The sequence below is a fragment of the Malus sylvestris genome, chromosome 10 (genome assembly GCF_916048215.2).
Source record: "Malus sylvestris chromosome 10, drMalSylv7.2, whole genome shotgun sequence".
Lineage (NCBI taxonomy): Eukaryota > Viridiplantae > Streptophyta > Magnoliopsida > Rosales > Rosaceae > Malus > Malus sylvestris.
This window is the reverse complement of record NC_062269.1, coordinates 578,896-716,925: the sequence shown is the minus strand read 5'-3', so window position 1 is coordinate 716,925 and position 138,030 is coordinate 578,896. Positions and strand designations below refer to the sequence as shown.

Below are 138,030 nucleotides of genomic sequence, written 5' to 3'. Positions count from 1 at the left end.
GCACTTCTCACCTTTTTCACTAAGACTTAGGTTTTGTCCCGCTTTGACTTTTACTATTGTCAGGATTTTGTGAGTTTATGTTTCCTTAATGCAACCTTAATTTAGATTCGCGTGTATAACTGCTTATGTAGTTTGAAAACTTTAACAATCATCTGAGAACACCTGATGCAACTACTTCTTAAGCTTTACACACTTAAGAGGAAATGTTGTAGTTAATATTATTTTGGAGTGTGATTGTGTAAATCCAGAAATAGGATTCTAAGTGGATTTGAGAATCAATTCCCCTTATGACTTGTATTACTTGGTTAGAACAAGTAAAGTCCATGTAATTAATATAAAACAAAGGGTGAACTGCCAATTTAGTCCCTGAATTATCACCTTAGTGAAAATTAGGTCCCTAAACTATTTTTTCAGAAAAATTAGTCCCTGAATTATAAAAATCTGCCAATTACATCCCTAATGTTATATTCGAAGCTACTATATTCAATTTTTCATCAATTTAAGTCACGTTACTTGTATATGATACACATTGGAATGTAGATTGGTAGTTTTTCATAAAGAAATAGTGTATGGAGTTAACTTTGGAGGAGAAGTTGGTAGTTTTTCATAAAGAAATAGTGTAAGTTAACTTTTGAGGGTAAATTAGACATTAAATTTGCAACCTATATGAAATGTTAGGCACTTACAGACGAGAAAATGATGATATTACACTCTAAAGTGTGTCAAGTGACTTAATTTGACAAAAAATTGGATAAAATAGCTTTAAATATAATAGTATGGATGAAATTAGCAATTTCTAATGAATTTAGGGACTTATTTTACCGAAAAAATAATTCAGGGACCTAATTTTCACTAAGGTGATAATTCAAGGACTAAATCGGCACTTCAACCTAAAACAAATACACAAGACCACAAGGAAAAACAAGTAATTACAAACCATGAGCTCCCCCCTCTCTCGCCTTCTCTCTCCGTCTCTCATCGTCCTTATTCTCTAAATTTTCCTTCAACACTTAGAATCGTGCACTAAAATATGGAAACCATTGTGGTCTAGGTTCCAATATCTATAGTTATTAGGGAGAATGGAAGATTCGACTATATTATAAGGCTTGCTGTCACCACGGCTGCTCTTGGCGCTGCCATTGCCATGGGGATCTAAGCGATTAGGCTCTTTTTTTTCTTCACACAGCTTTTCCAATTCCAACCAAGTAAAAATGAACCCAATCAAACTCGAATCCGATTGAAGTTGAATGAAACCCAATTCGAACCCAAGTTATAAAAATTTAGTTGACCTTTCAATCCGTCCGAAAATAAAACAAAAGAGATTCAAACTTGAATTGGGTTGGATTTAAACATAAAGGAAGCCTATCTTGGCCCAACTAGAATTTCAACAAAATTACCCAAATCATTACACAATTACGTAAAATGACGATATTGTCCCCATACCATTTAGGTCGAGAGGCCAGTTCGTGCGTTGGATCTAGTAAAACACTGGAAGCCTGAAAGCAGAGAGAGACAGAGAGGAAGACTGAAGAAGAAGAAGAAGAAGAGAGAGAAAAATGGTGAAAGCATCGTCGTCGTCAACGGCCCAGGACGCGCTTGCCCTTTTCGATTCTCTCCGCTCTGCTTACTCCGCCACTCCCACCACTCTCAAGGTCTCCTTCTCTCTCTCCCTCTATCGCTAAGAATTCACAAACTGAAAGCAGAGAAAAGCTTAACCCAATTTTTCCTTTTTGTTTTGTGTGTTGGATTTCCAGATCATTGATCTCTATATTGGGTTCGCCGTATCCACTGCCCTCATCCAGGTAATTCCATCATCTCAATTTTAGTTTTGGGTGCCTAGAATATTCGGAAAGTTATCATCTTGCAGAGATCGCGATGCCCCCATTTCGATGCAATCTTCAGGAAATTGAGTTTTGTTTGTATTGATCTGAAACTAGTTAAGTTCCAACTTTCGGTTGACAAGCATTTCTCTTTTCAAACAAAATGTCCCTTCTCAGTTTGGTGGTTGTGTGTTTCTATTTGAACTGAAAAGAGAAAAGATTAGTAATACAAGCTATATTTATCAAATGACAAAAAATGACTTACACCAGGGACCAAAATATGGTTTAGTCATTTCGCGTCAAGCTGTTGGTATCTATGTGAAACTAATATGTTCACATGACATGACATGGGGTTACTACCCAACATCGACTCTTTGACGGGATGCATCTAAAAGGTTTTAGAATATGTGCCTGGCATATACATGATTTTAAACGCGTGTGCGCGTGTTTGCTGTGCAAAGTATTACTTTGTGTAATCATTTCTGTTATGGTAGTCGTAATTTTGCAAGCATGATTCGAGTACAAGTAACATGTTTGGACTCTGGACTCTGCAAATTACTGTCTGGACTCTGCAAGCATGATTCGAGTACAAGTAACATGTTATTTTCTTGGTGTTAAGTAAGATGTTAGCTTAGACGAACATATGTTTGAGGTTTCTGTGGTTTTCTCTACATGTCTGACACCAACATGACCACCTTGTGGTGTCCATGCTTCATCTGTTAAGATGTACAAGAGTTTCTTGTTTGGATACATGTCGTGGATCATTGCCACCACCCTCTTTCTAGAATTACAGGTCCGGGCTGTTTAGCAACCACATTTTGTCAATGTTAGATTCACCATGTCCATCTTTGCATCTATCACTTTAACATATTCTCTGCCCAATACCTATTTTCTGATGATACCTTGATGCTTGAAACACTACCAAAACAGAGCCTGAATGGTTGAAGTGAACGCCTGCGTTGCAGTGCTATAACTGTCCTTTAATCTTCATTTGGTTATCTATTTTGTTTTGAACAGGTAGTCTACATGGCTCTTGTTGGATCATTCCCATTCAACTCTTTTCTTTCTGGAGTACTTTCTTGCGTAGGGACAGCAGTCCTTGCTGGTAAGGGGATTACGTAGTTTATTTCTTTTTCAGGTGTAAATACATATTAGACGTGAGGAGATTAACTCTCAACCTGATTTATTTATTTATTTGCAGTTTGTCTCCGTATTCAAGTGAACAAAGAAAACAAAGAATTTAAGGTACTGTGTCTTTCTTGTCCTTCTGTCCGATTCGCAAATTGTTAGTTGCAACATTTTTGCACACTCTAGACCAGTTTTTCATTCTCTACTGTCAGTTCTTCATCATAGATTGAGGATAATAAGTCGGTAGCATTGTCTTGCCACACCTTTCTCATCACATCCCATCATCCTGATCAATGCGTGTAAATCTGCAGGATTTAGCACCTGAACGGGCTTTTGCTGATTTTGTTCTCTGCAATGTGGTGCTGCATTTGGTGATCATGAATTTCCTTGGATAAATTAGCATATTTTTGTCGTCTTGGATACTGTTTCCTTCAAAATCGTGATAAGATTATGATCATAAACGAGGTTTATGAATTTGATGTGAAAACTCTTATCGGCAAGATTTTCTTTTATATGATATTATAAGTTTTGGTGTGTTTTAGAATTGCAGAAAACAAAATAAGGTAGTAAACAGAATCAGATTCATCATTGCAGGCAATTTCCCTTGTCCGTCATCATGGTGGAAGTTTTTATAAGACATCAGATTCATCATGAACTATCAAAATATGTAAAACAGGAATTTGGAATCCACTTCATCTTCATATCCAAAGCTAGTTTTGACCGCAGTCTCGGGATTAAATACAACACATGTTCATGAGCCTCCCAAATTTACAAATTCAATCTTCAACATTATCACAAACACGCACATGGCCTCTTTCTTCCCTTTTCTGCTCACTCATAGGGGTCCAGACCCTCACAAATGGGTAGGGAGTCGACTGAACATCTTTGCCATTGGCAGGAACTTTGCCCCCATCCAGCCCCAATTATTCTTCAGAAATACACCCCCAGATCGTAGATCCTGTGTGGCAAATACAATTAAGGATTCAGTATTTGATGCATGGACATCAAATCGATGTCTTATTAGATTTATGAACTTGAAACAATTTGTCTACTGGAGTAGTTTAAACGACCACATGAACATATATATATTTGGACCTTCCGGGAACTGAACGAGGACAAGCTTTCGTGAAATATTCAGAATGTTTGGTAAGAAGGGGTGATCTCAGGGATGTGTTGTACCTTCGGGCGATCCACACCTCCTCGTATGGACTTTATAAGTTGCATCGACACGAAATCCAGTCACAGAGTTTCTAGTTTAGTAAGACATTCAAGACCCTTTGGCAACGCCTTCAGTTCCATGCAGCTATCAAGGTGCATGTAATGCAGGTTGGCCATAACCCCTTCTCAACAATTAATAGATTCAGTAAAAAACTGCAGATGAGTAAGCTTTATAGAGCATATGCGAAAGCACTACTCTTTCCCGACGTATGCATTAATAAGGGTAAGCCTTCTTAGGTTGGGCATCCCTTCAATGAGGTAAATCTTCTTCAAATCGAGACCAATGCAGATATATATTCGTGAGGTTTTGGAGTGAAGAAAACCAAGGCGGTAACCTTTTCAATTTTCCGACCAAAATAACCGTCAGAAGATGTGGAGTTGAACATAGCAAATTAGTTTAAGAAATTCCTCTTCGCCACTTGCCATTAAGAACAAGTAGTGAGGGAGCTTCATCTTTTGGATTGAGAGACATGGGTCCATCTCATCTCCTCCTTTGATATTTGTAATGCCAATTCTAGTAAGTTGGGTCAAGTTCCCTAAAAGTCTTAACAAAGTTGCCTTCTGATGCAATGCACGTCATTACTTGCAGTTTCTGCAACGTACGAATACTTGACGGTGCCCTAGCCATATGAACATATCTGAATTCCTTATACTCTCTATCCGGGAGCGATTTCGTTATTTCTGTTCCGAAGTTCGATATGCCACACATCATCCAGCACAAAATAACCGCTTCCTTCTTGGCTTGGCAGAAATCCTTGATCAATCTTCTAAACAAGCCTTCAATCGCGTAAGTTTGGGAAACAGTAATTCAAATTAATGGACGCCTAAACCACATATTCTCTGGCAGATGAATGGTTTTGTGGAGCCAACTTGCGAATCGTCTCCCACTTTGATATATACATATATACATACATACATACATATATATATACACACACACACACTGTAGTATAGATATATCACTATTGGTTTGATATTGAAAAATTAATCTTTTAATTAAGCATTTCCTTCAGAGCCAACCTTTCAATGATAACAAGTTACGCGTAGGGGTGATTTTCATATGAATATATCCGATCAGAAATAAGTTATTCTAGATCCAATATAAAAAAATATCAGCAACAAGCTTTTCTTTCCAATTTCAGTTATCCAACCTGCATACCTACTTACGGTGCATCAGAGTATACTATTAGTAATAACAATTGTATACGGATACCAAAATGAGCTTGATCTGTAACTCATCTCCAATCCTTCATTCTACAGACACTGAATATAATATCAACTAGAAGCTGGATTAACTATTCAATCCAATTCCAGACACCAAACGAGGCCTAAATTAAGAGATTCGACAACTTTTAGACCATCCCTCTTGGCCTAACTTAAAGGACAAAGAAAAGGAATACATAAAAGATTTTAATTTTCAAACGTTACATGAAATCTCTTATATCTCTGGGATTTGCACTTGCCCTTGGATCTGAATCTTATGAACTCCATTCCTTCTCCTAAAGGTAAGGTCACATATTTAAATCCTTTCTTTTCCTTGAAAACTCGATCGAGAATTGGACCTCCATTAACAGTTACACCAATATTGTTTATCACCACTATACTCCCATTTGGGTTGAGATTCATAACCTTCAAAAGTTTCAAGTAATCTTTAAACTTGCAGTCCACAGCCGCAAATTCAACATTCTTGAAATGCTTCACCATTCTACAAGGATCAGTATCATAAACATATTCAACGACGTCGTCGAGACCGTTTTCCAAAAGTAGGGTTTTGCCAATCTTCTCCGTATGATCGTCGTCGTCGTTATTAATGCACACGATCAGTCGGCCTCCACTTTGCTTTGCAGCCACCGCAAGTGAAACCGTCAGCGGTGTTACACCTTCAGATGTGATTTGCAACATTAACTTTGCTCGCTTTCCAGCTGCTAAAGCTGATATAAATTCCATGCATTTTGGTTCTATAATACCACTACTACATGTGTTTCCTTGCACCAAGTCTTGATCATTGTGAAACTTACACTGCATTAAGAGAAAATAACTGGATGGAATAAGCAATTGAATGTGAATTACTCAGTTAACAAAACAAAGAACTTAAAAGAACTGAAAACGAGTAGTGTTGTCGATGTGGGTAGTCATATATATATATATATATATATATATATATATATATATATATATATATATATATGACATGTTATGTTGTCAGGCTATTATACTATATGAATTTTACATCACAATCTATATATATATATAATGTATCACATAATAACAATACACATGAAATCCTAACAAGAAAACACAAAAACAAAGTCAAGTATTAGAAAATTACCAGCTGAAGAGTATCTAAGTAAGCTTTCAAGGCAGCTTGAGGAGACCATTCCATCGTAAGTTAACGATTGCTGGTGATAGAGTCTCAAAGGGTTCAACTTCAAATTGGTTCGAAGGAGAGATTGTGAATGATCTGGAGCCAAAGAGTTTATGGAGGCATATTAATAGATAGGGCAACTGATTTAATTATTTGATTCCTTTTTCCCAAAGGGTGGTGAGTTTTGACAATTTTCCATCCCTCAGTGACAAGTGGCACCATAAAGCATCTGAAATGCATGCATTAGGTGAAGTCGTGGCGGACTCTGAGGAATTTGATCATGTGACTAACGGGTTGAAAAGCAAGCAGATGAAGTTGTTGCTTGTTTCTCAGACATTGAACGTGGGGGGGTAGGAGACACTTGACACTTGTCGCAGCCAAACATGGCCTCTGCAGGACATGTGGTGACCAATCACACTCAACTCAACCATAACTTGCATGCATGGCAACCTGCATACGGTATCGATTAATCTATTCCGTTATGGTTCTTACCAAATTTTATTCAATATTTGCCACTCAGTGTTCTCTTAATCGAAATTGTCAACCCTCTTTTATGACTAATCTATACTAACAATTGTACAACGACTGTTTCTACATAATTGTTTCTAGACAATTATTTAGTAACGTAGGACTTAAAAATAGGCATACATGTTATAGTATAAGTAGATTAACGTAGGACTTGCTCATTACATACGTGTTATAGTATGAGCAGATTGGTAACATCGTGTGATGATTACATCGACAAATTTTGCACACGTCACTAGACCTAGCAAACAATAGTCGTGTTTGTCACGTTTATGTTGTTTTTGTTTTGTATCTATTATCTTAACAGATCATGTTGAACCTCTTATCTTGACGAGTGACCCAAAACAACCCGATTCGTCAACAAATTGACCCCAAACCTATTATTTTCATATCGTTTCATGTCAGATTAACAGATTCGTGTAATCAATTGTAAAACCTACACGTCACTATACCAAGCATAAGACTCGTGGATGGTGGCCGACTACGTTCGATTAGAGAGAGAGCATAATATGAAACGAAAGATCAAATTTGGAACGGAATGTGGAGTTTTATTCAATCAGACGGTAATCTATGTTCCATTGTAATTTTATTTACTGGTGTTGTAATAAAATATATAACCGGTAACTAAAACCATACCAAAAGTATAAATTTCTTGTCAGGTGCTGTAATTTGGGTTTGGTAGTGCAGTTTCTTACTCGTTGAGACAACACAGTGCACAACGGATTGCACGGTAAACTTCACGAAATAGCATCGGAGAAGTTTTATAAATAAAAACTGCAATATGAACGAACATGAGCACGCTCTTTGACTTTGGGCACCGCCAACTTTGACAAAGAACTGACATCAAACCAACAAATGTCTATATACCAACATAAATTTTGTGTTGAGGTGTGCTCACTGGGTTTCTTTTTGCACTTGAAAAACACATACTCCGGCTAGAAGGAAACATTTGAACCACATTTCTAAAATTTAAGATCGGTCTCATACGACGATGCAAGACAGAGAAAAGAAATCGATGGGGCTAAAGATACAGCTAGGAACCCAGGAATTAATGATACACTTCCTATTCACTTTGCCAAAAGTTGGATAATTACACGGGCAGTGAAGTAGCTATCATCTTTTTCTAATCTTTTTTCCAGTTTCAAATACATTGTGTAGGCTTCATGGGCAGACAGACTTGTCACCTAATCGATATCTTTTACAGCATCCTGCATCAAAAACCAGAATTCAACATGGTGTTACGATCGCCTTCTTAGCCGTCTGGTTTTCAAAAGGAACAATGAGATTTGGCAAACCCTATAAACGAAAATGCTTGTCAAAGCCGGAACTTACCTTTGCCAGTCGTGTTACATAAGCAGCAGCCAATGCTGTGGCTAACAGTCCAAGCCCTAGTGTCAAGAGCTGACCATTTCCTCCTGGCAAACCAACCTCAGATTCTTCTTGCTGAAACACCACCAGGATAAAAAGAACATTATCCAATGATTCAAAATGAAACTCGGCTAACTACATGGAACCCAACTAAATTCCTTAACTAAACAACCAGTAGACAGAAACACATGTTTTCTAATTCATAATAAAAATGTCTGATAAACAAATCGAGCAGTGTTTGGTAAAGCCAAATTCTGATCCTTGGTCAGTAATAAGTTTATCCAGCAACAGTATGCAACTACATAATCTGGAAGACGTAACAAAATGAAGTTCTGCACTATATCCTTGGTAAGTAATATTGGCTTCATTACGACCAGCCGCTTTTTACCTGTTCATAGAATATAATTCTCATAAACTTCTCATGTTTTCCAAATATTCCAGTCTGAAAGCAATAACACTATACTCTTCCCTAACAGAGTACAGTTTTGCACTATATCTGAAGCTAAATTAAGATATAATCAATCAAAATATTTCCTTGAAAATGACAACAGCTACCAAATGGACCCCTGAAAAGATAGATAACAATCCACAAACTGTCTCTATTCTACACCAATTTGACGGTTCTGAAATTTCTGACTATTCACTTTAACAAATTCCCCCGCCACAGGGATTGCAAACAAGTGTTAACCAATCTGATAGGATACCCAAGCTAATAACTGCATGAAACCATGTGCATTAATTCATATATGTAGAGCTCAGTGTTGCAGATGCCAGCATGACAAGCACCAATGCATCTGGATGCTATGGCACCTTTCCATTTCCCAGACTTGAAACCATATTAACCACACAATTGACAAGGTTGATACCTGACTTAGGTCTGGTAACTATCTATTCTATCATAAAAAAAGTAAGAACGACCTAGGGTGTGAAAGTTTTTCACTAGATCAATCTTTTATGACTCGTAGTATCAAAACTAGAAGACAAAGAAGAAGAGTTTGATACAAATCCGATGATCCAATAAAAAATAACCAGCCACTTACTAATGTAAAAGCTGTATTTTGTGTTACCTAGCTCATCTTCACTCAAACTTATTATTGATGATGGTTTAAGTCATTTTACGGAAAGAATAAATCCATACTATATTCCTCAGTATTCTACTTTATATTAACTTATCACAACATGTTAAACTGAGAAAGAAGACCCCTACTTCATAGAAATTACAGACACAAATATACCTCAGCAGATGCAAAAATGTTAACATTATCCCACTGGGTTCCCTTTATCACAAACAGATGATGTGCAATAAGTCAGTTTCTTGTTCTATAACCGCCATTTTATACTCATTGTTCTATATTCTTATCCTGGAAGGATAAGCACAGTGACTAACAATATATTTTTTCTTAGGTTTTATCTTCATCTGATCAACGTCAATGTCAATATAAATTTGAATTTTTTTGCTTTTGCAGTATGGTAAATATAAACATACATGTCATACCCGTTCACTTAACACCATCACATCCCCTTCACAGAGAGAAACATAGAATCTCCACAAGAGAAAAGGAAAAACAGAGACTCACAATTATAGCTCGCCCAAATGCACCAGCACTCACGTAAGCCCATGTTCCTGGAAGCATCCCCAACCAACTGCAAGTCAATTACAAATTGACTTAGAACCAGAGAGTAAAAAATGTACAAACTTGACATTTACATCAGTTCATGAGACGAGATCTAATTCATAAGTTAAATTACTAGACGTGTCCTGAGTCCTGACCACCCTATTCTCTCAACTTTGTTTTAATACTTTTGTCCAATGGGCCAATGCAAAAATGCTCATATCAAAGAATTTTATTTGATATTTCAACCATATATTTTCTATACGACACCCTAATTGTACACTTAATAACCTCTACATAATTAAAATTGAGCAATATGTTTATGAGAATCACTGGACCGCAATTCAAAGCAGCAAGGAAACAATTAATTTCCTTTTTACTAAAACTTTCAGTTCCATTGCTTAAAACATGTCATCTGTCACGACTATTCAATCCAAACAGGACAAAAAGTGGAGGAAAATCTTGTTTAAGTTGGTTATTAACTCATTTCGACAACCTAAGTGATAACAAGTTGGACCCAGAAAGATACCGAATCTTGTTTAAATTGCCAAAACCACTTTGGTCTGGCCTAAAATCAACCTGTAACCCATCATATAGGACAGTTTAAGCTTGGGTTAAATATTTGGTCCAATATCGTCCTAAGAGCCTTAGGAATTGAGCTGGGATCAAAAAGGTCCCAATTCCAGCTCAACCTGTCTAATTAACAGCCCTAACTCTCAAGAGCAGCCAATAAGAACATTTGCATATCAAAAACCCAACTTGAGATCCAAGAACTTTAACTAAGTCAAAAAGGAGCAGGGCAGCAAACCTTCCTAACACGTATGGTACAAACTTTACAGATGTCAATCCATACAAATAGTTCCCCAACGAAAAAGGAAGCAAAGGGCTCAAGCGAAGGAGAGTGACAACTCTAAATCCATTTTCTCCAATAGCCTTATCAATGGCAAGAAACTTTTTGTTTCCCTCAACCATTTTCAGAATACGCTCACGAGCGAAATATCTAGCAATCAAAAAGGCAATGCTAGCAGCCACCTGAAAAAGGTAAATACTATCAGGAAAAGAAAATTGTAGAGCAAATATTGATGGTTTGTTCTTTGTATAGTTAGAAAAAGGGAAAAAGAAACACTCACCGTGCCACTTATAGAGACAAGAATAGAACCAGTAACTGTGCCAAAGAGAAGACCAGCTGACATGGTCAATGGAATAGCTGGAATCGCAATGATCTAGGAAACATAATTTTTATTATGTTAGTACTTGAAATGAAGGTTTGGTTTTCTATATTTTATAAATCTAAAACAGATACTACAGAAAGAAAAAAAAAATCTACAAAGGTTGAATGTGGTTATGAAAGAGAGATGAGGGAGTCACGTTCAGAATATATAGTCCATGAAGAACCATATTGTTTATCCAATCATATATAATTTGTAAAATATATTTAAAAACCTGAAGGTGGGCACACAATTACTTGTTCAAGACAAAAGTTGCCTAGTTTTCTTTCTCTTACATAGGTAAATGTACATAAATAGTGCAAGAGTGAACAAATAAGTGGGAATAAAAACATATTAAAGGCTAAAAACCATACAGATAGCAATATATTTAAGAAATGGGTATCAAAGGCATACTTCCAGTCCGGCATAAACTGCTACAAACAAAGCATATCCAGCTGGACCATAACCTGTTCACCAAAAGTTTCATGAGATTTAGTCAAACATAAAGTTATACCAAAACGAAAGAAACAGAAAGCCCCGTGTAATGCTAAATATCCTTTTTTTTTAATCAAAAGATCACTCATGCAAGGTACAAGAACTAGCACTTCAAGAAATAAAAGCAGGAAAAAGAGCACATTTTTCCCCTGCATGGTAAGGGTTGATTGTTGTAAAGCCCATAGGGGCAGCGGCGGATCCAGGATTTTGACCTCATGGGGTCAAGATGGTAAAAATGTCAATTTTTTTATTTTTTAAAATGGAAATAACAATGAAAAGTTAAATTATAGTACATTCATTCATAATTCAAGGTAAAAATAATATTACGAGCTACAATTGTCCATGGTGCTTCTTCGTATTCTGAAAATGTTGCATTAAGTTCCAAGGGTGGCCCCATCTCGGTTGTGGATCTAATCAGCTCCGTAGGGTATTCGTCCTCATCGAAAACATGCGTAAGGAATTTCCTCCTCATCCGCCCATGAGTTTATGGTTCCAGCATGCAACCTGGCATACCAAAAGCTTCTAGGTCGCATTTCATTGGTCTCTAAGGCAAAGTCTCGCTTAATCGTTCATCGATCTTTTCTTCTTTCTTCAACCGGTCATATCTGATCCGTAGCTGGTAGCGACATGAGGAAAGGGTCATGGGGCATTTCGTCAAACAGATGGTGTGCACGAAATGCCCACTGCTCAGATCTGAGGCTCACCCCAGCCAACTTTCTGGCGTCCATGGGGTCAACTGACCCACTTTGACCCACCGTGGATCTGCCCCTGCATAGGGGTAGGTCTTAGGTTCAATGTATCGCAAAAGGGGAAGAGTCCATTGCAAGAGCTCCCTAAAATCAAACTAAAACATGCAATTGTACCTAAAAGGGGAGAGCACCTAGGAAAACAACCCATTTAAATATATAACTATATAATTGAACTCTACACAGTTACACTGTTACTCAAACACAACACAACTACTTCTAAAGCACTGTTTTTCTCATGAACTTTGGAGGGCTATTGTAAACTTGAATGGTGAAACTATCAACTATGGATAGTGATAGCTTGAACTGCTTATGTGAACTATATTTGGCTAAAGAAAAATGCTAGATGTTTTACCAATATCTGGATGATCTGACTCGAATAAAAATGAAGGCTATTTGAACGGAGATCCTTCCTTGCAGAACGTTCAAAGAAAAGAATGAAACAACAGAACATGCTTTAATTTTCAGTGGCAACTTCCTGATCAGTTTTGTATTTGATCTGTATCACTGCAATGCAATGTTAGGCTGGTAATAGCTTATGTTCTGTTTGTTATGTATTTTTTTCCTTCATGCTGCTTGTTGTAAGTTGCTCAACTGCCTCATTTTATTCAGATGAAAAACATATGAATACTGTGTGGCAAGGTAATGACTAATGATTAAACTCTTAGGTGCCTTGACAGATTTCCACGCCCATAAGTGGCCTGAGTTGGGGGAAGACGTGAATGAATGGCTACCAGCTCTTCAGGCGGTTCACAGCTCACGCACCTAGTTTTATTTTCCTAATAAGTTGCCTAGTTTCTAATCAGAATCACCTCACCCATTCAAATTCCTTCACAAGGCTAGAGTTTTACATAGCTAAATCTAATGAGGGTTGAGAAACTGAGTTAACAAAACAATCCATATACCTCGAATTTGTTGGATGTTTCCGTATTCCAATCGATCTCCACATGTCAATAACTACAATCGTAATGGTATCACAAAAGATCTGAAAAAATGATATCCAATTGGCATATATGGCAATCCTATTCATTCGAGCCCAATCATTGCACCCAGTAAAATTCTAAAAAGAAAAAAAAAAACTCCGAATGGATACACAACAAAACCAAATTCTAACACCAATGCATGAACAAAATCCAAGAAGAATTCAAACAAAACCCGAAATGAGTAAAAAAGTTGGGTTTACCTTCAATGAGAGTGGAAAACTGATTCAAGAAGGCGTTGATCTGGTCCTTGTAGACGTACCCAACACCAGCGAACCCACCTACAATACCAACCAGGAAAACACCGGCCAAAACGGTGCCTTTAAGCGCACTGTCGCCGTCGAAACCACCGTCTTCATCCTCGTCTGTCTTTTCAATATCGCCGCCGTCATCGCTCTTGGGGGTGTTGAAGAACCAGCGCTGGCTCTGCGGAGGAGCATTAGGGGTCTTCTGGAGGGACTTCTTCTTGGACTGCTTGAGAGAGGAGCACGGGGTGAGGAAGTGGAAGCGCTTGTTGGTTCGGAAGCTGAAAAGGTCGGAGGAGGAGGGAGGAGGAGAGAGCGCGGAGAGGCATGGGAGGAGAAGAGACGACGAAGAGGGTGGTGCTGGTGGTGGCCTAAGAGTGAGGAGGGCGCGCATTTTAAGTGGCGGACTGTGTGTAGGATAAGAGCGGGAGCCTCACCACTGCCATGTATGGAAGATAATTGGTAATATTTATTTTGAGGGATGGAAATTGGAAAGGTCTGGAAAATTTGATTAAAAGTGAGGATTGAGTGTGGGGCTGTTCTGTGTGCACGACTTCCATTTTGTGCACTTAAAAGTCAACTGAAAATTTGGAAGATGATGATATAATTGAGTGGTTGAGATTTGATTTGGGAGTGCCATGTATTCTTTTGTTTACCTTTAATATAATACCATACGATTTGTATAATACCATAGATAATGGGGCTTGTTTGTACCATATTTGATCAATTCCGAAACTACTAAGCACCGGTCAACGTTATACCGTTAAGGACCCAGAAGAGTTTTCCTCCAACCAGGAGACCAATCACAGCGCGACACGTATCGACATCAGAAGCCAATCATAGTGCAACACGTGTCAACATCAGAAGCCAATCACAACACGACACGTGTCAATGTAAAAACAAAGCTAGAAACTCTCTTCTATAAAAGAAGATCATTCTCCCACAATATTTTCTAATGTCATTTGTACTAAATCATTCACTTGTACTCACTAAATGAGAGCTTGGACCTATGTAAACCCTTCACAATTAATGAGAACTCCTCTACTCCGTGGACGTAGCCAATATAGGTGAATCACGTACATCTTGTGTTTGCTTCCCTATCTCTATCCATTTACATACTTATATCCACACTAGTGACCGGAGCAATCTAGCAAATGTCACAAACTTAACATTTTCTGTTGTACCAAAGTCCTCGCTGATTTTGTGCATCAACATTTGGCGCCGTCTGTGGAAACGACACTTATTCTCACTCTCTTCAGCTTTGTTAAGCTGGTTTCCACCATTCGTACACTCTCTTTTGACCAGGCATCCCTTTCCAACATGGGGAGTGAAGAAAGCCACAGCACACAAAATGACACCCATCTTGCACCTGGTGCGAAGAAACAAAAGAAGGAACAAAAAAGTATGCTCTTCAGGCTAAAGTCGATAAGTTGGAGGCTCAGAACAACAAGATAGCGATGAAGAATGAGATCCTCCAAGAGCAATATGAGAAAGTCTTTGAGATGCTCCACGAGACTAGATATACTAAAACACACGAGTTCATCACCCCTATGGAAGTCAACCATCAACTGGGTGCCCCCAACACGGAGGGTCATTTGCCCTGTACATGGGTATTCCTATTGAGGAGCGAGCTACTCATCGAAATGGCGACCAACATGAGACTTCTCTTAACCCTGCTATTTCGACTCGAAACAGGAGGAGTGGAGGAAGGCACCTCCTTACAGAAGGAGTGGAAGGATCGAAAGCCGTCTTTCACGACTGTCGAGACTTCCTAAAGCAACGTCAAAACAATCTTATCCATGTAAGCTCGAAGATCAATGACCCAATGGTCTCTGAAAGACTCGGTCCCCTCTCATGTCCTAGGCTGGCTACTAATTTGGGAAAGGGGCAACAAGTCCTAGATAAACATGAAGGTATAAGGGACTCAGAGATGTTCCGACAAACATACCTTGGAAGTCAGTACGGCGAGTCCAGGGAAAAATCACATGCTCTTGATCAAACCTTCCTACTTCCAAGAGGAGATGGAGATTTACGAAAGAAAGCTCCAGTGGTACTCCACTCAGGACCCTTTTGTCCTACAGCTCCTTATGGAAGTAAACAAGTTGAAGGTCGAACGACAAGCTGAGATACCTGATTGGAACCAATCTAGGCATGTCCCTCTTACAAAGAGGATCATTGACACCCCCTCCAAGCAAAGACAAAGTAGAAACTTGGCTTGCAACTCTATACTGGAAAGGAGGACCCAATTGAACACCTTAACCTTTTTGAGTCCACCATGGCATACCGAACGCACACCGATGAAGAGCGATGTCTTCTCTTCCCCTTTATCCTCTCTGGCAGAACTCTAAACTGGTATTACCGTTTTCCACATGAGACGGTAGACTAATTTGAGGAATTGAGGAAATTATTTGTTTCTCAACACATTTTCCTGACCAATCGCTTGCATTTTGCGGATGACTTGTACACTATTCGCCAGAAGCCAAACGAGTCATTACGTATGTATGCTGGCTGCTTCAGCCATGAGTATTCTCGTTATGCCGAGGTAGACGACAAGACTACCCTCAAAGCCTTTACGGCAGGCATACGTGACTGTTTCTTTAAGTACATGATCACTGCCAACACTTGAAAGACTTACTCTGAGGTGGCCTTCGCCGAGGCAAGGACATACCAAGAGAAACCCCTAACAACCATCCCCTATCAGCAAGTGGGGAGTGGAAGCCAGACCCACCCAAATAAGAAGACTTCAACCTTCCAAACGGCAGCAGTGCCTCCCCATGCCTTACTTAATATTTTGCCCAAGTCAACAGACATATCAATCTCAGGGCAAAAGGAAAGATTTTCATTCTCACCAGTCTCATTTTAGTAAAATGAGTAAGGGACACTATCGCGATAACCAAATGTATCGCCACGATAATGCCCGTCCCTAGGCAGTCAACACAGTGGGCCAAGCACGTGTCAGGATAGGCCCTACCCCGAGGTATGAGACATACACACCTTTGAACGCCACATGCATGGTCATTTACCCTAGCATAACACACCTGATACCGAAGCCAATGCCAAGGCAGTAGGGATACAAGCCCACGAAGAACACAAGCACGTTTTGCTGCTACCACGAATATAACGGCCATGACAGCAAAAAGTGTATCACCCTTCGTGATCATATTGAAGCTTTGGCGCGAGAAGGAAAAATTAATCAATTCATCATTCACCCTTCAAGGAATAACTGTAACCAACACCAAGTGAATGTGATATATTCCATAAGCGGCGACACGCCCATATCTGAATCTTCCAACAGAGCCATGAAAAACAGCGAACGAGCTTTAAGGCCTGGTCACCAAGTGTTTCACGTGGAAGACATCAGGGGAGGCAAGTGTCAAAAGTCTAATTGGGATCCAATATGTTTCTACCCTAAGGAAGAAAAAGGTATCATCTACCCTAACAATGACCCACTGATCGTGGAAGCTCACATAGCCAACTTTGAAATACGATGAATCCTGGTAGACACGAGGGCTTCGGTCAATATCATGTTTGCTGAAGCTTTCAGGGAACTTAATGTAGCTGAACACTTGCTCGATCGCTCGATTTCTTCTCTGATAAGCTTCTCCGGTGATATCGTGTAACCTTTAGGAAGCATACACTTACCTTTCACCATTGGTACATGCCCTTACACAACTACCATTACCACTAACGTCTTGTGGTTGATTGCCCAACGGTATACAATGTCATTTTTGGATGCACATGCATCAATGATCTCAAGGTCATAGTATCCACACATATGTTGTTGATGAAATTTCCAACCCCCTATGGCAATAGTTACATCAGAGGAGACCAACTTAGTGCACGGTCATGTTATAACACTTCGGTCAAGCAACAACACCTGTTTTTACCCAAGGAAACCCTTTCTATACATGATCGAGTCATAAAGACCAGCCCGAACGAAACCAACTTGGATCTTCAAGGTGGCAATAGTCAACCTGAAGATCCTCGAGATGACTCTTTTACCCAGCAAGCACACCCCGCTGAAGAGTTTGAGAAGGTTTCTATCTCAAAAGATTATCCAGATCTCATGGTGAAGATTGGCACCACATTGTCACCACCCATTCGGTTGGCATTGATCTGTTTTTTGCAAGAGAACACTGAGGTCTTCACCTGGTCATACGAGGACATGCCAGACATCTCTCCCGATATCATATGTCATCGCATGAGTATTAACCCCAAGACCAAGCCGGTGAGACAGAACAAAGATCTTATGATGCTAAATAGTACGAAGCAATGAAGACAGAAATTGAAAAACTCAAAGGCATAGGCTTCGTCTGCGAAGTCAATTACCCAACATGGGTAGCAAATGTGGTCCTTATTAAAAAAAATCCAACCAAAGAAAGTCTTCTGCTCCAAAAGGTCTTGTGGAGAATGCATGTTGACTACATCGACCTAAATAAAGGATGCCTGAAGGATAAATTTCCTATTCCCCTCATTGACAGACTTATAGACTCTACGGCAAGGTGTGAACTCCTAACCTTCATGGATGCTTACTCAGGATACAACCAAATCCTCATGAACCATCTGGACCAAGAACACACAGCTTTCACTACTGACAGGGGACTTTATTGCTATAAAGTCATGCCCTTCGGCCTAAAGAATGCAGGAGCGACTTATCAGAGACTAGTCAATTCAATGTTCGTCAAACAGATTGGGAGGAGCATGGAAGTTTACGTTGATGATATGCTAGTCAAGAGCAAACATGCTGACCAACACATCACCAACCTATCTGAAACTTTCACCATTCTGAAAAGGCATCAAATAAGGTTGAACCCTAACAAATGTGCCTTTGGTGTAGGCTCTGACAAATTCTTAGGTTTCATGATAAGTCAATGAGGCATTGAGGCTAATCCTGAGAAAATCAAAGCAATCCTCGACATGAAGGAACCGGTAACTTCAAAAGACATCCAGAGCCTTACTGGCAAAGTGGCAGCCTTAACTAGGTTCATCTCAAAGGCCACAGAGACAGATGTGCTCCTTTCTTTAAAGCACTTAAGGAAAGTAAGAAGTATATTACATGGACTGATGAATATGCTGAGGCATTCAAGAACCTCAAGGACTACATAAGTAAAGCCCATCTGTTTTCCAAACCTGAGGTTGGTGACACTCTTATTATCTATCAATCTATTGGTATCGGCTTCAACAGTAATTTCGTTCTCATCCGAAATGATGGTAATATCGAATGGTCTGTCTACTACGCTAGCAATGCCTTACAAGATGTGGAGACACGATACTACAACATTGAGAAATTGGCTCTATAATTGGTCATGTTTGCTCGAAAACTTCGCCCTTACTTCCAAGCACACTCCATCATCGTGCTTACCAATCATCATCTTCAACAGATACTCCAGAGTCTTGACACTTCTGGGCGAATGATCAAATGGGCGATAGCATTGGGTGAGTTTGACATCTCCTACCAACCAAAACCAGCTGAGAGGGGCCAAGCAGTGGCAAACTTCATCACTGACTTCACATATCCTGTTGACATTGTTTATACGCTTAAAGAAATGGTTTCATTACCCTCGGAAGCTCAGAAAATAGAACCAACAGCCCCAACATGGAGTCTATATGTTGATGGGTCGTCTAACCAACAGGGTTATGGAGCAGGATTAGTCCTTACAACCTCTGACAAAGTGGCGATGGAGTATTCAAATTCAAGGCGTCGAACAATGAAGCCGAATATGAAACCCTCATAGCAGGCTTACGTTTGGCCAAACACCTTGGGGTTAAACGAATTGATATCTTCAGTGACTCTCAATTGGTGGTTAACCAGGTCATCAACAAGTTTGACGCTAAGGATAGCTCCATGGCAGCATATCTGGCACAAACACAATTGTTGCTCAAGCATTTCCACTACCAGATCACCCAAATTCCTCGAGCGGCAAACAGTCATGCAGATGCTTTGGCTCGCCTCGCCTCGGTGGTGGAAGAGAAGATTGGGAGAAAAATTCAGGTCGAATTGTTGGCAGCACCAAGCACCATGGCTGCAGAAGTGTGCAACTTACAACAAGGGGATAGTTTGATTACCTTGATTTATAGATTTCTTGCCCATAACACCCTTCCAAATGACAAAGTCCAAGTTAAGCAGATTCGATACAAGGCTACCCGTTACTTGATCATTAATGACCAACTTTACAAGCGGGTTTTTAACCTACCATACCTAAGATGCCTTACGCCCCTAGAGGCAGAAATTGTCCTTTGGGAAATACATGAAGGAGTCTGCGGAGATCATGCTGGATCTCGATCCCTAGCACATAAGGCTTTGCGCCAAGGATATTACTGGCCAACACTCCACCAAGATGCCATCAGAATATCTCGTTCATGTGGTAAGTGTCAACGCTACGCAACTATACCTCATTCCCCTCCAAAGCCGTTCACTCATATGATCAGCCCTTGGTCCTTTGCCCAATGGGGACTTGATTTGATCGGCCCAATGCCTGCAGGGAAGGGCAAGGTCTGCTATGCAATCGTTGTAGTTAACTACTTCACAAAGTGGGCTGAAGTATAACCCTTAGCAACCATTACTGAGGCAAAAATAGAAGACTTCGTATGGAAGAACATCCTTTGCAAATTCGGCATTCCCAATGCGATAGTCACTGACAACGGGCGACAGTTTGACAACAATAAGTTCATGATGTTCTGCTCTAAGTTCAACATCAACTTATGTTTTGCCTCCCCAGCTCATCCCCAGTCTAATGGACAAGTCGAAGCCATCAACAAAATAATCAAGCAAACTTTGAAAACCAGTTTGGACAAGGCTAAAGGTTGTTGGCCATAATTTGTACTCTAAGTTCTTTGGTCATACCGCACTTCATATCAGACATCAACAGGAGAAACCCCATTCTCACTTGCCTTTGGTATAGAGGCAGTTGTCCCAGTTGAGCTTGAGCAAGCAACGTTCCGAGTCCAAAACTACGTGCAAAGCGAAAATGACAAACAACTTACCCTCAACTTAGATCTAGTCGAGAAACACAGAAACCAGGCTCACTTGAGGAATGTCGCCTACAAGCAACGCATTGGCATCAGTCGCCCTGGCTCCTACAAGCTTAGAAGCCTCGATGGCAAGACCCTTGGCCATCCATGGAACGTTGATCACTTGAAGTACTATTACAAGTAAACTTACATTGTACAAGTGTTAAGCTGCAGTCATTCAGCATCCTATGTAACGAAGACTATTTGACATGAATTCAATAAAGAGGTGATTTAGACAACTCGGTCCTAATCCTCTTACATTCCTAGCAATGAAACACTCGGGTTCAAAGCTTCAACATGAATGCTTCCAACATGAAACAAAGTCTAAGTATATGTCAACAAGACTGTACAAATAAACGAACAGCTTTACAGTACATTCGTTCAATCATACATTCCAATACATTCGTACATAAGCCAACTGTGCTTCGAAAGGGTTCAACATACTTTGTGTCATTCGACACTTGCTACAATATGCCTCGACACCTTACCCTTATTCTCACTAACCAGGTGATGAAATATGAAGAATGAAGTCACCTTTATGCCACCAATCAGGTGATGAAATATACAACCTGTACTTTAATATCATTTGGCAACTTGCCACTCATGCCACAAACCAGGTGAAGAAGGAACTCATCTTCATGCCACAAACCAGGTGATGAAATGTACAACCCGTACTCTCCTTCATGCCACCAACCAGGTGATGAAATGTACAACTCGTACTCTAATATCATTTGGCAACTTACCATTCATGCCACCAACCATGTGAAGAAGGAACTCATCTTCGTGCCACTAACTAGGTGATGAAATGTGATGAAAGGTGATGAAGGAACTCACCTTCGTACCACCAACCAAGTGATGAAAGCAATTCACCATTCATTCCACTTACCAGAAGATGAGTGGTACAACTTGTACATGTGAACTCCTAGCATTCACAAATAATAAAAAACCCTCAAGTTTGACAACTCAACTAGGGGAGCACTTATGCCCAACAAGAGCTATAGTCACCAACAAAGTCTTATTGCAAGCCAACAACAACTTCAGTGCATGGCATACGAAAATCAAGCTATTCAGCCCTCTTGCATCTGCTTCAGACATTTCTCATCTGTAACAATGCAACCACTATAAATCGTAGAAAGCTTCACACACTCTTGATTAAGATAGTGTTAAGCAAAACCAATTTATGGTGCCAACAAGAGTTTCATCAAAGGAGTTCAACCACAACTCGTACAAAAGCTTCAACATTCTTGATCAAGACAGTGTGAAGCAAAATCAATTTATGGTGCCAACAAGAGCTTCATCATCAAGATAATGTGAAGCAAAACCAATTTATGGTGCCAACAAGAGCTTCATCAATGAAGGGCAACCACAATTCTCAAAAGCTTCACACACTATTGATCAAGATAGTGTGAAGCAAAACCAATTTATGATGTCAACAAGAGCTTTATCAATGAAGGGTAACCACAATTCTTAAAAGCTTCACACACTCTTGATCAAGACAGTGTGAAGCAAAATCAATTTATGGTGCCAACAAGAGTTTCATCAATGGAAGGCAACCACAATTCTCAAAAGCTTTACACATTTTTTTTATCAAGACATTGTGAAGCAAAACCAATTTATAGTGTCAATAAGAGCTTTATCAAAGGAATTCAACCACAATTCTCAAAAGTTTCACACACTCTTGATCAAGATAGTGTTAAGCAAAATCAATTTATTGTGCTAACAAGAGCTTCATCAATGGAGGGTAACCACAATTCTCAAAAGCTTCACACACTCTTGATCAAGATAGTGTGCAGCAAAACCAATTTATGGTGCCAACAAGAGCTTCATCAATAGAGGGCAACCACAATTTTCAAAAGCTTCACACACTCTTGATCAAGACAGTGTGAAGCAAAACCAATTTATGGTGTCAACAAGAGCTTCATCAAAGGAGTTCAACCACAATTCTCAAAAGATTCACACACTCTTGATCAAAACAGTGTGAAGCAAAACCAATTTATGGTGCCAACAAAAGCTTCATCAATGAAGGGCAACTACAACTCGTAGAAAGTTTCACACACTCTTGATCAAGACTGTTCGAAGCAAATTCAATTTATATGGTTCATCCAAACCTTCGACTACTACAAGGTGTGGCTTGCATCACAATCTCTTGCTCAAAAGTGTGGAAGTAAAATTTGTATATGTTGTATCTCCTACATTTTCAAATTTCTAGTTTCCCAAAAAAAAAAATGAGAAATTCAACAAAACTTCATCAATGGAGGACAACTACAAATTCTCAAAAGCTTCACACTCTCTTGATCAAGATAGTGTGAATCAAAATCAATTCATGGTACCCAACAAGAGCTTCACTTACAAAGCTTCAACACAAAAGCTTCACTTACAAAAGCTTCACCCACAAAAGCTTCACCTACAACAAAAGCTTCACCCACAAAAACTTCACATTATTGATCAAGATAGTGTGAAGCAAAATCAATTCATGGTACCCAACAAAGCTTTAACCTCAAAACTTCACCTACAAAACTTAATATATATATATATATATATATATATATATATATATAAATATTTTTTTTTTGGAAGTTCGAAAATTCGAAAATTCAGAAATTCGAAAATTCGAAAATAATAATAATAATAATTTGCATAGGCCTCATCTTCTTTGGGCCTAACAACTTTCATAACAAATATATATGAATGAGGAGTTTTGGGCTACCACTTAGAAAGGAAAATGGTGAAGTTTTGTTACTTTAGAAACATGGCTACTAGCAAGACACATCCTTCGTCAACTCCCTCGATCGGAGACTTGGGGGACTCCTACCATATGCTACTGCACCTTGATGCTCGGAAGTCTCACGACCACTCAATGACTTGGATTTTTCAAGTCTCCAACTGAGAAGTTTTCCTCACTCGGAAAATTAAGGGAACACTACCTCAACATACATGCTTCACTCATTAGCTTCAACATACAAACTTCAACAAAAGAAAAAATTCAAATAACTTAATGAAGAAGGCTTTGGTTTATTTAACATAATACATTGAAATGAAGTAAAGCTTATTTATTGATATCTCCGATAAGTTACAAATATGTACATATACATGAGTCAAAATAAAAAAACAAGAGGGAGCCTTCACAAAGGCTGCTTAAGAGAAGTCTCAGGAGTCGGCAAGACCCCAGAAAGAGAAGGCACCAGAGGGTGATCATTCGAAGCCTCAGTACTGGACAGAATCCTAGCAGGAGGAGGCATCGGAGGTTGATCATTTGGAGCTTCATTACGCGGTACAACCCCAGAAGACGAAGACAATAAATGCCTTTGGAACAAACCCACAAACCTCTGATGATCAAGTAAAATCTAACCATCAAATTCCTGCATCTGGTCAAGCTTCATCTTCATGTTTGTAGCATAGTCATGTGCGAGCCTGTGCAACTATTTATTCTCATGCTTGAGCCTTCTAATCTCTTGTTTGAGACTTATCATTTCAACTGCCAATGATTCAACTTGGCGGGTTCGAGCAAATAGGCGTTGGGCCATATTAGACACAGAACCTGCACACTGAGCACTGAGATCCAGAGAATCCTTAACAGCCAACTTATCAGACCGTTTGGAAAGTAGTTTGTTATCTTTGGGAGTGAGAAGGTTCCTGGCCACCACCGCAGCGATCATATCATTCTTCATCACAGAGTCCCCAACGGTAAAATGACCAGTATGAGATAAGAAGGATGGGCGCCATATACTGTCTTGAGGAGGCATGGCTGCCTCTTAACTAAGTTTAAGTCAAAACGACGGTCAGATAGGCCAGACATTTTCAGAAATGATGAAGGAGAAGCGAGGTCCAATAAATCTCTGAAGTACGAAATAAAGGGAAAATTTCTACAAGTTATAACTCTCTGAACGTACTTCTTGCACACAATTGATGCCCTTATAAAAGAAAGGGCAACATGATCGTTTGTTCAAAAATCGAAGAGGCACCACTCTTCGGATTTCGAGAAGCAGATTTTCTTAAGTAAAATATGTCGACAATCCCCACACACAACATCAGCTCATCGGGTACCACATATAAATTTGTCAAAGATATCTGACAAAGTTTAGACATATAAATTTTGAAAGTCCAGCTACCCTATTATTACCCACAAGGGTAAAGGAACATCACCACTGCTTGATAACTGGAAAGTCCCTATGTGTGTCAACCTCCGTGCTTTGTGGCAAGGCAGACTAGCAAAAATGTACAACCTTTACTTACATTTGAGAAAACAATCCCAATAAGATTGCTTGCTCAAAAATCGAAAAGGCATCGCTCTCCGAATCTTGAGAGCCAGACTCCCAATAGGATTACTTGCTCAAAAATCGAAGAGGCACCGCCTTCTGAATCTCGAGAGCCAGACTCCCAACATGATTACTTTCTCAAAAATCAAAGAGGCACCACTCTTCGAATCTTTAGAGCCAAACTCCCAACAAGATTACTTCTCAAAAATCGAAGAGGCACCGTTTTCGAATCTCAAGAGCCAGATCCCCGACATGATTGCTTGTTCGAAAACTTAAAAGGCACCGCTCTCCGAACTTTGAGAGCCAGATTTCCTTGGATAAAGCTTGTCTGCAATCTTCACATGCAACATCAGCTTTCCAAATACCACAGACAACTTTTTCAAAATGCTCTAACAAAGTTAAAACACGTGAATCTTACAGCTCCTACTATATTGCTGTGACCGAGAAGAGTAAAGGAACAGCGTTACCATTCGCTGTTGTGACAATTCCTATATATGTCGACCTTCATCCTCCATAGCCAGGCAGATATGCAAATAAAAAAAATGCTCAACTTTTCTTCACATCTGAGAAGGCATTCTCAGCATAGTCTCTCGAAATACTCAGCTTCTTTTCCCCCTGATAATACCTCTGCAAACAAGCCACACCAGAGTAAGAGTATCCCATATCATGCTTTTTCCCTGTCTTTTCCTTTGGCCTTGTTCTTACCTGTAAGACAAGGAGAAATAGAGCAATCAGTCAGTACTTGGAATCAAGCTTCCAGTCAGAAACTAACTACCTAGAACTTCTTGCCTGATTATTTACCTGACATTGCTCTCGAGTACTCATCTTCAACATCTTATGCTTCCAGAAAAGATACCATATCTGCCTGAGGAACAGATAGGGCAAGTGAAAAGGATACAAGGACGCATGTGGAGACAAGCGCAAAGAACACGTGCCGATTCATTTATTACTTTGTCAACAGCAAAATATCCCATATCATCAAGGTCGAACACACTCTTGATTTGATGGACTTGTTTTGACCCTCAAATTCTTGAGTCGGCCTTATACTCTAGAGGAAACCAGAAAACCCTCCAGCCCAGTTCAAGAATGAGTTTGTGGAAAGTTACTTCTTCAAAAGCAAAAGTATCTCATATCATATCTTCTCATTTTTCTTCTCTTTATCATTCCCGCTGCCTGCAAGATAGAAAGAATGAGAACAATCAGCCGGAACTCAAAATCAAACTTTTGATTTATGACTGATTGCTGGAAGCTCTGATTGCTTACCTTGTCAATCACCTCTTTCGGTAGATCTCCTAGCTTGGTGACTTGGAGGACTCCTACTACATGGTTTGTATCGCACTTGACCAAGCCTAGAACTACAAGTAAGCTTTAAGTGAAATTAATACATTACCTTGTGCATCTCAACCGGTTAACGATACCACCCCTGGATGGAGGAAAAGTACTTCCATAGAAGATGCCACATCTATCTATGAGACAGATAAGGCAAGTGAAAATGATATCATACTTCAGTACTTAGAAGTTTCGTGATTCCTCAGCGGCTTGGATCTTGCAAGTCCCCAACCGAGGAGCTTCCCTCACTCGGGAACTTAGAGGAGCACTGTTTGTACCATACTTGACCAATCCCGAAACTAATGAGCACCGGTCAACGTTATACCGTCAAGGACCCAGAAGAGTTTATCTCTAACCAGGAGGCCAATCACAGCGCAACACGTGTCAACATCAGAAGCCAATCATAGCGTGACACGTGTCAACATTAGAAACCAATCACAACACGACACGTGTCAATGTCAAAACAAAGCTAGAAACTCTCTTCTATAAAAGGAGATCATTCTCCCACAATATTTTCTAATGTCATTTGTACTAAATCATTCACTTGTACTCACTAAATGAGAGCTTGAACCTATGTACTTGTGTAAACCCTTCACAATTAATGAGAACTCCTCTACTCCGTGGACGTAGCTAATCTGGGTGAACTACATACATCTTGTGTTTGTTTCCCTATCTCCATCCATTTACATACTTATCCACACTAGTGACCGGAGCAATCTTGCGAATGTCACAAACTTAACATTGTCTGTTGTACCAAAGACCTTGCTGATTTTGTGCATCAACAGAGCTAATCTACATAAGACGGGTCATTTGTACAAAAGCTTTGCTGAAATAGAATTGAAGAAAATTGAGGTTTCACTATAAATTCAATCGGTAATATGGAGAGTGGTCAAACTAGGATAACCATATCTGCATAGAATAGGGGAAAGTGAGAACGCAGCTGAGGACTCCATTATCTACCGCTATCACTCTCTGTCTCAAAATCTAAGACAGAGCAGGAGATGTCGTTGGAAATGTGGGCCAAAAGTGAAATGCACAAATAATTCATGTTACACTTTCAAGGTCATATATTAGAAGGAAAATTAATAAAAAAAACTTGAAAATTTTAAATTTTAACTATAAAGACAAAATAAAAGGTAAAGTGAATAGTACCAAGATTGATTTTTTAATGTAAAAATGTGGTTTTTCGTTAAAATAAATAGTACTGAAAGCTTTTCGTTAAAGTCCCTGTATTAAAAACCTTGCTTCTTATTACTTTTCGTTTTAGTTTCGTCATAGAAAGGATAAGAGACGGTTCCAGGAGACAAATAACACGTTTTATGTTAGATCCTCATCTAAAAAAGCTTACACTTATCAGGAGCGACAACAGATCCTCATCTTAAAAAGCTACGCTACTCAGGCCGTGTTGCACAATATTTCAATCTTGCGGCAACAGGCTTCCCACCTACGACGGTGCACCAAGGTATGAAGCAAGCCGCAACAGGTCACTGAAGACACCGCCAGCAGTGACTTCAGCACCAGCACCAGGCCCACGAACTATTAGGGGCTGATCTTTGTATCTAGTTGTTGTGAACGCAATTATATTATCTGCCCCAGACAGTTGAGCGAAAGGATGATCGTTCTTGTACTTCTGCAGCTTCACTTCCCCTTTCTGATTGACCATGTCAACCACTCCAACGTATCTCAAGACCTTTAAATATCAAAAAGTCATGAGGGAAGATGAGAATCATATAAACAAATCAAAAACAAAAAACCGGGGGTAAGGGGGAACACTCGTCATCTACTATATTATATACAGTTATATATCCCTGCCCAGAGAACTCGGAGGATAAAAAAAATCCGCATTTTCTAACTAGTATGGCCAATAAAAATCCATAGCGCATGTCAAAAATTAATGTGGCATCAGAGGAAAACAATGGCTAGATTAAGATTGTGATAAAACAGGAATAAGAGAATAAATGCACATTAGAGGTACTTACTCCTCCCGCATCCTCAGCAATTTGTCTTTTCTTACTCATCTCTTGATCGAATTGAGGAAGTTTTTGCATGAATTCCTCGGCTGATGCACTATCCTGAAAACAAATCACGAAAATTCCACATCAATGGTAAACTTTCACACTTGGTAACGTATATTAGAATATGATTTTACCTTCAAGGGTTCCGGCACAAGGCTTTCAACAGGGATGTCAGAGAGTTCCAGCTTAAGACCAGATTCCCTAGCAAGAATTATGACCTGTATTTGATGGTGTTGCTTAGGCGGCAAATCTCACACAATACAATGGAAAATCACAAGATATCTGATTGGATTTTGGGCTTGGGGTAAAAAGCAGCACAAAGATGCCATTGATCTCTTGTTAATAACACAAACTATAGGGTCTCATTCAAAAATGAAGAACTCAAAACTGATTAAACAGCCAAAACATGTAAGCCCAAGCAGACAAAAAATTAGCACATAGTACCTTTCTACAAACATCTGTTCCAGAAAGATCATCTCTTGGATCCGGCTCAGTATAACCTGCCTGCTTTGCTTCAGCCACCACCTCACTAAAAGTGCGTCCACCAGTGAAATTGTTGAAGATATAACTCAAAGTACCACTGCAACATCAAAGGGTAGAAGCAAGACGTGTGTCATATGAGGTGTGCATTTACAGACATTGGGATTTTACATGTGTGAAAAAAGGAATTACTCCATTTAAAAAGTGAGGAACTACTCTGGTAATATTTTTAATTTGCACTGGGATTTTACATACCTGAAGATGCCTTCAATGCGCAATATTTTGTCTCCAGTTTCCAGGAGACCTTGTAATGTATTAATAATTGGCAGACCAGCTCCAACGGTAGCTTCATAGAAGTAATGTGTATATGATTGCCGTTGAAGAGCTCGTAATTTCAAATACTGGACATGAACCAAAGCAATGTCATTACTAGTGAAACACCAAAAATAGAATACACAAGATATGAACACTATTAATGCATTCTTCTCAAAACAGAAACTAAATTAGAGTAACACAAAGTTAAACAGAAATAATAGCGTCTTTTTTCCTGCAACTCAGTATATGGTAATGCTGCAGATGGATTTAAGTCAAGCAGATCAAACAAAAATAGTATGCCAAAAATATGATATGGATATGAAGGTCCAAGTGTGAACTCAAAATAAAATCCTTAAAAAAAACAAATTTAGCAACCAAACTGAGTTTAATTCCTACTATAGTCAACACTACGCACACTACCAGACTATAAATCCATTAAAACCCCTCAACATCCCAATACACCCCACCCTAAATTCGAAAGACAAATATTGGGCTCTTTCATATAAAAGAAGGAAGTCAAATTTATATTAACATTGTATCACTTTGCGTTTGCATAAACATTTCTGGAGATCTAAGCACGATTATTAGAATAATTACACATGTAAATAGCTGATTTTATCACCATTTTGTTCAGACTACAAGGTATTACTGAAGTCTCTCCTCGAAATGTAAAACCCAAGTGTTAGGAACCAAAACTCATTGCTCACATCTCAAAGAGAAAGCACTAACAACCAAGAGTCACAAAAAGCAAAAATGAAACTAATAAATTGATAAAGAACTGGAAATATCAAACTTGAAAAACAGATTTGGTGGAGACCATAAATGAGCATAATCATGGCTTGATAACCGTGTAAATAAAGAAGGATGTCCCACTTTCATGGGTTTTGGATGCAAAATATTAATGAAAACCACATAAACGCACTTGGGTAGATGAACTAATAAAAAAATGGTTGATGTTCTTGTTATTTCTCAGTTAATTGGAATTATTCGTACTACTGAAACAAGAATTTGTAATTAGATATCACCAAAGATAAAACACTTGAAAGAAATTTGCAGTATAAAAACAGAGATTACTTGATCAAGTGGCCCTGAGTTTGCCTTTTTGTTGGGAGTGACTACGTGAATTCCTTTCCGCAACCAGTCATAGTAATGGCTTGCAATACTAGAGTCAGCTGTGCAGTCAACCAAAACAGTATTTGGAATAAAATGATTCCCATGTATATGCTGCACAAACTTTTCCATATCTGCTACTACTCCTTTCTCTTTTTGGAGTTCTCTCCATCTAGATAAGTCAACACCCCTACAACAATGAAAAATAAAAAGATTAGGGTTCCTGGAAGTGAAACTATTGAGTGAATGATTTGAGGAGTAAATGTATTTAACTATTATTGCCAACCTATATGAAGACATGGATGACTTTATGAGACAGAGGCTCATGGGAAAAAGGGTAGAGCAAGACCTAGGAAGACTTGGACATATACTTTAAGAAAAGACATGGAGTACTTGTACCTAAAGAAAGACTAGCTGCAAAACCGAGCGCAGTGGCGTTCTAAGATTCATATAGCCGACCCCACTTAGTTGGATAATGCTTTGATGTTGTTGTTGTTGTAACAACAACAACGCCTTTTCCCACTAAGTGGGGTCGGCTATATGAATCCTAGAACGCCATTGTGCTCGGTTATGTGTCACGCCTTCCGTTAGGTCCAAGTACTCTAAGTCTTGTTGTTGTTGTTGTTGTAAATATAGAAAAAATTACAATGGAAAAGGTTGAAATTTAAAAAGAATAACATGGAGAACTAACTTTTGAAGTTCTGCATATATAGTAATTGGACTGTAGAAAGAGGCAATTTCCGCTACTTAAAAGAAGCATGTTGGTCAATTATCAATTCAAAAACATTTCATTAAAGACGTACGAATTAGACCACCACCATCAGAAGGTCTACTTCAGATTATGAAAAGCATTTGATTAAATGATATTCCATTGACAGCTTTTTAACTTACGCCTCACTCAAAAGCATTGTCTGTGAGCCAGTGATTCCCATAACACGCAAATCAATGTTAAACTCTTCCTTGAGGGTAGCTGTCTGCAAAGATTTGAAAATTTCAATTTTAATGATTTGCCCAACCATATGAAAGAAATTCAAAACATCCGGTGTTCATCAAAGTTCGGTTAGTAAGAGAAGCAATATATAACTTTGACAGTAAATACAGAGCAAAGTGTGTGTGAGTGTGGGAAGAGAGAGAGGAGGCAACTATAAACTTACGATGAAGATGATAAATTTAGGGAGAATAACTCAATTGGTTGGGTCATGAAACTATTTTAACTTGTATGTGGCTGTAGATGAACAACATGCATGCCCTCAGAATATTTTTACTATTCATTTGGCTGTATTTTCTATGCACAAGCAACCCACATCTCACCTCATAAACAGGACAAGAATGGATTCAGTACAATTCAACATATTGCTGCTCTCTAAACTAAATCCGACTAGGATGGGTACCAATATGCAAAAACCAAAAAAGGCCACCAACAAAGCACACAGAACGATACAATCTGACCAAACTGAGCTCTTCTAAGTTCTCAGCTTCTAAGTGCCATGAAGAATTTTCATTGACAGATTACATGTGCTATATTGTACAAAACCCAGATAATAACAAAAGAAAAGGTGAAATAATGTACCTGATCCCTTAATTGATCTAGTAATGTGGCACCAATCAGACCAGGTCCGATGATGCCCATTGCTATTGTGGTTCTTGAAAGATAGAATCTAGAATGGACAGCTCTCAGAGCCCTAATACAATCCTCCCGCTTTACAACTACAGTAATATTGTACTCAGAACAACCTTGAGCAATGGCACGCACATTAATGTTTGCCTGCATTTTATGAAACAATTTATATCCCTTCATAATGTAATAATGGATTATGAGAATCAAAGACTACAATAACCCACATTGTAAACCAGTATACAAACCATGAATTGTTAAAATCCAATATAATAATCCAACTTGTTGCTAAAATTAATAGAATATAATAAATCCCTAACCTTTGCCAGTGCATTGAAAAGAGTTGCACTAACTCCTGGAGTACTGGCCATTTTTTGGCCAACCGTTGCCAAAATACTACAGTTTGGAATGACTTGAACCTGAGAGGGAGGAGGTGCCAGAAATTGGTATAAAAATGAACCAAAGATCCATTCAATAATAGAAATGAAATAGAGTGCAATTTCAGTATTCACAAGGAAACAAACAAATCTGATATAAAACCAACAGGCTTTGACATTAAAATTCATGTCACCATTTTCAACTCTTCTTGTAAGCTGTAATTTTTTTAACTGATCCACAAAATGTGGGTCCAATAGGTTTTTCATTAGTAAATAAATAATAAATTAATTGTAAATGTCAGTACATTGTCCTTGATCTGCTTAGGCAAGTATCAAGCAACCTGGCCAAGAAAATTAGTCAAATAAAGAGTAAGCACCTGAGAAAGACGCCCAACATTCAAAGCCTCACGAAATCTAGACTGCAGTAACTCAGAAACAGCATTCACTTCCTTCTCAGGGACAGCAAAGCACACAGAGTGCTCACTACTAGCCTACAGAGAATCATCACTAACAACATTGAGCATCATAGATGTGTTACTCTATCAGCATGCCATGAACATAATGGATTCAGAGGATGAAGTAACCTGAGATATCATAATAACATTAGCCCCAACATCTTTTACGGCACTAAAGATAGCACTGGCTGTACCAGGAACACCAGCCATTCCAGTTCTGTGATAAACAAAGGAGAATGTTACAAAAATGGGGGAAAGTAAATATTTTAATTCAAATCCAGCAACAATCACTATAATGCAAAGCTCACCCTTCCACATTGACAAGAGCCAGGTTGTCTATTGTGGCAAACCCTTTGACAAACGACTCCAAACCCTGGGCAGTTTCATCCTCAGTAGAGCGACAAATTTTTGTTCCAGGTGCAGCAAGGTTGAAAACGTTCCTTATTATAATTGGAATGTCATATCTCATCACTGGGATGATAGTGCGTGGATGCAGAACATTTGCCCCAAAATAAGACTGCACATACATGTATATTAAATGTCATATTTGTAAACGCACCAATCTCAGAAACTTTGATGGTGAGTAGTGAGGTTCACCATTTCCCAGGCTTCTTGATAAGACAAAGTCTTCAGAATCACTGCCTCACTGACTGCAGATGGAGATTTCTTATCATTAGTTAAATCCCGCGGTAACTCAGTAACATTTTTAGCTTTCTCAAAAGGGGTGTGATATCCACACACCCCATTTTACTTCTCACACACCCTTTTAATTTTCGGCCGTCGGATTGGATGAATTAAAGAAGATCAATGGACAGAAATTAACAAGGGGTGTGTGAGAAGTAATTTGGGGTGTGTGGATAGCACACCCCTTCTCAAAATGGCATCAACCAATTATTATCCTCCCAAAAAAAACACAAAAAAATGTGCACCTGTATTTATATGTATAGCTATTAAAAGTTATGATATTTTATACTGTTTACCAAATACAAAGGCAATACGAACCTTTTCTGGGATCTGCACTATAGACTCCATCAACATCTGTCCAAATTGTGACTTGACGAGCCTCGAATAGAGCACCCATGATAGCTGCAGAGAAGTCACTTCCATCTCTCTTCAAAGTAGTAGGAATATTTTGAGGTGTGCTAGCAATAAAGCCAGTAGCTACAATTGTTTTTGATGGATTTTTGGAATACCATTTCTCAAGTCTATCTTCAGATGCCTTGAAATCAGGATCAACTTGATTAGAACTTGTAGGATTCACAATAAGGACTTCCCTTGTATCCATCCAATTGCAATCTACCCCATTCTGCAGAAGGAAATAAAAAAATATCAATATATTAGAAAACTAGGAAAAGTGACATTCAGCAAATGCTCTTGAAAACAGACAGGCCACCAATATACCTTTCTAATAACACATGACAGCATCTGCGCAGACCATAACTCTCCATGTCCTACAACAAATTCTGTGAATGATTCTGTCGCATGACCAGCTGCCATAGGTAAGGAAAATAGTCAACCCGATAAGCTCCAACCTCAAAGTTTATCCAAACTTAGAAGAGTGGACACTAAGAAAATTAACAAGTAAATCCAAATTAAGTGGCACAACAACTAAGACTAGGAAAAATAACAAATTCACAATTACAGAAATTGCTGATGTTAGGGCACTAACCCTTCTATTTATTTTCATCCATTCTGCTAATGTATTGTCATTATAATTAATCAGGAAGCAAAATTGGAAGAATTACAGAAGTCATTAACTCCATTCCACACTACTGAGAATTCATATAAAAGAATTAGTCTTTCTATGAAGGAAAACACTGGCTCATATTGTTTGTAATTTGAGGAATCGGAATGAAGCGTTACTGGCTAAGTGGTTGTGGAGATTCCCAAAGGAACCACATTCTCTCTGGCACAAGGTGATAAGAAGCAAGTATGGGCTGCAGAATAACGGATGGAATGCAAATCCTCCGCTGAGGGGTTGTCTGGTCTCGGCAGTTTTTTGGAACATTTGGTTGGAGCGTAACAAAAGAATTTTTGAGGATTATACTGGTGTGGGGGTAGAAGTACTTTGGGGAAGAGTAAGATTCTGGGCAGCCCTCTGGGCTTCAGTTTCAAATGATTTTAAAAATTACTCTCTTTCTCAGTTACTGTGGGATATGTTAGCAGCAGTAAAGTGATTTAGGTTTAGGTTTTGTTGATGTAGCCAGATCCTCTTGAGAGATTTCCTTGTTTTTGTTCTTGGTGGATTTCTTATCCACTTCTGTGTATTTCTCTGTTCTTTTATAAAATGTATGTTTCTTCTCAAAAAAAATATTGTTTGTAATATAAACACAAACACAATACAATACTAAACATGAACTGTCTAAATTCTGATAGGAACTGTTGAAATTACACAACAAATTTACTTTTTGTGAAAATCCTTTTGAGAGTTTATATAGATAGAGAGCCACTAATGTCCTGATGTTTGGTGGAAAATAATAAATGATGAATAGAGAGAGAGAGAGAGAGAGAGAAGTGTAGTACCAATGTATATAGCACGAAGCATTGCTTTCAGGTTACTGATGTCGTGATGCAATTGTGCTAAGAAACTACTAAGATCATCTCCATCAAGTAGATCAAGAGCTGTACATTTGTGCTTTTCTAAAACCACATTTAATGCAGATATGTAGGCCTCATCTCGTGATTGAGCCTTGTAGATAAGATCATACATCATATCTGTTACCTTGGACATTGCAGAGACAACTACAAATTTCCTCTCTGAATCATCACTAAGAATTATTTTTGCAACATTCTTAATTCTTTCTGAACTCCCCACACAAGTACCGCCAAATTTATGAACAGACCAGCTGTCACCTTTCGGAAGCTGAACTTTTTCAGGGGATACATTTACTGGAGTATCTACTAATAAAGGAAAGGAAACTAGAGTTAGATGAAAAGTTAAACATACAAGACCCTTAGAGAAATATATGAAGAATTATAGAAAAGTAAGGGAAATGAACCTGTGAGTGATGCAAAGATACGGGTTTTCAGTGTCCTTTTCCTTTCCAGCCCCGAAACAAAACCCCTTCTGCTAAAGGCAGCAAACCTCCTCGTAAATTAATAAATAACTTAAGATAATCTGAAGTTACATTACTAATTTTAGAAGTGAAAAAGGAGGATGATAAAAAAGGACTGTTTAATTGCAGAATAAAAAGTAAATTTCTCAGAGTAAAATGCAAAACTGTGATAGAAAATTGAACATCAATTCTTGAAGGTTGAAAGTACCTACTTTGGTCATGTTAGTTGTGATCCGTAATCAAATTCAGTGCTAGTCAATACAGAAAGCAAGAATGTTCAAAGAAAAACAACTACTTGAAAATGACGGTGACATCAAGCAATGAGCAAATTCATCCAGATTGAAGCAACTCGATACTATATCTTTCGGATGTGCTCGCATACAAAATCAAACAAAAACTGAACTGACAAGGAATTAACTAAAAGTACCAACACTAAACAACAATTAGACAAGAACAAAAAAAGGTTCCAACATCCCTTGGAAAACATTTCCATTTTCCAACACAGAAAAGGACCCATTTTCCACTGTTCTTTCGCTTCTCGGTATACCATTATTGTGAAAACAAGGCAAATAACAATCCTTAACCATGACATGGAACTCTAGGGCAAGTTAAACATTTCAATCATCCCAGGCTAAGTTACACATTTACTACTCAAGTCGTAAGCTCCAGTAAAACGGTAAAGTGAAAAACCAATACTTTATATACACAAAGCTCTTCCATTTTCTGAGGAAACGAACAGAAAATGGAATGCAGAAAAAAATTGAGTACCTGCAAATGGGAGAGCGGTGAGGAGGGAGAAGAAATGTAGGGCAATGAGAGTAGCAGCGCTTCCTGGGCTTGGCGTCTTGAGCCATTGCGTTGGGGAAGAGCGTGTGGGTGGGATTACTGGAGATCGCCGAAGAGAGGGACGCCATGGCTGCTGCCTCCACGAAAAAACGAAGAGAGATTTTGGGTGGGTTTTTGGTGTGTTGGCGGCTTCGCGATCAATGATGGTAACTTTTAATGCCAGGAGAAACCACGTGATGACATGACGTGGCCACATGATAATATGATGTTGCTACTTGATGACATGATGTGGCTGCTGAAACAGGCGGCAGATTGTCTGCCGGATGACTTTCTCATTTCTTCTTATTTTGTCATGTTAGTATTTTATATTAAAGTTTTTATAAAGATGATAAAATAAAAAGTAATATGAATATAAAATGTTAATGTGGATTAATCATGACCACACGATGGAATGAGAAGGGCACCCAAACAGGGGACAAGGATTGTCTGCCCTCCCACTTCCGGTGCCCTCCGAGCTCTTCTGTTTTGTATGATCACGGTTAAGCCACGTCGACATTTTATATTCTTATTACTCTTTGCCTTATTGACGTGACTTAATTGTGAGCACACAAACAGGAGGTTATAGGAGGGCACAGAAGTGGGAGGCAGACAATCCTTGTCCTCAAACAGGGGAGGTGGATTGTTTGGCCTCCTATTTTCATACTTTTCCCATTGCTTCCTATTTTGTGTGATCACAGTTACATCAATATTTTATATTTTTATTTTTTTTATTTTTTTATTTTTATAAAAAAATTAATATAAAATATTAACGGATCACAAACAAACAGATGGATGAGAAGAGTATGGAACTGGGAGCGAGGGCAGACAATCCATCCCCCAAACAGGAGACAATCTGCCTCCGCTGAAAAACCCTACCTCAGAAACGAGAAAACCCTACTTCGGAAACCGGTTAAACCTCTCCTCTCACATTCTCTTTCTCTCTGAGCTCCGACAATGGCGAAGGTGCCAGTGATAACAGTAGGAGGTAAGGGCTCGTCTCTGTCGTCCTCATCCGTCTACGCCATAGCCGAAGGCCTCGCTAAGCTTCGCATCGACTCGTCGGTGCTCAATCGGTTCGCCTCCTCCTCGTCGCCTCTCAACGCCCACAACCTCGTCTCTTTCCTCCCCTCTCTCCTAACGGTTGTAGAATCCAGAGCCTCCCTCGTCGTCCTTCTCAGCAAGCTCCTCTCTCTCGCCGGTTCCCCCAACATCCGTAGTGATCTTCCTGTTCGAATCGCCAGAACCCTCAATTCCCCAGGCTTGGAGCTCGGATCGCTCGATTTGACCGAAGAGGAGGCTCTTGCGTTGGAGGAACTCAAGTTATCCTCTGCTGTGTGTGCGATATGTGCGCTTCTGGACCACCAGTCCGCCACTTTGTCTACTTTTTCCGATGCAGTGGCGGCGATTTCTTGCGAGGCTTTGAAGGCCGACATAACGGCATTTAATTCGATGGATTCAGGGGATGGGTATGCCTCGAAGGAGGTGATTGCGGTGGCCAGTGATTTGAAGGTGTTGCTCAATGGGTCTAAGTTAGTGGGTAAGCTTAAAATTGGAGCGGTGTCGGGAATCCCCCAAATTCACGCGAAATTGAGAGAGCAAGTGAAATCTGTGCACTCCACGACTCGAACGGTGCTGAATTCTGGCGGGGAGGTAGGTAGTCCCTGGACAGTGGGGACCGCATTGTTGTCAGTGGCTTTGGCGCTTTATCACTTGGGTGACCGTAGTTTGTCCCGTGCGAAGATGATTGTGGATGAGGTGGGGAGTGAGGATTTGAGGTCAAGTTTGGTCGCATTGTTTGAGAAGAAATGCCCAAGTAGCGAAAGCTTGAGAAGTGGGTACAACTTGGTTTCCCAATTGGGTTCCGAGGCGGAAGAGAATTATGATAAGTTTGCTTGCGAAGTGAATGCGTTGATGGGAATTGTGTGGAAGATTGTGACTTGGGAGGCATTAATGGCATTTGTGGCGCTTGAGGGAGCGGAGTTGAACAAGAGTGAAGGTAGTGAAGTGAATGGAGGAGGGAATATGAAAGTGGACAAGAAGAGTGAGAAGAAGAAGAAGAAGGTAGTTTTGGGTAAAGGGACTGGTGTTGTAGTACAGTTGATTAAAGATAGGTTGCAGGGCAAGGGAGGAAATGCTGTTGATAGTTTGGGGTTGTTGGTAAATTGGGCGGACGAGTTTTTATTGTTTTTTGACCTCAAGAACCCGGAATTTGATTGTTTTTTGAGCAAAGTGAAGGAGATAGTGGAAAGCAATGAGAGTAGAAGACTCCCAAAGATTGCAAAGGTAAGATTCGAGTACTCATGACATTTAATCTAAAGTATAGTTGATCAGATATGATTCAAGATGATTAACGGATTGATTTTCATGTGTTACTTGATTGGTGGCTTTAGATAACCTTTTATTCGACATGTTCCTTCTTGTACGGTAGATGTGGATAATGAAAAAAAGATAAAAATGAAAGTTTGATAAAAGTTCTTCTAAGTTGATCGTTACTTGTCCCCCCTAATAGTGAAGTTGTTTAAGTAGTCATCTTTAAAAGCACTCTTAGAGCGAGTTTTTACATCAACATAAACTTTGAAAAGTTAGCTATCATTTTTAACCCCTTTACAACTTTGAATTTTATATATGTGGCTAGTTATTGGTTTTGAAATTAGTATAGGATCTTGTTTTTTGAAACCTATCTAGAATTTTTTTTCCGTGTTTCTTTTATTTCCAGATGGTCCATATTAGTATCTCTCTTAAAAGAATTTGGCTTACCACACTTTAGTTTAGAATGGAAACACGTACTTAGTTGGGAAGGAAGCAGAGTAAGCTGGACTGAAATTGTTAATACTTAAGTTACAATTAATGCAGTTTGTTCACCTTTTATTAGTTTGTGGCTCGGGAGTTTACTTGATCCCTGAACTAGTGTTTGCAGAATGTGTGTTGGATGGTTAATAAACTAAGAAATCAATGAAATAATATTGTTAACAATTCAGTTCTGTAGCATTTCAATACATGTTAATGGAGAATCAAGTTTTCACTCAGTAACTCAGGGCTAAATATTTTTTACACCAGTGTATGCTCATCTATTTGATTTATACATTACCCATAACCTATACTTGTATCCTGCTCCTTAGCTCTCTTACTTGATACATCTCACTTTTTGTGTAGAGAAAGCTAGAATCAATGACCCTATCTAACTAGTCCATCATATTTTAATAATTGAAAACCCAAGAGGGATATCTAACTAGGCCCTATCTATCTGTGTAATTGATGTACGCATATATCTTATGCAGTTATAGGATATGTCAATATTTGATAACAGTGGATCATTTATGACATATCATATCTGTCCCGGAGTATTTTCTCTAATCCACATTATTTCATTGATTTGTAGTAGAAAATTAATTTCATTCTTTTCTTATCGTTTTGTTTTACCTTTTTATTTGGGAAACTGTTCTTGTGTTTTTCTGGATAACCATGTGTGGTTATTATGATCTACCTGTTACTTTGTGTTGTCCTTGAAAACAAGTGAGTTTTCTTAGAAGATATTGCACCTTTGTAGTTCAATACGAACAGAAATTTGAATCTGTAATCCGTGATCATTTGGAAAGAATTGAAAGTTTTTTACAATTGTGTGAATGTGCATCTTTAAGAAACCATACTCAGGAATCTGTTGCAGTTGCCCTTGCAGATTATGTTCTTTTGTTTCAACTGATTTATGAGATTTTGTTTTTGGGGTTGTGAGAGTGGACTTACTAGCATTCTGACCTTGTATATATTATTGCAAATCCTAGGGTACTCGTGACTTCTCTAAAGAACAAATGGCAGTAAGAGAGAAAGCATTCTCAATAATTGTAGGGGTCTTTCAGAGGCATGGTGCCACAGCCCTTGACACTCCAGTTTTTGAATTGAGAGAAACCCTGATGGGGAAATATGGGGAAGATTCGAAATTGATTTATGATCTTGCTGACCAGGTACTTTCTCCGTTTAAATTGTTGTCAATTTAAGTGGAGTTTTGCTTTTATGTTTCATAGTTAATTTCTATGTTTTTTATTGTCATGACTCGTACAAATGCAGTGTGAAGAGGGGGTGGGGGATAAAAGCTTAACTCAGTTTGATCTTGGTACTCGCTCTATTTTAGCCGAAGATCACTTTTTGTACTCTGGATTTCTTGGGTGATCTTTTACTAAAAAAGGTCGTACCCAGTGCACAAGGCTCCCGCTTTACGCAGGGTGATCTTTTACTATTTCGAAAAATCGTAAAGTATTCTAACCAAGAACAGCATTCCAGATAGGCATTCAGACTGTCGAGTCCAAGGCTTTGACCTAGTTTTGTGCTGATATAATTAACCATTGTAAATATATTTTTCTTTAAGTTTCATGAAGTGTTTCTTAATTTGGCTATGAAATATTACGTCAAAAGGCCTTTTAGGTTTTATGTGCATGAGCTAGGGAGCTACTCCTTAAATTTTCTTTTGTGGTTTTCTTAAGGAATTAGTTATAGGGATGACCTTGTGTTGGTTGCATCTTGCTCGTAATTTTATCCTTTTTAAACTTTCTGACGGGTATTGTTGTATTTTTCTGACGGGTATAGTTTCATTTATCATTCGGGGAATTGCCTATCATTGTTTGACAAAGGCCTTGATATTCTTCTGTTTCTTCCTTATAACTACTTCCTTTAGGTTTCTAGCAGCTATGTTGCAATGTTGTTATAGTTTGACAATAAAACTGCATTAGTCACTTATGTCTAATGGGGTTTGTATTTATCTTTTCCTCAGGGAGGAGAGCTTTTATCACTACGATATGATCTAACCGTTCCATTTGCTAGATATGTAGCTATGAATGGTATCACATCTTACAAAAGATACCAAATAGCAAAGGTCTACAGAAGAGACAATCCGTCCAAAGGACGATATCGTGAATTTTACCAATGCGACTTTGATATTGCTGGCCAATTTGAAAAAATGGGTCCAGATTTTGAAGTTATTAAGATTTTGACAGAACTTCTTGATGAGCTGAACATTGGAGATTATGAGGTAACTTTTCATTTTTACCCTCTGTTTATGTCATTGCGTACAAATTTAATTATGGAAAGATGGATTTTGACTTAGTCTTTGAGTCGTCAACTTGTAAAAGAAGCAAATGTAACATGTTACCTAAATGTAATGTAGACTCTCCATTAAGTGCTTCCTACACTGCTAATATTCAGATTTCCAATTGGTTGTTTTGGAATTCACATTGCTCGGTAGAAAAATAAAATTATTCCAGGATCATATTCGCTCATTCCGCTGCATGGTTTCATAGTACAGTGTATTTTTTTCTTCTAACGGATGTAAATATGATATAGATTAATTGATAAAACATTATATTATGTCTTAAAGTCTATCAATTTTGACTGCGTGTGTGCTTGCATTTTACATCCTAATTGTAGATCACTTCCATATGTGTATATCCCTGAGTTGTGTGATTTTTACATAAAACCATGTCCAAAACGTAATGGAGTTATAGTTATTTACTTTTACGATTTTTAAAAATCCAGGATATCCTAACTTGGTCCATTGCAATAAAATATGTGTTTATACTGATCTTACATGCCACGCTTAAATTAGTTGGCAGGAGCTCAACTACAATATTTTCTTCTTCTTTTCCTTTTATTTTGTTAATAAAATTGTGGAATATGTATGTTGATTTCGTACATGTATGATTATTCTGTAACTGCATAACTTTTTGAATTATTGAACAACATGGATGTTTATTTGTTTAGTAGCATCTGTGTCATAATGTGAGCAATTATTTTGATATGCCTTATTTTTCTGGCTTAAACTCTAAAATTGTGGAATATGGATGTTGATTTCTTACATGCATTATTATTCTATAAGTGCATAACATTTTGAAGCTTTGAACAAAATGAACATTATTTTGTTTAGTAGCATCTGTAACATAAGGTGAGCAATTATTTTGGTATGCCTTATTTTTCTGGCTCAACTTGAATTTACATTTGTTTGTCACTGTTTATTATACAGATTAAATTGAATCACAGAAAGTTGCTGGATGGAATGTTTGAAATCTGTGGAGTGCCTCCTGAAAAATTCAGAACTATTTGTTCAAGTATTGACAAGTTAGACAAGCAGTCTTTTGAGCAGATAAAAAACGAAATGGTAAAGACTCAAAAATTGCAACTGATTTCCCATGTGTATGCTTGAGTTACATTGCTGTATCTTGGGTTTGCTTGTTTCTATGCTCTGCATGTGTTTGCTTGAGTTACATTTCATCTGTCTCTTTGCTTTTATTTGTAATTCACTATGAAAAACTTAACAGAACATTAATTACTGCATAATATTGTCTTATGAAGTACTTAGCAAGCTGACCCTAGTAGTTGGTAGTAATCCCGTATATAAAAGGAGGATGTTCCCCATTTATAACTTAACAGAACAATGATTATTACATAAGATTGATTTTACAAAATGCTAGCTGAACCCAAGTAGGAGGAAGACTTTGTTGTGAATGAAATATGATAATAGTTCTAATGTGTCTGCTTCTTGACAAGGAATGGCTGTCTAGTTGGGAAGTTTTCCTGGTTAGTATCTGTATTTGTATTATTGCCTGATGGATGGCTGAAGTCTCACACCATGAGGTTAAGCTTTTGGTCCTGTAACTACCAACCCAAAAGTTTGATTGATAATTAACTGTTCACTTTCAAAACACTGAATGGTATTGATTTTAAAATGTAGGTTTTGAGTTCCAAATAACTGGATGGCAAAACATTTGTCTGCCCGAATTATGAATAAACCGTATTTCATGCTTTTCTCCATAATTGTTGGGCATACATTTTCATTTCTATCCCTTATTGTTTGTCTTGGTTCATGTCATTTTTCATATTATTGACTTATTTTCTCTTACCGGAATATAATTTTATATTTTCCATCTTTGAATTTTTCTAGGTGGAAGAGAAGGGCTTAAGTGTTGAGACAGCAGACAAAATTGGTGCTTTTGTAAAAGAGCGTGGACATCCTTTGGAACTGTTAAGTAAGCTTAAACAGGAGGGCAGCAAGTTCTTAGAAAACAGTTTATCGGTAGATGCATTGAATGACCTGGCAATCTTATTCAATGCTTTGGAAAAATCAAAGTGCATAGGAAAAGTGGCTTTTGACTTAAGTCTTGCAAGGGGTCTCGATTATTATACTGGAGTAATATTTGAAGCTGTTTTTAAGGGGGGTGCCCAGGTAAAATTATGTAAATGCTGTTGTGAATTTCTTTTGCATTCATTTTGTGTGTTATTGCTGTTTGCATAACACGTCTCATTTGCCTTGTATAATCTTTCAGTGACATTTTTCCAAAATTTCAATTCAGATGAACTGTGCAAGTAATAATAAATGGCGTTTTCCCTTTGCTTCCTCACCTTGACTTATGTGTTTCAACCTATATTATCTTGTTATCAGGTTGGTTCAATTGCATCTGGTGGACGCTATGACAACCTTATAGGGATGTTTGGTACAAAGCAGGTTCCAGCTGTTGGTGTCAGCCTTGGAATTGAACGAGTATTTAATATAATGGAGCAGCTTAACAAAGACCAAAATCAGGTGACGGTTCACATGTTTCTGTGCATTTGTCGATTAATAGTGTACTTATATTCTGGGTGAATGTTATTGTTGGGTTGTAATCTGATTGGTAGTGACAGCACTTCAAATCCTATTCCCTCAACTGGGTAATTAATAAAACAAAATTTTATGAACTATAAATTCAGTAGGTTATACATTTCTTAGGTTAAGTTACACTATGCCTTCCGAGCACTAGTCCATATCTTAGTTTAGTCCCTAAACTTTATGTAGTGTCATTTTGGTTCCTGAATTTTGGTTGGTTGATCCAAATCCAAACTTCTATCGATGAATTTAACTGAAGTAATCATGTGACGTGCACAGATGACTGCTTACTCAAGAATAATTTCTTCATTCCCTATTCTAACCCACATTCTTCAACTCTCTTTCTTTTTTACCTTTTCTAGAAAGAAACCAAAGCTGAAATAAACCCAAATGTTAAAAGGAAATAAACTCATATCAGTATTCTCACATTGGTGCTCCAAGGAAACTAAAACTCGTTATTTTGGTGCCAGATTTAGTTATTCTAGAGCCATCTTTCCATTTGTTCAGCATCCCTACTGTATTTCTTTGAATCCTGTTTTAGTTTAGAGCAAGGAATTGCCATTGGTAGATGCCATAGATGGGTTGGGTGTATAAAAAAAAAAGAAAAAAAAAGAGCAAATAGGTATGTATCTGTCATATGTTACCAGGTATCTAGGGGTGCAACTTGGGTTGAGCCCCTAGATACCTGTATGTTGTGTTTCTGTGACTTGCGATATTGATTGTGTCCTCCTACACTTTGGATTGGTTGGTTCCAATGTCCACAGTATATCCAGAACACTGAAAGACTTTTTATGGGGAAGAAGTCTTGTGTGATTCGACGGCTTCTTGTTATGTATATTTGTTCGTCAAAGTATATGACTTTTTGGCCAGCTGCATGCCAGATTTTAGGGATATAATGTAAATTGATATTTTTGTTAATAACTTGGAGAGCCACATGGCATTATACTTTGCCTTGTAGTTCAGTTTTGCAGCCTTGTATGAGGCATTGATCCGTCTTGTATCTTATTGATGTTATTGTTATACAGAGAACACGAGCAACGAAGACTGAAGTCCTAGTGAGTATATTTGGGGATGATTTAGGACGAGCAGCAGAGCTATCAAGCGAGTTGTGGGCTGAAAAAGTGAATGCAGAATTCTTGGTCAATAAAAGAGGGACGAAACACTTTGATCGAGCAAAGGAATCTAGGATCCCTTGGATGATAATTGAGGGTGAACGGGAGCGGAATGATAAGACTCTGAGATTGAAAGACATGGAGGCTGCCGAGGAGATCACAATTTCTAGGGATAGAATTGTGGAAGAAGTTCAAAAACGGCTGGGTTCATCATAATTTAATGTTTGAAGGCGCCAAAGATGTCAAACCAGATTACCCTAACTTTTTAACTAATACTTTGTTTTGTTTTGGTACACCGTAGAAACTGTATTTTGTTAAAGACGCTATGTTGCTGATTTGAGCTTGATAATACAAAATCACCGTTTCCTCAAGAAATTGTGCATCAAAATTTCAATTTCAAAACTTTGACAGCAAATTTGACGGGGTTTTACGCTTACCCTCCCCGTTTGCCCCCCCAAAAAAATTTGAGTGATGCGTTGTTGAGCTTTTCTCACCTTGACAATATTTACTTTGTGTTAGATTTGCTTACAACGCAGCTCCAAGGTCAGAAAGAAAGGAGACTTGTAATTAATAGCAACAAATTTCAGCGTAGAAAAGTAGGGAAAATAATGTTGGGTGAAGAAAAACAAATTGCTTTGTCCCTCCTCACTCACTTGAGATTTTGTTGTGGAGCCGGAGAGAGAGACTTTTCCGATCCATTGAAGACTCCAAAGAGTGGGTTGCTCGGTTACAGTTTGTGGAATTTGTTCATGTTTTACTTTGTTGCAACGAGGTTGCTCACTGTCTAGCTCGTTTTGCTTTGTTAATTGGTAATTAAGTCTGGAACGAGAAACCTTTTGATGTTATTCAAGATTGGGACCATCTCCAAGATTCAATGTGTCATTAATTCTCGTTCAAAGGATGAAATGAAATTATCGTTCCCATTAAAAAAAATCAGTGTTCTAAAAAACGGCCTAGGCGTGGTGGTGCCGATGTGATTAGGTCCGAATCGTTAAGAAAAATCGGGGAGTTGTTAGGCGCTCTTAGGTGGCCTGGGCGGCTATCTAGGCGGCGGTCTAGGCGGAGTGGAGGTTCCCTGGGAAGAAATTCTACCGCTTCAACTCCCTCTCTCTGTGCACCACGACTTTCTTAGATGTTGCGACTCCCTCTCTCTGAAATCCATTGAAGAAGAGGAACTTACAATGCAAAACAGAAGAAGAGGAAACAAGAAAAAAAGGGAGAATGTACAGAAGGAAAACGGAAAGAAAAAGAAAGAACAAGTGGAAAGGAAAGAAGACGAATACCATGAGAAAAATGAAAGAATAAAAATGAATAAACGTTTTCGGTTATCATGGCGTCAAAAAAGGAGTCTCTTGACTGAAGTGAGGGATGGGGACTAGGGGTGGAGGGTAAGGGTCACACCACACACATGGTGCGTTTTGAAATTAGGGAGGATGCATGCACCTCTTCACATCAGACACGTGGGATTTTTATTTTTATTTTTATGAAAATTAGATATAATCATTCAAATTATCTTAACTAATATGGCATATATGTGTGTTTTAAAATTTTGAACTTTGGATACTAGTTTTGCATTTTATCATTTTTTATTTATCATTGTATTCATGAATTTTATACAACTATAATTTTTTGTAAGTATCAATATGCACTTACTTACAAGATATACAAGAAATTTACCTAAATCCGCCTAGGCGCTAGGCGCCAGCTCGCCGCCCGATTAGCGCATAGCGTTTTTTAGAACCTTGCAAAAAAATATCAAATAAAAATTGCCTAACTTTATTATTTATCTGTTTAGTTTCGCTACATAATTAATTATTCGAATCAATGGTATCCTAAATGTATGACCAAGAACCCAACAGTCTAAATCATTATGGTTTGCTACTCAGGCCAAGGGTCTACTGTCCTCAATTGCATGTCTCATTTGTGTTTCTTTTAAGTGGAGGGACACGTGTCAAAAAACTTAGTAAAAAGACACAAAGGAGACATGCAATTGGTACGTTCGTTAGGTGGCGAGAAGGGCGCAAGTGTTTTAGACAATTTGGTACGTTTGTACGATTCATTTAGGACTGTTGTATAAACTTAAAACAAGAGGGCAGCAATTGCTGAAGCATCTATTGTGATTGCTTAATTTCTGCTGTAAATTTGCCGCTGGTGCACATTACGACAACCTTAGAGAAACACTAGGTAGAAAGCAGGTTCCAGGTTTTGGCGTCTCTCTTGGAATTGTGACACTCTCTGTTGGCTTTAGAACCCTACTGTCAATGAATAGCTTCCCTAGCTCCAATCTTTCTAATTTAAACTAGCAAAATCAAAACCTGTGGTATTTGAACAACATGGAGAAAAAGTGGATCGCATGAGTGAAGTTGGGTTTAATTTCCGATATTTCCGATACCAACTTGTATGGCATTAATAAATTGCCGTAATAATGTTTTATTTCAATAATACAAAAGTACGTATGAAAAATCAACACACATATATATTTTCATATAAATAACAAAAACGTTTTTATAATAATGTACAAGTGCCATACAAATTCTTAATTCCCAATCGATTTTCCAACCAAATCCCAACCGCCCACCCCACCCAACAAGTCGGCGCATCTATTGTTGATTATTATTCTCAATTGTCGCCGAAAAAAATAAAAGTAAAAGAATCTATTTATTATTTGATGTGAGACTCCAGTGACAGACCACCGCAGATACAATCGTCAAGAAAATAAGCACACGATCGTGTAATCCTAATTGGTCTGTCTCAGAGAGACCCAACAGGCCCGTCAAGGTACCAAAACCCACTTAAATCCAACAGCCATGAATTGGTAACGGTGGTTGCACCGAAGAAAAATTGGTGGCGTCCGGTTGTCTTGTTGCCCACTCCTTCCTTTCTTCCAACAATCCCCCAATTTCAATTCCTCCTACTCTGTCAAGAAATGGACATCTCAAAATTCTCCCCTACAATTTACAACACTGATACACCGCACGGAATGTTTTAGCATCAATGAAATGCTTGTAAAAACTTATTTCTCTATTCCAATAACATAAGTAACACGATACGACATTGTAAAAGTGTATCCGTGTCTATATAAATCATTCTCTTCTAAAAGGGCCAATGTTCCACCACTCGTCATCCCACTCTACCCATGACGTGGCAAGATCCCATTAGTCAAAGCTTCCGGAAAGTATTGAAATTTACAACTTGACCTCTGGCTTTTATCTTGTGTGTTGCCCCGATTCTTCAACACCACAGGTGGCCCAGCTTCAACAACGTGTAAGTCTTAGTCCTCATCATCCCTGCTCAAAATATCAAAATACAGGGGTGGGTGTAATCTGTGGGAATTGGGATTAAAAGGGTACCTGTATTTGTGTGTGGTGTACCAATAAAAACACCCTGTCTTTGCTTTCGTTGCCAATCCAACACCCCAAGAGGGAAGAGAAACCTCATTTCCCTTTGGTCGCGGTTAGGGTATGGCTTACTCTATTAAGATTTTAGGTTAGGGTTTGTTAATTTGATACTGTTCTATTGAGTTTCTATCATTTCCTCCGATTCCGAATACCCGCCAATCAATTCCCGCCATGGACGGAGGAGGAGGAGAAGTTGGTGAGTTGCAGGACTGGGAGGTGCTAAACAGCTCGGACCCTACCCTGGTTAACTCAGACGACTCGATTGATAGCCCTAGGAGCTTCGAGGGAATCGATGTTCAAGCCGAAGGTATGATCAGGCCTGATTACTTCTCCCTGGATAATCAAGGGAGGTTCGGGTATGGTAAGGCGGTGATTGATGCCGGCGAAGAGGGTTCGGTTGAGTCCGACAACCCCAGTTGGATTGACCCGGGTTCCATGACTCAATATGGTGGAAAAGAATCGGGTGGGTTTTGGTCCGATTCGGCAAGTGATCGGTCCGATGACCGAAAAAGTCATGATTTTGAGGGGAAAAAAGAATTGGGTTTTGTGGAAAGTGAGAAAGGCCATGTGGGTTGTGGAGGGGCTGGAGAAATGGGAGCTGTGGATGAGAAAGTTAGTGGGTTGGATGCTCAGGGCCGAGTGAGCGTTGAAGCAATTGGGGAAAACGGAAGTCTTGATAAGGATTTGGGAAAGTTCTGGTCTGATTCAGGCGGCGACAGTCTGGTTTCTGTGAAATTTGAGAAGGTTGCGAAGGAAAGCGAGATAGGTTTTAGTGGCTTGGAAAGTGGAAATAACTTGGACAAGGAGCCAGAAGGACAATCGGTTGAGAGTCAAAGTAGTGCAGTTGAAGAGGAGAAATCAGAGCCGAAATCCGGTGAAGAGGTAGGGAAGAGGACAATCCTGTGGTGGAAGGTCCCATTTGAGGTCTTGAAGTATTGTGTTTTCAGGGTAAGCCCTGTTTGGTCCTTGTCTGTGGCTGCAGCGGTAATGGGTTTAGTGCTCTTGGGGCGGAGATTGCACAAGATGAAGCGAAAGAGCCAGAGCTTGCAGCTCAAGGTTACTCTGGATGATAAGGTCAGTTATTGCAATTTATTATCGATTAATTTAGTGATCATGGTTTTTCAATTCATGTTATTGCAATTTGTTAAGTATGCCTGCATTGAGATTACTATGTGGTCTGTACTTTATGGCTGTCAATCAAAAGTTTTAAACCATCTTTTTGCATCTGTTTTCATGCACCAGTGTTTGCTATTTATTTGGAAAGTGAAAAGTTGAAATACGAAGCTTTCTTTAAACCAATTATATCAAACTCTTTGTATTCCTAGGTCCTCTTGTAGCAAAACAATGACTCGTTAAAAGGAATCTACCCAAGTGCGATAGGAATCATTCTGATATGTCTTTGTTTTTTGTCATTTAGCGACTTGTGTAAGCAAAAAGTTTTAATGCTACCATTTCATATCTTTCTTTTCTGTTTTCCAATCTTGACTACTTGTCTTAAACATAAATAATCATTTGGGAGTACTTTTTGCACACTGTGTTTTGTTTTTTCTCGACATTTTCTGGTGCAAAGGAATGTAAAAATCCCGTTTTATTCACCTTCCTCCATTATTTGATAGATTATGTTATTATGTTAACTTACTGGTATCACCTTTTTCTCTCGTTTCTTTGGATGAGAAACGGTGGATATTTGATCACTATAAAAGTTAAATATCAAAGTTTAAATAGAGGTGAATTAGTAGTCAAACTTATACAAACAAACAACATTTTAATAACAAACATTTTTGGAAGCTGAGAACTATACACAATGGTGATTCCCCAATCTCTCTGTCATTGAAAAACTAATTCTCTTATCCTTTCCTCATAACAAAACATAGATCCGAAGAAGAGAAACTAATACCCTGCAAGGTGACTATCCTACGACCTATGCTGATGCTACTACACTGGTTTTAGTCCACCAATTTGCTTCAGCCTCTATCTACTACTTTTTTCCTCAATGCAACTTAATGCTCATGTATCTGCATGTTTTTTTGGTTTGCCGCTGCTTTGAAGTGGAAAGAAACTTTAGGCTCAGAGATCACTCAATCTAATAGTTTTTAAAAATTTATAGACCGAGAGAACTGATAGCTTTAAAAGAACTTGTGAAAGCTTGCAATATAGGCCAGTTAGAAAGTTATGCATGGAAACACAAAACTAGAAACAAAATGGACCTTAATGAAGTCTATCAGTTTATACTTTCAATTTATCAAAAAGGTGAAGGGTTACCTTTTAATGGTTATTTCAACATATTCAAGAGATCATGAATCCAAAGGTAGTTGCTATAGAATAAATCATCATGGACACTTGAGGTATTCTAAACCCTTTTTTTTTCTCGCAACAAGGGGCTTATTTGTGAATCTTTGACCTTGATTACTTATTCTTCAAAGTATTTTGTCTTGGGCAATGAGCTCTAGCTCAAGCGGGTCTGGTTGTAAGAAATATTATTCCTTTGTGTTTTGAGATATATGTTGAGGTGGCCAACCGGGGATATCTAACTGAGGGATATTTACAGAAGGTGTCTCAGTTCATGAGCCGTGCTGTGCGTCTCAATGAAGCATTTTCAGTGGTGAAGCGAGTTCCTATAATGCGACCTTCGCTGCCAGCAGCTGGAATAAATCCATGGCCTGTAATGGGTTTGAGATAGAAAAATTCTTGTTGTGAAGTATGTAGAAAAAGAAAGTACTTTGTCCATGACCGTGCTAAAAGTACTGCGTTGTTGTGCCTTGGTTTGTATCAAAACGATTGTGGCTGTTATGTATTTACTCTTAAAGAATTATTTGTAAAATGCAGACAAAGATTTCCACTAGGTATCAATCGTTACTTTTCGTTTCCCTGTTGTGTAGCATGCTTTATCGTTTTATCTGAATTCTCGGCGTGCTTTTCATGCCCGGAACTTGGAAAATGCAGAATGTATACACCAATCCTTCTCTCAAGTGTTGTTTTGGGTCAACTTGTTAGCAAGTTAATACAGCATTAATCACTCGTTTGAGCCATCTGTACAAATGAATCTTATGTTTACTGAAACCGTTTAATCATTTATTATTATTGTGACATTTATTGCTAGGAAATCCAAAACTGAAAGCATCCGAAAAGATTTTATGCACCATGGAAGGAGGAAAGAGCTACAATTACAATCTTAAATTACTTTTTACATTGTGGAACATGCAAAAGGATTTTCATCGCTAAATGTTTGACAAGGGTATATGTGTTGAGCTGAATATTGAGGTGGATATTGGAACACACATTCTCCTCCTCCTCCTCCTCCTCCTCCTCCTCCTCGGCTTCTGTAATTGTTGTTACCGCTGTCCTTGCCTTGCTCTTTCTTCTCATCTTGTTCTTGCTTCACTATCTCAGCATGCTTCCCTAATTCCTTCTTTAAGTAGTTTACCAGCTTTGCTGCTTCAACTATTCCCCTCACTCTCACCGTCGACCTCTCCATGTTCGCTTCCACACTTAGAACACCTAAAATATGCCAAAGAAAACGGAGCGGGTTAATTGACCCCTAAACTCGTTTTTCCATGTGTTTCATTCTCGTCCATTACTAAGATCTTGTTTTCTATATACAACAAGAGAAATAAAAATTCTTGTTCCGAATTAAGAACATGTTGTATAGAAGAATTATCTATTTAGATTAAACAGCTAAACGAATGATTTCAAATTTTGATGATACATAAAGCATCCTCCGCAATAGGGATTTACCTTTCATTTTCTCCAAGTATTTCTTAATATCAATTGCACATCCTTCGCAATGCATCAACGTTTTGAGCACCACAACTTTAACCTCAGGCGGGGCCTACATTTCCGAAACCAAAAACAAGTAAGATAACGGTTGACAAGAGCAAATGAATATGTCGATGTAAAAAAAAACCGAATGCTCCTCTCCATAGTTTAAATTAGATTAATTAGAATATCGCTCAAATGAAAAAGATACCGCTTCTTTCTTTTTGGGCTCTTTTGGCCCTTGGTTTTGTGGTTTTGGTATTGGAGATATGAGTTGAGCATTCCTACTAAACTTGTTTTGTAGTCTCTCCAAAACCTTTAGAGGGTCGGCGTTCTTCCCCTTTACTGTCACTTTATGATTTGGGTAATCAACCACAACTTCCTCAACGCCTAACCAGTCAAGAGAAAATTTGCAAATATTATTTCTGCAAGTTCATCATATGTAGTATGGGGAAGATGCACAATAAAAAAAACTGAGATATTTGTGCAAGAATTTTTACCTTCAAAACTCGTCAAACATTTGGAAACCTGACTTTGGCATCCTTCACAATGCATTAATACTTTCAACACAATTTCTTTTCTCTCTGCCATGTTGAAGTTAGGTTGTCAGAAATCTCCCTTTGGATACAAGCGATGCCGGAAAGGAGGAATGGAACTCGGGACTTCGTACGCAGGAGAGAAATGATCTTAACCAACTCAAGTACAAGCCGCTTGTGGATTATCAGTAATTCTCTATGTTCGTAGGATAGTGGTGAAGTGATATATAAATAAGTGATTATTTGACTTGTGGTTTACCATGTTACCAAACATAGATTATTTATATTTGGAATATCTCTCAATTGGATTAATGAAAATATTCTCTACTGTTTCTATTCTGGAACCTTTATTTGGCTTCCAAATATTTTCCTGCCTTACAATTCATTTCTATTTCAGTTTTCATGTAATAAGAATAGGACATTGAATGCCCATTATGAATATTTTTGCAAAGAAAAAATGATAATCCTTTTTTATGTGGTTAATAATCTTCTGCTTAATTTCTTTAGGAGCAATACCGTTATGATATATTAATGGTATACAATCTGGAGGAATTTATAACAATTTTCCGACATCCCACGTGACAGTGCAGAGTGGTAGAACATTTCAGTCGACGTTTAAAACGTAAACTCTGGTCATCAAATTATCAGGCACAACTGCTGCAGCCTTAGCAAATGCATCTGCTCTGCATATGTAAAAAGAGAGCAGATAATTTATTTGGTACTACTGTTTTGTACACATACATCAAAACATCATACATCCAAGAACTTAAGATAATCTGCTTATGCTCTCCTTTATTGGCTACCAAATGTCGACAATAACGATTGTCTGTACCCAAGGGTTTCACCTATCAAAAATGATATCCAAGATTTTCGGCTTCGTGGATATACTTGCAGTTACTTGCATGCATATGAGCTCAACGAAAGCTATGAACAATCTTCGATTACTATTCAAGGTTTTGAATACACGGATATCCTTACAGTTCTTGGTTATATGATATTCCTTTATCCACCACTTATTGGAGGGATTATGGCCAACTCATCCTTGTCTTTAACGAACGCAGAATCAGCTGTGTACGCCTCATTAAGAGCAAGCACCATGCACCCGCGGATCTCTGTCAAGCTTGGAAACATGGTGATGAGCTTATCTAAACAATCAAGTGCAGTACTACCAGATGACACCTCCAGTTGCGTATCACTCAAGCCAGTTAGATCACGAGCCCTGGCAAAGAACAGCACCTTTATCTTAACAGATGAACCCTCGATCCCCTTACTTGTAGAGTCTGTGGCTGCCGTCTTCATCTCTTCTTGTTTGGAATCCATTGCAGAACACCCTGCCCCGTGAATTAGTTGTTGTGAAACATTTTGGCTGCAACAATAACATCTTCAGTTTTAAGACACCAATAACATAATAAAATTGATAGAGCAATGGTATGGAAATCAGCAAAAAAAACCAACTTCTATCATGCTTATCAGAAAAAAAAAACCACCACCATTTTATGACTGCCAAGGATACCTGGTAAATAACTAATGCAATTAAACAATTCCAATATCAGTCATACAATCATATAGATTTGACCTCACAAAGTCTAGCATGACTACAATTCTCACAATCGTCTTCTCGTTGGTCAGACAACTACTCCACAACTGTTTCTTTGAGATCTGGAATAAGCAAATTTTACCCCCAGAATTTGAGAACATATATCTTTGAACTATTAGACTTACAATTCAAGATGACTAAATCCTCGCCATTGCCACAACGGCAATAACAGCTCTTTCTAATACTACTTCTAGTGACATTAGCAAATCGTTCTCTAAGAGTAATCCACATTTCCTGAGAATTATGACAACCGATGATGCATGAAAATGAGGAAAGAGGTAAAGTAGCAGTGATCAGAAATCACAGCAGCATTCTCAATAATACTATCATCACATACAACTTGAGAAAATTTATCAGGACGGGGAATAGATCCATCAATAAACCCCATTATTCCATTTCCCTCCAACAAAAGGTCAATTTGGAAATTCCAAGTGACATAATTTGAGTCATCCCAATTCACAGTAACAGTATTACCCACAATTGCAATTAAAAATGAAACTGGAGACTGAGTAAGGGCTAACTGATTAGCAGTAACCATTGAAGCAGATAGCTTCAGTTGTAAGAAAGCTATAGAAACAGAGAATCAAAACCACTGAATCAACAACGAGATGACAAGCCACACAGATATGATAGAATCCATGATAGAAATCAACAATCTCAGTTGGTTTATAATTCAAAAACTGATGGTAACTGTCACAGTAATGGGATGAGGCAGTTACCAAAAATCAATGGTGTGGATTGGTCCCTCTTCTCAGTATATAATCTTCGTGTTCATTAAGAAGGATAAGCCCCATTGTGTATTCCGAACACATAAGCACTGAGTATAAGAGAAGAGAAGAGACTCCACCATAACAAGAAGTATGGCTGCAAATTATGGTCGGTACATCTACTTGTTTTTAGGGTTTATACAGATTGCTGCACTTAATGCAGCAACTCGTTAGGGTGCATGCATGCATTATAAACTTGGCGTTCATGTAGTTTAGCAATTTGGTTGATCGGATCCTTTTGAATAAAGTCTACAAGGCCATCCGTGTTTTCCCAGCATTTTAAAACCAATAGTTCTCACATGTGAGCACAATGATGCCAGTATAGCAGGCATCATCCCGCAAACCAAGCAAAACCAATATCAAACATAAAAAATAAAAGAAAAATGAAAGAAAGCTATTGTATGTCGACAATTATCATAAAAGCTCTACAAAAAATTGCAGTAACCTTATTCAACTTAGAGAGAGAGAGAGAGAGAGAGAGAGAGAGAGAGAGAGAGAGAGAGAGAGAGAGAAAGTAATAGAAGAGGAGCATCACATTGTCAATTTTCACCTAGAAAACAAATTCATGAAAAAAACTAACAAACAAACAATTAGAAACCTCACTTTAACTTAATCTTGCACGCAACAAAATTGATACAAACTCAAACCTCAAATTGGTTTTCTCTCAAGTCAGGTTTTAAATCATACCACCTCCGAACACTATAAGATTCCAAGACATAACGATGATCGAAAGCGCACATGTTGAAGATCAAACATATACAGGTGACTCTAGATATCATTTGATTATCCCATTCCCAACCCTGAACCAAAAATTACGCAACACTTAAATTTTGAATTAAAAAAAGTGAAAACTGAATCACTATAAGTTCTGATGTGAACTATAAGCTATTACAAATATTCAGGGGCATGAATATTAAGTCAAATCCTTCTTAATCAATTACGATTCATACAAGTTACAAGTATGAAGTCAACTGCCAAATTACCAAGGTGAGAAGGGGGAAAGCTTTGGTTTTGGAAGATGAAATAAACACAAAAGGAAGTTGAAAACTGAAAACCCCACCAAGAAACGAACTTGAAAATGAATTGAAAGGAGGTGGCACAGCAGCAAACAAGCATTGTGTTTTTTAAGGAAAAACAGGGTTCTGGGGATGCCCAGAAGATGAAGAAAGTAAAAGTTAAACCCATCTAATAGTTGCCGGAAATTGATGGGAACAAATACAAGCTTTACCTTCACCAACCGTTCCGAAGCTCAGAGATTGCAGAGAATAACAAGCGCGAGCGCTGACCAAATAAAACAAACAAACAAACAAGAATATCTCTTCGACACTTCCGTGTTGGGCTTGGGCTTTTGGGCTTTTACAACTTTGCTTTCTTGTTTTGGGTATGTATTTGTTTTAGGTTTATTTTCTGTTATGCTCTGTCAAATTTTTACACCTTTTTACAGAGCTCACTTCTTAATGTTTTTTAATAATTCGAATCGTTTATCTTTTAAGTTTATCTTTAAAGATGATGTCTATCAAATACTCAAATTTGAAACTATACGATTGTTAGTGTAGGATTTTTTATTTTATATAGAACCGTACTTTTCACTACAAATGAATGTCATAATTGTTTTAGATTTATATTTTTTTACAAGGATGATCTGTGAATAATGTTCTAAATGATAAACAGTTCGGATTGTTAAAGTATAATACGAAGTGGGCTCACAAAAATGTGTATCAAAATTTTTGAGAAAAGTAGAATTTTTTTTAAAAAAAAAAAAGTTGCTCCGGATCTGTTCCCCAAATGTGTGTATACACACTCCCCTTAGTTGAGGGATTCTTTGTAAGGCACACTCCACATTGTATTTCAACGATCCAATGATCAACATTTTAGATCTTATATAAAAGACCATCTTTACCAAAAACATCTAAATCCCAAACCATTTAATTGTTGGATTAAATGATAGTCATAATATTGTTTCTTTGGAAAAAGGTATTTATCTTTTTACTTCACTGTAATTTGATATCTTAATAATTTTGAATTTATTTAATTTTTTACAATTTGATGATTTACGAATAATATACTAAAATATAGACGGACCTTTACGAAAAAAGTTAAGGAATGAGCATCCTAAGGTCTCTCAAATAAGCTTATTTGAGGGATTAAGGGGACCGTTATGTATATCCGTTGGTAATATTTGTGATTACCCCTAATAAGCATTAGCTAATGGCAGATTAATCCTCCCTTTAGAATAAAACCTTGCTTAATAGTTAATACTTTTCCCTTTTGCGTCACTTTCAACACTACTACGAGAACACTCTACAAATCGCTCATGGAATGCGCCGACCTCTATTAACTCCCCCATTCCTTTCGTCGTTCTCATCTCTCTCGACATTGCAGCTGCGTTTCCCAGAAAACATTGAGGATTCAATTGGTTCACAGCCATCTGCTTCCTCCACAGATCTTCTTCGCCGCACAGCATCTGCCTCCGTCTCACTCTCACTCAGGTATTTCACTGATTTGGGGTTTTATGCAATTACAAATTTAAGTCCATTCATGTGTTGATCTGGGTTTATTTCTGTTACTCTCTATCTGACTTGAAAATAAAAACCCTAATTTTAGATTGTTCTCTGAGTCCAGATTGATTTCATTCACAATTCTTAACAAATTTCTCCAATATTACGTTTTCCCTTGTTATTTTCATACATTTTATAGATGTAATCAGTCTTTTTTGACCTTTATCATTCCCTATACAATTGTGAATAAGTAAGTTCCATGTCTGCAAAACTCTAATTACTCTGATTCAATTATCTTTCTGGAACCTAATCCCTCAACTTATTAAATTCGTTAGAGAGGTGATTTTGGATTGAATCCCAAACTTTCCTTCCCATTTCTAGGGTTGGTGTTTTGTGCACATTTTGGGTGGTGGGTGTTGTGAATCATCACATTTTATTGAAGGTATTTGATCTGGGTAATTCTAAACTTATGAACTGTTTTCTGAGTTTCCAAAACAGTTATGCAGTTTTGAGGAAGCCCCTTGATTTATGAACTTTGAAGGAGCTGTCTACATGCCATGTTTGGTAGTGCAAAAGTGGTCTTGATTCTTCTGCAGCTTACTACATTTGTGGAAGTTGTGGTTTCGGGATAGTATAGGTTGAGTTTAAAACATCCTTGAGAAATAAGGGTTGGCACAGATGGGTAGGCCATTGGTTTTTGAGATCTTGGACAAACCAGCCACAAGTTGTTTCATAGGAATATGCAGTGCGATTTGGTTCTACATACAGAAGAAAAACATTGGCTATTCACATGTGGGCTTGAGTTATGAAACTGCGGTTGCAGGGCACCATTGGAGGATTATAACTTCAGCTTTCTCTCATATAAGCATTATTCATCTTGTTTTCAATATGAGTGCCCTTTGGAGTCTTGGGGTAGTAGAAAAGCTGGGTCCCATAGGGCTCGGGGTGGAATATTATCTGCAGTACACGCTTGTGTTGGTTGTGCTATCCGGAGTGCTAGTCTTGGGAATCTACCATTTGTTAATCCAAAAATTCAAGATTGAATATTTTCGGAGAGTGACGGCTGTTGGGTATTCATGTGTTGTTTTTGGGTGGATGACAATTCTTTCGGTGAAGCAACCCACGTCAAAGTTGCATCTTTTTGGATTTCTCTCACTTCCCATTAGTTTTGCACCATTTGAGTCACTCATTTTTACCTCAATCATCGTTCCTCAAGCAAGTTTTATTGGCCATTTATCTGGAATCATTGTTGGGTATGCTATTGCTTGGGGTTTAATTCACGGGATGAACAATTACTGGGCGGTTTCCATGTTGGGATGGATTGTGCTTGTTACTGTGTTCAGTTTGAAGCGATCCAGTGCATATGATTTCAGTTTTCTTGAGATTGAACCTGTTACTGATTCTTCGTTGCCAGCCGTACGATTTATTGCATCAGGAAATGGTAGGGCATTGCAAATGAACGCATTACCAGCTTCGGGCGTTGAGCTTGTGTGATATATTTGTAAATGCAAGCTTGACTTAAAGTCCAGTTACTTCAGAATTAAATCCACCAAGCCCTAGTCGTATTTGAAACTGCTAATTCTCAGAACTTGCCGAATATTTCACCTCTACATGCTGCGGTGATACAAATTCTCCGGTGCTACGGGGTTTGACGCTAAAGGGTGACAGATTGTTGCTTACTCTGAATATGTGATGGTAAATGTTCATAGTTGTGTGAAGCAATTTTTTTATTATCATTTATTGGGATCTCTTGACAATGTTAAGTTGAGCAGACAATGTATAATTCTACTACTTTTTTTTCCCATAGAAACTGATCGGAAATGAATTGTGTAATCGTATTGACAGTGGAGTTGAAGCATTTTCATTGTATGATACAAGCATTAAGGAAAATAATTCAGAACAGATGGTAGGCGAGGTTCCATATCTTGTGGAAATGTTACATCTTTCGATATCCTTTCTTTGGTTCGAGCTACTCCTTGTATGCTCAACCAGTGCTTTGTTGTAAAGCACCTGTGTAATTGCTCGAGACCTTTCCAAATCCTCTCGAGCAGTGCACCAGACCTTTCAAGGATCCTCAAGCAATGTTTAAACACAAGAAATCCAACGGTTTCGGAATCCAAATTTTTCACGCCCAAAGTGCAAGAAACATTTTAAATGAGGAAACAAGCGTTGCAAATGTTAAAAAGTGCCATCATCGGGGGATAATTCTCAATAGTACATAAAATCCAATGAAGTGGAATCTTGATAGGTACTGGGTACCGCTATAGCTTTTACACAGGGCGACGCTATTCTTTACAAACTCGTTTAAATGTCAAATTAACAAAAGAATTGTATCTACATAAATTAAAATGTTGATAATGTGAATATCTTGCCAACTGGAATTAGGACTCGGTGCCTACACCAAGGCTTCCAACTCCATAGCGCCGGATAATCAGAGACAAGCAGATGACACGAGTGAAGCAGTCCATGTTGAGAAGTTTGATCTGTGATGCTTCCAACAAATTCGAATCACTTTGTTTTGTCGCCATCACATTTCACTTGACTATCTGCAAGTATAACCATGTCCACAGAGTGTTGTAGGTCAATATGATTGTGTAATATCGTACATTAAAATAGATGCAACCAAAGTGCGAAATAATAATAAGTGTACTTGATCAAAAAGATCCACAAAATGTTACCATGGCTGTGTTTTGTTGGACATGTAAACATCAAAATCTTTAGCCTGGTCCTGAACAGTTGAATATAACAACATAAACAAAACATTACACCCAAAAAAGGAAAAATAAAGGTTTTGTCTATATTTTTGTGCAACTTTAAAAGGAGTATCTATTCAGAAGCTTAAATCCGAGTTCAAACAGCATTCATGGATACATTGTCCATTCTGTCAAGAGTATCATTTGACCACAAGCAAATAAATGATGTCATAGGATTTCTTCTCTTGCATAATGCCATCAGAAATTAGATCCTAATTACTAGCAACATTGGTTCAGACATCGACAACAAAATAGTTTATTGTTTGTTCACGATAAAGGAGCATATGGGACAAAAGGTGAGGACAGTGCACTGGACAGGCCTCAGTATGATTACACATTCCAACCAGCAGAACTTCCTAATGATAGGACCAAGAAACAGGGAAAACAACAGAGGGACAAAGGAAAAGAAAAAAAAAAGAAAAGAAAAAAAAGCAATTTAAGTTGCATGCACGAAAAAAGATTATAAATTTCTCTGAATTCGTATGGAAGTTTCTTGAGGAACCATTCTGATTACGTTTCCTCCACAACAGAAACTCCACATTACGCAAAAAATGGGGGGTGGGTAAGCTCAAATGTGACCACCGGTCAGAAGAACTTACCATTTTTTAAGCTGTTTTCATTATCTCCAATCCCATTAACATGTGCTGACCCCGAGCTAGACCCATTTTCATGGTCACCTGGATGAAGAATGTGGGAAAATCCTTGTCCAATTGACTTCCATAACCGTATAGGCAGATTAGACTGCAAACTGCCAGTACTCCTACCAAGATATGGTTCAGTTGGCCTTGCCACCGCAGGGTCTAGTTCAGAGAATCTTACAGCACCTAAAAGTTGTTCTGGAAGCTCTGATTCAGTTTGGCTCTCGATGAGAAATGCAAGGTCAACAGTCAGAGTTGTGATATAACCAAATGCCAGATGAACTATTGCACTTGCAACCATGGAAGACCCAATATCCACGTCTACTTCTAAGAAACTATCTGATGCACAGTAATAACAAGAAAGGGCACGCCCAATTATGCATATGGCCTGCTCCCCAACTGCTTTCCTCACAATCCAAGGGCCCTTGACAATGTTGGCAATCAATTTAAGCCTTGAATTCCTAAACCCATCATCACCCTTCAAGAACTGGTCCATCAAAGACCCCTCAGGAATAGGCTCTCTGGTTGTAAAATACGCCACAGCACTGTAATTATCCTTATTCGGAACTTGAAGATTGAAAGCCCAAACGAAAGGCTTATCACCAGTCGGGAACTCCTCCTCAATAGCCTTCTTGACACGACTGTTTGGATGTTTTAAGACCTCCCCAATCTTTGTCGAACTTCTAATCCAATCGAAACCAAGAGGCTTTAGAAGATATTCACCAGCAGGAACTTTAACTTTGGTTGACAAGTAGTCAGGACCTCTAACTAAGAACTTGTCCCCAGGTGGAGAAGCCCAACCATTTCGACAATTGTCTGGATCAAGAAGTGGAACAGCTCCTTCTGATCTCACTCTCTCTATCCATTCAAGCTCCTTCTTTTCACCAGTGCTGTCCATAAGAGATTTTCCTTCGGCAGCAAACCTATCACATAATAAGAGAAAACAAGATAAATACAAAAAGAGTATAACTGTTTTCCTGAATTACGTTCGATTTGTGTCATAGAGACACAATCCATAAATATGGCCATACAAACCTGACAATCGTAAATTCTACAAATACTTTATACTATATACCATAACCAAGGAAAATGCCCCTAAAAATCAGAATAAAGAGGTAGTTTGTACTTCTGTAACTATGCTGAAACAACAGCCTCTTTCTGATAGAAACAAAAATTAGAAATAATCACATAACTATTCTTCACACCCTTCCAATACAAAAGGACTTCAGAACGCGGACAGCCGGATGCTATTGCCGCATATAACATGTTCACCGTTACCGTTCAACATATTTTTCTCCAAAGAAAATATATTCCGTGCACTCTCTTCCCTGGGATGCTAAGTTCCTTGCCTTGTTCTGCTTTACAACAGAAAGAAAAATCCAGAACAATCGTCTAATATCTCAATAGTTTTTTTTTCTTGGATTTCTTCCCCAATTATTTAACATTTAAACAAAGTAATTAAAAAATCCCACACAAATCAATCCAATTTCCAGCTGAACTTATAAGATTCACAGCTAAACATAACCAAAACAATGAAAAATATAAATCAATCAGCCAAAATTGCGATCATATTGAACCAAATTGAAGCAAAAAGATAAGTAATTTACAACTTGGAATCAAATAACATAAAGGCGTGATCACAGGCTCAGAGATAAGGAAGAAAAACCCTAACCTTGAGCTTTGGGGTAGAAATTGCGGCAATCAAGCGTGGTAGCTTTGCAAACCCTAATTATACAGATTGACAAATGGGAAACGGAAATTAGGGTTTTGCAGTCTGATTATTTGGGGAGGGAGGGAGGCCTGGTTCCTTGTGTTACTTTTGTCTTTAACAACGAAGGAGAGGAGGTGAAATTGCTAACACCATCTGCAGACGAGCTTTGTTATGTTCAAACGAGCGCCTTGTTATGTTCAAACGAGCTTTGTTATGTTTGACAGCTTGCCTTTTTTTCTTTTTTTTTTTTGGTGAATACCTTTTTTTGGGTAAATTATGCTTTTCTATTTTCCATGGTTTGAAATTTTTTATTTTTGAAGAGATCATTTGATTATTTATTTTTATCAACATTTGATTAGAATTAAGTATTTTTGGCAATAGTATTGGATGTACCAAATTATCAATTTACGTGTAGAAGTTGTTTTAAAACGCATCATATGTTGTATGTATTAGCTCGTTTTTATGTATATATTCCCGATTTTAAGAACCTGAAGATGAATTGGAGTAATAATTGCAAGGAAACAAAAGATAAATGCCCCAAGTCTTGTAAAAATCTTGAAGTGGTGAAAATACTTTTAAAAAACAACCTAATAAAAATACAAATAATACGGTTTGACTAATGTTTAACGAATCAACGTAGGTGATATATTCATACCAAAACATAAGTATATGAGAACCAAAGTTGCTCAAGTCAATATGACCTTTAAAATTTTTTTTATTCGATCAGGTCCATCTCATCGGTTTAAGTATACAGTCTACCCTAAATCAAAATACTAAACAAACAAATTTACGTAACATGAGTATAACGTTGTGGTAACGTGTTGTGCCAAACTACAAACGTTATATGGACAGAAATTACTGACAAAGTCTCGTAACGTCTAGTATCAAGCCACAAGCGCATAAATCTAAGTACATATTTATATTATTGACAAACAGCCAGTCTTTTCTTCCTTCCTTTTCCGTTTCTTTACTGACAATTTCTCTCAGACAACCGAGTCATACCAAACGCGCCAAACAAAAAGTAGTGAGAATCAGAGCAAGCTAATGTATGAAAGGAGAAGCACGCTTTTTGTTTTGGCAGATGGAACAACGCATACACAAAACGAATGAATGAAAAATGATGGGATATATTGATGAATCCAGACGCTTTTCTTTCAACCCTGATTTTTTCTCTGAGGTCCTGCACTTCCGTCTCCTTTTGCCGCGCAATTCAGGCCTGCGTGGTCAAATCGTTGGATTATAGAGATGGGTTCATTGGCGATCAGCTGGTTTCTTGTTATTCAAGTTTGGGCCGTGCAGATGATGCACGGAACCTGTTCGATGAATTGCCCCATAAGGACTTGATCTCCTGGAATTCTTTGATTTCTGGGTTTTCGCGAAGAGGGTATGTGGATAAATGCTTGAATGCATTTTTTAGGATGAAGTTTGAAATGGGAATACAACCCAATGAGGTTACACTTGTGTCTATAATCTCCGCTTGTGCTAGTAGGGGAGCTGTTGTTGAAGGTATGTACATTCACGGCTCTGCATTCAAGTTGGGTGTGCTGTGGGAAGTTAAGCTTGTCAATTCTTTGATTAATTTCTATGGAAAGTCAGGCTCTTTGGATGAAGTTTTTCGACTGGTTGAGACAATGCCGATAGCAAATGTCGTATCATGGACTTTAATGATTGCGATTCACACTGAAAATGGGAGTGCAGCAGATGGAGTGGCTTATTTTAATCTTATGAGAAGGTCTGGAATTGATCCGGATGATGGCACTGCGGTGTCCTTGCTTCAAGCTTGTGAGAATTTAGGTTTGCGGAAACTCTCAGAGTGCATCCATGGTATGATTATGAAATGTGGTCTCAATGAAAATGTCACAATTGCAACCGGACTGCTGGATTTGTATGCAAAGTTGGGGAGACTTAATTACTCGCTTAAGATTTTCGGGGAAATAAATAACCCGGACAAAGTAGCTTGGACTGCTATGCTTGCAGCCTATGCTGTGCATGGGTATGGGAGAGAAGCAATGAAGCTCTTTGAAAACATGCTTAAAGAAGGTGTGGAGCCTGATCACGTCACCTTCACACATTTGCTAAGTGCTTGTAGCCACTCGGGACTTGTCGAGGAGGGGAAGAATTACTTCAACATTATGCCTCAAGTTTATGGAATTGAGCCTAGGTTGGATCACTATTCATGCATGGTTGATCTTCTGGGACGCTCTGGGCTTCTAAATGATGCTTACAAGCTGATTAGACGTATGCCAATGGAGCCAAACTCTGGCGTATGGGGGGCTCTTTTTGGTGCTTGTAGGGTTTATGGTAACACTCAACTTGGGAAGGAAGTTGCTGAGAGATTATTTTCTTTGGACCCATCAGATTCCAGAAACTATATCATGCTATCCAATATGTACTCTGCAGCTGGTTTGTGGAGGGATGCTTCAAAGGTGAGGGCTTTGATGAAGGACAAAGGTCTCGTCAGAAACCCTGGATGCAGTTTTATCGAACACGGAAATAAAATCCATCGCTTTGTCGTGGGTGATCAATCTCACCCTGACTCAGATAAGATATATACCAAATTGGAAGAAGTGATTGGAAAGATCCGAGAAGCTGGATTTGTGTCTGAAACAGAATGTGTTCTACATGATGTTGAAGAGGCGGTGAAAGAGGATATGATCAGCAAGCACAGTGAGAAATTAGCCATTGCATTTGGGCTTTTGGTGACGAATGCTGACATGCCAATCATTATTACCAAGAACCTTAGAATCTGTGGAGACTGTCACAGCACTGCAAAACTCATATCGTTGATTGAGAAGCGGAGCATCATAATTCGAGATTCAAAGCGTTTCCACCATTTTGCGAATGGAATATGTTCGTGTGGAGATTATTGGTGATCAGGAACTTCTGCTTATGATGACTCTGCACACGGTGGTGGTTGTAATCTTTTCAGGTACGAGTCTCATGCTTTGGATATTTTATTGAGTAGCATTGTATGCATAATACATTTGTTGTGTTCAAGAATGTATCACTTCAACGGCACCAACTGTAACATGCTTATAATTGAAGAATTTTCTGAGACCAAGGTTGCATACGAAGAAAAAGAAAACATATTTGCAATTGATTATAAATAAATGAAACTGCAATCCTGCCTCGGAAGTAATTCTTTTAAGTAAATAACCACCTAATTAATTACAATTTGTGTTAACAATCCTGACTTCCAGAATTCACAATCAGAGTATGAATAGGGAAATACCATAGTAGCAAAATTTTAAATATGCTATTACAGGCAAAAATGAAGAACTAAAAAGTAAAAGAAAAACTAGGATTCCCAAAATAGATTACATTTAAGCCATAAACGGGATAATAACACAGCAAGTTTTGGACAGATATCGGAAAACAAAGGGATTTGGGGAGAATCACAATCTTTTCCAAGCCCAGAACCCCAACTCTATTTTGCAGCAATAACGGATGTCGGAGATGTGCTTGACCTTAGACCGATCCAAGCTTCCTTCTCCATGTATTCGCTCTATGAGCTCACTGGGAACATCTATAAAATTCAATTCTTGGAGACATGTAAGGTGTTCGATTCCATCAGGCAGTTGTTTTAACTCCATGCACTCACCAATTCGCAGTGTCCGTAATGATGGCATCACCCCATTCTCTATGATGATGGTATTCAATTCAGGGAAATTGCCTAGACTTAATTCAGTAAGCTTTTGGAATCCGGTTTGAAAGATTAATTGATTCCCGACATGTGCATTGTGTAGCACAAGTTTGTTCAGATTCGGTAGTGTTTGGATGTAAGGAAGGAAATCCTCTTTTAATCTGGACCAATGCAAACTCAAGTGCATAACGCTGTCAAGGGAATGAAACCAATGCGGAACTTTTTCTAGCTTTCCAGTTAGGATAAGTGTCTTGAGTAGAGGAGGAGGTGTTGCCAATGCATCCAAGCGTAATACTTCATCCTCATTACTTGTCTTGACACCTAAGAATTGAAGGAGTCTCATGCTCTCAATTGATTTGCACAAATCATTCTCATCAACACCTCTTACATTTGATACACTAAGTCTAGTGAGTTGGGTCATGTGTCGAAGTTGTTTGATTAGCTCGCCTCCTGCCTCAATACCATCCAACACTTGCAAGCTTTCTAGCTTACTTATGTCGAACCTTGCTTGTGTGCTATCCAACCAATTAAAAGACTTGACATCATATGCCGGATAATGGTACATCACAAGATGTCGTAGGTTTTTTAACTTCACCATTCCAACTGGAAGTGACCTTATCATGGAGTTCTTAATGTTTAATGTTTCCAAATTATGGAGGTTTCCTATGTCTTTCGGAAGCTCTTTCACTTTTGTCGATCTCAGATTTAAATACCTCAAGTTAAAGCACTTCACTATATCGTCTGGGAGTTGAGCAAGCGGAAGATATTTTAGATCCAAGACTCTTAACAGTTTGAAACCGGACGGCAGTTTTTCTAGTGAAGAAGAATCGCTCATCGCGGGGGAAAAAATAAAGAAGGTACGAACCTTTGACATATCTCTGTGTGGTTGAAATTCTCCATTGCTTGCTCGCACTGATAACCGGTGTGAATCTTTACACCCTTCATTTGCTTCCTGACTGTGATACACTGCACAAAATTTCTCAGCTTCTGAAATTGAAAGGGCAAGTTCTCGCAAAAGGTCATGCACCTTGAATGTTTTTGCCCTTCCAGATGGTTCCCTCTGAACAACTTGCAGCATGCATCGACAAGTGAGCTCTGCAATGTAGCTTTCAGCAATCTCTTCAGGCGTAGCCCCTCGAACTTGTTCGACAAACCCCTCTGCCATCCACAGCCTTTTAAGCCTTTCACATTTAACCACATAATCTTCTGGAAAAATGCAAAAATATAAGAAGCAACGCTTGAGTCGATAAGGTAAACTGTTGAAGCTTAGCAGTAGGATGCTCCTTACTACTTCAAGTGTTGGATTGTTGCTTAGCTCCCAATTCAAGCTACTGCTGAATCTCGTCCATTCAGACTTTAATCTTTTGGTTGACATGAGAGCACCCAAAGCCACAATTCCAAGGGGTAAACCTTTGCACTTTCCAACAAGATCCCTAGCAATGTGTTCGAGCTCTTGGGGGCAGGACCTGTCTGGCCAGCTAGAGAAAGCTTTCGTGGAAAAAAGATCCCAAGCCTCTTTTTCAATGAGAGGATGAACATGGTACACATGGCTTCTGACCCCGAATGAAAATGAAGCAATGTCTTCGTTCCGAGTTGTAAGCACAACTCGACTTCCATGTGCTCCATCAGGAAGTGCTACGTTTATGTGGCTCCAGAGTTCTCTATCCCATACATCATCCAAGACAATCACGTACCTCTTCGGCTGCATATATTTTATAAGCGTTTCCACCAAACCTCTGTAGCTCATATTGCTTATGTCAAGAGGAATAGCTTCCATTGCAGCTCTGAAAAGTTCCTTGATCATTATCTTTAGCAGATCTTCGATGTTGTAAGTTTGCGAGACTGTGATCCAGGCATGACAATCAAAGTGTTTCTTTACAGTTTGACTGTTGAAGGTGTTTGCCACTAAGGTGGTCTTGCCCGAACCTCCCATTCCAACCACCGAAATTACACTTCTTTCTGGCTGTTCAGACAACAACCATCCAACTAACTTGTCTTTAGCATCTTTGATTCCCACAAGTTCATCATCTTTAAAGAAAAGAGAGGACTCACCATAGATTCTGACTCGATTGGGATCGTAATTATGTGAAGCACCGATGCCTTGTATGCGATCAACGCCATAACATTGGTTTCTTTCTCGAATAGCTCTGATTTTTCTGATGATCTTGTGCAATTTGGTGGCGATCCTATGCCTCTCCCAAAGATGCTTGGGGAAGCAAATCATTTGACGAAAGGCTCTTGTGTATGGACCCCAACTTCTCTGCTTGTTCATTTGATAGGTGAACTCGTCAATGATGTCTTCGATATCGATGGATACGTCCCTCACATTTTCCACCCATGTTTTCTCTACTTCACTGAGAGCTCCCTTCTTTCCAGCATCTGCCAGGAAAGCCTTCATGGTTAGCAGCTCACGCTTGATTTCATCGAGTTGGTCACGAACTCCTCCTATTAGCGACACTTCATTTTCGATAATCGATACTATCTTGCCCGTCAAAAACTCTAATGGAGGGGAAGCCATCTGCTGCCTTTTTGTTCTTGGTTTGCTCCGCTCTCCTCTCTCCTCTCCTCTGGATTGAATTCAACAGCAATTTCAATCTTTGTAGTGATAAAAATGCATTTCCTTGTCTCGTTTGCTATATATTTGACTCTTGTATTTATTAATAAATATCGCATAGGAAACTTTTATTGACCAACAAATTTCATAGACCATAATACAAGTTGCGTGAGCAAGCGGAGCATGTGCTGCAAACAATGCTAGCTGTAAAGATAACCTTTGCTGGTGTGTGGTTGCTGCATGTCTTTCACTTGGACTCCAATGTCCAAAACTGTACTCGCAGATAATGCCAAACCACATCGAATTTGAATTTATTGTGTCAATCTTGCTGCGTACATTAAGCCGTCAATTGCAACCGTCTTTTAGAAAAGGGGCTTCTAACTCAATTCTTAAAGAGCGTTTTACCCTCCATCCATCTGAGGTCCCACAATTGGACTCCCTCTCTTTCAGTATCACTTTCATCTCTATATATAAAGCCAATAGCCCATTTTGGGGTCGTGAGCTTCACCAAAAAATTTTGGATAAAAATGCCTCGCAAACAAAAAAAATTCAAAAGCAGTCCAAAATAATGCATCAAATAATGTAGGAGTATTTTCGTTATATAAATAGTATTTTTTTTAATAATTAATTCTTTTTGTACAGTTTTTTTAGTACCTCACAATAGGCTAATAATAATATAATTTAATCAATTGTTTATTAAATATTATTTTCTCTTTTTTAACACGTTCAAAATATCCTAAGAGGCGTGTAGTGTCAGTTATAAAAAAAGGTATTTCGCACGCGCATAATAATGTGATTCAATTATTTGTCAAATGATTGTTTTTTTTTTTTAACAAACGATATTATATACACTAAGGGGGTGGGCTTAGCCTCACAATGGGTTAACAATAATGTGATTCAATTAGTTGTAGGGGTATTTTCGTCATATAAATAGTATTTTTTAATAATAATTCTTTTTTTACAGTTTTTTTTAGTACCTCACAATAGGCTATCAATAATGCGATTCAATCAGTTGTTTATTAAATATTATTTTCTCTTTTTTAAACACGTTCAAAACATCTTAAGAGGCATGCAGTGCCGGTTATAAAAAAGGTATTCGCACACTCATAATAATGTGATTCAATTAGTTGTCAAATGATTGTTTTTTTTTTTTTTGAACAAACGATATTATCTACATTAAGGGAGAGGGGGTGGGCTTAGCCTCATAATGGGTTAGAAATAATGTGATTCAACTAATTGTTTATTAAATATTATTTTCTCCATTTTTAAACATGTTCAAAACATCTTAAGAGACGCATTGTGCCGATTATAAAAAAAGGTATTTCATACGCGCATAATAATGTGATTCAATTAGTTATCAAATGATTGTTTTTTTTTTTTTCCGAACAAATGATATTATCCACACTAAGGGGAAGATGGGTGGGTTTAACCTCACAATGAGTTAGTAATAATGTGATTCCATCAATTGTTTATTAAATATTATTTTCTCTATTTTTAAACACATTCAAAACATCTTAAGAGATACGTACTGCCGGTGATAAAAAAGCATTTCGCACTCGCATAATAATATGATTCAATTAGTTGTCAAATGTTCGTTTTTTTTTAACAAACGATGTTGTCTACACTAAGGGGTGGATCCATCTGCTTTGATTGGTTTATGAGGGGTTTCTTCTAGCATGGTCTAATATTATTCATTTACTTCAAATATTTGACTTTCTTTTTGTCATAAAAAAAATCATTGAAGCAATTCATGCATATAAATACATTTACAACGTGTAAGTCGTGCTTAGCACGCCTTGATTCAGAAAATGTCCTCTGCATGCGCGTGAGCATGTGCATGAAGGCTAATTTATATTTATATAAAATAAATAGTATGTTATGCAAGTCCCTATTTGGATATGGGTGGATTTGGATTTGGTATGTTTGAGGATTTTAGGCCAAAACTTTGCTCAATAAGAAGCTCCTTTCACAAGTAACAATTCAGGTGAAAAACAAAGAAACTTACAAGATTAAGCGGACAAGTTTTGCTTTTGTGGAGAAATATTGAATCCGTAAAGAAAAGAAAGCATTCCATGAATTCAAATACTTCCCTCTTGTAAAGTAAATGCAAGCCTTGTTCAAAAGTTGTAGTACTAGTCTAACCATAATTACCCAAAAGAAGCAGTATGACACATTCAAGAAATATTTGCAGCTAATGAAACCTCGCACAACTCCCCTGGGTTTTGCCTTTCGGGCAAGGTTTGCTGCTTGGTGTACTGCAATATGAGTTTGTTATTAGTTTGAATTGTGTCTTTTGTGGGGCCTTTGTTAGGCCTTAAGGCTCACAATAAAAACTAATACAGGTCTGAGCATGCCACTGTTATCTTTGTATAATAGATTGTTCTTTTTAATTATTCAATGGATTGATTACTTATGCCGCAAGTTATTTCGACTTCTTAGTTCGATTTGATTGTTTACAGATGGGTTAAGTATGTATAAAGTTCTTTTTCTTGCCTTGTAAACAAGGACTTTTACTCATAATATCATATGTCCAATTACAGGGAGTTTAGGGTCCTTCAAATTCTTTCTTTGGTTACCGTTTTAGGTTAACAATAAAGAAGCAAGGTTAATTAGTTTAGCAAGATTAATCATAGATGATATTTTGAATGAAAGTTGTTGGGGTAAAAATATGGTTCCCCAATTCAGGGAGAGTGGAGATGATGTAGCAATTAAAATCCACGGTGAAGATTAACCAAGAAAATCTACACCATTCATTTTTTTTAACAAATAAAAAAATGAATTAAATTAGAAAAATTAAAGATGTTGCTGGAACGTGTGAGGAGTTGCCCATTTCCTTCAACATGCAAAAGGGAGTTGATGAAAAACTACCCACTTTCAACCCCCCTTCTTCCTGTCACCCTAAGTCTATAAAAAGGGAGATTGACTGCAAAAGCAAAAGGGAGAAATTGGTGGCACGCAAGCCTTCATAGCTAGAAAAGCCTAAGGTGGACAACAAGCCTAATAGAATCTAACGGAAGAAATTGGTCATACGTTTGGTCGTTAGAAAATTTACTTCCCCTCCTATCAAAATCATGCTCAGCAAACAAATGTATGTGTTGATTCAGACTGCAAAAGAAAGATGCAATCATAAGTCCAAGCTCACAAAAATTATCAAACCTCATGCATGCAAAAAAAAAAATTTCATACATGATGCTTAAGGGGGCAATCTATTGGGGTAAAAAAATTGTTTCTCAATTCAAGGAAAGTGGAGATGATAGTAGCAATTAAAATCCACGGTGAAGATTAACCAAGAAAATCTACACCGTTCATTTTTTTTAAACAAATAAAAAAATGAATTAAATCTGAAAAATTAAAGATGTTGCTGGAACGTGTGAGGAATTGCCCATTTCCTCCAACGTTCAAAAGGGAGTTGACGAAAAACTACCCACTTTCTCACCCCACTCGTCCTATCACCCTAAGTCTATAAAAAGGGAGATTGACTGCAAAAGCAAAAAGGAGAAATTGAGAGAAAGAGGACAAGAGAGAAGAGCACACAACAGGGGAGACAAGACAAAAAAAATAGAAGAGAAAAGCAAGCAGAAGGGATACACGGCAAGGATATTAAAAAAAAAAGGTGAGTTTATTGTTTTTTTTAATGGTTCCTTTGTCATTGTGTTTCAGTTTTTGGAGAAAAGAATGGAGGAGCTTTGCTTTCCCACTCCCCAAAGCAAAGAAAATGGTGAGGCTTCCACCGATTTCCAGCAAAAGTTAGGGCCTAAGAGAATCAAACTCCTTCCTCGTCAAAACTTCTAGGGACTTTGGTTCCTTCTCTTTTCTCCGCAAAAATGGAGCAAACCCATAGGACGGCTTCTTCGCTTCTCCCGTCGCAGCACCAACAGCAGCAGAAGACAGACCTCGAGGACTCCAAGACGCTCAAATGGCTCAAAGTCCTCGCACGCATGAACTAAAACTACACAAGGCATCAAAAGCTCAAATGGCTCAAAATCTTCGCCTGCACGAGTTGAAATTACACAATGCATCAAATGCTCCTCACCTGCACGAGCTGAAACTGCATAAGGCATCAAATGCAAAGAACACAAAAATACAAATCGTTCTTTAGTGAATCATCCGCTCAGTGAAGGTACTAAATACATTGTGAACTACGCTGGTTTGATTCCACCAAGGATACGTATGCAATCTAGTACCATATTCTAGATGCAACTGCAAAGCTCAAACACAAAACCGAATCCCCGGTTCATTCAACCAAATTCACCCAAATAAACCAAACACCAAATCCTTTTTAGTGGGTCATTCACTCACTAAAAATCCACATACCAAATCAAAGGAACTACGAGTGACCTGATCCCTTAACGAGGGTAAGTAGGCAATCTAAGGCTCGACCTAGGTGTTGTTGCAAGATCAAATAAACACCCAAATCCTCAAGTTACGATTTATTCATATTGAAATCAAAGGGTTTTTCTTTTTTTAATGAAGGATTGTAATTAATAGACGCATAATCTAGAATGAGTTGAACTCAAACTAATAAAACCCTATTCGGAAAATTGAATGAAGGTGAAATTGTGTCGAGTGAATTATTTGTTTACATTTTATGTACAATTTTGCTCAACAAAAACAGTAAAAAATGATATAGGATCCAATGAAAGATGCATAAACAACAGATCTACTATATGTAAGTACAAACAAAAGAGACTCGTGCAAGATTACAACCTTGTCAAGGAAGGTTGGTCTTCTTGCAACCACTTCTCTTTGTGTTTTACAGGGGTTTAAGTCTTGGAGAATGAAATATAAATCGGGTTTACTAAAGATATTCGATACTACAACACAGGGAAAGGTAGCATAACTTCTAAAACTTGACAAAAGATGACTTTCTACGGTGGACCTGCAACTAAAGGGGTAAAGTTTGAACAAACTAAAGCTTTCTAGTTTCTTGCTTGTTGGAGTGCATAGTTGAATATCTTTTGATTGATTGGTTGAGAGAGATCTTCCTTGTGTCCTTCATTGCTTTTATAGACTTTCTAGCCCGACTGTCCAAGCCTTCCTTTTTTTGTAATGGCCTCCATAGTATGGTAAGTCACCATCTACTTTTGTTATTTACCTATTCATGCCATGGAAAAGTACTTTTTGCTGGGGATGAGCTATCATTTGTCACTTGTCACTTCTCACATAGGCTTGTTGCCTATTTCTTGGCAAAAATGATTTTCAATTCTTCCTAGGCTGCCAACTGCCCAAGCCCAATCATCCTTTTATTTTTCGCGTTCTTGGGCCTTTAATCGCACCAAGCCCAACATTGAATATCCACTCAAACAGTCGTTTCAGATTTCATCGCCAAACTCTGTCTGCAACTCAAGATGCTTCTCAAAGTACTCATCTGCATTCATAGTTCTCATATTTTTGGTTGACATGAGAGCATCCAAGGGTAGAATTCCTTAGAAATGACTTCAAACTCTGGTGTGAGTAGCAACTATGAGGCCAGCTAGAGAAAGCTTTCCTGGAAAGAAGATCCCAAATGAAAAGGCGGCTACTTGATCTAACACAATCACATACCTTTTGTACTGCAAATAGTTGATGAGCATTTCCACTAAATACGTGTATCTCATATCGCTTATATCCACAGGACATGAATAGCTGGCATTGCAAGTTTGCAACTCTAAAAAGTTGCTTCATCATTCATGAGTCTTACTTAATAGATCCACGCCTGGCAATCCATTCCGACCACTGAAATTATTGCACTGCATATTTTTGTCGAAAAACTAGAATTCAATTACAACGAGAAGCCACAAGAACACCTAATTCCAATATGATATGTCCTATCTCAAACTCGAGTGTCCTCAGTCCTAAACTAGTGACAACAAACAAGGAGAAAATTGTCACTCAGTACTACGGTTTGGTGGTATTCCTCCTCACTTGAAAGTGAGAGGTCTTAGGTTCGAATATTGTGGATGGTGAATTCGATACCAAATTAGGCTGCTTATTGTGTGGTTTTGCCGAACTGTCTCTTATTTTAATGTAAAAATATCGATATACTTAAAAAAAAAAAAAAAAAAGAGAAAATTAGACTCCCAAATAACATGATTTTATGAGATTGTCTTTTGAAGCATATTTAAATGGACCATTTTTCCAAACAACATCATATCATTGATCCAAAATTACTCTTAACTTGCTACAAAGCCCAACCCACCCACCGACTATCCAAGTCAGCTGGCCGCCACGTGTGAATCAGTCATCTCACCTAAATTATCAGAAACAAAATTAATTAACCCAAGACCAGCCAACTGAAAACAGCAACAAACTGCACGCAGAGAGAAATTGTCCAAATATAAAAAAAATCATTTTTTAATAAAAAATATTAAAAGAAAATAAACTAGAGGGAGAAGAAACCCACAGCGATGATCTGAGGAAATCTTCCAAATTCCCTCCACCGTCGTCTCCGTCGTTGTCAACCCTAAATCCTAGACTTCCTACCCAATTCCGCCGATCACATACACCTATACATATCACATATACGAACACTGCTTTTATGATTTAATTTGTATCATACACATTGCAATTCCCATTCGTCCGAGCATGTCTCTCAACATGAAAACCCTAACCCAAGCCTTCGCCAAGACCGCTGCAGCCATCGAAAAGACCGTGCAGACCACGGTCCAGGAAGTCGCCGGACCCAAGCCTCTCCAGGACTACGAGCTCTTCGATCAGATCGGGTCAGCCGGACCGGGCCTGGTCTGGAAGCTTTACTCGGCCAAGGCGGCTCGCGATTCCACGCGCGCGCACCAGTACCCCACCGTCTGCGTCTGGGTTTTGGATAAGAAGGCTCTGTCGGAGGCGCGCCTGCGCGCCGGATTGACCAAGGCGGCGGAAGATGGGTTTTTGGAGATTATTCGGGCTGATGCGGCGAGGCTGGTGAGGCTGAGGCATCCCGGGGTGGTGCACGTGGTGCAGGCGCTGGATGAGAACAAGAATGCCATGGCAATGGTGACGGAGCCATTGTTTGCGTCTGTGGCAAATGCGCTCGGGAATGTGCAGAATGTGGCTAAGGTGCCCAAGGAGCTTAAAGGAATGGTAGGTAGGCTCTAGTGGGCTTCAATTGTTTCTTTCAATGCAGGTTTCGAGTTTCGATAGTGTAATTTTAGTAATTTAGTGAATGCATGTTTGGATTCGCATCATCGTATGCCAACCCGTAATTATTGGAATGTAGTTCAAATCAGTGAAATGCTTGGTCGGCTTCAGTTTCTTTCATGTGGATCAGTAAAGTAACCGACTTGAATTCGAATGTAGCTGTGTGATTTTGAGCCTTTTGAGAATGATACAGTATTGGTTAATAAGCGGATGTTCTGTAGAACAAGCAAGTTGTTCGTATTCTGAATACGATGTGCTCATTCTTGTGTCTAGATCTATGCCCATTTATCAAAAATCAGGGAACACATCTGTTATTATTTTCTCTAAGGCATCTTAGTTTTCAAGATGGAGGTCACTGCTTTTGGCGGTTTGCTTGTATTGGATAGGCCAAGCTATTTGACGCTTAGCTTTCTAATTCTTCTTCAGAGTTATTTTTTGTCTTCCGTATAACTCATTGTCCAGTATGAACTCTCGAACTTGAAAACAAGTTTGGATTTCTGCACATTGATGTTCAATGCATATCATACTTATTTTGACTGAGGAAATCAAAACGCTATGAGCAACCTCAATGCTATTGGGATTATTATATCGAATTTAATAAAACAAATAACAGTAAATTTGTTGGTGGTAAAGTAATTTTTTATAGCTAATTAAATTGATCTAGTTGTAAATTTTGCAATGGGCTAGAAATTTTCTCTTCCCCAAGGGGAGAATGTTGTGGAAAATATTCTTCTGCGGAAAGTGCATTTTCTTTAGTCAATCTCCCATCTGTCATGTGCTATGTTCTGAATCATACTGTGATATAATAACTTGCTCAAAAGGATTTTTGCTTTGCAGGAAATGGGTATATTGGAGGTGAAGCATGGTTTGCTCCAGTTAGCAGAATCCTTAGACTTTCTCCATAACAATGCGCGTCTCATTCATCGGGCTATATCACCTGAGGTTACAACTTCTTCTTTCTTTGTTTTCACAAAATTTGAAATATGTAGAAGTGAAATTTATCAAAATTTAAACTCATTTGTAGATATTTTATCTCTGTTTATCTGGAGGCTAGAATATCTAGCCTATTAGGTTTATTTCTTGTCCATGTTAACGGGGAGATATATTTACCAAGGAAAAGACTACTTTCTCATTTTATTGCTTGATCTTTATGAATCAATCCCTAACCCAATCTAAGAAGCATGTTTCTTGTCAATTAGTATCATAATTGTCCTCCAAGTTAGAGGTTCATTGCATATTGAATATGTCAATTTAATGTGAAACCTATTGCTGCAGAATGTCTTCATTACATCAAGTGGAGCTTGGAAGCTTGGTGGATTTGGTTTTGCAATCTCAACAGATCAAGCCTCAGGAAATATGACTAATGTTCAGGCATTCCATTATGCTGTGAGTGAAGCCTCTTTTATAATCTTATTATACAAAGAATTCTACTTGACCTGCACATTTTAACAATCATGAAATTGTGCCATTCTGTTCTGCGGAAACATTATTACTACACATTTGGTTTGTAGATATCTCTTATTATAGCATTTACGTTCTGCATGTACTTACATTCATGAATCTATGAATGTCTTCATTTTCTTCCTTGGTCTTTATCCAATTGTTTCCATCTATGCAGTTGCTTTTGCAACAACCTTGAATTTTCTATTCCTGCACAGTGGACTCTTGACAAATAGTTAAGAGTTTAGCATTTTCTTTATGATCAGTATGATGCTTTCATGTGAAAATGTTGATCTTCATTTTTTAGGTTATTAAGCTTATTTATATCCATTGAGAATTCCCCATGAGCAATATCTGCCTATCATTAACTAATTTGATACGGGTTGCACAGGAATATGATGTTGAGGACTCTGTGCTGCCCATTCAGCCATCACTGAATTACACTGCTCCTGAAATTGCTAAGAGCAAAGCATCTTCAGTTGGATGTTCTTCTGATATTTTCAGTTTTGGTTGTCTTGCCTACCACTTGATTGCTCACAAGCCCTTGCTCGACTGCCACAACAACGTCAAGATGGTAACCTTCATTCAAATTCTTCACTCTTTCATGCAAATGCAAGTGTTTAATTGATAGCTTGTTCATGTACGGAAACACAAAAAGTGCTTGTGGTATGCTCATCTCCTTTAGCAAGGATCTCCAACTTTTAGCTGTTGCTTCCCCTGCACAGACAATAAAATAGGTCATGGAAAGTAGGATATGTGTACTGGTCTTTAATACTTTTCTTCATTTTCATTGAGTCATCCTCATCCTTGATCTATGATTTGGTGTATTAGTGTTATTGTTAATACTGAAGTTTTCTTTTGCAGTATATGAATACCTTAAGTTACTTATCTAGTGAAGCCTTTTCCTCTATTCCTTCGGAGTTAGTTCCTGACTTGCAAAGGATGATTTCTACAAATGAGGCTTTCAGGCCAACAGCAATTGAATTTACAGGTAAATCATTGAATGTAGGAAAACATTTCTCTGCTTCCTATCAATGTAGAATGTAGAGACAGAGAATAAGGATGATATGTGTAAGGAGACAGAGAAGGATAAGGAGTGAGAAATCATGGTAAAATCAAGTATGTATTAATATTCAAAATCTCAAAAACTATTACTAGGAACCTATTGATAATTTAATATAAGCAGTCCAAGATTTTAAGAACTTTGAAATAATTAAACTGAGTAACTGAATTCCCAAGTTTTATTGATTAAAAGTTAATAATAATAAAATATCTAAGCCCACCATCATTTGTACAAATAGAAGGCATGTGGAGTTCGGGTTGTTCCTGTCCTGAATCCTGATACATGAAAATCAGTCCCAAATCTTCGTGGAAGCCAAAAGTAATGTAGTATTATGGTTAGAATTCGTTTGGTCATATTTGTATTTTTGTTTTAATGTCTACAGTATAAAATGCATACACATTTGGCCTGGTTATTATTGTTTTGTTACATATTAAGTGTACTTTGATTGCTATTAGTCTCATACTCGGGTTTGTTATAATATTTGTTTGCAGGTTCTCCATTTTTCCGGGATGACACTAGGTTGCGTGCTCTTCGCTTTCTCGACCACATGCTTGTATGCATTTGTATTTCCGCTTAATGAGTGCATGCTTCTTGGATATTGTTACCCTAGATTAATGTCTTAAGAAAAAAAAAAGCCTTGAAATGATAAATCAATTTATTTTTTATTTTTATTTTTATTTTTTCATTTGCAGGAAAGAGATAACATGCAGAAGTCTGAATTCCTGAAAGCATTATCAGATATGTGGAAAGATTTCGATGCTCGAGTATTGCGATATAAGGTTTGATTTATGTTTTGAATATGTGTTTGAATTTTGGAAACAAAGATTAATGAAAAGATCACATGATTATTGAAATGAAAACCACATGATGATTTTTGTTTTGGGTTTGATAAAGAAAGATCCCCTCAGGTATCTGGTTATGCCTATTGGTAATTTGTATTTCACTATATTGGATTTCATAGTTTTGTTCAGCCAACTGCTGAAGATATTAACTATATTCACACGTGGACCACTTGAGTGATTGAACATGGTCTCTATTATGTTTTTCTAGGTACTACCGCCGCTTTGTGCAGAACTTAGGAATTTGGTTATGCAACCAATGATTCTGCCCATGGTTCTCACGATTGCAGAGTCCCAGGTACTAATTGCTTTGCCTTTGTGATTGGAATTGAGTCATTGGTATACCTACAAAAAAAAGCTTTTGCGAATTTATTGAGCTTTGTAAATGATTGTGAGTGTTTGTAAACTAATCATGCAAGGCTCGTTATGATGTCTTAGATTATATCATAATTCCGATAAAAAAGATGGTAGCAATGATGGATGCTTTTTTGGGGGTAGTTTAGGCAGTTTGGAAAATTTTATTTTTGTCGCTGTAGTTTGAAAATGTAGCCTTGTCCATGGTGTGCATATATGTTGTTTTTCATAAGAAAATATTGGTTTTCTGTTAAAAGAAAATTGTTGTCAGCTACCGTTGTCCAAACAATGGAAGGGTTAACTGAGCAAATTAAGGTGTTCCCACAGAATCACTCAAAAAGTATATGTGAGTTTTTGAAAAATACAAGAAACAAATATGTGATGATCTCATGAAAACTGTGATGATACTTAATTTTTGAAAACTGGCACGATTATTCACATGCACACACACACGCACACACTCCTCTAGTGTTCGAATTTATGCACATCATCGGGTGACAGTGAATGCTTTACATTTCATAACCATGAGTTGGTTTTTCAATTGGATTAACTAAGTTGATGTCTTCAACATAATGTAGGATAAGAATGACTTTGAGTTATCAACATTGCCAGCCCTTGTTCCTGTCCTGAGCACCGCTGTGGGAGACACATTGTTGTTGCTTTTGAAGCATGCAGAACTTATAATCAACAAGGTAAGTGAAAACAGTATGCTGATTCTCTTATTTGGTAGTTTAAGATATTATTGCATTCTGTGGTTCAATCCCTGCACTCTTTGTGTACTGTGGATGTTCAGTGCGTGGAAAAGGGTGCTGATGCCCAGACATAAAACCAGAAAAAGAATGTGAAGTTAGTTTCTATATTGATACATTAGACTAATTGTCGTGAACCTTTTAATTATATCTGCCGGGTTCCAGTGGATTACTATGTTGCTAGTAGATACTTTTCTCATTATTGAGTTATACACTTAACCTGTTATGTTTTTATTTTAGACTATGCAAGATTACTTGATATCACACGTCCTGCCCATGATTGTTCGAGCATATGGTGATGCCGATGCTCGCATACAGGAGGAGGTTTTGAGAAAGTCTTCTTTCCTTGCTAAGAAAATTGATGTTCAGGTGAGTATGCATTTACATTCTTTAGAAGAGCGTACACACACATAAACATTATTCTTGAAGCAATGAAAACATTTATTAATGAGTACTTCAAACAGCAACCCAAACAACACAGGACTGAATAAAAGTTTAAATTCCTATCGGTGGAGAACAGAAGTCTGCAGTAGAAATTTAATTTTGAATGCTACTTTTGAAGATGTGTTACAGTTGTGGATTATACCGCTGGCTTTTTTTCCATAATACAAAACTGTGTTTAGCATATGGATGAAGATAAACAAAAGCTGTATTTCAGCCATGTAACAGTTTTATTATCTTTCTTCCAAAGGAACATTTTATGGGAGAACTACTAGTATTTGTTGTCTTATATTTTCATTCTTTCCAGCTAGTGAAACAAGCTATCCTGCCTCGTGTTCATGGCTTAGCTCTGAAGACAACTGTTGCCGCGGTATGTATTGATTGCTTTATTGGCTTTCTTTTCTTAAGTTTAATTTAAGAACATTCTCATTGTGCATTCATCTTAATGACGCCCTACTATAATATTTCTGGCTCCGCCGAGTTCTCACTGTGCATCCGTCTTAAATGACACCCTACAACTGTCACTTCTATTATATTTTATTTCTGTTATGCAGACTAATTGATTGTACTTAGCACTCAATAGTAAAGAGTGATTGACCTAATCATAGCAAGATGGATTTTTAAATCACACGCTTTTATTTTGTGCATCATGTGCTAGTTGTATATTTCATCCTCCTCATATATGCCTCTGACATTTTGCATTACTGATCCTGAATGCTGCCGGAATTATTTGATTGAGTGATTATTACATCCTAAATTTTTATTGAAGCATAATTATTTCTTTTGTTGAATTTGCACAGCATATACTGTTTTTCTGATTCCACTAATTATTAAACCATTTGATTGTTTGCCCATGTTTCTACTTCTGAGGAAATTGACTCTTCAAACTGCCATTCATTAGTGAACATGTAACTTAAAAAAAATGGCGTGATTCGGCATTGTGAAAATTATAGAGGAATTAAATCATAATGTGGGAGTCACCCTGCGATTCACCTCGTGAATCTTCGGCCTGAGTTGGTTTCTCCAATATCATCAATATGTGTATTTTTCTTGGGACAATGGAATGTTTGTGACCGTGAATTCATAAGAAACTAAAGTCCCAAAATACAGTTTTCTTTAGTTTTTCTGAATTGACGGTCAGTAGTATGACAGTTCAAGATGAATGAACTGAATGTTGCCCTTCTTTTTTTCTTGGTATGTGGGTTCAACTGTAGCTCGTAATTCCATGAGACTGGTACATCGAGGTGGCTCTTGAATGAACTTCACTTGGGTGAATTTTATTTTATTTTGTTGTGGTTTAACCTTAATGTAAGAATTGGACGTGAATTTCAAATGTGCTTGTTTTGGCAGGTGAGAGTCAATGCTTTGCTTTGTCTAGGAGATTTAATTCCTACACTCGATAAGCATGCTATTTTGGATATTCTGCAAACAATTCAGCGTTGTACTGCAGTTGACCGTTCTGCTCCTACCCTTATGTGTACTCTTGGGGTGTCAAACTCAATTCTTAAGCAGGTAACAGTTTCCAATAATGAATCTTGTTCTGTAGTCTGCTTCTGTAGCATTCTACCCTTATATTGCAATGTATTATTACAAAGTTGCAAGATATAATTCATCGTCTTTGCTTTTATGATTTTCAGCATGGGGTAGAATTTGTTGCAGAGCATGTCCTCCCAATGCTGATACCTCTCCTTACTGCCCAGCAATTAAATGTTCAGCAGTTTGCCAAATACATGCTCTTTGTCAAGGATATTCTGAGGTAACGTGTTGTGCTTCTTCACCCCATTAATGTCTGCATGCTTACATGCATTCTTATCAGTTTCAGCATTATATAATTCTTTCTCATGTTTAGTTTTTCTAATATAGAGTGTTACTCTCCTTTTATGTATTGGACCTATTGGTTTTGTGGCAGGAGGATAGAGGAAAAACGAGGAGTTACGGTGACGGATTCTGGAATTCCAGAGGTAAAACCATCACCATCTGCCAATGGGCTCCACTCCCAAGTCCCAAGCAAAATTAGCGGAAATGTTGCCACCGCTGCAAACAGCAGTCCGGCATGGGATGAAGATTGGGGTCCCATCAGAAAGCAGCCCTCCAATTCCCTCCAAAATTCTACAAATTCCATTACCACCACTTATCCCACTCTGGGTAATGAACCAATTCAAGTAACTTCTTCACAGCCAAATTCCTTGTTGAGAACTGCAGTAGCTAGTCAGCAAACACCCGTGTCATGTCCCCCAGTTGATATAGAATGGCCTCCTCGAGTGTCTTCTGGAGTTAACCCTGTTGCTGATGCTGAGAAGCAATTAAATGCAGGAACCTCATCCAGTTCCGGTTTTGATGACATAGATCCTTTTGCTAACTGGCCCCCACGGCCTAGTGGCCAAGTAAGTGGAATGGGCCCTTCCAACAATGGTACGATAGAGTCTCCCAGAAACAAATATGGTCCTAGTTCACTGTCCAGTACATCAAACAGTATGAACCTCTACAACAATAGCAATGACAGTTGGGCCTTTGGTACTGGAAGTTCTGTTGAGCAAATAGGACTTAATCAAGGCAATGCATCGAGTAGTGGTGGTTTGGGTAGCTCAGGTTTTAACCCCCAGAGTTCTATTGGATTTATGAAACAGAATCAACCGATATCAGCTTCAAATGCTTACACAGATAAAAAATCAGCTGATCTTGGGTCCATATTTGCTTCTGGAAACAATGGGCAGACAGCACTTAGGCTTGCTCCTCCCCCATCAACTGCTGTAGGTCGAGGAAGAGGTAGAGGGAAGGGTGCTAGTTCAGCGTCACGCTCCAGCCATGCCAAATCGGCAACTGAACAGCCACCCCTTTTGGATCTGCTATAAGCTTAATACATGGTTGGTACCTTGATTAACGTTGGATGTAAAAAGGGCAAAACAAAAGATTTGGGAGTGGCCCATGTGGAGTAGGCCTGCCTTGCTGTGTGGAGAGATAGATTTTGTAAATGGTTTTGGGATACAAGTGACATATTTGGAGCATGGGGGAGTGACTGCAGCAGCTCTCGGGGATGGCAAGGTTTGTTATGTATTGGTCTTTTCTGTGCTTAGTTTGTATTTTGTTGTGATTTGGCACCAAATTTTGCATTGGTAATTGGAAAGGTTTTTCGGTTCAATTATTCTGGGCAGTGTATTGTTCGTTGCAGGCCCAGCTTCAATGACTGGGTTTGAAATCAATAAAAGAGATTGTGGGTGGCTAAATGCTAATGGAATTTTGCTACTTGGATATGATTTTGTAGTCTCTGAGTCTGACTCATCGCATGGCATGATTTATCTAGTTAAATAATCATTAATCAACCAAGAGTAATGCATGTTACCAAGCCTCATTTCTTACAGGACCTTTGTAATATGCTTCTAATGATTTCCAAATGTCACATATGGGTTAGAGTTCGGACCTCTGTTATTTGAGCGAGATTCAAATACAATATAAAATATCATCAAGAGATTCGAACTTGAATGCAGAGAGAGAGAGAATAGAGTCAATTTGATTAGGCTCAAATATGCAGTATGTTCTTAAAAACAGGCAAGTGTTTTGAATTTGAAGCACGAACCCAAAGGAGACCGCTTATCACCTGATATTTAATCAGTTTTGTGAGAAAGATGGAGGGCCACGTAGGCTCTGTCACGATTTATTTGAAAATGTCCAAGTGGTGATTGGGTTTCAAGTTCGTGAAATAGCGAGTAGAGTGTGTGACTGGACTTGTCCCTTTCTGTTCAAACCACTAGTTCAAAAAGTCTACAAAAATAGTAAAATACATTATAAAACGAGCTTTACTCCTAAAGCAAGGGAAACAAAGTAGCTAAGGAGATCCCCATCAAGTTTTAAAGGTCGTGATATCTATCTATACACCATCGTATAGTGTTACAATTTTATTTATATTATAATTCAATATTCGTGTTTAGTTTTTAATTTTTATTTATTTATTACTATGTCTTAAAATACGACAAAGTGACTCTGGCGCCTACTCGTATACATATAACCACGCGATAAGCATTTTAGTCCCGCGCACAAAACTTTTATCTGAGAAACTTAAGATTCAAACAAAAGCGACACACATGGGAAGACATGACATGCATGAATCAATCATCTCCAAACTCAAATCCCTATTTAAACTAATTAATTAATTACGAAAAAGAATTATGAAAGTAATCGGCGCCTATCTATTAGGGACATATGGTCACGATTAAGCTACGTCAACATTTTATATTACTATTCATTTTTGTCTTATTATCTCTATAAAAAAAACAATATAAAATGTTGATGTGGTTTAACCGTGATCACACAAAACAACGGTGCCCTTCCGTGCTCTCCTATGTGTGTGGTCACGGTTAAGCCACATCAATATTTTGTATTACTATTCATTTTTTGTCTTATTATCTCTATAAAAATAATAATATAAAATATTAAAGTGACTTAACCGTGATCACCCAAAACAAAAAGGCATAGAAGGACACCGAAAATGAGAGCGCAAACAATCTTGTCCATTTGTTAGCGCCATCCGCGGGGTTGAAGTTGAATGACTGACGGAAGGGGCGCCATTAGCGCCTCCACTTTCCCTCATAAAACGGACAAAAAGAGGAAACACATATGGATGGGGATGTGAATGGAATATTGGAAAATGCCGGGAATTTCAATAAAGTGACCATTATTTTTGCTCCATCGTATGTGGATTATCTGCTTAACCCTAAACCCCTCACACATGACCCTAAATCAGGGACTCTGCTTTCTCCATCCACGAGGCATTTGTACACAATTGCCGGGCATTCACAAAACTCAGGGATTTTTCAATGTGATCGGTACACGAAGTGGTACATCATATATCTCTATACAAATTGTATGATATGTATACTAAAAAGTTAATAACTTATAAAATAAAATTTCTTATAACTTCTATTTTAAAACATGTGGTGTGCCACTTGTCTTTTCGTCATAATTAAAATTTTCTCCACAAAACTTGATGAACTAGCAATTTAATATACAACTCTAACTATTTAGTACTAGGTCTAATGATAAGTTTTCTTTACTTATGAATAAGAAGTCTTATATTTGATTTACTTGTACTTGATGATGAAAATTATGGAGATGGATTGTCTGCCCTCCCCTCCTCATACTCTCCTGTTTTGTGCGGTCACGGTTAAACTACATCAACATTTATTTTTTGTCTTATTATTTTTATAAAAAAATTAATATAAAATGTTGACTTGGCTTAACCGTGACCGCACAAAACAGGAAGGCATGAGGAGGGTATGAGAAGGGGAGGGCAGACAATCCATCTTCGAAAATTATTATGTGTATTCGATACATTCGCAGACTATGACATTGATAATGTTTATGTGATCGACTCACTCAAATTTTTAAACATGGAAACTTAATATTTAACCCAAAACTTTAATAGTAAAAATATTTAGTACATGTATTACATTGCGATAAAAATCATGCTGCTTGATGTGTCAAATACGCTTAGTAATATTTTAGACACATTAAAAATAAAAAATAAACTATACATGTGGCCATTGGACCACTGGTTAAGAGAAACTGGGGCCAAATGCATGCCATGCATGATAATGATGTTTGCAAATTTAATCATAGTTAATGATGGTAAAGTAGTGGTTAGGACTTAGGAGCATTGATAGGAATTCATCTGCTGATTTAGTTATGCTTCAACAAATTATTATGAATCCACATTTTATGCTCAATGGGCCAATGGTGGGTTACCACCCGAAACAAGGAACAAGATCAAATAAATAACATGTTTGACTGCATTAGTGTTACACTCAATTTCTCGTAGATTTGGAGTAGACTAATTAATCAGGTAATTTTGTTAAAAATAAAAATAAATTATATATGCATCACACTACCAAAAGATGGGTAATAATGACTCAAGTTTTATTTTTTTATACTATGATCTTTTATTTAAAAGTAGAACATTTACGTAGTAAATCTGTCAAAATAATTAAATTTTGAATTCACTATCTATACAAGAGAAACATAACGTTTCTCACTTAAAAGTGCACAATGAGGCTTACTCTAGCAACCTTTATAGCTTAAGGTGTGCATAGGGCCTTACTTTTTTGGTGGGTGCTTGAAAGGTTGAATAAGATATATTACTTCGCAACATGATCCACCGTTTTGTTCCTCCTTATAAATCTTGTTTAATTCTTTAAGGTAAAAAAAAAAAAAAAAAAGAAACGAAATAAGCAAAATATTATATTTCATTTAACACTACTGTTTAGTGACATTTTTTTTCATTTGTAATAAGGTCTTAATATCGATTTTTTTGGATAATGATTTCTATGGCAAATATATGCTTTTGTGTAAACATAATGATATATTTAAGAGAACTTTAACGAAAAATTCCTAATACTGTTCACTTTAACAAAAAACTACATTTTTACACTAAAAAGTCAATCCTAGTACTATTCACTTTACCCTTTATTTTGTTTTTATCTTTAAAACTCAAAATTTTCAAGTCATTTTCATTAGTTTTTCTTATATTTAATACCATATACAATATAATATATATACACACAAAGAAAGGGGGAATCAAGGAAGAAGAAAAGGCCAGAATTTGCGGCATGGTGACTGGTCTTTCCCGCCCCTATTTAAAGGCATCTCAATCGACACAAAGTCATGAACTAATCTCAATATCGCATTACTCATTGGGTGCTTTATTTTTACGTTTCGGAAAAGAAAAAAAACTTAAGTACCAATGGCAATGAGATTATCATTAAGCATCTTCATCTCTCTCTTTGTAATATTGGGCAGTAGCATTAGTAGTAATGTCCAAGTCCTAGCTGCAGGCAACCCTAATTACAGAGAGGCCCTGGCAAAGTCCATACTCTTCTTCCAGGGACAAAGGTCAGGGAGGCTCCCCGCCGGCGCTGCCCAGCAAATCACATGGAGGTCCAATTCTGGACTCTCCGATGGTCGTCAGGCATATGTAAATATGCTGTACTTATATATTTAATTACTGCATTGTGTTTTGATTTATATGATTTTTTTTTTAAATTAAATTCACCATAGATGCTCAATTTCTGGAATATTACCTTACCTCTCATGCATGCAAACCTATTTTCACTATTTGTAATGTGGTCTCTCTGTAAGTTAGGGAGGGAAGGGAAGATGATGCTACAATCAGCCGCACATGTGAGAAATCCACTAAGTAGTAATGTGGTGGATGGGTAGCAAGGCGGCGGGAACGTTAAAAGGCTTTACTGTGTTTTTAGGTTAAAGTGATTTTATTGATAAATAATAATTTTTAATAAATTAAGACATTCACCATATATATTAAAGTGACGTGAAACGTATAAATATGCTCTTACATCATGTGATTTAAAATTTTGATCTGAAAGTATTGCTTCAATGGATAATGCTTGGAGTATCACTATCATCAACTGATTTTGTGCTAGCTATGTATGTGCAAAGTTGATAAGCTAGGCATATGCAAATTATACGAACAAAAAGAAAAGAAAAATACGAGTGCAAATAAAACCTTCCGTATTTCAATATAATTTTCTTTGATGATATATGCATATCCCAAGAAAGCTTATAGCTAGTTTAAGCTTCATTTTACTAAAGTTGGGAGCTCAAATGATTTCTTAACAAAAAAGGTAGATGTAATTTGTAAAAGGAAAAGGAATAGTGGATGTAATGAAAACAAGCTCTTTGATTTTTCCTTTTTTCTTTTTATCTACTATGTTTGTACAAAATAAATTTATTTTAACATGTGTATTGTATCGGTATCTCAAATTAATCACGCGATGCATTGTTATATATTGTAAATCTTTTTTACATAATAATGTGTAATTGACTTGAGATATCGGCACATCAATGATATCGTATTATAAAAAAAAGTCGATTCCTTTTAAAATTATAACAAGTCAGGAACGAGAAATTATTTTGTGTCTCGTGTACCAAATATTATTGTGTCGACAAAAATTTGGGGTTGGAGACTAAAATGAACATTCTACCTGTATGAAAATATTTGCATCAATTTTTGCAGGTGGACTTAACTGGAGGATACTATGACGCTGGAGACAATGTCAAGTTCAACTTCCCAATGGCATTCACCACCACAATGCTGTCATGGGGTGCACTTGAATATGGCAAGCGCATGGGCCCTCAGTTACCAGAAACCCGAGCGGCAATCCGGTGGGCCACAGATTACCTTATAAAGTGTGCTAGGCAAACACCCGGCAGACTCTATGTTGGGGTCGGTGACCCTAACGTAGACCATAAATGTTGGGAAAGGCCCGAAGACATGGACACTACCAGAACCGTGTACTCAGTCTCACCAAGCAACCCGGGCTCGGATGTTGCTGGAGAGACAGCCGCTGCATTAGCGGCCGCTTCTTTAGTTTTCCGGAGGGTTGACTCAAAATATTCAAAGTTGCTGCTCAACACGGCCAGGAACGTGATGCAATTTGCAATTCAGTACCGAGGTGCATACAGTGATTCCCTTGGGTCTGCAGTCTGCCCATTTTATTGCTCATATTCTGGATATAATGTAGGTCACATATTTATCCTTACTATAGTTTGCGTTACTTTTTTATTTGTTAATTTATTTCTATTTTTGTCGACCTTTGTTAATTTATTGATCTTTCTACTTTGGTGAAAAAATAATAATTTAATTTCAGGATGAGCTGCTGTGGGGAGCTGCATGGCTTTTTAGAGCAACTAATGAACTTTATTATTACAATTTTATAAAATCCTTGGGAGCCAGTGATTCAACGGACATTTTCAGCTGGGACAACAAATTTGCTGGTGCTTATGTTTTACTATCAAGGGTAAAATTCCACTCATCATCAACATCTTTCCACCTTATTTTAATAGAATTTTCTTATCAGGGGCCCACTTGATAACGATTCGTTTTTATTTTTCATACTTTGTTCTAACTTTAAAATGATAAAGTGATTTATTTATTTCTAGAGGGCACTGTTGAATAACGACAAGAACTTTGAGCCATATAAACAAGAAGCTGAGCAATTTATGTGTCGGATTTTGCCGAACTCACCCTCTTCAAGTACTCAATATACACAAGGTAAACATAGTTGTTTTCACTATTGGTTTCATCACTTCAACCAAGTCTCGGCTGCCAAAATCTCAACAAGTATAGAGTAGTAATCGTGTCTTTTTCCTCCCTTGTTTTTCCGTTACAGAGGAGTGTAAAATACATTTTTTCCTAACCATGCATAACCGTTTAAAATATAGGAGGGCTCATATACAAGCTGCCTGGAAGTAACCTCCAATATGTGACCTCAATAACATTCTTGCTTACTACCTATTCCAAGTACATGGCTGCTAGAAAGCTCACATTTGACTGTGGTAACCTCGTTGTCACTCCGATGGCCTTAAGAAACCTTGCAAAACAACAGGTACATCACTTAATCTTGCGTGACAATGTCATACTGTAAATTTGTACAAATGATCATGTTAATTACGTCCGAGTGTTTACTTACAATTTCAATGGGACATGATAATTAAGTCTAGCAAAAAATAATTATCGTATAAATAGACATATACATTTGTGATTTTATATAGGGGCTGATATTTTATTGAAATTTTTAGGTGGACTACATATTAGGGGTAAACCCTCTGAAGATGTCCTACATGGTAGGGTATGGCCCCTACTATCCCAAGAGAATTCACCACAGAGGATCCTCATTGCCTTCATTGACAAGCCATCGCCAAAGCATAGGTTGCGATGGTGGTTTCCAACCATTCTTCTATTCGCTAAACCCAAATCCCAACATCTTAGTTGGAGCCGTTGTTGGAGGTCCAAACCAGAACGATGGATTCCCAGATGATCGCGGCGATTACAGCCATTCGGAGCCTGCAACGTACATAAATGGCGCTATAGTAGGACCCCTGGCATTCTTTGCAGGGAGCTATAGAAGTTGAATGGGGACCTCATTAATCAGGGGGTTTATATCACTTGTAGATAACTATCTATTTCTGTTATTCCCGAAGGGAAAGGGTGGTCTATCTATATGATATATCTCACCACGAAATGGAAGGGATATTTCTGTGTGTTTCTGGTTTCCTAGTTTGATGTGGTATTTAGATGATGGTCGTAGTTGAAAAATTAGATGATGATCTCAGGCTCACAAAGAGGAGCAGCTTGTAAGATCTAATTAAGCTTTTGGATTTTCATGTGTCAGACTCAGTGTCAAAGAGTTTCTCTTCCTTCTCTATATGGTTCCATTTCTTTTTCTTTCTCTATATAGTCATAATGTTAGGATCAAACCAATTTTATAATTTTAGAGAGATTATTATTGTAGTTAACAAAAAAACATATTAATTTAGTTATCCATAATAAAAGTTATATGGAAAAAAAATAACTACATCAGTAATGAAGCGTGTCACTTTTTAAGATATAACATTGGAAAAAGAGAGATACCTAATTTTTAAAAGCTAGTGCATGTATGTATGCATTGGTCTCTTTGATACTTCTCTTTCTAAGTACTCAGGGGGTTTGCATGTATTTTCTCCTTTCTTAGTTGGATTTGGAAATTAGATGATCTGAACTTCTTAATTCAAGAATTACCATCAAGATGGACAGAGCCATTGGAGCTGAATCCGATACTTTCCGGATAACTCCCCAGAAGTTTGAGAGGAAGAGCGCCACCGACGGAGAGTCCAATCGACACCAGCACAGCTTCATTTTTACCATGATAACTCTAGTCTTCAACTCCTCAGTTCTGCTAATGCTCTGACTACTACTACTCACATGAGCCAAAGAATCCGAACTCGAATTCTCATCGTAACTATCCTGAATCAATTTAATCTTCTCTCCTTCCTTAACAATCGACGGACTTGTTTCATCGCCGCCGGGCGAACTCAAAATAAGCTCACAAAGAGCAGCAGCTTATGAGATCAAAGCTTTTGGATTTTCATGTGTGACTGTTTGCAGTACTGCAAAAGGGAAGTATCCAAGAAAAAAGAAAAGGCAAAAGTTGCAACATATTCAATTTGAAGTCCAATGCGCTAGCAAAAAATTTAAACTGCCATAGCCATCGTGATACAGGCATCCGCGATACCCCATATCACCAGGGAAACAGAAGAAATGGTTAGCAAACGTAAGTTGAGAATCATATATTTGGTTGCACTACTTTACTCGTTGAATAGGTGCATGAATGAAAAATATATCATTTCGTACATTTAAGAAATTGGCATGCAACATAATCTAATTGGTACGAAATTGACAAAAGTGTATAAATACACGAATGCTAAGGCATATAAAAATACGGTGCTAGTATACTACTGCTAGAGCGTACAACTGCATGGTAGAGATGCCAACCGAAAAAACTAATTATTGTTCACCAAAAATGGTTAATCTATGAGCACAAAACCATAGTATAGTATACTATTGTTAGTCGTCAAGTTTTCACTGCGAACAACTGAAAGAAGCAATTGCATCCATTTCTTCTTGCAAAAGAAGGGCATCAATAAATAAATCCAGATTCCTTCCCTGCATCACATCATTCGATAAATGATGTGTGATTCCAACACGGTAATCAGTTACACGTCCATGAAAAAAATTGTATGTATGGATGCGTTCAGATCTATCTCCACTACCAATCTGTTCAAGGATTTGAGCACCATATCAATCTTGAAAGCAAAGCCAAAACAAATTTTATCAACTAAAATTTTCAGATATCACGCATACCTGTTGAGATCGATCGTTGTCTTGTTCGATTGGCGTGAAGTCTAGACCTCTCTATCTCAAAAAGCTTTGCACACAACACCCTAAGGCCTCGTTTGGCAGCTCGGACTGTACTGACTATTTCAGTCGGATAGGATAAATAGCCACCGGATAGTACTGACTAAATTAATCGGACGTTTGGTGTAGTATCGGACTAACGACCGTATTATTTATACTGCGTTTGGTACTATACCGAATAAGAAGAATTCAAAGTATTATTACTTTTTAAAGATAAAAATAGATGATTAATAAAAACAAGGGGAATTTTTTATTTTTTTTTTACACTTAATAAAATTCACAACCACCTAATGGATCAAAGTAAAACAAAAAACAAAATCTTCTTTTATTTAAATCAAGTTACTTAAAATACAATTAAAAAAAAAAAAAAAAAGCTTCAGTCTTCCCCAGATCTCTCCGCCGCACTGTCCCCTAACAGCATCAGTCTCTATCTCCTTACAATTCTTGGCCTAAAGAGGCATTGAAATGCATCGTCAAGCAGATCTTCCCCCTCTGTACATCTGAAACTAATCCAAAAAATACCCCGAACTAATGAAATTAAATCACAATCAGAAAACAAAAAAAGGGGAAACATGCAAAATCGTAAAACCCAGATGAAATCTTTCCGAATTTTCGAATCTTGTCATCGAATCCAAGTCAAGGTTCTAAAACCCAAATGAAATCTTTCAGAATTTGTGCGGTGGTGGTGCGATTGGTCTCTCTGTGGGCGTCTGAATTAAACCAAAAAAATGGCAACGGGGAGAACAGAGCTGGGGAGATCAACATCGGCAGAGGAGGACGGAGTCGATGAGAGGAGACCAGGAGAACAGAGTTGGGCAGGGGAGATGGCAAGAACATAGCCAGCCAAAGGAGACGGGGAGAATGTAGTCGGTGAGAGAATGAGACGGCGATGGAAGCGAGAGAGAAAGCCCAGTTCGCGCGAGAGAGAAAGGACCCGACTAAATTATACACTCCTTTTGGACGGGTTTATTAAGAGGGCGTACACCGTATAAAATAAGAGCATCGGATTAAATTAGTCCGGTCCAATTTAATACGAGAGCGCGCCAAACACCTGGCTCCGTATTAATAATCCTATCCGATGCTATATACGACGTACCAAACGAGGCCTAAGTGCCTTGGCTTTGTTCTACACAACACCATAAACTTGCCCATCTGTGATGTGTGTGTATATGTTGCTCAGCTCAGCCATGGCTTAACCACCTCTCCTCTGACTCTCTCAATTTTCAAATTTTATTTTTAAAACAAAACTATAATTTTCAAAAAATCGGTTTGCTATCCGATTTCGACAAAAAAACCGAACCGATCGGAACCGGATGCATCTTTAGTGAGATTCACTAACACGTTGGGTCCAAACCTTTGACTGAGCAACAGGCCCATCACGACATGTCGTTTCATCCGAAGCCCAGATTGTTTTCTGGGGTTTTGGAGTCTTGAACCCTCGGCTTCCTCCTCCTCTTTCTCGTTTGCAAATCTCTCAAAATTCTCAACGTTTTTCCACCATTGCCTGGTAAGCTCTTAATTTTAATTTCACTTTCTGAACTCGATTTCCATTTTCATTGGATTTCTTCATCTGGGTATATCTACAGACTTCAAATTTTTTATTCTTCTAAGCTAATTGGTGGATTGTTCAATCTGGATGGTTGTGTTCTCAGTCTCATTATATATTGACAATTGCAATGTCTCGACTTGCAGTATTTGGAATTTTCGTTTTTGTTTGTGATCCGAATAGAACAAATATATATTTTCATTTCTTTAGCTTGATCTGATTGTCTGATGTTCAACACTTGATTTTGTAATTTTGTGAATTTCAGATTGTTATCTTCTACTTTGGTTGTGGACTTAGTTGTTTAGAAAGGTAATGGGAAACACGCACTGATGGACCCATTAAGTGGGTTCGACTCTATGAATCTAGAAGGCCACTGTCCTCGGTTTTGCATCAAATTTTCCGTTAGCTCCAAGTACTCCATGTATTTTCTTAAAGTCTCTTTCCAAGTCTTCATCAACCCCTTTTCCCTGAGCCTCTACCTCATTATCGCATCTTCTAACTAGAGCATATTCACATGTCCACACCACCTTAACCGTTTTTCTCTCATCTGATCTCTAATTGCGGCCACTCCTACTTTACCTCAAATATCCTCGTTCTTAATTATGTTCTTTCTCGTGTGCCCACCCCACATCCAACAAAGCATTTTCGTCTCTACTACGAATGTTTAATAAGAAATAGTACTTAAGGGACACTAAGTAGTCAATCAAGGGGGACTAATCGTGGTTTATATTCGGCTTATTGTTGGTGTGATGTTTCTATTTTTTATTCGGAGTTTGTAACCGGTTGTATTTGTGGGTGTTTCTCAAAGATAATCGGTGCTGATTAACATGCTCACATTATTCTTCTGATCGTGTTAACGTGGTATTGTAATATAGATGGCTATTCAGTCAGGGTGCTCCAGTTTCGAATCCAATGTATAAAGTCTCTGTTGTATGTTCATTGTTGCAGTGATTTCGATTGCGAAATAGCGTGTAAACATTGAGAATGGAAACCGAGGAAAAGGGAGAAGAATTGCAACAAACCACAAGTCCCCAAGATGCTGCCGGTTTGAGAGGAGCTGTGGAAGCAAAGTACCGGCAAATCAAAGAGCATGCAGAGACCTACCCTTATGTTTGGGCTTCCTACATTGTTGTATACGGTGGTTTTGCTCTCTGGGGTACCTACAGATGGAGAAGGCTTCGCAAGACTGAGGATCGTGTACGTGCCCTTCAGGAGAGATTACGCAAACATTATGCAGCAGAAGAGGCTTGTGCTAGCTCTTCCACCCCAGCTGTTAAGGTTCCACCATCTGCTGATAAAATCTCCAACTAGTTAGAGCATTGATCAATGCTTTTCAGGTTTCCTTCAACCCGATAAACAAAAGTTTGCTTCGAGTATGAACACAGATTGCTTGGGACTTTCTATGGACGAGAATTGAATATCCAAATGTGTCGTATACGTAGGTTAGGGTGAAATGTTAGAAATTGATACCTTTGATCAAAACTTATGTAAACCACTTCTCATGCTATTTTTGTGACACTCGACGGTCATTTCATCCGATAGTGATTGCATTCATGTCAATACACAAGTCCGCAATATAATGTAAAGTGAGCTTCTCAACGATGTGTTATATTTGACGGCAATTTGTTGCAGCGTAGCTCACGGTTCTTGTAATAATATTGTTACTTTATTAAATAATTTTTGTTTCGTAAATGTAAGCTCTACGCTTGCCACATCAACACTTAACTGTCAATCTCGCAGATTGACTAACGATTGTACGATACTGGTGCAAAAGGAAGAGTTGTCATATGAAAATGAAAATTTTGAAAGATGTATTGGCTTTGAAATTGGACAAAAACTTAAAGACAAAATGTAAATTATTCTGTAAAATATCTTTTGTCAGATGAAAAGGAAAATAAATAAATTGATCACGTATCCGGTCGCACGAGGAATAAGTTATTATTTCTTAGTTTGCCAGTCCCAGGCAGTTTGCAAACTTTCAAGACTTTAATAGTTTGATTGCATTTCCGTGTCAAGATAGCATAAACAATCTTCATGGAGAACCTGCACCATCAAGTTCAATATAACAGCTAGGTTTCAGTGCTTCATTCCCATACCACTCGTGACTCGACTCGTAAAAACACACATTCAAATTCTTTTGCATACACATAGCACGATAACATGAATCATCGTATGACATGCTATATTTTAACTGGAAAAGCACCATGCCTCATGTGATTGACAACTAGGGGTGGGTTGGAAAACCCGAAAACCGAAAAAAAAACCAAATCAAAGTAAGAAAACTGAACAGAACCGAAAGTTATTGGTTCGATTTCGGTTTCAATGATTCAAAAACCAAACCAAACCGAGCCGAACCGAATTAAATATAATTAAATTTATTTATTTATTTAATATTTAAATGTTTATATTCCAAGTCCAATTTAAATTTAGACCCAAGTTTTAAGCTTTTGTTTTAGGCCAACCATTAACCCATAATCCAAGTCCTTTTTCTTCTCCCCACCCAACCCTCTTCTTTCTTCCAATTTGTTCTCCCCATCCAACCTTCTGTTTTCTTCCTTTTTTTATTTCTCCCCACCTGACCCTCCCTGCATATTTTTTTTCTCTTTGTTTCTTCTTGCATCTTCTTTCTCTCTTTTTTTTTTCTTCCTTTACTTTCTTTGAAATGGAAAAACTGTTAGCAAAATTGTAGAGCATAGACCAAATTTCAAATTTAAAAATAAAAATAGAAATTAAGTTTTATAAAAAAACCGAACCAAACCGAAGTCAAGCCGAAAAAAAACAAAACCGAATTGAATAAAAACCTAAAAACAATGAACCAAACCGAAATTTTTTATTTTTGACAAAAAACCGAGCTAATTGAAACCGAACCCACCCCTATTGACAACACCACCCTGCCTCTTATTTCCGTTGATCAGATATTGCCCCTCGTACCAAACAGCCAGTGTTTCTCACTAGCATTCTATCATTCTTCTGTGATAATCATTTATACGAGAGAAGCATAGCATGTAAACGATACTTCTCCCAGTGATATAAACGTGCACATGTTATGCACGGGTAAAGGGCGTGCTTGTCTACCGTTCTACATAATCCTCTTCTGATTACGATGGTATGCATGAGCACATTTAGCACACTGATGTGAACATGCATGCTTTGACATCCAAAATCAACAATGCCACATCAGATTTTACAGCGTCCAGCCACTTGATCAATCTGCAATGAGCACACGGCCAACCCCACTTAGTGGGAAAAAGATTTTGTTGTTGTTGTTCTGTTAGGAAGTGGCGCCATGCCACCAGCAGCGCAAGAGAGGAAGGAGAAAGAAAAATGCTAGAGAACCCACGCGTATGCTCCACATTAAGGGCTCATTTGGTATGTAAGATTGGAATGGAATGAAAAGCTGCCGACCTCAAGGCACGTAGAGGGGAGAAGTGAAAAACCTATGACCAACTAGAGGGTACAACAAATATACAGCCCATATGAGAAACCGGATCCTTTACTATTAATTTGAATATAAATACTAAGTAAACAACCTAGACGCTTAAACCCCAAACAAAATACACTCAGAAGCAGCAAAAAACTACCAAAGGATGCTATTTCAACAGGAATTCCCTTCTAGACCTAACTGCTGTGTAACCAATGAAGCATTTCATATACGGAAACTCTCATATCCAAAACCTACAGAAATGATACCACAACAGCATCAAGGAGCTTACAGTTCCTTAATGCTGCTGTGGTAGTGTTTCTGTAGGTTTTGGAGCTTACAGTGCAGTCACTCAAAAAACTGGAGCACCTTTTGAGAAAAAAAAATATGCGTCTACTGTAATGTAGCCTTCATATTAGTTCATTAAAACACAGCCTCGACATTAGTCCTTGTTAACAATCAAAATACAGAGAATGGGAGCAGCAGAAATCTAAACTCAGTTACTCTACGTCTAACTAACACACTGTAACTACTTTGCAGAGCATAAAGCTACGGAAAAGAAAAAAAATTCACAGATTGATCAAAGCACAATGAGACATGCCATTGCTTTTGAAAGTCTCAGTGAGTTTTGTAAAGTCAATTGGTCCACAAGTCAGATCATACACCAACTAGCAAATATCTAACAAGCATCATTGCGTTCTATAGAGAGAATACACACTACCAATACAACACAATATGGGATCACTGTGTATAGATATTGGGCCCACATGCATGAACATGGAGTGCATATATATGCACAGCAAACCAAATTACCTCTCCTACAAACTCGTTATTTAGAACACAGTGTACAAGTCCCACAATCTAAATGGAACTCCATCAAACTTTGATTAAAATGTCAACGATTATATACAAGAACTAAGAACAAATATGAAAAAATAAAATGAAATAAAATCTAACATTAAGAAGATATTAATGTAAAGATGTTTTGAAGGGGTTTTTTTAACAAATCATCGAATCCCAAAGTTCAGTGTCAGTGTTCTGAAGATAAGCATCGTACTATTAAATAATGAAACTACAACTACAGCAAACAGAACTACCACTTCTCAAGTCTAAACATATGAAGCACAACAAATATACATACCTGAGTACACCTATGAATTGGCATAGTGAGCATTGACAAAACAAACTAGCTTACTTCCATTTACCCATTAAATACCCCAACGCGAAGTAGACTGAAGTGGATAATTTACCAGAAGTATTACCCATGGAAAAGGTCAGATACCTATTCATCTTCGTATTAAATTCTAGTAAGAAGGATAGGAGATTGGGTTGCTCATATCATAGCGGCGTGACCTAGTGCGACTAATGGTATCCAGTGTTGCCCCAATAACTCTTCGACTATAATCGTAATTGTTGCCATTGAAATGTAATCCATACCCATTAGATTGGTTATTTACACCAGGGGGAGTGGGCTCTGAATAAAAAAGAATGTTTCAGCAAGTATGAAATAATCAAAACAGCCGGTAGAAATTTTGACTAAAAAAATAAAAATAAAAATAAAAAAACAGAAACCCAAGGAAATGAAACAAAAGAAGAGAGAAAACACATCACCTGGGGGATAGTCTGAAATTCTGGGTGTCGATATACCCACGGAATTCGGAGAGTTTTCCATACTGTTAATTGGTACAGGGGTGGACCTCAGTTTGTGAGGAAAATTGTGTGTGGATGTCACCATAGAAGTAGTATTATGCGAGGGCTTGTCTTGCCCAGAGATCTGTGAGCCAAAAACCATGTGTCAGTGTCAAGAATCTTAATAAGTTAAATATCCTGCAGAGAAAAAGCTGCAAATGCTGGTCTGCCGCCAATCACATAAAGGCACCCCACAGAGCATGAGCTAACAATAACATTACTGCCTTTGGATCATAACGGCAACAACGAAAATAATCAGGTTGGTTTGGTGAAATGAAAGAAATATTCCAGACAATTAGCAGAGAGAGCGTCAAGGTATCCGGAGACGCTAACATGCTATATAACTCTAATTTCACACAACTTATCAAAGCCAACAAGGAATTCAACACAGCAAAAGAACATCACGGAAGCATTTCAAGGGAGAGAAACAAGGTACCGCAAACTTGAGTGTCCGGTTGTAGAGAGTGACAAGACCAGTGAAGAGCCTAACAGCATAGTCAGCAATCTCCTCAGATTCATATTCTGCAAAAGCAAAACCTTTAGGCTTATCGGTTTCTTTGTCTCGCGGAATGTGCAGGTCTACCACCCTCCCTGCCTGAATGAGAATATCATACAAAACTCTATCACTCACTCGCTCGTCCAAATTACCTGTTACAATAAAACTCATCTAATCAGGCATATCACGATCAAACTTTATATAAACAAAATAAACGCAGAGGGGTACACCAATTATTCTGAAGAATTAATTCCTCATCAAATATAAAACAAAACAATTCCCTGCAAGATTCATTCAGCAACAAAACCTTTCAAACTAAATTCTAAATTTGGGAAATTTTCAGCGACGCCCAAAAGCACAATTTGAACCACACCGGTTTTTAAATTTATTTAGGGACTTTGAGCTACTAACAATTTTCCTTGAATTGAATAAATCAGAAGCAAATATTGTGCGACGAATTAGAAAGAACGGAAGGATGACAGACCTATGTAAACGCTGGATTTTGAGTGGGTGGACATGGTGGATTTGACTTCCGCAGATCGGAGGAGGAACCCTAGCTCGAACGACGCAGTAAAGCCGCAGACAAAAACGACCTTCCGCTTCTTCGTTTGAAGACTCTGCTTTATATAGTCAACTACAGTGAAATCTGAGATTACCGACTCTGATTTGGCGTCGGATTTCTGATTGCAAATTTGCAACCGTTGAATATCCAGTCTGTAATACTCAATGACACGTCGTCTTCTCCTTCCTACCCCGGGAAAGGAAAAGACACGGTTGGGCCACTTAATTCAGCAATTTTCTTTCGGTACATAGGTGGGCCCAAGGCCCAACAAAACCAAATTAATACAATTCAATGATACGCACCATTCAATAATACGAGTGTTTTAACCGTTAAATTTAATTTAAAATTTTGTTAAATCTTTTATTTTTAAACACAACAACTGTTTATTTTTTGAATCATTTGAAAAACAATGCAGAGTCGTCACACAAACAACGGTTAGTAATCGAGAAGCACTCAAAATGTAGAACAAACTAACGAAGCAAAGCATTTATTATGTCACAACCTCTAATTGGTAAGGCAGCTTCAGTCAATTGTGAATCAGAATGTCTGAATAGAAGAGGAACGCTAATCCTTATTGGTGAAGGATTATTTTTGAACATTAGCTGAAATATTACAGGAAACATATTCACTTTCCGGATTCTAATAGGGTCTGTATTGGTTTTGACAAGGATTCTGACAGGGAGGAGAAGAAGTGTTGTGTTTCTTCATTAATCTACTTGAAAAACCAGCCCAACTTTTACTTCCTTCCAACCCTTGCTTCATCTCCAAGTCAAAGGCCATCTACTATAAATAAAACCATCCTCGCCAAAACTCTCCTTCCAACCCCGGCCCCGCCACTCACCACGTACCGTAAAACCGCAAAACCACCGCACCACAAGTCGTCGCCCGACCTCATCTCCCTAGTCTCCCAACTCGCCCTCTCCTTCGACGGCGCCTTTTTGGGCGTAGCCCTAGCGTACTCTTCTCCCGAGGAACACTAAACAGAGCCGTCGTCGTTCAGACCACTAAAACGGTGCATTGCGGTTTTGTTTTATTTTATTCTTAATTTAATTTCTTTTGGTTTGTTTGGATGTGAAGCTGAATTAATGTTATTTTGTCAAGTGTGCGTTTCGCGAATTGGATAGGATTTTGGGATTGCGGGGTGATGAATGGAAGGACCTTTTCGTAGTGCGCCCTGACTTGGAATATTATTCCATTGCATTTTTGAGGTCTTTGACAGAGCCACAATCCGTCTCCATACGAAGGGTTGGTAACTTGGTACTCAAGTTACTCTATAGAGCCATATTCTGTCGAGTTGGTCAGAAAAATCGTTAACTTGGTTAATCCTACCATATGGGTAGGTTCCTTTCGTTCTGGTTGAAAGTGGTGGCGGAAAGCCGAGTTCGGATTCTGTTGTTGTGAATGTGGATGGATCAACCCATCCCTTGCCTCTCACGACAGTTTATCAACATTTGTATCCTGTCATTGCTTCCCCCTACTCATCCCTACTGGCACTTTTTGGCAATCAATACCCGGTGAGTACTATTCCATCTCTTAACTTGTCATTTTTATTCGAAATGTGGGATAATAATGACGTATTTTGTTTGCGGTTTTGAAGGGTGGTGTGCTCGACCAAGACAAGATTCTTCCTTTGAGAAAGGAAATTACTGCTGTTGGTGTTAGGAATGTCGATACTACAAGATAGAGAATGCACAAGGTAAAGTAGAAAATGGACACCAAGAATTTATGTGGTTCGGCAATTTATGCCTACGTCCACCAAACAAGGATCACTATATGAAAAAGATGAGTACAACAAGAGTAGTCTTACCAAGCCAAAGACAAGGCTTGATGGATACAAGAAAGTATGACACACACTTTCTATCACTCTAAACTTCACTCACACACAATGTGTAGTGGAACACTCTCACTCTCAAACTTGAAGTGGAACAACTCTTATAACCCTCACTCTTGGAGTGGAACACTTTTACTTCGGTTTTTCACACACACAATGATACATACATGCACCCCTATTTATAATTGAGTTTTGCCGACTTGCCCACCGACTTAGGCTTGCATGACAGCCTCAATATTTAGCTAGAACTTTCTAGCTTATGCATGCACTCCACCGACATGCATATTAGAACCAGATTTTTCTAGGTATTTGATAAGATGCTAGAGTTTTCTAGCATCCATCCTTTATGATGGGCTGATCCTTTAATGTCTTTCATCATGGGCTGGACCCATGGTATACCAACAATCTCCCCCTCTAGTCCATGAGGGAGGAATTCCGATCATGACTCCAAGTTACCTGGAGTCCATCCCAGCAGCCTTAATGCAAAATTCCAACTTTGATTTTGTGACTACTTTTGTCAACATGTCTGAAGAATTATTATCGGTATGAATCTTCTTCAGCTGTAGCAACTTGTTCTCGATAGCGTCTCTAATCCAGTGATAACGAATGTCAATGTGCTTAGTGCGTGAATGATATGTAGTGTTCTTGCTCAAATCCAGAGCACTCTGACTATCACAATAAACGCCATAATCACTTTGCTTCAAACCCAACTCTTGGAGAAACCGCTTCAGCCACAACAACTCTTTGCATGCTTCTGTAGCGGCTATGTATTCAGCCTCTGTTGTGGACAAAGCAACGCACTTTTGTAACTTGGATTGCCAAGACACAGCTTCCCCTGCAAAAGTAAACAAGTACCCAGACGTAGATTTTCTACCATCCAGGTCACCTCCCATGTTAGCATCTGTAAATCCTTCCAAGATTGGTTTGGAATCGCCAAAGTACAAGCACATCTTAGAGTCCCCTTCAAATATCTGAGAATCCACTTAACAGCTTCCCAGTGGTCCTTCCCTGGATTAGAGAGAAACCTGCTCACCACACCTACTGCATGAGCAATATCTGGTCGTGTGCACACCATTGCATACATGATACTTCCTACTGCTGAAGAGTAGGGAACAACTGCCATTTTCTCCTTTTCTTCATATGTTTTTGGACACGACTCTTTGCTCAACTTGATATGATTGGCTAAAGGTGAGCTTACCGGTTTGGCCGCTTTCATGTTGAACCTTTCAAGCACCCGTTCAACATACTTTTCTTGTGACAGCCACAACTTCTTGGATTTTCTGTCACGAATTATCTCCATGCCCAAAATCTGCTTGGCTGGCCCTAAGTCCTTCATGTCAAAGGACTTAGATAACTCTTCTTTGAGCTTTTTAATCATAGAAGCATCTTGTCCGACAATCAACATGTCATCAACATAAAGCAATAAGATGATGAATTTACCTCCAGAAAATTGTTTGATATAGACACAAGAGTCAGCATGAGTTCTCTTGTACCCATTACTCACCATGAATGAGTTGAACTTCTTATTCCATTGTCTCGGAGCCTGCTTAAGACCATATAAGCTTTTCTTGAGCTTGCACACCAAATTTTCTTTACCTTTGACTTCAAAGCCTTTGGGTTGCTCCATGTATATCTCCTCTTCTAAATTGCCGTGGAGAAATGCAGTTTTAACATCTAACTGCTCGAGCTCAAGATCCATGCTTGCTGCCATACCAAGGATAACTCGAATGGAAGTCATCTTCACCACCGGTGAGAAAATCTCATCAAAGTCAACTCCTTTCTTTTGACCAAAACCTTTGACAACCAAACGAGCTTTGTACTTTGTCATGTTGTCGTCTCTTTTCAATTTGAACACCCACTTGTTTTTCAATGCTTTCCTGCCCTTTGGAAGCTCCACCAGCTCATAGGTATCATTCTTTAATAAAGAATCCATCTCTGACTCCATTGCCTTCATCCATTTATCACTGTCGTTATGAGCTCTGGCCTCCTCATAGGTTTCAGGCTCTCCATAATTAGTCAACATGATATACTCTGATGAAGAATACTTGGTATATGGTATTCGACTTCTGCTGGATCTTCTGACCTGATCTTCATGCTCTTGCAAGGCTGGAGGCTCCCCCTGATTGGGTTCTTCTTGAATCTGCTCTTCTTGACTAGGCTCCCCTTGATCAGCAATCTCATGGTCTGGCACATCTTGATCAGGCTCCCCCTGATCAGCATTATCTGGTTCTGCAGGCACTTCATTTGCAGCTGCTTCAGGGATGTCATCATGACTTTCATCTGAAGCTAGTGGATCAACTCCTCTGACTGCACCATCTGGTTGTGCCTCTTTATCCGAATCCCCAATTGTTTGATCTTCATAAAAGACCACGTCTCTACTTCGGATAAACTTCTTCTGGTATAGGTCCCATAATCTGTAACCAAAATCTTCACCTCCATAACCAAGAAAGATGCACGGGGTAGCTTTGTAGTCTAACTTTGATCTCTGCTCTTTGGGCACATGCACAAAAGCTTTGCAGCCAAACACTTTCAGATGAGAGTAAGACACATCATTACCAGTCGATACTCTCTCCGGAACATCAAGACCTAATGGTACTGATGGAGATCGGTTGATCAAATAGCAGGCTGTCCTTACAGCTTCACCCCAGAACTGCTTAGATAACTTTGCAGTCCTCAGCATACACCTGACTTTCTCCATGATGGTTCGGTTCATTCTTTCAGCAACACCGTTATGTTGTGGAGTTCCAGGAACTGTCTTCTCATGACGTATGCCATGTTTCACACAATACTCTCTAAACTGGTGAGATGTGTACTCACCGCCGTTGTCGCTACGAAGGCACTTGAGAGGTTTCCCAATTTCCCTCTCCACCATGGCATGAAACTCCTGGAATGTCTAAAACACATGGTCTTTGGATTTCAACAAATACACCCAAACCTTTCGTGAAGCATCATCAATATAAGTAACAAAATATTTATTTCTTCCAAGTGACTCGACTTCCATGGGACCACACACATCTGAATAAACAAGATCTAACAAATTTCCTTTCTTTGTAGATGGAACAGAAAAACTAACTCTTCTTTGTTTTCCGAATAAACAATGCTCACAAGAGTTTAACGACGTACCTTTGCCAAAGGGAATGTGAGACTTCTTTGCCAAAACTTGTAGGCCTTTCTCGCTTATGTGACCTAGCCTCTTATGCCACAAGTCTAGAGATGAGTCCTCCACAGCATTCAACTCACTTTTCAAAACCTTGGCATTTGACCGGTACAACGTACAACAAAGTCGTGCTCTTGCTACCACCATTAAGCCTTTAGTAAGCTTCAATTTTCCTTCGCCAATATGGTGATAATATCCTTATCGATCAAGGGTACCGATGGATATCAGATTGAGACGTATATCAGGAATATGTCTCACATCTTTCAACATCAATTGGTAGCCGAGATTAGTTCTCAGACATATATCACCAATTCCAAGAATTTTGGAATAGCTTTCATTCCCCATCTTCACTATGCCAAAGTCACCTTCTTTGTATGTACTCAAGAACTCCCGTTTGGACGTAGCATGGAAGGAAGCTCCATTGTCAAAGATCCATTCAATGTCTCTGTCAGAGTTGCCCATATGCAGACATTCACCAACAGACAATATTTCTGGTACATCACCACATATGACAGCAGTGGTATTGCCAGTATCATCTTTCTTCTGATTGTTTCCTTCCTTTTGCTCTCTCTTCCAAACTCAACAATTTTTCTTCATATGGCCTTCTTTGCCACAATGGTGGCATGCACCCCTGAACCTTGACTTGGATCGGCTGGGACTCTTGCCATGACCTCTAGGCCCTCTACTCTTGCTTCTTCTGCGGTTCTCTGTGACAAATACTTGGCTGCTATCTGTGCCAGAAGTCTTTCTCCTTGTTTCTTCATTGAGCATGCTATTTTTAACATTATCAAGGGTAAGAACACCATTAGAAGCAGAGTTACTTATACTCACCACAAAGGTCTCCCAACTGTCTGGCAAGGATCCAAGTAACAAGAGCGCTTGTAGCTCGTCCTCGATCGTCATTTTCATAGTAGCCAACTGGTTGATGATATTCTGGAAATTGTTCAAGTGTTATGCTACACTTAAACCATCCTTGTACTTCACATTGATGAGCTCTTTGATCAAGAAGGCTTTCTTAGCTGGAGTCTTCTTCTCGAACAAGGACTCAAGCTTTGTCCAAAACTCGCGAGCATTGGTTTCATTAGACACATGGTGAAAAACACTATCGTCCACCCATTGTCTAATTGTGCCAATAGCCTTGCGATTCATCTTCTTCCACTCGGCATCGGACATGCTCTCTGGCTTAACAGCATCTCCTTCAATTGGCTCATGCAGATCCTTGCAATAGAGAATGTCCTCCATCCTTGGCTTCCATGTTACCCAATTGGAGTTGGTGAGTTTTGTTGATGCACAAAATCAGCGAAGACTTTGGTACAACAGAAAGTGTCAGGTTTTGTGACCTTCGCTTGGTTGCTTCGGTCACTAGTGAGGATAAGTACGTAAATGAATAGAGACAGAGAAGCAAACACAGGATGTACGTGGTTCACCCAGATTGGCTACGTCCACGGAGTAGAGGAATTCTTATTAGTAGTGAAGGGCTTACACAAGTACAAAGGATCAAGCTCTCAATTTAGTGAGTTCTTGTGAATGATTTAACACAAATGGCATTAGGCCATATTGTGGGGGAATGACCCATATTTATAGAAAAACTTGTAGCTTTGTCACATTGACATGTGTCATGTTATGATTGGTTCTTGATGTCGACACGTGCTGCGCTCTGATTGGCTTCTAATCTTGACACGTGTCGAGTATTGATTGGCCTCCTGGTCGGAGGGGAACTCTTCTGGGTCCTTGACAGTATAGCGTTGGCCGGTGCTCGGTAGTTTCGGGATTGGTCAAGTATGGTACAAACAGTGCTCCCCTAAGTTCCCGAGTGAGGGAAACTCCTCGGTTGGGGACTTGCAAGATCCAATCCCTTGAGTAATCACGAAACTTCTAAGTACCGAAGTGTGGTCTGATCTTCATCTGCCCTTCTCTGGAAGTACCTTTCCTCCATCCGGGAATGGTGTATTTAGCTGATGTTGACGCACAAGGTAATGTATCAATTTCACTTGAAGCTTAGTTGTAGTTTCGGGCTTAGTCAAGTGTGATACAAACCCTATAGTAGGAGTCCCCCAAGTCGCCGAGCTAGGAGATCTGCCGAAAAAGGTGACAGACAAGGTAAGCAGTTAAACTTCCAAGTAAGCAACCCAGGATCAGAGATTTGACTTCGGCTTCCGGTTGATTTTTCTTCTTCTCCTTGTCTCTCATTCAACTGTCAGGATAAGGAGAAGCAAATGGATAAGAGATGATATGAGATACTTTTGCTTTTGAAGAAGTAACTTTCCACAGGCTTATTCTTGAACTGTGCTGGAGGGTTTTCTGGTGCCCTTCAGAGTATAAGGCCGACTCAAAAATTTGAGGGTCAAAACAAGTCCATCAAATCTAGAGTACGTTCGACCTTGATGATATGGGATACTTTTGCTGTTGACGGAATAATGAATGTGGTATGGAAATGTGTCGTGCTGTAGTGATCTGTTTCAGCCCACCGTTGAACCTTCTGCTTCAATCTTTTGCATGGCAGAAGTGGTGTGCAACCTTTGCATTTAAATGGTCCTTCAGAACATTCCTTCATAGTGACTCATCCCCGCTTGGCAGCTTCAGTGTAAAGAGCCAATATCTGATCAACTGTCATGAGGTATTTGCCGGTAGAATTCGTGACCTTGACAGCAGTTGAGGATGAGTACTCGAGAGCAATGCTAAGTAAGCAACCAGGCAAAGGCTCCAGGCAGTCAGTTCCAAATTGGAGGTTTGATTTCAGGTTCCGACTGACTGCTCTCTTTCTCCTTGTCCTGCAGGTGTGGACAAGGACAAAGACAAAGACAGGGAGAAAGCATGATATGGGATACTCTTGCTTTCGACCCTGATGATATGAGATACTCTTGTTCTTGGTGTGGCTTATTTGCTGAGGTATTATCGGGGGGAAATAAAGCTGAGTATTTCGAGAGGTTATGTTGAGGGTGCCTTTTCGAATGCGAGAAAGGGTTGAGCATTTTTGCAGGTTTGCCTGTCCGTTGAGGAGGGAGGTCAATGTATATAGGGATTTCCCAATAACAAGTAGTAATGCTATTCCTTTACCCTTCTTGGTCACAACAATGTAGTGGGAGCTGCCAGCTTCACGTGTTTTAATTTTGTCAGAGCACTTTGAAAAAGTGGTATGTGGTATCTGGAAAGCTGATATTACGTGTGAAGATTACAGACAAGCTTTATCTAAGGAAATCTGGCTCTCGAAGTTCTGAGAGTTGTGCCTCTTCGGTTTTCGAACAAGCAATCCCGTCGAGGATCTGACTCTCGAGATTCGGAAAGCGATGCTACTCCGGTTTTTGAGAAAGTAATTATGTTGGGAGTCTTTTCTCGAATGTGAGTAAAGGTTGGACGTTCTTGCCAACCTGTCTTGCCGCAAAACACGGAGGTCGACACACATAGGGACTTTCCAGTTGTCAAGCAGTGGTGCTGTTCCTTTACCCTTATGGGTAATAGTAGGGTAGCTGGAACTTCGAAATTCTCGTGCCTAAACTTTGTCAGAGATCTTTGACAAAGTTATATGTGGTACCCGAGGAGTTGATGGTGCATATGGAGAGCGGTGATTGAACAGTAAGATTCACGTGCTTTCTACTTCACCAGAAATCTTCGACAGATTGCCCGTAATTTCCGCAAAGCTGATTGTGCATGTGACAGGTGCTGACGAGGCTGAAAAAGCAGGTGCTTCTTCGATTTCTGAGATCGGCCCTCGTGGTCTCTGAGCAGCCCAGCTTTTGAGAAAGCAAACGCCTCTTCGATTTCTGAAGCTCCGTCGAGTGCAGATTTTTATAGAGGCTGGCATTAAGTTCCACAGCACACTTGAATCTCTACCAGTAGAAACTCATTTCTTGCACTTCTAAGATCTTGATTTGTCTGACCTCTTCCTTCTTCAACACATTTGAAAATGTCTGGACCCTCCGACCGTCGTTTTGACTTGAACCTTGGAGAAGAGACAGCCACGCCTTCTCCAGACAACATATGGCGCCCATCCTTCATATCCCCTACTGGTCCTCTTACCGTTGGGGATTCTGTGATGAAGAATGATATGACCGCTGCAGTGGTGGCCAGGAACCTTCTCACTCCCAAAGATAACAGACTACTTTCCAAACGGTCTGATGAGTTGGCTGTTAAGGACTCTCTGGCTCTTAGTGTTCAGTGTGCAGGTTCTGTGTCTAATATGGCCCAACGCCTATTTGCTAGAACCCGCCAAGTTGAATCATTGGCTGCTGAAGTGATGAGTCTCAAACAGGAGATTAGAGGGCTCAAGCATGAGAATAAGCAGTTGCACCGGCTCGCCCATGACTATGCTACAAACATGAAGAGGAAGCTTGACCAGATGAAGGAATCTGATGGTAAGGTTTTACTTGATCATCAGCGGTTTGTGGGTTTGTTCCAAAGGCATTTATTGCCTTCGTCCTCTGGGGCTGTACCTGGTAATGAAGCTTCAAATGATGAACCTCCAATGCCTCCTCCTTCTGGGGTTTTGTCAAGTACTGAGGCTCCGGATAACCACCCTCCGGTGCTTTCTCTTTCTGGGGCTCTACCGACTGCTGAGACTTCCCCTAAGCAACCTTTGTGAAGGCTCCCTTTTGTTTGTTTATTTTGACTCATGTATATGTACATATTTGTGGCTTATCGAAAATATTAATAAATAAGCTTTGCTTCATTTCAACATATTGTGTTAAATACACCAAAGCCTTCTTCATAAAGTTCTTTGAATTTTTGCTTTTGTTGAAACCTGTATTGTTGAAGCTTTGTGAGTGAAGCATGTAGTTTGAGGTAGTGTTCCCTTAATTTCCCGAGTGAGGAAAACTTCTCGGTTGGAGACTTGAAAAATCCAAGTCACTGAGTGGTTGTGAGACTGCCGAGTATCAAGGTGCAGTAGCATATGGTGGGAGTCCCCCAAGTCTTCAGGCGAAGAGAGTTGCCGAATGAGGTGTCTAGCTAGTAGTCAATGTCATGAGTAGGAAAACTTCACTTGTTTCTTTTCGAAGTGGTAACCCAGGGCTCTTTCTTCATATATTGTTTTTTTTTTTTTTTTTTATGAAGATGTGTTAGGCCCAAAGAAGTGGAGGCCTAGACCCTTTTTTCTTTTTTTCTTTTTTGTTTTGTTTTTTTTTTTGTTTTTGTTTTTTGTTTTTGTTTTTTTTTTTTTTTTTTTTTTTTTCGACTGAGTGGGATGTTTTCAGCTGAATCCAAATAGGGGGATGTTTTCAGCCGAATCCAAGTAGGGGGGAAAGCATGACTCATCATCATTTGTCATGATGTTGTTCCCACACTTCATCATCATTTACTACTTTTCCTTTTCTTCTTTCATAATATGCCATCAATGTGTTTAATTTTCGTTTGCTTTGCCTTTCCTTTTTGGCTGGAAAGATTGCCATCTTTCCTCACAATCTGATTTGCTGCAGCCTTGTTGAAGGAAATGTGGGTGTTGGAGCTAGGTAAACCAAGGAGGGTGTCTACGTAGAGGGAGTGGTAGCTCTTCAATATAACACCATTTTCTGTGGCTCAAATCGCAAAACCATCTTCATGAAAGTTGTTCCTTAGCTCGTGAACTACAACATATCCGAATGGGAGATCCCTCGGAGCAGTACAACTCCAGAAATTCAGGTATGATGAGTGATTGTTCGTCATTTGTATATCAACGCGTCAGACTTGTTGTGAGCTTCAAAAACTCCATTTTCTCTTGCTCTGATCAACATACTTTCTTCATCGAAGTTGTTCCTTAACTTGTGAACTACAACATATCCAAAATTGAGATCCCTCGGAGCTGTATAACTCAAGAAATTCAGGTATGATGAATGACTGGTTATTATTTTTCTGTCAACCCGTCAGATTTGTTGTGAGCTTCGAAACTCCATTTTCTATTGTTCAGATCAGCATGCTTTCTTCATTGAAGTTGTTCCTCATCGTCTCTTTCATAACATATCAAAAATTCAGAATGAACTAATGGTTAAATATTTCCAGATCTTCGAAACATCACAGCAGCTTCGAAATCTGCAAGAATCCGACTGTCATGTTTGGAGCTTCAACACTTTAATTTCCGTCGCTCAAACAGAAATGGTTCCTTCTTGAAAGTTGTTCATATGCTCAAGAACTATAGGGTGTCCAAAATTCAGCTTCATTGGAGAAGAGCAGAGGTTGCAGAAATTTGATAGATGAAAGGAGGCGGAAGAGGGAGAGAGAGAAAAAGTCTCTTGGGTTGGATTTCTATTTTGGGGCAGATTCCAATTTTTGTAGCACCTTCATTATTGATGAATTTCTTGTACTTTTGTCCATTATGAAACTTGGGACTTTGGCTTGTTGTTGGATCTATTATAATATGTTTGGGAACATATATAAGTGAATAAATAAGAAGGAAAATTTTGGGCCCTTGTGGGTGTAAAACAAAAAATGTTTATGTTTACCCAAGTGTTTTTGTACAAGTTCAAGGGCATCTTGGGTTTTGTGAACAAAATTTGTTTATTTGGAGCAAGGTTTTGTGTTGAAGCTTTGTAGGTGAAGCTTTGGTGTTGAAGCTTTGTAGGTGAAGCTTTGTAGATGAAGCTTTCTAGGTGAAGCTTTGATGGTGAAGCTTTGTAGATGAAGCTTTCTAGGTGAAGCTTTGATGGTGAAGCTTTGTAGATGAAGCTTTCTGGGTGAAGCTTTGATGGTGAAGCTTTGTAGATGAAGCTTTCTGGGTGAAGCTTTGATGGTGAAGCTTTGTAGATGAAGCTTTCTGGGTGAAGCTTTGTAGATGAAGCTTTCTAGGTGAAGCTTTGATGGTGAAGCTTTCTGGGTGAAGCTACGTAGGTGAAGCTTTGTAGATGAAACTTTCTGGGTGAAACTTTTTGGATGAAGCTTTTTTTTTTTTTTTTTTTTTTTTTTTTTGTTTTTGGGTGAAGCTGTTTTAAGTGAAGTTTTTGGGCTGTGTATGAATAGATCTATTGTTTGGATATAAGCCATTGTTTGGTTGTTCCTTTCTTTGTATAGTCTTGTCGACACATACTTAGATTTTGTTTCGTGTTGGATATATCTGCTTTGAGGTTTCAACACTTGAGTGTTCCATTGCTAGGAATGTAAAAGAGTGAGGGCCAAGTTGGCTAAATTACCTCTTTAGTGAATTCATTGCCAAATGGCCTTCATTACATAGGATGCCGAACGGCTATAGCTCAACACTTGTACATCGTGAGTCTATTTGTAGTAGTACTTCAAGTGATCAGCGTTCCATGGATGGCCAAGGGTCTTGCCATCGGAGCTTCTAAGTGTGTAAGAGCCAGGGCGACTGATGCCAATGACTTCATACGGTCCATCCCAGTTTGGACTAAGTGTGCCTTCACTCGGGACTCTATCGCAGAGTAATCTTTTCTTTAAGACCCAGTCTCCTATTTTGAAAGAGCGAGGCTTGACCCTAGAGTCATAATAGTTGGAGATGCGCTGCTTGTAGGCGACATTCCTCAAGTGAGCTTGGTTTCTGTGTTCCTCGACTAAATCCAAGTTGAGGGTGAGTTGTTTGTCATTTTCACTTTGAATGTAGTTCTGGACTCGGAATGTTGCTTGCTCGAGCTCAACAAGGACAACCGCCTCTGTGCCAAAGGCAAGTGAGAATGGAGTTTCTCCTGTTGAAGTCCGATATGAAGTGCGATATGACCAAAGAACTTGGGGTACAAATTCTGGCCAACAGCCTTTAGCTTTGTCCAAGCTGGTTTTCAAAGTGCGCTTGATTATTTTGTTGATGGCCTCAACTTGTCCATTAGACTGGGGATGAGCTGGAGAGGCAAAGCATAAGTTGATGTTGAACTTAGAGCAGAACAACCTGAACTTCTTGTTGTCGAACTGTCGCCCATTGTCAGTGACTATCGCATTGGGAATGCCGAATCTACAAAGGATGTTCTTCCACACGAAGTCTTCTATCTTTGCCTCAGTAATGGTTGCCAAGGGTTCTACTTCGGCCCACTTTGTGAAGTAGTCCACTGCAACGACTGCGTAACAGACTTTGCCCTTCCCTGCCGGCATTGGGCCGATCAAATCAAGTCCCCACTGGGCGAAGGGCCAAGGGCTGATCATAGGAGTAAGAGGCTCTGGAGGGGAATGAGGAATAGCCGCATATCGTTGACATTTGTCACATGAGCGGGATACTTTGATGGCATCCTGGTGGAGTGTTGGCCAGTAATATCCTTGGCGAAAAGTCTTGTGTGCTAGGGACCAAGATCCAGCATGATCTCCACAGACTCCCTCATGTATTTCCCGAAGGACGATTTTCGCCTCGGCAGGCGTAAGACACCTTAAGTATGGCAGGCTAAAACCTCGCTTATAGAGTTGATAATTGATAATCAGGTAGCGGGTAGACTTGTATCGAATTTGCTTAGCCTGGACTTTATCATTTGGGAGGGTGCCATGAGCAAGGAAATTATAGATCGGGGTGATCCAACTATCCCCCTGTTGTAAGTTGCATACTTCTGCGGCCATGGTGCTTGGTGTTGCCAACAGTTCGACATGAATTTTTCTTCCAATCTTGTCTTCCACAGCCGAGGCGAGGCGAGCCAGGGCGTCTGCATGACTGTTTGCCGCTCGAGGAACTTGGGTGATCTGGTAGTGGAAGTGCTTGAGCAAAAGTTGTGTTTGCGCAAGATATGCTGCCATGGAGCTGTCCTTAGCATCAAAGTTGTTGGTAACCTGGTTGACCACCAATTGGGAGTCACTGAAAATATCAATTTGTTTAACCCCGAGGTGTTTGGCCAAACGTAATCCTGCTAGAAGGGCTTCATACTCGGCCTCATTATTTGATGCCTTGAATTTGAAACGAAGAGCATACTCCATTGCTACTTTGTCGGGTGTAGTCAAGACTAGTCCCGCTCCACAGCCCTGTTGGTTGGATGAGCCATCAACATACAGACTCCATGCTGGGGTTGTTGGTTCTATCTTCTGAGCTTCCGAGGGTAACGAAGCCACTGCTTCAGGTGTAGAAGCAATGTCAACCGGATATGTGAAGTCGGCAATGAAGTCTGCCACTGCTTGGCCCTTCTCAGCTGGCTTTGGTTGGTAGGAGATGTCAAACTCACCCAACGCTATTGCCCATTTGATCATTCGCCCTGAAGTGTCAGGACTTTGGAGTATCTGTCGAAGAGGATAATTGGTAAGCACGATGATGGAGTGCGCTTGGAAGTAAGGGCGGAGTTTTCGAGCAGACACGACCAATGCCAGAGCCAATTTCTCAATGTTAGAGTACCGTGTCTTCGCATCTTGTAAGGCTTTGCTAGCGTAGTAGACAGGTCGCTCAATATTCCCATCCTTTCGAATGAGAACGGAACTTACGGCTGAAGCTGATACCGATAGGTAGATAATGAGAATGTCTCCTACCTCGGGCTTGGAGAGTAGAGGGGCTTTACTCATGTACTCCTTGAGGTTTTTGAATGCCTCGGCACATTCATCAGTCCATGTAATGTACTTCCTACTTCCCTTAAGTGCTTTAAAAAAGGGAGCACATTTGTCTGTGGCCTTAGAAATGAACCTGGTTAAGGCTGCCACCTTGCCAGTAAGGCTCTGGATGTCCTTTGAAGTTACCGGTTCCTTCATGTCGAGGATTGCTTTGATCTTCTCGGGATTAGCTTCAATGCCTCGTTGGCTAATCATGAAACCTAAGAATTTGCCAGAGCCTACGCCGAAGGCACATTTGTTGGGGTTTAACCTCATTCGATACCTCTTCAAAATAGTGAAAGTTTCAGATAGGTTGGTTATGTGTTGGTCAGCATGTTTGCTCTTGACTAACATATCATCAACGTAAACTTCCATGCTCTTCCCAATCTGCTCGGTGAACATTGAGTTGACTAGTCTCTGATAAGTCGCTCCTGCATTTTTTAGGCCGAAAGGCATGACTTTATAGCAGTATAGTCCTCTGTCGGTAGTGAAGGCTGTGTGTTCTTGATCCGAAGGGTTCATGAGGATTTGGTTGTATCCTGAGTAAGCATCCATGAAGCTCAGGAGTTCACACCCGGCCGTAGAGTCTATAAGTCTGTCAATAAGAGGAAGAGGGAAGCTATCTTTCGGACACCCTTTGTTTAGGTCGGTGTAGTCAACACACATTCTCCACAAGACCTTTTGAAGCAAAAAACTTTCTTTGGTCGGATTTTTCTTAACAAGGACCACATTTGCTACCCATGTCGGGTAATTGACTTCGCGGACAAAGCCTATGCCTTTGAGTTTTTCAACTTCTGCTTTCATTGCCTCGTATCGTTCAGCGTCATAAGATCTTCGCTTCTGTCTCACCGGCTTGATCTTGGGGTCAATACTCAAACGATGACAGATGACATCGAGAGAGATGCCTGGCATGTCCTTGTATGACCAGGCGAAGACTTCAGTGTTCTCTTTCAAAAAAGATATCAATGCTAACCGAAGGGGTGGTGACAATGTGGTGCCAATATTCACCATGCGGTCTGGATGGTCTTTGGAGATAGAGATCTTCTCTAACTCTTCAGCGGGTTGTGCTTGCTGGGTGAATGAGTCATCTCGAGGGTCGTCGGGTTGACTGTTGCCATCCTGAAGACCCGAGTTGGATTCATCTGGACTGGTCTTTACGACTTGGTTATGTATAAAGAGAGTCTCCTTGGGGACAGGCAGGTGTTGTTGTTTGACTGAAGTGTTGTAACATGATCGAGCACTAAGTTGATCTCCCCTGATGTACCCATTGCCGAAAGGGGTTGGAAACTTCATCAACAACATATGTGTGGATACCATGGCCTTGAGATCATTGATGCCTGTGCGCCCAAAGATGACATTGTATGCCGTCGGGCAGTTGACCACTAGGAAGTTAGTGGTAATGGTAGCCGTGTAAGGGCCTGTACCAATAGTAAAGGGTAAATGTATGCTCCCTAAGGGTTGCACGATATCACCGGAGAAGCTTATCAGAGGAGAAATCGAGCGATCGAGCAAGTGTTCATCTACACTGAGTGCCCTGAAAGCTTCGGCAAACATGATATTAACCGAAGCCCCTGTGTCTACGAGGATTCGTCGAACATAAAAGTTGGCTATGTGAGCCTCCACGATCAATGGGTCGTTATGAGGGTAGATGATGCCTCTTTCTTCCTCAGGGTAGAAACATATCGGATCCCAGTTAGGCTTTTGATACTTCCCTCCCCTGATGTCTTCCACGTGAAACACTTGGTGACCAGGCCTCAGAATTCGTTCACTGTTTTTCATGGACCTATTGGAAGATTCAGATATGGGTGTGCCGCCGCTTATGGAATATATGACATTCACCTGGCGTTGGTTACGGTTATCCCTTTGAGGGTGAAGAAGGAATTGATCAATTTTTCCTTCTCGTGCCAAAGCTTCAATACGATCACGGAGGATGATACATTTCTCGCTATCATGGCCGTTATGCTCATGGTAGCAACAAAACATGCCCGCGTTATTCGGGGGCGTGTAATCTGGGTGCCTCGGCTTTGGCTTTGGTATCAGGTGAGCTATGCTGGGGTAAATGGCCGCGCATGTGGCATTCAAGGGCGTGTATGTCTCATACCTTGGGGTAGGGGGTATCTTGACGCGGGTTTGACCCACTGCATTGACTGCCTGGGGGCGAGCGTTATTGTGGCGATACCCTTGGTTATCGGGATAGTGTCCCTTACTCTTTTTACTGAAATGAGAGTGGTGAGGATGGAAATCCTTCCTCTTGCCTTGAAATTGATATGTCTGTTGATTCGGCGAAGCATTATGCAAGGCATGGGGAGGTGCCACTGCTGTTTGGAAAGTCGAGGTCTTCTCATTTAGGTGAGTCTGGCTTCCACCTCCCACTTGTTGATAAAGGATGGTTGTAGGGGGTTTCTCCTGATATGTCTTTGCCTCGGCGGAGGCATGGTTATAAGCCTGCGCCATCACCTCAGAGTAAGTCTTCCAAGTATTGGCATTGATCATGTATTTAAAGAAACAATCACGTAGGCCTGCCGTGAAGGCTTTGAGGGCAGTCTTGTCGTCTGCCTCGGCACACCGGGAGTATTCATGGCTGAAGCGGCCAGCATACATACGTAATGACTCGTCTGGCTTCTGGCGGATAGTGTACAGGTCATCTGCAGAGTGCAAGCGATCGGTTTGGAAAATGTGTTGGGAAACAAATAGTTTCCTCAATTCCTCAAATGAGTCTACCGTCTCAGGTGTAAGACGACAATACCAATTTAGAGCTCCACCAGAGAGGGTGGAGGGGAAGAGAAGACATCGTTCTTCGTCGGTGTGCATCCGGTATGCCATGGTGGACTCAAAGAGGTTAAGGTGCTCAATCGGGTCCTCTTTTCCAGTATAAAGTTGCAAGCCAAGCTTTTGCTTTGTCTTTGCTTGAAGGGGGGTGTTGAGGATCCTCCTTGTAAGAGGGCCAGGCCTGGGTTGGTTCCAGTCAGGTATTTCAGCCTGACGTTCAGCCTTCAACTTGTTTACTTCCTCAAGAAGTTGTAGGACAAGGGGGTCCTGAGCGGAGTTATGTGTCACTGGAGCTTTCTTTCGTAAATCTCCATCTCCTCTTGGAATTAGGAAGGTTTGATCAAGGGCATGTGATTTTTCCCTGGACTCGCTGTACTGGCTTCCAGGGTATGTCTGTCGGAACACCTCTGAGTCCCCTGTACCCTCATGTCTCTCTAGGACTTGTTGCCCCTTCCCCAAATTGGTGGCCGGCTTGGGCCGTGGCAGGGGACCGAGTCTCTCAGAAATCCTTGGGTCATTAATCTTTGAGCTTATATGGATGGAATTCTCTCGACGTTGCTTCAGGAAATCCCGACAATCGCGAAAGACGGCTTTCGATCCCTCTGCCCCTTCAGCAAAGAGGTGTCTCCCTCCACTTCTCATGGTTCGGGTCGAAGCAACTGGGTTAAGAGAAGCCTCATGTTGATTATCAAGTCGAGGGGTAATCTGTTCCCTATCAGGGATATCTATGTCGAATGCATGTGACCCTCCATGTTGGAGGGCACCCAGTTGATGGTTGACTTCCACGGGGGCAACAAGCTCGCGTGTCTGAGCTTGCCTAGCTTCGTGGAGTGTCTCGAAGAGCTTCTCATATTGCTCCTGGAGGACCTCATTCCTCATTGCTATCTTGTTGTTCTGAGCTTCCAACTCATCGACTTTAGCTTGAAGAAGAACTCGTTTTCCTTCCTTCTTTCGTTGTTTCGCACTATGTGCAAGGGGGGTGTCATTCTGTGTGCTGTGGCTTCCTTCGCTTCCCATGTTGGAGAGGGATGCCTGGTCAAAAGAAAGTGTACGAATGATAGAAACCAGCTTGACACAGCTGAAGAGAGTAGGAATAAGTGTCGTTTCCCACAGACGGCGCCAAATGTTGATGCACAAAATCAGCGAAGACTTTGGTACAACAGAAAGTGTCAGGTTTTGTGACCTTCGCTTGGTTGCTTCGGTCACTAGTGAGGATAAGTACGTAAATGAATAGAGACAGAGAAGCAAACACAGGATGTACGTGGTTCACCCAGATTGGCTACGTCCACGGAGTAGAGGAATTCTTATTAGTAGTGAAGGGCTTACACAAGTACAAAGGATCAAGCTCTCAATTTAGTGAGTTCTTGTGAATGATTTAACACAAATGGCATTAGGCCATATTGTGGGGGAATGACCCCTATTTATAGAAAAACTTGTAGCTTTGTCACATTGACATGTGTCATGTTATGATTGGTTCTTGATGTCGACACGTGCTGCGCTCTGATTGGCTTCTAATCTTGACACGTGTCGAGTATTGATTGGCCTCCTGGTCGGAGGGGAACTCTTCTGGGTCCTTGACAGTATAGCGTTGGCCGGTGCTCGGTAGTTTCGGGATTGGTCAAGTATGGTACAAACAAGTTTGATCATAGTGCCACTTCCTTCCATCTCGTAGTACGAGCCAACCGGGCTCTGATACCACTGTTAGGAATGTCGGTACTACAAGATAGAGAATGCACAAGGTAAAGTAGAAAATGGACACCAAGAATTTATGTGGTTCGGCAATTTATGCCTACGTCCACCAAACAAGGATCACTATATGAAAAAGATGAGTACAACAAGAGTAGTCTTACCAAGCCAAAGACAAGGCTTGATGGATACAAGAAAGTATGACACACACTTTCTATCACTCTAAACTTCACTCACACACAATGTGTAGTGGAACACTCTCACTCTCAAACTTGAAGTGGAACAACTCTTATAACCCTCACTCTTGGAGTGGAACACTCTTATTTCTGTAAGCTCGAGTCTGCTTGCTTGAATCTTTCCTATTACAGCTGCATATTCTTTAACTGATGTTGGTATCTTTTGCACGTTCGAGATGTCCAAAGATGAGATGGTTGCAGATCTTACACCACAAACAAACGCACTATCCTGAACTGGGGTTTTGCTTGGTACAATTTCATTTGGAGTCCTCGGCTATGCTTTTTCCAGGTACGATATGAATTTGACTTCAAACGTTAAAAGTTTTGTGCTCCATTCTGCTTGTGATTCCCGACCGCGATTGGAAATGAGATTCAATAAATTGATATGCAATTACTGTTTCAGGAACTGGAATAAGTGGAAAGTGTGGAGGCTACAGAGGCAGATACGCCGAAGCTCAAATTCAAGAAGAGGAGGATGCAGGATATTCCAGACGGACAGTTGACGAGGAGACGGGATCAGCATTTATTCCTTGAGGGCACCTAGTTTGTTGCCGGCCACGTAGCATATCAGTCGGCACAAAATCCTCATTTCAGTGGGAATACGAGTCTTAGGCTCTTAGCCATCAGTAATTTGGTAGTGTTAGGAAAACGTATGCATAGAAACATAATATATGATCAAGTTCCATGATTCAGTGATTGTACACATATTGGAAATCAAAAGGAGAACAAACGAAGATTACTCCTCTTCCCTCACTCACTCTACACGCACGAGTCATGGAGACAAGCTGCGGCGCCATCAAGGTGAACAAGTTACAGCTTGTATAACGGTGGTTAAGAAGTCAATGGTGGAGGGGAGTGCAAGTTGCTTGAAAGTGATCCAATAAGTGCTTTCATTCCAATTCCAATATAATGGCCCTAATTTGCACAAGTTAGCAAGTTTTATGCTGACTGAAATTTGATGTCAACGATTTTTGGCACTACTCTTGCATCTTGATTTAAAAAGTTCAAGCAGACTCCACCAGTTGATGCACTTATTTAGGCCTTCAAGAACAGAACAATCTAGAAAACAAGTAGCCATGACATCCCTGCACGATATCAAGCAAAGCAACAGTTTGGCATGCTTCCTCAACAGGACGATCCTTCCATTGATTCAGTATAGCTTCGGCAACTGGACCAATCTGATGCTGCAGTACTGCCGCACCAAGGGGTCCTACCAAATTGAGCCTCGTCGCAGCAGAAATAACGTCTCTCATTGTAATGAACATGTAAGCCCTTTGAGAAGTAGTGCTATCCAACCCAAGCAGTCCGCATATAACCCCAAACAGAGGAGCATGGTGAAAAGAAACAACACCAGTACTCAAACAAGCTTCCCTCATAGATTTAAGATACGGTATTTCTGAATACACAGATGCAGCCACCCTCATCAGTGCCGACCCTTGTGCAATTGATGCCTTTCTACTCACTTCATTAGTCAGCATTGCATCCAAGATTTTGTCGAGTCTACGCCTGGTCTCCGAATCAGGTGATACTGTTGCAGAATACACAAAAGGAAGCAGTAAGCTTCCAGCGTTCTCCAACAGATGTATTATGAAAGTCTGGAGATCTTCAGGACCGGAGACTATGCGAGCTTGGATTGCAGCCTCAAGACCAAAGGAATGAGCAAAACCGCCAGTTGGGAGAATTGAATCGAGCAGTTGCCATTGGCTCCACTGTAAGGAGGAGTCCGATGAAGCACGTTTTTTGGTTTCTCTGTCTACGTCCATAGGATCTGTTGGGAGGTCAGATTCAAGCAGTGACCATTGATTCTGCTGCAAAAGAGAGCCTGATGAAGCACGTTTTTTGTTTTCTTTGTTTCCGTCTATCTGATTCTGATCCTCCATTTCGAAAAGATGAAACCGCTCTGCTTAGAGTTAGAAGAAAACACCAAATAGCACTGTTTATTTTCTTCTTCTATTTATCAATTGACATCACTTGGTACAATAAGGTTTATGCGTGTAGGGATGCTCATGATGAATGACAAGATGAATGACAAATCTACGACGACTAAAATGAAAAACTTAAAACAGACATAATCATAAATGTCTTAGGCTTTTCATCATCTGCTGAAACATATTAGTCATGAATTTCAGTAGCATTACGGCCAAATTATTACTTTTCATTGTTCAGAATCTACTCTATTTTACTGAGGGAGAGAGAATCGAACTCGGAACCTCGAGTTCATGCTCATAAACAAATGATCTACAATCCCTTCATGGCCTTTACTGTTCAGAATCTACTCTGTACTACATGGTAACTGTTGCATTACATACAAGATTATCTGATGTAGGCAATGCTCTTAAACTTGAGGTAAATTAATAATTTAAATAAAATTGAAATACATACGTACACACACGCTGCCTCCCGATTCAGGAATCCCTCAATTTATCATCACTCTGTCCCAATTCGGCAGCGGTCTGGAATTCAGGAGCTAAAATTAGGAGCTTGCCCCCTATTCAAACCATATGGAAAAACATAAGAAGAAGAAGAAGAAGAAGAAGACGAAGAAGATTTTACCTCTTTCTAATAAGCTGAAAGCTTCAGATTTTTCTCCATTTTTCATGGTCTGCGTGTCCGTCTGATAGGAACACGCAAACTTCTGAGAAGCTATTTTGGTTCCTCTATCCGATCAAAGTCCTAGGGGGGGCTACTTGGGTATCGAGAATTAGTTGGAAACAAAATCGACCAACCAGCCGAACTGACCCCAACCTAAATAAATAAAAAATAAAAAAATAAGAATGTTGAACCGAACCAAACAAGTTTAGAATCAGTTCGTCTCTGGTTCATTTTTCTGAACCGGTCTAACCGAATCAAATCACTATTGTCTTCCTGTAAGTGGGTACACGATGAGTAGATTTGATATTATATATTTAACCTTCTTAGTATAATTTAGTTATTATTTTAGAAGAATTTTAATACTTTGAATTATATGTTCAATATAGAATTTTTCGATTTCATCTAGAGCAAAACATGATCAAATGGATGAATTTTGGAGTAATTCTAGTTGGAGGACGTTCATGAGTCACTTGGCTTGATCATGTCAAAATTTGGAATTTTTCTACCAATGTGATTTTCTAGCGATAGAATAAATGAGTATTGCACGGTGCTGGAAAACTGATGTTTTGAGCTTAAATTGTTTTTTTAGAGCCCAGAATGACCTCTAATGAGTTCATGGCCTTCTGGAGATGTGTTCAGAACATTTTGATCTTTAAAATGAGCTATTACGGCCGGATTTGGAGGATATTTGAGGCTAAAATGTGACTGGACAGTTACCTGGCATATTCTCCTATTTTAATTAGGACTTTATTTCCTAAGATATTTTATTATTATTTAGTTAGAACAAAAGACTACTTTTTGGGAATTGTGCGATGGTTTAGGATGGGATTTGAGGTTTTGGCCGGCCATAGTTTTTCTACCTTCTCGTTTATGCGACTTTAAAGACAGAGAAACTTGCTAGGGTTCTTGAACATTTTCAGACTTTTACTTGTGTTTTCATTCTTTTTCTTATAATAATATTTTTTATTATTTTAATTATGAATATGCGTAACTAATCCGTTTTGCTAGGGCGAAACCTTGAGCCTTAGCATGAATATGTAATTTTTATTTAATTGTTTATGATTGATTGCATGCATGCTTTGAATTATTGATCACGTTTTAAAAGATCTAATTGTCTTAATGCTTGATCACCATTAGGATCTTTAGAAACGTAAATTGATACAATTTTGGTCGGAAAGTTCCCTAAAATTAACTCTGGTTTCTTGTGGTTCATAATTGTAATTTCACTTAAAAAGAACACCACGTCTTAAGGATTGCATGGGTTTTCCAAGGGTTTTGATAAAACATAATGAACTATCATGTTCATATTTGATCTGAATGTCCAGACGGATTGCATGTTAGATATAAGTTATATGTTGGAGGTTTCAAGTAGAATATATATTAGGAAAACCTAACCTTCAAAGTGGCGTGTGTAGATCATAAGTAATTGGTAAAAATACATAGGATTACTAGGTAATGGTGGAATAAATTGGTATTTAAAACTCTTTTCTTTTATGGTATTGGTTTTGGGAAAATTTAAGATTTGTTTTTAATTAAAATTCGTTTTTAATATTACCCAAATTCAAAAACTCCTTCCTCAATTTTCAGTTTTAAGTAGTTAATTAGGAATTGTTTTTACGTATATTATTAAAATAGTCATTGTGGAGAACGACTTTGCATGAGTATTTATACTACAATATTCTTGTACTCATGCAAGTATTTTATGTGATTTTAACCATATTTGTGTAGACGGTAAAAGTCCTTTTAGTACATCATTAACACATTCATAAATACACACAACTTATGCTTCAAAAATACACTACAAACATAAGGTGGATAAATATGAGGACCTTCCATTATGTTTCAGTGTGAAAGTCCTCGTATTTAGCTCGAAACCTTGGGTTTTATCAAATATGTCGTAGTATTTTATTAACTCGACAGTCATCGAGTTGATTAACAAACCATTCACTTTGCAAATTGTTAGTTAGTCGAGTTGTTTATACCCAAGTTTGCTACAAGAAGCAATTCAGATCTCCAAGAGGTGAGAAATTAGGTTATATTGGTCTCACTCCAGACAACGCCAACGAGCAGTGCATTTTTATTGTTTTAAACAACAATTTTTGATCTAGGTGAATCACCTATAAGTTTGAAAGGAGAACTGTGACTCATCGCAGTGGAATTTTATTTGGATGTTTGGTTTGTGTTTAGAAAAAAAAAATTGTTTCAAGAGCATGACGATTGAAGCGGTATAGGAGCTGCCACTTTTGATAACAAGCTAAAACCCGTATTATATGTTACATTGCTGTAGAATAAGAAAGGTAATAATTATACATAGGGACTCAACTACATACTAAACAAGTAACTAGCTAATTAGCCTTGTCAGCCAGAAATATTGGCTCATCTTATTTACAAATTTAATCCGAGTAAAACTACATGAAGAAATGTCGATTAAAGAAAAAGATACCCGCATGCCAATGGTAGAGGTGTACAACTTCACATAAGACTATAGACTCCTTTGGAAAAAAAAATACGAGGTCATTTGAAAATAATTTTGAAATGATCAAAAGATGTTTGGTGAAATTGTTTTTGGGCTCCAAAAGCACTTGAAATTAAGTGATTTTTATAAGAAGTATCAGTAATATACTTCTTGCATAAAGCACTTTAAGTATTCTTTTCAAAAAGTACTTAAATTTTTATTAAGAATTGATTTAAAAAACATTCTATAAAAAATGTCTCAATATTCTAAAAATATTTTTAAATGAATCATACAATCGTGAATATAATTTATACGCCACTCACTCTCATCGACCCCGACTCTAAAGACTGTGACGAGCAATGATAATTGATAATGCAAAATAATGTGGACACCCATTGAAACGTGGTGAGCAATATGAAGGAAACTCAAATTTTAAATGAGTTGAAACATTTTCAGTGCATTAAGGATGAGATTACTAATTTACAGGTAGGTAGTCGATGACAAATGAACTCCTCGTGACATGTCGGCACTTGTTTTATTTTATGTTCCAATCAAACGTCGGCACTTGCAACCAAAAAAAAAAAAAAAAAACCCGACTAACACGGCAGTAGTTTCGTTTAGTTGATACTTGAGACTTAGGAGTGAAGGCAGGAGGGCCAGCTCATGTCATATTGTCAATGCAGCATACGTGTAAGAAAAGTACTGGCTCTGCCACGTGCCACGTACTAACTAGATTTTGGTATTGGCAATGACGTGTGAGGTTACAGCTCACCACTGACAGAACACCTAAATACTAATTAATTTGACATTTGGAACCATGGAATTGGAAAGTAATCTGCAATTCATAGAGCATGAATCCAATCATTTTAACCAGCATGGAAGCTTTTCAATTAGTTTATTATCTTTAAGGAAGGTTGTTATTTAGGAAAATTAATTAAAAGAATTTGAAAATTTTGAGTTTTAACTATAAGGATAAAATAAAGGGTAAAGTAAATAGTATCAAGATTGATTTTTTAGTGTAAAAATGTGGTTTTTCGTTAAAATGAACAGTATCAAGTGCTTTTCATTAAAATTTCCTATTTCTATATTTATAAAATACTAAAAATACGTCAAATTCATATCTTTTGAGAAAATGATTCACTAACATTTTTCTTTTGTATACATTTCCTTTTAATTACATACGTCGTTTTCAAGTAATTTATTTATTTGATGATCATTTTTTGTTACAGAAAAAACGAATTTCAATTGTTGAATTTTGGGCTTATCGTTATAGATGCAAAAATAGAACAAAATCTAGCTTGACGAAAAATAAAAAGAAAAGGAAAATGTAGAAATGGTAACTTTATAATTAAAATCCTTTGGTGCTATTAGTGGAGTTACTTAACATATAATTAATATCTCTTTGTCAGTTTTATATATTATATCCCCACTAATACAAATACATATACAAATACAAATAGTATCCTCCTGCCCAATGTGGCATTGAAAGTCTGCAATTTTTTTCATACGGTACAGAAACAGAATTGGTAGTCGTATGGGTGAAAGCTCCATTTAATTACAAAAAGAGGTAACTCAACAATCCCTTCTCATTCTTTTTTATTCATTCTTCTATTCTTTTCTCTATGTTTTGCTTTTGGTTCACGGTCGTAAATTTGTAAGAGAGAATAACAACATGTTTCTTTTTTGTTATTTTATTTTTATGATGACTAACAATAAAAATAGGGATTGAAATCTCTAGATTTCCTCGTCTCAAGTCCTCAAAATTCCCACAAATCCCAAATAGTTACTGTTTGGACAAAGGGACGCAACTTCCCTCTACTTCTCTTCTCCAAGTTCAAAAAACCAATCCAAAATCTAAACATCCCATCCAAACTTACTTTTATGTTTTTAATATATATATACACAGATTGCTTAAGGGAAGGGATCCCCATTTTTTTCAAAAAATGGGGATTAGGTGTGGGGCCCACTCCACATCGAATTTCAACGATCCGAACCGTCTATTTTGTTAGTCTCGATTCATAGATCATCCTTACAAAATATTAGCTAAATCAGAAATGTTTAGGACATCTAATTGGGTTCAAAGAAATGAATGAATACTTTGTTATATAAGAAAAAATGAAATTTGATCTTGATAATTAAATAGGCAAACGGTTTCGGATTGAATTGAATTTTTGCAAGGATAATCTATGAATCGAGACTAACAAAATAGACGGTTCGGATCGTTGAAATTCGATGTGGAATGGGCCCCACACCTAATCCCCATTTTTTGAAAAAAATGGGGATCCCTTCCCTTAAGTAATCTGTATATATATATATATATGCCTCATTGTTTTTTTTAGGAACAAATGATATTATCTACACTAAGAGAGAGGGTAAACTTAATCTTACAATGAGCTAGCAATAATGCGATTCAAATTCGTCTCTGGCGCAATAATGCGATTCAAATTTGTCTATCACGAAAATCGAATCTAAGACCTTTGACTTACAAGTAAAGAGAATATCACTATACTGTATTACTAAGTAGCTATATGCCTCATTTTCTTTAAAAAAAGTTATATGCCTCGTTACTCCCTGCAAACAAATCACAATTTACAAACAAAAAAAAAAACGATGATTTTAATGAGTTATATATGAATATGTGTTAAACTGTAATTTAAAAATAAGTGGTTCAGAAGTTTTTTAGTGTGAGTCATACTGCCACATACCATTACCAATTCACTATATTATGAAATATAAATATTGTAACTTATTATCAATATGGTCCACTCATATTATAATATTTAGATTTGTAACTGTGTGATGATTTCAACTTATCGGAAGTTTTAATGAAAAATTCACGGTACTGTTCATTTTAACGAAAAACCACATTTTTACACTAAAAAGCCAAACCTGATACTATTCACTTTACCCTTTATTTTATCTTTATCGTTAAAACTTAAAATTTTTAAATCATTTTCGTTAATTTTTTTAAAAAAGAAATTAAAAAATTAGAGAAGGAGAGGGAAGGATAGTGCGATTTCAAACAACATAGAAAATCCAAGAGACAGCTGTGTAGAGAGAGAAACAGGAGAGAGAGAGGGTAAAACTTAAAAAGTGTTTTACTACGCCGCAACTATTCGGCCAAATCAAATCGAAAGCAAAACCGTTACGAGAGGAAGAGACAGACAACACGCACAGTGATATGAGGACGATGAAGTATATAAAAAGGGTGACGACGTTTAACGTTCCTCAACGCAAAGGCAAAGGCGCTGATGACAATCTCCTGAAACTACGCCGTATCAGCGCTCTGTTTCTGCTCTTCTGCTTCTTGCACGATGACTTGGAACTTCAATTCCTGATTTGCTTTCGCTAATCTCCAAAATTCCCCCACTTTCCCCCATTTTGTGTTTTGTTTTCTTCTTAATTTTGTTGATCATATCGATACGATTGCCGACTGCTTCCACCAACCCAGAAGGTCTGCATCTGCATGTGATTCTCTCCTTCTTTCTTGCTTTTTATTTGTTTATTTATAATATTTTCTTGAATAAATTTGAATTTGGATCCGATCTTTGGTTACCTACCCATTTGAAGCTGGAATTATTGGACTAAGATCTGCATACATGTATATAAATGTGTGTGTATGTATTTTGGATTTTTCTTTTTCAAGGAATTACTTGGTCGCATAAATAATTGGATTTTTATTAATTATAAAAAGAAAGATTTTTTATTTTTTATCTTTGAAATTTGATGGGCAGAACCAGGCTGGCATCCATGGAAAAGCGTTTGCTTTGGCTTGCCCCTTAATTTAGCTTAAATGGGTTTTGTCAGTTTTACTCATTTCTCCAGCAGCTTTTGTAAAACAGAGCCTTGGTGACACACTGTGTTTCCTTTAGGATTAAAAGGGAGTTTTGCTTGGTTGCTAAGGTGATTTTTTCTCTTTTGGAGATTACCCTTTTCCATTTTCTCAACTGGGTGTGACTTGTATCATTTTTTTCTCTCTGTTTTTATTGGAATTTTACCATTTAAGATTTTATCTTAACTGTGAAGGCATTTATCTTCGTTTTCAATCTAAGCACCATTTGCAATCTAAGTATTTTCGATTCGCTAGAAAATGTAGAAACATGTAGCTGAATCTGCAAGTTATTGTTTTGTGATTGCTTCATTGACTTAAAATCCATTTAAAGCATCGTAACCTATTCTTTGTTTCCTCTTGTGGTGAAATGTATGTTCTTTCATTTCCTTGTTACTTTGGAGAGTAGAAGATTAATCAAATTTTGTTTTTCTTTTATGCAGGGTGTACTCTTATCTCTGGCTTTTTAGCAGTTAGTAGTGGATTTGATGTGCGATGCAGAGATCACGTAGAGCTCTTCTGAACAGAAGAGCTTTAGGGATCAGTGGAAGGAACCGCTTGTATAAGGTGTCTCTGTCTTTAGTTTTCGTCCTCTGGGGGCTTGTCTTCCTTTTCAGCTTATGGTTCAGTCGTGGACATGGATACAAAGGTAACCTCTTTACTGAATATTATTAGGTTCTTCTGTTGGCTCCCCTTAGAACCTGTTACGGAGTGTTTGAAATGATTTCTCAAGCGCTAATGTGTTGGATCAACTTTTTTTGTTGGGTTGCAATACCTCTTCTGATGCTCGGAATAATTCAGAATCTATGGCCTCACTTAATCTTGTTTACCTGAAAATTAGCTCGTTGTTACAGAACATATCAATCTTTCGTTTCTATTTTCCTTTGTTTGGGTCAACGATTCAGCATAGTAATTTATATGTTGTGGTGTTCTGTGCTACATTCTGCTTCTGTTGTTCAATTGGTTAGCTATGATCTTGGTTGTGATTGACTGAGAATACTGTTTCAGTTTCTGGTGTTTCTTTGCTTAAAATTTTAAGGCAAGTCTTTAAAAAAGCTGTGAAAAAACTGATTTTTGTTGAATATAGTGTGCAAATACAGTGTTGCTTAGGAACTCTTTAATAGACTCTGTCAACTTAGTAGAGTTTCTATGGGTTCAAAATTATGTGCAGAAGTGGTATGTTGTTAATTGCCAAATGATAAATCTCCGTAATAGTTTTGCATTTGAGAAAGAGTGAGCAAGAATGGGTTTGAAATTAAAATATCTTATGTTGCACAAGGTTGGAACTTTCAATTTTTGCAAATATCGGTAGCAGGTCTAATTTTATTCTGATCAAATAGGTAATGCACATGGTTAGTTTAATCAAAGGAATTGTTGCCAAGCTCGTTTGCTCTTCCATAAAGACAATGAAGTCTTGGGTTTGAAACCCCATTTCCCCTTAACTTCAGTATTTTTGCGCTAAAGGAAATGTTGTGGAAGGTTTCTGCGGATTGCAATTGCATGAATATTCCTGAGATTAAGATGGCTTGCAGTGTTAGCAAGCTTTGAAATATTCTTAGCGAAATTGTAGCTGAAAATCTCTCTGATAAAATCATAAATGGACTATTTTTTACCACCCTTTGTGAACAAGTGAGTTCATTAAAGAATTATTGCCTGCAGTTTTTTAATTTAAGACATAGCCTGAATGCCATGTTGATTTTATAGAGACAAAACCAGAACATTATTTTGTGTCATTGGCAGTGCTATAGATTAAAATAAGAGAGTGACTCTTATGGCCTTGTATTGATCTTACTTCTTTTTGTTTTTATTTATACTTTTGATATTATATATGGTCATGCATGCTTATGAGTTTTTTTTTTCCTATTTTTCTGTTTGTGTAGATGGATCCACTGTATCTCCAGTTGGTATATCAACTTGGGATGAAGCTAAGCTGGATCGTGATGAACACTATGATATACAAAAAGAATCTGATTTGGGCTACTCTTCTGGAGGTGAGTGCACAAATGGGGTTGAAACCGGTGGTTTAAATGGTGAGTTCTTTGCTATGGAAGGAAGTAAACAGCATGCCTCTGCTGAAGGAAGTAGACAGCAAGATTTAGCTGAAGGAAGTCTACATCATGCCTCAACTGAAGGAAGTATCTTTCATGACTCAGCTGTGGATGAGCAACCTGAGGTGGTGACCGCTGGTTCAGGTGTAAAACTTGAAAATGATGCTCCAAAGAATGGTCGGTTGCCTCGTGCTGTGCCTCTTGGTCTTGATGAATTCAAGAGCAAAACATTTAGTTCCAAAAGTAAATCTGGAAATGGTCAGGCTGGAGGCATAAAACATAGAGTGGAGCCTGGTGGTGCAGAGTACAATTATGCGTCAGCTGCAAAGGGAGCCAAGGTCTTGGCTTTCAACAAGGAAGCTAAGGGTGCCTCTAATATCTTAGGCAAAGACAAAGACAAGTACCTTCGCAATCCATGTTCTGCAGAAGGAAAGTTTGTCGATATAGAGCTTTCTGAAGAAACCTTGGTAGATACAATTGAAATAGCTAATCTTGAGCACTATTCGTCTAATTTAAAAGATTTTGAGGTGCTCGGCAGTTTGACTTATCCAACAAATGAATGGGTCTTTCTTGGGAATGTTACTGCTGCAAATAATAAACTTGTACAAAGGTTTGTTCTTCAGCAACCCAAGTGGGTGAGATATATAAAGTTGAAACTTTTGAGCCATTATGGTTCAGAATTCTACTGCACGCTTAGTATTATTGAACTTTATGGAGTCGATGCTGTTGAGCGAATGCTTGAGGATTTGATTTCTGTTGAAAGCAGTTCGTTTGTTTCTGAGGGAGCAACAGTTGACCAGAAACCTGTACCCTCACACCCGTACTCCCCTGAGGTTGATGAATTTTTTCATGATATTGTTAAAGAATCGGAACCCCAATATGCAGCTGGAGTGTCTAATGTGAATAATGATATGATGAATAGTGAAGTGCCTGATCCTGTCAAAGAAGTTCGTCATCAACAAGTTAATAGGATGCCTGGGGACACAGTTCTGAAAATTTTAATGCAGAAAGTTCGTTCATTAGATTTCAGTTTATCAGTTCTGGAGCGATACCTGGAGGAATCAACTTCAAAATATGGCAGTATTTTCGGAGAATTTGACAAGGATTTGGGAGAGAAAGGTACGGATTTACAGAAGATCAGAGAAGACATAAGGAATCTCGTTCAAAGCCAGGAAGTCATTGTATGTGAAATTCTACGTCATAGAATTTTGACTATTATTAGATTTGTTATGCTTCTTGTTAATAATGGTATTGTCTGTCTTTTTTGGTAGTATTATGCATTTTACTTTTCTAATGGTTTGTTGTCCTTGCAGGCTAAAGATGTTCACAATCTTATATCTTGGCAGTCCCTAGTTACCATGCAATTGAATAATCTAGTCAGGGACAATGCTATCCTCAGGTCAGATTTTTTTTCTTGAATATTTTGTTTGTGAATCCGTGCAGTGTTGAGTTGACAGAGTAACGGTTTTATTTAAAAAATTAAAAGCCAAAAGTACAAAAATGAACAAGAAGTCCAACAGTACTATCAAGAAAGTACAGAATCAGCCTTACGCTGAAAGACATACAACAAGAATGATCTTCAATCTGATAAAAGAAAAGAAAAGGAATACTCCTTAAGCTCGAAAGCACTAGATGCCCACAAGGAAGCCCAAAAACAAACCTTATCCTATAAACAGTCCAATTCATTACCAGACGAATCCTCAGAAATCCTCTTGTTTCGCCCTGCCCATAAAACCCACAAAGACTGCCATTATAGCACCTCCTTAAAGTTACACAAAAATAAAAGGAAAGAAAATTCCGAAAACTGTGTTTTGAATCAGTAAATATTTTTAGACATTAAACAGTAATTTTTTTTGGTTTGAATTTAAGTAAATATTCAGTGTGAATTAGTCAAGTGTGAAAATTATTTTAGTGAATTATTTTTTAAGCAAGTTAATTTATATACAAGTGGTAGGAAACCTTGTGCTTGTTTTTCAATTGTGTTTTTCACCAAATCTATGCAAGGGGAAGCAAATATAAAAAAACAGATATTATTGCAGATGAGGTGTACTTTTAAGGAATAAGGATTCTTAGTTTGGTTTCATCTACTTGTTTTTGCTAGCGAACGATGTGTGTAGGTGGTTGTATAATTTGAACCTAATAAAAGTTGTTATTGACCTTGCAGATCTGAGGTTGAAAAGGTGAGGGAGAAGCAGATATCTGTAGATAATAAGGGTATCTTAATATTTCTTATATGCATAATATTTTCTTTGTTAGCTCTTGTGAGGCTTTTCACAGAAATGGCGGTTAGTGTTTATATGGTATTGAGTGTTGATAGAGCAACAGAAAAGCCGAGGAAATTTTGTTGGATGAGTTCTTCCTGGCTTTTTTTACTTGTGAGCTGTATCCTTGTCCTGTTTATATTATCATTATAATCTTGGAGTTTTTTGGCTTTCTTGTGGTAATTGCTTTTACTTTTTCGTTGACGCATCCAATATTCCATTTGATTCTGTTGGTGGGAGTGGTCTATGAGTTATGATTTGTTGGTGAACGTCGATTATCAACAATAACCCCGCACAGCTTTGCTTTTATGTTTCTTATGGATCACAGTTTGTATGTAACTCGTCGCGATTTATATTTTGAATTCGTGGGAAAGATAAGAAGGTAAAGAATTGCAAGCATGAGTTATAGGATTCCCCTCAGTCAAATAGTTTAATTGCAAAATGAATAGGGTTGTTCACATGATCAACTACATAGACACACAAAACTCTTTAAGAGGTGGAGTCCTATTATTTTATGAGGGAGGGACTCGTATTAGGGGGTATCAGTTTTGTTTGCGTGTCCAAACATGGGTTTAAGCCCTATCTTATCATGCTGTCATAAATCTAAAGCTCTCTTTTTGTCGCCGTGCGCTCACTTTAATTTTGCCTCTTGACTCCTCTTTGATTTATTCTGTCTTCTGTTGTGCGGAAATCACTTCCCCCAAAGTAAAGGGAGGGAGGAGGATTTTTCTTGTCATGCACCTTTTGGTTTGTACTTTTTTTTTATTTGTCAGATGGTTTGTACTAACAAGTAAGAAAAGAAGCGATTCTTGACTTTGGACAAGATGATGGCATGGGGGTCCTCCCATCTGTCTCTAATCTCCTATATGGATAGAGATGGGAAGTACCTTCCTACACACGGCAAACCCTTTCCCCAATCTGTTGTCCAGATGATAAGGAAATGAGCTCCATTTCCTTTTATTCAAAACTAATGAGAAGTAGAAATCGGTCTTGTAGCTCTAGTGGTTAAAAGTATTTATCCTCACATATAATGCTAGAGTAACAAATCTCCTCCGTAAAATAGAAATATTTTTATATCAATTAGAAAGTGTCGTTCTTCATGATTGATGAAAGAAACATGGAAGGCTTTGGATTATATAGCAATGCACGAAGAATGTCCGATATCCATGATTGTTGGCATGGCATCACCAACTTATTATTGACAATGTAATGATTATATTCTTTAGAAACTAATTACCAATCCTTTTCTATTGTATGAATCAAATTGATTATACATATACGTAATTAATAAAATTTCAAAGATAGGGGACATGGGGTCGTTCTATCAGAGAGTTAGTCTTTTCTAATCGCTCTGAGCGGGAAGGAAGTAGCTAATTTTGTAGTTGATGGCTAATTCTTGGGTCCTAGTTTCTTTCTGACCGTCTTGTGCTAGTTTGGAGGGTAAGCCTTATGTGTAACTCAACTCGCCTAATCTATTATTATCCTTCTACATGTATGTAAATCTCAAAATTCAAACTCATCCAATGGTAATAAATACAGTGGTGAGGATTATCACTATTTGAAGGTGGTGAGCGAAAATGCACCTCACATTTTCAAGTTTCATCTAAGGGTAATGCTAAGGAGACCAAATTTCTAAACCAAATAATGTAGACGTTGATGAGTGGATTATTACTTAAGTGTTGATTAACGTGCTTATTTTCTATTGGTAACACATCATTTGATTTGCAAATTAGGTTTAAAATTTTGATCTCCCTAGCATTACCCTTCATCCAATAGTAAAAGGATGACCACGAGACAGACTGTAAACTCAAAATCTCTAAATTTGAATCTTTCACATGCACCAAAGCATTTGAGTTTTATCTACTACGTGCTATTTTTTGAATGATTGCCCATATTCAGAGCCCATAATTTTAGATAACTAAGGAATCAAATTCAGAATTCCGAGTGTTAGAGTGAGTTTTATTTGATGTTTCGAACCTTTTTTCACCAAAAAGGAGTGAAAGTGGGCGGTGGAATTTTCCAAGTTACCTAAAGAAAAAAAGATAAAAAAAGAAAGAAGTAATTGTGCCTAGCTCAAGAGATGATAATTAAAAATAAAAGTCAAGTTTCATAAGAGAGCAAGGTAAATACAATTTTTTTTAATTTATTACTCTTAAAAGGAGGGGGATAGTTTGAAACTATTACGATAATTTAGGAGAGATAGGAGTTTCAAACTCGAAACATATGGAAGAAAACGCAACACTTCATTCACTTGAATATTGGACCATATGCAAGAACATATGAATTCGATATTGCATTGTTTTGGTTGTCTTAGGTTAATTAATTACTTGTTCACTGAATCACTGCATCTATTACTTAGTTTACTTGGTTTATTATATTAATTGGACAGTGTGAATTGATATACTTGGAGACCCTTGTTATCTGCAACCATAATAAACACGTTCTATACACATGATATCTCGTACTCTTTTTTTCGAAGAATATTGATAAAAGTTATCATAAAATTGATTGACAATATAAGAGTAACTCAACGTCCTTAAAATTTACAAAACTTTTGGATGATTGACTGTAAAAATAATTGGCCGGCAGCAACAATGACTGTAAAAGTTCACAACAAATTTGGATGATTAACTGTCTAATTAATGTCTAGTCGTTTTAAAGGATAGCGCGAAGGTGGCGAACACTGCACTTGGTCACGCAGCATTTAAGTAGGGGGATTCTAACACCTCATATTATGCTGGTGTGTGTCGAGTGTTTTCCTGGGTCGTGTCCTTACACACTCGTATATATACATCTATATAAGCTTTTCCATATGTACAACCCTTTACCAAAGAATGACTTTTATGAGCAGCAAGGAATAACCATCAGTTTAAGTTATGAATCAATCTGTAAAATATGCGCATTATTCATAACATTACTAGCTACCTAGTGAGTGTGATTAATTGTGACTAGTACTTGTGGAAGAATATATATATATATATATATAGAGAGAGAGAGAGAGAGAGAGAGAGAGAGAGAGAGAGAGAGAGAGAGAGAGAGACAGTGGAGAGAGAGAGTGATCTAGAATCCAGAGATGAAACCTCCTCTCAGCAACAAGAAGCCGAATTCTTTGTTGTCGTCGTCTTCCTATTCTGTTTTGCTTCTAGCTTTTGTGGTGCCATTTTTTGTGATATCAGTGCTGGTTTGCAGTTTGGGCGTCACGAGTTCGCTTTCGTGGTCATGGGGATTCGGCAACGTATTGGAGACTGAAGACTATTCTTCTTCTTCATCAGCTTTCTCTGCAACTGCAACACCACCAAGGCCTCCTCAGGTTCTTGAAGCCGCTAAACAAGGTCATAACAACACTTCTTCCTCAAAATCAAATGAAACAGTTGTCCCTCGTCAAAATATCGTAAGATTTCTTTGTACTTTGTCTTTCTTTTTATTACAAGCGACACTACTACTCTAAGCTAGACTAAGAGGAGTGAAAGGGTCTGAACTCTAAACCCGAGATGCAATGGGTTGAAGAGAAAGCTCTATCCACCACCACTGGCAATTAATGTCTTTCTTCAAGCTCACACGAATTTCCTGTTTATCTAACGGCACTAATTGAATGTACCGCAGGGAGAAAAACAAGGGATGGTGTGGATTACAGAATCTGATGAAATTAATGGGACATCGGCTATAATAACTAGTACATCAATAAAGAGATATAGCAGGTTGGAGAAACTTGAAGCAAATTTGGCCGGAGTCCGGGCTTCCATAAGAGAAGCTGCTCGAGTCCGAAATCTAACTTCTACCCATGAAGATCCAGACTATGTTCCTCGTGGACCAATTTACAGGAATGCAAATGCTTTTCACAGGTACGTATAATCTTAATAATTATTCCATATATAATCTCTACCTCTCTTTGTAATGGTACTAATAAATAATTAGGTAAAACTTCCACAAATACTATGTGAACTATTAGGGGTGTGCGTAAATATATACCATCTTAACTAAAAATCTTGTCAATATGACAAATGATACTCTTATCACATATTTGTACATCTCTCTAATAGAGATGAGACATACATGTGTTGGTGGCCCTATTTCTATTAGAGAAATACTACAAATTTATGTTAAGTGTAACATTATGTTGTCAATCTATCAGTTAAACTTGTGTTTTAGAGTGAATGTTCCACCTCCATTTTTAGTTAAAAAATTTTAGTTCAAACATTTTCATGTGCAACACATTTGAGTCTTTTTCAAGGCTATTTTTACCAATTAAAAGACCCATAGATGGCTTAAGATAAAAATGTATTTGATTAAAGTTCGTGGGTGGGACAATATATTATGCGTCCTTGAAAGACAAGCTGTGTTTAATGAAATTCTTATCACGAGTTGTCTAGGGCTAATGAATTGGTGCGTGAAAAAGTGCTCACGCGCACAACACATAGCCGTTTTGATGTAATTTTTGACGGATATTGACAGAGATGGTACATTTACACTAAATGTGGAGTTTGTATGGTAAATTGGCAAGACTTCGAATTTTGGAGACATTTGCACACACCTTTAATAGTCCATGGGGTGTTTGTGCAAATTTCTCTAATGTTTATGACGAAGTATTATTGTCTAGACTACACTGCTGACTACTTGTATTAAAAAATTGATCCGCAAGATGATCACTGATGAAATATGGTACAAATAGTTTTATTATCATCTAACTATATCTGTATCACTGCAGGAGTTACTTGAAGATGGAAAAGCACTTCAAGATATATGTATACGAAGAAGGAGAGCCACCAATATTTCACAACGGTCCATGCAAAAGCATATATTCGACAGAAGGGAGATTTATTCATGAAATGGAAATGGAGAATATTTACAGAACAAGAGATCCAGATCAGGCCCTCGTTTATTTTCTTCCCTTCAGCGTGGTGATGCTGGTGCAGTACCTGTACGTGGCCGACTCCCACGACACTCAGCCCATCGGGCGAGCTGTCGTCGACTATGTCAATGTCATTTCGGATAAGCATCCCTTTTGGAATCGAAGTCTTGGTGCTGATCACTTTATGCTTTCTTGTCATGATTGGGTAACAACAAATCTTATATGTTCCTCCCAACCTTTTCCCTCTCTTTTTTTGTTCTTTTTCTTTCCATTTCTGATTGTCTCTACATTTTTGTAAAATATAGTCCAATATA

At 38.5% G+C, this 138,030-nt stretch overlaps 19 protein-coding genes and 2 long non-coding RNA genes across 38 annotated transcripts in view; 11 read left to right on the top strand and 10 right to left on the bottom strand.

Annotated features, from left to right (window-relative positions):
- Positions 1 to 1,465: 1,465 nt before the first annotated feature.
- LOC126587991 (dolichyl-diphosphooligosaccharide--protein glycosyltransferase subunit DAD1-like) lies at positions 1,466 to 3,484 on the top strand. The gene is made up of 5 exons (XM_050253105.1): positions 1,466 to 1,652; positions 1,755 to 1,802; positions 2,838 to 2,925; positions 3,022 to 3,065; positions 3,260 to 3,484. The coding sequence occupies exons 1-5, from the start codon at positions 1,557 to 1,559 to the stop codon at positions 3,341 to 3,343; spliced, it is 360 nt and encodes a 119-aa protein (XP_050109062.1). The 5' UTR covers positions 1,466 to 1,556; the 3' UTR covers positions 3,344 to 3,484.
- A 1,889-nt stretch (positions 3,485 to 5,373) lies between these two features.
- Positions 5,374 to 6,650, bottom strand: LOC126586742 (uncharacterized). Its single transcript, XM_050251681.1, has 2 exons — positions 6,496 to 6,650; positions 5,374 to 6,185 (listed from the first exon to the last, which is right to left on the bottom strand). Exons 1-2 carry the CDS (start codon positions 6,547 to 6,549, stop codon positions 5,577 to 5,579), a joined length of 663 nt encoding a protein of 220 aa, XP_050107638.1. The 5' UTR covers positions 6,550 to 6,650; the 3' UTR covers positions 5,374 to 5,576.
- A 1,342-nt stretch (positions 6,651 to 7,992) lies between these two features.
- Positions 7,993 to 14,229, bottom strand: LOC126587077 (uncharacterized). Its single transcript, XM_050252052.1, has 7 exons — positions 13,670 to 14,229; positions 11,660 to 11,712; positions 11,168 to 11,260; positions 10,846 to 11,069; positions 10,002 to 10,068; positions 8,389 to 8,499; positions 7,993 to 8,264 (listed from the first exon to the last, which is right to left on the bottom strand). Exons 1-7 carry the CDS (start codon positions 14,103 to 14,105, stop codon positions 8,241 to 8,243), a joined length of 1,008 nt encoding a protein of 335 aa, XP_050108009.1. The 5' UTR covers positions 14,106 to 14,229; the 3' UTR covers positions 7,993 to 8,240.
- A 13,310-nt stretch (positions 14,230 to 27,539) lies between these two features.
- LOC126586724 (bifunctional aspartokinase/homoserine dehydrogenase 1, chloroplastic-like) lies at positions 27,540 to 36,734 on the bottom strand. 4 transcript variants are annotated; one of them, XM_050251658.1, is made up of 18 exons: positions 36,499 to 36,734; positions 35,674 to 35,759; positions 35,198 to 35,575; positions 34,076 to 34,164; positions 33,677 to 33,980; positions 33,272 to 33,324; positions 32,983 to 33,191; positions 32,804 to 32,891; positions 32,597 to 32,710; positions 32,163 to 32,261; positions 31,798 to 31,992; positions 31,119 to 31,201; positions 30,192 to 30,417; positions 29,058 to 29,203; positions 28,767 to 28,902; positions 28,457 to 28,540; positions 28,287 to 28,379; positions 27,540 to 27,997 (listed from the first exon to the last, which is right to left on the bottom strand). In XM_050251658.1, the coding sequence occupies exons 1-18, from the start codon at positions 36,642 to 36,644 to the stop codon at positions 27,752 to 27,754; spliced, it is 2,775 nt and encodes a 924-aa protein (XP_050107615.1). In that variant the 5' UTR covers positions 36,645 to 36,734; the 3' UTR covers positions 27,540 to 27,751. The 4 variants fall into 4 exon arrangements, with proteins under 4 accessions (XP_050107615.1, XP_050107616.1, XP_050107618.1 ...); XM_050251659.1 differs by having other exon boundaries at positions 35,198 to 35,572; XM_050251661.1 differs by having other exon boundaries at positions 35,198 to 35,572; positions 35,674 to 35,741; positions 36,499 to 36,732.
- A 624-nt stretch (positions 36,735 to 37,358) lies between these two features.
- Positions 37,359 to 45,666, top strand: LOC126586400 (histidine--tRNA ligase, cytoplasmic-like). Of its 2 annotated transcripts, XM_050251237.1 has the most exons (7): positions 37,360 to 38,838; positions 40,335 to 40,514; positions 41,318 to 41,575; positions 42,563 to 42,697; positions 43,481 to 43,762; positions 43,979 to 44,119; positions 45,205 to 45,666. In XM_050251237.1, the coding sequence occupies exons 1-7, from the start codon at positions 37,510 to 37,512 to the stop codon at positions 45,505 to 45,507; spliced, it is 2,628 nt and encodes an 875-aa protein (XP_050107194.1). In that variant the 5' UTR covers positions 37,360 to 37,509; the 3' UTR covers positions 45,508 to 45,666. The 2 variants fall into 2 exon arrangements, with proteins under 2 accessions (XP_050107195.1, XP_050107194.1); XM_050251238.1 differs by lacking the exon at positions 40,335 to 40,514 and having other exon boundaries at positions 37,359 to 38,838.
- Positions 45,667 to 48,500: 2,834 nt separating this feature from the next.
- Positions 48,501 to 51,658, top strand: LOC126586198 (uncharacterized). The gene is made up of 2 exons (XM_050250918.1): positions 48,501 to 49,763; positions 51,238 to 51,658. Exons 1-2 carry the CDS (start codon positions 48,861 to 48,863, stop codon positions 51,367 to 51,369), a joined length of 1,035 nt encoding a protein of 344 aa, XP_050106875.1. The 5' UTR covers positions 48,501 to 48,860; the 3' UTR covers positions 51,370 to 51,658.
- Positions 51,659 to 51,873: 215 nt separating this feature from the next.
- LOC126586199 (heavy metal-associated isoprenylated plant protein 8-like) lies at positions 51,874 to 53,326 on the bottom strand. Its single transcript, XM_050250920.1, has 4 exons — positions 52,946 to 53,326; positions 52,657 to 52,835; positions 52,425 to 52,518; positions 51,874 to 52,187 (listed from the first exon to the last, which is right to left on the bottom strand). Exons 1-4 carry the CDS (start codon positions 53,034 to 53,036, stop codon positions 51,874 to 51,876), a joined length of 678 nt encoding a protein of 225 aa, XP_050106877.1. The 5' UTR covers positions 53,037 to 53,326.
- Positions 53,327 to 53,646: 320 nt separating this feature from the next.
- Positions 53,647 to 56,720, bottom strand: LOC126587637 (molybdopterin synthase sulfur carrier subunit-like). 5 transcript variants are annotated; one of them, XM_050252722.1, is made up of 3 exons: positions 56,574 to 56,625; positions 55,298 to 55,371; positions 53,647 to 54,347 (listed from the first exon to the last, which is right to left on the bottom strand). In XM_050252722.1, the coding sequence occupies exon 3, from the start codon at positions 54,299 to 54,301 to the stop codon at positions 53,984 to 53,986; it is 318 nt and encodes a 105-aa protein (XP_050108679.1). In that variant the 5' UTR covers positions 54,302 to 54,347; positions 55,298 to 55,371; positions 56,574 to 56,625; the 3' UTR covers positions 53,647 to 53,983. The 5 variants fall into 5 exon arrangements, with proteins under 5 accessions (XP_050108679.1, XP_050108678.1, XP_050108676.1 ...); XM_050252721.1 differs by lacking the exon at positions 55,298 to 55,371 and having other exon boundaries at positions 56,574 to 56,720; XM_050252719.1 differs by lacking the exons at positions 55,298 to 55,371; positions 56,574 to 56,625 and adding an exon at positions 56,406 to 56,567.
- Positions 56,721 to 57,605: 885 nt separating this feature from the next.
- LOC126586409 (RHOMBOID-like protein 13) lies at positions 57,606 to 59,745 on the top strand. Its single transcript, XM_050251253.1, has 2 exons — positions 57,606 to 57,834; positions 58,342 to 59,745. The coding sequence occupies exon 2, from the start codon at positions 58,522 to 58,524 to the stop codon at positions 59,335 to 59,337; it is 816 nt and encodes a 271-aa protein (XP_050107210.1). The 5' UTR covers positions 57,606 to 57,834; positions 58,342 to 58,521; the 3' UTR covers positions 59,338 to 59,745.
- A 267-nt stretch (positions 59,746 to 60,012) lies between these two features.
- On the bottom strand, positions 60,013 to 63,176 carry LOC126586408 (protein ENHANCED DISEASE RESISTANCE 2-like). 2 transcript variants are annotated; one of them, XM_050251252.1, is made up of 4 exons: positions 62,907 to 63,176; positions 61,196 to 62,157; positions 60,522 to 60,571; positions 60,013 to 60,389 (listed from the first exon to the last, which is right to left on the bottom strand). In XM_050251252.1, the coding sequence occupies exons 2-3, from the start codon at positions 62,130 to 62,132 to the stop codon at positions 60,561 to 60,563; spliced, it is 948 nt and encodes a 315-aa protein (XP_050107209.1). In that variant the 5' UTR covers positions 62,133 to 62,157; positions 62,907 to 63,176; the 3' UTR covers positions 60,013 to 60,389; positions 60,522 to 60,560. The 2 variants fall into 2 exon arrangements, with proteins under 2 accessions (XP_050107209.1, XP_050107208.1); XM_050251251.1 differs by lacking the exon at positions 60,522 to 60,571 and having other exon boundaries at positions 62,907 to 63,175.
- Positions 63,177 to 63,788: 612 nt separating this feature from the next.
- On the top strand, positions 63,789 to 66,828 carry LOC126586847 (pentatricopeptide repeat-containing protein At5g40410, mitochondrial). The gene is made up of 2 exons (XM_050251815.1): positions 63,789 to 65,874; positions 66,311 to 66,828. The coding sequence occupies exon 1, from the start codon at positions 64,079 to 64,081 to the stop codon at positions 65,816 to 65,818; it is 1,740 nt and encodes a 579-aa protein (XP_050107772.1). The 5' UTR covers positions 63,789 to 64,078; the 3' UTR covers positions 65,819 to 65,874; positions 66,311 to 66,828.
- LOC126586846 (disease resistance protein RPM1-like) lies at positions 66,009 to 69,287 on the bottom strand. Its single transcript, XM_050251814.1, has one exon. It carries the CDS (start codon positions 69,104 to 69,106, stop codon positions 66,341 to 66,343), a length of 2,766 nt encoding a protein of 921 aa, XP_050107771.1. The 5' UTR covers positions 69,107 to 69,287; the 3' UTR covers positions 66,009 to 66,340.
- Positions 69,288 to 75,430: 6,143 nt separating this feature from the next.
- On the top strand, positions 75,431 to 84,368 carry LOC126586402 (SCY1-like protein 2 A). 2 transcript variants are annotated; one of them, XM_050251241.1, is made up of 14 exons: positions 75,431 to 76,201; positions 77,096 to 77,200; positions 77,534 to 77,644; positions 78,090 to 78,272; positions 78,563 to 78,689; positions 79,253 to 79,314; positions 79,454 to 79,540; positions 79,812 to 79,898; positions 80,533 to 80,646; positions 80,944 to 81,072; positions 81,452 to 81,514; positions 82,495 to 82,656; positions 82,782 to 82,900; positions 83,054 to 84,368. In XM_050251241.1, exons 1-14 carry the CDS (start codon positions 75,707 to 75,709, stop codon positions 83,994 to 83,996), a joined length of 2,787 nt encoding a protein of 928 aa, XP_050107198.1. In that variant the 5' UTR covers positions 75,431 to 75,706; the 3' UTR covers positions 83,997 to 84,368. The 2 variants fall into 2 exon arrangements, with proteins under 2 accessions (XP_050107198.1, XP_050107199.1); XM_050251242.1 differs by having other exon boundaries at positions 76,060 to 76,205.
- Positions 84,369 to 87,794: 3,426 nt separating this feature from the next.
- Positions 87,795 to 91,327, top strand: LOC126584764 (endoglucanase 9). Its single transcript, XM_050249105.1, has 6 exons — positions 87,795 to 88,108; positions 89,171 to 89,674; positions 89,805 to 89,954; positions 90,097 to 90,208; positions 90,379 to 90,542; positions 90,736 to 91,327. Exons 1-6 carry the CDS (start codon positions 87,878 to 87,880, stop codon positions 91,066 to 91,068), a joined length of 1,494 nt encoding a protein of 497 aa, XP_050105062.1. The 5' UTR covers positions 87,795 to 87,877; the 3' UTR covers positions 91,069 to 91,327.
- A 4,093-nt stretch (positions 91,328 to 95,420) lies between these two features.
- LOC126586639 (uncharacterized) lies at positions 95,421 to 95,747 on the top strand. Its single transcript, XM_050251550.1, has one exon. The coding sequence runs from the start codon at positions 95,421 to 95,423 to the stop codon at positions 95,745 to 95,747; it is 327 nt and encodes a 108-aa protein (XP_050107507.1).
- A 3,079-nt stretch (positions 95,748 to 98,826) lies between these two features.
- Positions 98,827 to 100,743, bottom strand: LOC126587014 (uncharacterized). Its single transcript, XM_050251984.1, has 4 exons — positions 100,527 to 100,743; positions 99,983 to 100,194; positions 99,469 to 99,631; positions 98,827 to 99,331 (listed from the first exon to the last, which is right to left on the bottom strand). Exons 1-4 carry the CDS (start codon positions 100,558 to 100,560, stop codon positions 99,162 to 99,164), a joined length of 579 nt encoding a protein of 192 aa, XP_050107941.1. The 5' UTR covers positions 100,561 to 100,743; the 3' UTR covers positions 98,827 to 99,161.
- Positions 100,744 to 106,163: 5,420 nt separating this feature from the next.
- On the bottom strand, positions 106,164 to 106,867 carry LOC126584850 (uncharacterized). The gene is made up of 2 exons (XR_007610135.1): positions 106,424 to 106,867; positions 106,164 to 106,336 (listed from the first exon to the last, which is right to left on the bottom strand). It is a non-coding gene; the product is annotated as an uncharacterized LOC126584850 (long non-coding RNA).
- A 4,421-nt stretch (positions 106,868 to 111,288) lies between these two features.
- LOC126587048 (uncharacterized) lies at positions 111,289 to 111,967 on the top strand. Its single transcript, XR_007610965.1, has 2 exons — positions 111,289 to 111,387; positions 111,563 to 111,967. It is a non-coding gene; the product is annotated as an uncharacterized LOC126587048 (long non-coding RNA).
- An 8,353-nt stretch (positions 111,968 to 120,320) lies between these two features.
- On the bottom strand, positions 120,321 to 122,409 carry LOC126587296 (urease accessory protein F). Of its 6 annotated transcripts, none has more exons than XM_050252332.1 (3): positions 122,236 to 122,409; positions 122,065 to 122,170; positions 120,321 to 121,585 (listed from the first exon to the last, which is right to left on the bottom strand). In XM_050252332.1, exon 3 carries the CDS (start codon positions 121,560 to 121,562, stop codon positions 120,726 to 120,728), a length of 837 nt encoding a protein of 278 aa, XP_050108289.1. In that variant the 5' UTR covers positions 121,563 to 121,585; positions 122,065 to 122,170; positions 122,236 to 122,409; the 3' UTR covers positions 120,321 to 120,725. The 6 variants fall into 6 exon arrangements, with proteins under 6 accessions (XP_050108289.1, XP_050108290.1, XP_050108288.1 ...); XM_050252333.1 differs by having other exon boundaries at positions 120,321 to 121,582; positions 122,069 to 122,170; XM_050252331.1 differs by having other exon boundaries at positions 122,065 to 122,135.
- A 5,474-nt stretch (positions 122,410 to 127,883) lies between these two features.
- Positions 127,884 to 133,050, top strand: LOC126586164 (SUN domain-containing protein 4). 3 transcript variants are annotated; one of them, XM_050250865.1, is made up of 5 exons: positions 127,884 to 128,197; positions 129,002 to 129,207; positions 130,439 to 131,787; positions 131,920 to 132,005; positions 132,771 to 133,050. In XM_050250865.1, the coding sequence occupies exons 2-5, from the start codon at positions 129,054 to 129,056 to the stop codon at positions 133,018 to 133,020; spliced, it is 1,839 nt and encodes a 612-aa protein (XP_050106822.1). In that variant the 5' UTR covers positions 127,884 to 128,197; positions 129,002 to 129,053; the 3' UTR covers positions 133,021 to 133,050. The 3 variants fall into 3 exon arrangements, with proteins under 3 accessions (XP_050106822.1, XP_050106821.1, XP_050106823.1); XM_050250864.1 differs by having other exon boundaries at positions 127,885 to 128,183; XM_050250866.1 differs by lacking the exon at positions 127,884 to 128,197 and adding an exon at positions 128,493 to 128,632.
- A 2,826-nt stretch (positions 133,051 to 135,876) lies between these two features.
- The window catches only part of LOC126585101 (probable glycosyltransferase At5g03795), a 3,303-nt gene continuing 1,149 nt past the window's right edge, over positions 135,877 to 138,030 (top strand). The window contains exons 1-3 of the mRNA XM_050249492.1: positions 135,877 to 136,258; positions 136,471 to 136,709; positions 137,573 to 137,921. Coding sequence (XP_050105449.1) covers positions 135,941 to 136,258; positions 136,471 to 136,709; positions 137,573 to 137,921 — 906 coding nt within the window. The 5' untranslated portion in view covers positions 135,877 to 135,940. The remainder of the gene's footprint in view (positions 136,259 to 136,470; positions 136,710 to 137,572; positions 137,922 to 138,030) is intronic.

Bases quoted from the DNA above. Each gene is read 5' to 3' on its own strand.
- LOC126586724 (XM_050251658.1), bottom strand. From the start codon at position 36,644: ATGGCGTCCCTCTCTTCGGCGATCTCCAGTAATCCCACCCACACGCTC. The intron at 33,325-33,676 runs GTTCGTATTGCC...CTCCATCTGCAG, and splicing joins TAGTGCAGATCCCAGAAAAG to TCAGTGAGGCAGTGATTCTG. The intron at 28,380-28,456 runs GTAAAATCATAT...ATTTGTTTTCAG, and splicing joins TTGTGCCGGAACCCTTGAAG to GATAGTGCATCAGCCGAGGA.
- LOC126586400 (XM_050251237.1), top strand. From the start codon at position 37,510: ATGGCGAAGGTGCCAGTGATAACAGTAGGAGGTAAGGGCTCGTCTCTG. The intron at 38,839-40,334 runs GTAAGATTCGAG...TGCAAATCCTAG, and splicing joins GACTCCCAAAGATTGCAAAG to GGTACTCGTGACTTCTCTAA. The intron at 42,698-43,480 runs GTAAAGACTCAA...GAATTTTTCTAG, and splicing joins AGCAGATAAAAAACGAAATG to GTGGAAGAGAAGGGCTTAAG.
- LOC126587991 (XM_050253105.1), top strand. From the start codon at position 1,557: ATGGTGAAAGCATCGTCGTCGTCAACGGCCCAGGACGCGCTTGCCCTT. The intron at 1,803-2,837 runs GTAATTCCATCA...TGTTTTGAACAG, and splicing joins TATCCACTGCCCTCATCCAG to GTAGTCTACATGGCTCTTGT. The intron at 3,066-3,259 runs GTACTGTGTCTT...GTAAATCTGCAG, and splicing joins AAGAAAACAAAGAATTTAAG to GATTTAGCACCTGAACGGGC.
- LOC126586198 (XM_050250918.1), top strand. From the start codon at position 48,861: ATGGACGGAGGAGGAGGAGAAGTTGGTGAGTTGCAGGACTGGGAGGTG. The intron at 49,764-51,237 runs GTCAGTTATTGC...GGATATTTACAG, and splicing joins AGGTTACTCTGGATGATAAG to AAGGTGTCTCAGTTCATGAG.
- LOC126586199 (XM_050250920.1), bottom strand. From the start codon at position 53,036: ATGGCAGAGAGAAAAGAAATTGTGTTGAAAGTATTAATGCATTGTGAA. The intron at 52,519-52,656 runs GTATCTTTTTCA...TCGGAAATGTAG, and splicing joins AGCCCAAAAAGAAAGAAGCG to GCCCCGCCTGAGGTTAAAGT. The intron at 52,188-52,424 runs GTAAATCCCTAT...GGCATATTTTAG, and splicing joins ATACTTGGAGAAAATGAAAG to GTGTTCTAAGTGTGGAAGCG.
- LOC126586164 (XM_050250865.1), top strand. From the start codon at position 129,054: ATGCAGAGATCACGTAGAGCTCTTCTGAACAGAAGAGCTTTAGGGATC. The intron at 129,208-130,438 runs GTAACCTCTTTA...CTGTTTGTGTAG, and splicing joins TCGTGGACATGGATACAAAG to ATGGATCCACTGTATCTCCA. The intron at 131,788-131,919 runs GTATGTGAAATT...TTGTCCTTGCAG, and splicing joins TTCAAAGCCAGGAAGTCATT to GCTAAAGATGTTCACAATCT.
- LOC126586408 (XM_050251251.1), bottom strand. From the start codon at position 62,132: ATGGACAGCACTGGTGAAAAGAAGGAGCTTGAATGGATAGAGAGAGTG. The intron at 60,390-61,195 runs GTAAGTTCTTCT...TTATACTTGCAG, and splicing joins TGAAAACAGCTTAAAAAATG to ATAGTCAAGTGAAATGTGAT.
- LOC126587296 (XM_050252332.1), bottom strand. From the start codon at position 121,562: ATGGAGGATCAGAATCAGATAGACGGAAACAAAGAAAACAAAAAACGT.
- LOC126586402 (XM_050251241.1), top strand. From the start codon at position 75,707: ATGTCTCTCAACATGAAAACCCTAACCCAAGCCTTCGCCAAGACCGCT. The intron at 76,202-77,095 runs GTAGGTAGGCTC...TTTGCTTTGCAG, and splicing joins CCAAGGAGCTTAAAGGAATG to GAAATGGGTATATTGGAGGT. The intron at 80,647-80,943 runs GTAAGTGAAAAC...TTTTTATTTTAG, and splicing joins CAGAACTTATAATCAACAAG to ACTATGCAAGATTACTTGAT.
- LOC126587637 (XM_050252719.1), bottom strand. From the start codon at position 56,530: ATGGGTTTAACTTTTACTTTCTTCATCTTCTGGGCATCCCCAGAACCC. The intron at 54,348-56,405 runs GTGGGGTTTTCA...TTATTGTTGCAG, and splicing joins ATTTTCAAGTTCGTTTCTTG to CCAAAATGTTTCACAACAAC.
- LOC126586639 (XM_050251550.1), top strand. From the start codon at position 95,421: ATGGAAACCGAGGAAAAGGGAGAAGAATTGCAACAAACCACAAGTCCC.
- LOC126586742 (XM_050251681.1), bottom strand. From the start codon at position 6,549: ATGGAATGGTCTCCTCAAGCTGCCTTGAAAGCTTACTTAGATACTCTT. The intron at 6,186-6,495 runs GTAATTTTCTAA...CTCTTAATGCAG, and splicing joins ACTTAGATACTCTTCAGCTG to TGTAAGTTTCACAATGATCA.
- LOC126586409 (XM_050251253.1), top strand. From the start codon at position 58,522: ATGGGTAGGCCATTGGTTTTTGAGATCTTGGACAAACCAGCCACAAGT.
- LOC126586846 (XM_050251814.1), bottom strand. From the start codon at position 69,106: ATGGCTTCCCCTCCATTAGAGTTTTTGACGGGCAAGATAGTATCGATT.
- LOC126584764 (XM_050249105.1), top strand. From the start codon at position 87,878: ATGGCAATGAGATTATCATTAAGCATCTTCATCTCTCTCTTTGTAATA. The intron at 88,109-89,170 runs GTAAATATGCTG...CAATTTTTGCAG, and splicing joins CCGATGGTCGTCAGGCATAT to GTGGACTTAACTGGAGGATA. The intron at 89,955-90,096 runs GTAAAATTCCAC...ATTTATTTCTAG, and splicing joins CTTATGTTTTACTATCAAGG to AGGGCACTGTTGAATAACGA.
- LOC126587077 (XM_050252052.1), bottom strand. From the start codon at position 14,105: ATGCGCGCCCTCCTCACTCTTAGGCCACCACCAGCACCACCCTCTTCG. The intron at 11,261-11,659 runs GTATGCCTTTGA...TATGTTTCCTAG, and splicing joins CAGTTTATGCCGGACTGGAA to ATCATTGCGATTCCAGCTAT. The intron at 10,069-10,845 runs GTTTGCTGCCCT...ATTGACTTGCAG, and splicing joins GTACCATACGTGTTAGGAAG to TTGGTTGGGGATGCTTCCAG.
- LOC126587014 (XM_050251984.1), bottom strand. From the start codon at position 100,560: ATGTCCACCCACTCAAAATCCAGCGTTTACATAG. The intron at 100,195-100,526 runs GTCTGTCATCCT...TTATTGTAACAG, and splicing joins AAAATCCAGCGTTTACATAG to GTAATTTGGACGAGCGAGTG. The intron at 99,632-99,982 runs GTACCTTGTTTC...TTTGGCTCACAG, and splicing joins ACCGGACACTCAAGTTTGCG to ATCTCTGGGCAAGACAAGCC.
- LOC126586847 (XM_050251815.1), top strand. From the start codon at position 64,079: ATGAATCCAGACGCTTTTCTTTCAACCCTGATTTTTTCTCTGAGGTCC.